The following is a 142,130-nucleotide window of genomic DNA, read 5'->3' as shown; positions in this document are numbered from 1 at the left end:
TTTCTATTAGTGAAATAAGCTTCCTGCATTCACATCTTTCTCAGTATGGATCGCAAGAGAGATGTGGCTCCCAGCCTTGTGAGACGTTATCTACAGAATGTCCTTATCAGCTTGGAATTACTTTCTTCACTGTCTTTGATAGCTGCACAAGTCTCTCTGTGTTAAAGCTATATCCTATTAAAGTATACAGTGGTACCTCGGATTACAAATGCTTCGGGTTACAAACTCCGCTAACCCGGAAGTAGTACCTCGGGTTACGAACTTTGCCCCAGGATGAGAATGGAAATCGCGGGGCGGCGGTTAAGAACGGACCTCCGGAACGAATTAAGTTCGTAACCCGAGGTACCACTGTATTCTGTATGCAAACCATTTTGCAAGGTGCACAAATGTAAGCAGCAGTTGAATGTTTTGGTTTTTTTTATAAATAATTTTTATTGAATGATTTTATGTTACAAACAACAATACAGCCATACTGCCACTAAATATAATTAATAAAAATTGCATACATCAATATTTAGTTTGTTATTTGCTATTTACCGTCTTATTTCCTCCCAAACATTGCATACAAAAACACACATATGTGCAGACACCCACACACCCACACAGTTGAATGTTATGCCAAGTACACGTGCTGGAAATCCTTTTACACTGAGCACAGGCAAATTTGGCATTAAAATAAGGAGATCCCTTGGAAATCCTCCTTCTTTGTCTTCCTCAGCAGCTGCCTCAGATTTACACACCTAGAATTCCCTCTGAAGTGGATCCAATTGAGCACGTGGACTCCTAACCCTTGCTATTATTCCTTCTTGTTTGGATTGGGGTTTTTTTTGAGCTCCTATGCAGCCAAAGAAATGGGAATAATTTGTTAAAAGCTAGTACGCCCAAGTTGAGAAATCAGATTTAAATTAGTCTAGAAAAGTGCTGCAAAGGAAAAATGGGTTGCCTGATGTCATTGTGATGTCAGGTGATTAACAGGTGGGGAGCGCCCCCCCTGCCAGATTGGCTGCCAAGGGTGGGGGGCTTCAGGGTCTGGTGTGCCTGCTTGGAAAGGTTTGTGACCCCTGCCAAAGAGCGAAGGCATCTGTTTGTGACAGCTCTTAACATATGCAAGATCAAGATCAGATTTCGAAAGTATTTTGAAATAATAGTACTGACAGGGGTTAAATATAAAATGTAAGTAACTTGTTCTATTAAAAAGACCGTCTTATTTTTATCAACTGATGTTACCAAAGTATGTCCTCTAGCTGGCGAAAGCCTTTGTGGCTGTAGAGACTTCCAACTTGTGCCATATAAAAAAGTCTAATTATAAACAAACAGATCATTATCTTAAGCAGTAACAGCGAAGTGTTTCAACAGATTAGATTTGTAGTTGCTCAACTGTCCATCTTTTAGATATCGATTCATAAAAATGAATGGTACAATTGTGCACAAACTATCAGCCCTCGGGCTTAATAGGGCCCTTTCCTTCCATCCCTGTGGACCCTGTGGCTGAAACATTGTGGGTCAGGGTCCTTGCAAGGAAATGGACTTATATAGTGAGCAATGAATGGAGAGACTGCAAACCATGTGACTAAATAGAGGAGGAGAGGCAGGAAGGCTTCACAAAATTATATTCCAAACTCTTTCCTTTTACTTACATGGGTGGGGCAGCTCATACCCTTCAAAAACAAAACAAACGGAAGCTAGAGAAATCATGAACAAAAATATGTACTGTGTTTTAGAACCATAGTTGATTATTATGATAAGTTATTTAACCCTTTACAGCTGAAATCCTGCACTCAAATACCCAGGAAAATGTTGCGTTAAACTCAGTGGGACTTATTTCTGTGTATACGTGTATGCTATTGCGCTGTTAATTTGATTCTAAATGATTCAATCTGGGAGAAAAGCAGAATAAAATTTTTAATAGGTAAATGTGATGTGATACAAACGGAGTTTCTGCAGTCACAATGCGAAATTTGCTGCCAGATGATCGCTTGACAAAATGGTCCCAAGAGGAACAGTATGGAAAGAATGTGAATATGCTTGTAACAAGTGCAGGAAATTGCCAAAAATGGGGGGAGCTTCTTTGACACATGAAAATGATCCGAAAATGAGATAATTTTGGCCCAACCCTCCTTTTTAAAGGAACTGAACATTCCTCCTATTTAGAAGTCAAGGAATTCCACAAATTATTCAATATTCCAGAGTTTTTAAGCTTGATCTTGGCTTGATGATCCCGTGAGGCCCTTGCAAATAGGATGCAAACCTTGGGCTAAAGATAAATGAGATCCATTCATAGCCACCGCTCTAATGATGATATGCAGCTATTCAAAGCATCTCCTTTGCAGAATGCCTATTTGACGTGAGATTAGAGAATAGCTCCTGCCTGATTCACACTAGACGGAAGGCATGGAGCGAGGTCAAGGCAAGCATGCGAGGGTACACTGAAAATTCCTCCGAAACAGACAAGCAGCAGCCATGTGTTCACAGCTGGAATGTGCATGGAACTCTCTTCTGCAGCGTCTCTGTACTGACCTTTAGCTTCAGACTCACAGCAGCTGTAAAATGGTTGCCCAGAAACGAAACTGACATCCCCAGATGCAACTCTCAGCTGTCTTCCTTCAGCCCATCCTTTCCCCTTACATAGCAATGAAAAGAACCCAGATTGTAAAACAGTTACAGAATAATAACTGTGGAACTCAGGCCATTCCAATTAAGTTGACTTGCAGCAGGTTCACGAGGCAATGGCCTTACAATGCATTATGACGGCATTCACTGTCCACTAGCTTAAGGTAAAGGTAAAGGGACCCCTGACCATTAGGTCCAGTTGTGGCCGACTTTAGGGTTGTGGCGCTCATCTCGCTTTATTGGCTGAGGGAGCCGGCGTACAGCTTCCGGGTCATGTGGCCAGCAGGACTAAGCCACTTCTGGCGAACCAGAGCAGCACACGGAAATGTCATTTGCCTTCCCGCCAGAGCGGTACCTATTTATCTATTTGCACTTTGACGTGCTTTCAAACTGCTAGGTTGGCAGGAGCAGGGACCGAGCAACGGGAGCTCACTCCGTCGCGGGGATTCGAACCACCGACCTTCTGAACAGCAAGTCCTAGGCTAAGTGGTTTAACCCACAGCGCCACCCGCGTCCGTGTCCACTAGCTTAGGTGGCTTAAAAAGAGAGAAAGGACTAATCTGTCTATGATCACATTGGTCACAATTGCTAAAATCCTATGTTTATAGAGGCAGAATCTATTTGAATGGATGGTGTATTGTAATGACACAGGAAAGCCAAATATGAGCAAATATGGAACAGGGCTCTCCTATTTGCTTGCTGCTGCAATCCCTTTCACACGCAGCCCCAAACAAAAAAATGCTGTTATCGGGTAAGAGAAGGGGTACAGCAGTCTGCAGGGAACAGGGATGATTAGCAAAAAATGGGCAATGCTTAAGCAACTAATGCAAGGTCAACAGGAGATCCAGGCTGGACTACTGAACTAAATGGACACAGCAAATACTATTATGATTTTGTATGGGGAAATTTTCTCAAGAGTCCTTCCCTATCGTCCCTTTCTAATGGGAAACAGCTGCTTGGGTTCTTGTCCTTCCTTGTCTGCTGACCACATATTAATTATTTCTTTAAAAAACAGAGGCAGTCTCACTCTTTTAGAAAATAGTATCTGAAGAAGTGTGCGTGCACAGAAAAGCTTATACCCAGAACAAACTTACATTGGTCTCTAAGGTGCTGCTTATTTAAAAAAGTGTGCTTATTCACATCAAAGGAGCAGTTTGTTAACATAACTGGTATTACTCTATAACAGGGGTCAGCAAACTTTTTCAGCAGGGGGCCGGTCCACTGTCCCTCAGACTTTGTGGGGGGACCAGATTATATTTTGAAAAAAAAAAAATGAATGAATTCCTGTGCCCCACAAATAACCCAGAGATGCATTTTAAATAAAAGCACACATTCTACTCATCTAAAAACACTCCGATTCCCGGACCGTCTGCGGGCCAGATTTAGGCGGCGATTGGGCTGGATCTGGCCCCCGGGCCTTAGTTTGCCTACCCATGCTCTATAAGCATCAGGTTCATATACCCTTTTAATTTTGATTCCCTTTCTCCTCTCCAGGGTCTCCAAACTCCCACCGATCTTCCAACTTGCTTGGAATTTTTGCTTCCCGCCTTGAGAAGGTCCTCCTTTGGGTTAAACGAAGGATCCTTACTTAAATAGATTACATTTTAAATTATGGAGAGGCCTAACCTTTATGACATAATTCACCTAAAACTGCATGGATGGGTCTATCGGATTGGAAGCAAAACAAAGCCACTCAGCCAACGAATCTGGGATGCAGAATTTCGGTGTCATGTGAGTGAGATGAATAAGAACCCATCAATCAAAGACACTGGGAGAGGTTTTACCCCAGCAATATATCTGTCAAAATTAAAAGACGGTCGGTCACCCTTGCTAGATTCAACATGCTGCCATCTACCTTAACGCAGGGCAGATAAAACTGTACGCGGAGCGAATCTGCCCCTGCGGCCTGATAGAGGTGGAAACCGTCTCTCATGTCTTGCTACGATGTCGTTCTTATGAGGCTATATGCTCAGTCTTGATCACCCCTGTTATACAGAAAATTCCAAGTGGGTCTGAACCTCAATGCTTAAAATCCCCGATAGAGGATAAGGAGCCAGAGATCACACACTAAGGGTGGTCAAATTTTGCGCAGCTGCCATAAAACTCAGGGAACACGCTGTGCTATTACAAAGACTAAGGCCTCAGATGCAAACTCTAGATAATATTTTAGAGACTAAGACCTAAACCACATTTCTAATGGCTGTCATATTTGTATTGTTTATTGTTATATTCAATTGTTAATTCAAACTTAATTCTATTGTGTTTTATGTTCACTTAGTACGGTATGTGAAGCTGGTCTGGGACCGTAATAAATTTCATTTCATTTCATTTCAAGCCATTCACAAATAAAGCTGCTAGATTCTGCACACTGATCCATTTATTTGCTGTGAAGTCTGAAGACAAGGACAAGGTGGCGTTTGTCCCACAGCATGTGCTATCGATGCTTGCCATGGTTTATTTGAGCCACGCTCTTCGAGTGTTTCAGGTTATTTAGTATTATAGGTTAAGATGAAAGAAAAGACAGTTTTATCTTCCAGAGCATTCTGTGCACAGACTCTCAAGAGGAATGGAGTGGTGGGAGAGCAGAGGAGCCGATATGTCATATCTTATCCCAACACCAAAACACTGTACCTCAGAAAGGAAAAGTCAATTCTAGAAATGGGTGACAATTACAAGAATGATCAGTAAAAGACTGAAACTGTGTGACCTAGGCCTCAGAACTGTACCACACCACACAAATCTTGTGGCATGAATCTAGGATACAGTGGTGCCCTGCAAGACGAATGCCTCGCAAGACGGAAAACCTGCTAGACGAAAGGGTGTTCCGTTTTTGAGCTGCTTTGCAAGACAAATTTCCCTATGGGCTTGCTTCGCAAGACGAAAACGCCTTGCGAGTGTTGCGATTTTTTTCTGCTCCCCCCCTTTTTCTAAGCCGCTAAGCTGCTAATAGCCTTTTAGCCGCTAAGCCTTTAATAGCTGCTAAGCCGCTAATAGCGCTAATCCGCTAAGCCGCTAATAGGATTGCTTCGCAAGACGAAAAAACCGCTAGACGAAGAGACTCGTGGAACGGATTAATTTCGTCTTGCGAGGCACCACTGTAGTGAGAAATGATCATTATTTTTCATTTGCTAACTGCAAGGAAGGTGATTCTCCTCTCATTTTGTTTAAATGTATCATACTACTAAAGGGCTTACCTATCATATTTCATGCTTTACTACGTATTACTGAACAAGTATAATAATGCAGGAATAGAAAAGTATCTCGCTCCATTAAGCCAGCACTCCGCTTGGAAGGAAGTTGCAGTGGACTCGCCAAACTTGCTTGTTAACAAGGTCAGATGCTACAATATACACATGGGTGCAAATGAAAACAGCAGTGTTATGTCTAAATCCCTTCCCCTTGGTAACCCATATTCTGGCTTCCTAAAATTGTGCATTTCCTTGGCTCCTAGCAGCCAATGATGTGGAATGTGAGTAGGTCAAATGCACAAAGCCATGGTATCTGGTCACAGGTAAGTTGTACGAAACTTTTTTTTGGGTGGGGGCGAGGGATGACGAAAATGCTATAGACCACTGTTCCCAGCAGCGGCCCCCAGCCTACATAAGCTTATGATTGCAACCTGTGCGCTGAAGCAAGTTGGAGCCATTTCTGCACATATAAATAAATGCAAAGATGTAAATGAGATTAACGTTACACTCCATACAAAGTATCAACACATTTGTCAAGAGATCCATTTTTTAAAAAGTATTTATCTCTGTTTGACAATATTTATGTACAGGAAAATACATTACAGCTTGACCCAGAGCTCCACTGTTGTATTTCACACATCAATTAGGCTTCTACCACATTCCCTACTGCCCCTCTCTCCCCACTGCTTCTGAAGCTTGGAGGACCCAAAACATCCCATAATATGGTGAGAGGGCATGCAGACAAAAGTGAGGGGCAGGAAATCAACAAACCAACCCACTTCCCCTCGTGCAAGCTTTAAAGTATGCCTTGAATCCCAGCTTTTTCAAGGAATTTGCACCATAATCACATTCAGGTGGTTATCATTAAGGAGGAGATGATTAATGTATTAAAATGGATCCGGTGTTGTCTTCCTATATTTCCTTTTCAGAGTATTTGACGGCACTCAGTGTTTGGATGTCAGAGTGAGCGTAGATGAGACACGGAAAATCTGTGGCAACATATTACTCAGCTGATAAAACATTTCTTCAGAAATACTCTGTAATAAAAAGGAAGAGAGCCAAAGGGTAAATATGTTTCTTGTTCTCTCTAGCTCAAACACAAATTAAGCCTCTGAGCTTTCCTTACAACTTTTTAATTTTTATTTATTTAATTTATATCCCGCTCTTCCTCCCAAAAGAGCTTCATAAGGGCACTCTACACATCCAAGTGGGAGAGGGAATTTCCAGCTATTCAGATTCATCCCAGCAACAAATAAAACACACCTCTCATTTCACAAAATAAACTTTGTTTATTTTATACAAAGAGCTATTTAACAAAATGTGTGAATCTAAGCCACATATTTGCAAAGTTCTGCTTATCAGCTACAAATAGCCACTTAATTATATTTTTATCCCACCCTCCCCCCAAGCAGCTCAGGGCAACATATACGATGACCACCCCCAATTTATCTGTACAATGAACCTGTAAGCTGGGATATAAACTAGGGAGTTCCAAAGCTGAACTGAGATTCGAATCCAGGGCAGGCATTCCATCTGATAAACCACACTGCTATTATATATATATTTTAAAAATACTAACAAAACCATGGGATTGGGAGTCTTCTCTTCTCTTGAGGTGGCATAAAGTTGATACTCACAAGATTTTAATTTTTTTTAAAGTAACACCAACACACAGGGCAATCTATGAACCATTTCTGTTCTAAAGGTAAAGGTAAAGGGACCCCTGACCATTAGGTCCAGTCGTGACCGACTCTGGGGCTAAGGCGCTCATCTCGCTTTATTGGCCGAGGGAGCCGGCGTACAGCTTCCAGGTCATGTGGCCAGCATGACTAAGCCGCTTCTGGCGAACCAGAGCAGCACATGGAAACACATGGAAACTCACCCTGTCATGGGGATTCGAACCGCTGACCTTCCGATCGGCAAGTCCTAGGCTCTGTGGTTTAACCCACAGCGCCACCCGTGTCCCTAGAACCTATCAAAATTTCTGTTCTAGAACATAACAAAATTTAAAGTCTATGTGTGTCTTCATTAACTTACCTGCGGTACCAGGAATTGAACCGTCCGAGAAATCCCTCCATCCCATGAAGCCATTTCCATCATGAATCCTGGAAGGAATTCAAAAAGACAGTGACCCTGTAAGTCATGGCTCCAACCAGGACTGTATATAATAGAACCTGGCTTCTGTGATTAAGCCACCTGACTGATCAAAGCCAGTTAGGCGCTCCCAGTTTTCTACAACAGCTTCACATCACAACATGGAAGGAACTGGCTTGAGTCAAGAGTACAAGTTTTTGCCCAAGTTCCACCTAAAGGAGTGCAGACTTTCAGTGGTTCTGCTAGTACAATTCAATGTGGAATAGAACTGGAAAGGAACATCCTTAGAAGAGGAATTCCTATCTCCCCACACTACATTGCCCACAACTCTAAAAGCCACGGACAGGTTCCTGCAACATGCTGCTTTTCATACAAGGCTTGGCTGGGACTGGAAGCGGGCTGCATTTCTTAGTGCAGAGAAACAAGTCAACATGATCTTACCTAATGGACTATTATTAGATCATGCAGAGCAGTTTCTTCTATGTTTATGGTGTCTATCTGGAATTCTCAACGGGAAGGCCCAAAGCTCAATAAGACAAAGAGCTCTTGGCATAGTGAATTTTATGATGGATACTCCGTTCAGAAGAAAATAATAATATTGATATGCAGTGTGGTTCAGGCTGCAATTCCACACACATTTGCATAGTAGTTAAGTCTAGTTTTGAAACAGTTCAGAAATCTCTACTTTAGTTGAACATACGAAGTTGACTCATGCTGATTTACTCTGACAAACCTAGACAGCATCTTAAAAAGCAGAGACATCACCTTGCCAACAAAGGTCCGTATAATTAAAGCAAAGGTTTTCCCAGTAGTGATGCATGAAAGTGAGAGCTGGACCATAAAGAAGGCTGATCGCCGAAGAATTGATGCTTTTGGATTATGGTGCTGGAGGAGACTCTTGAGAGTCCCATGGACTGCAAGAAGATCAAACCTATCCATTCTGAGGGAAATCAGCCCTGAGTGCTCACTGGAAGGACAGATCCTGAAGCTGAGGCTCCAATACTTTGGCCACCTCATGAGAAGAGAAGACTCCCTGGAAAAGACCCTGATGTTGGGAAAGATGGAGGGCACAAGGAGAAGGGGACGACAGAGGACGAGATGGTTGGACAGTGTTCTCGAAGCTACCAGCATGAGTTTGACCAAACTGTGGAAGGCAGTGGAAGACAGAAGTGCCTGGCATGCTCTGGTCCATGGGGTCACAAAGAGTCAGACACGACTAAACGACTAAACAACAACAAAGTGCTATCAAAGGTCTCAGGTCTTTCCGAACTGTACTATTTGAGCTTTGTAACCAGAGACGCCAGGGATTGAACCTGGAACTTTTTGCTTGCAATGCACGTGCTCACTGAGTTAAGGCTGTTCCCATTACTCTTGAAATTGGCATTTCCAAAAATGTAGAATATGACTGTGCACTACTAACCTTTAACACACTTAAATACAAGCTCTGCCCTTTTCAGACACCAGGATATAGTCATTTCCTTAAAATAAAAAACAAAAATTAAAATTGATTAATTATCAATTAAATAGCAGGTGTTTTATATACAGATCAAGACACTCAGCAAATGACTCAAATTAATAAGCCATTCCAACAAGTTAACTGTCACCATTTCTTCATTCATCCAACTTTAACATCTCAAATTCATGGAATATACGGTTGCTATGCTCACTCAATCCCTGCCCCAAACCACTGCCTGTTGCTTGCCCTCCCCCAATATCTTTATCAATACAAGTCTCATTTCATTTAACAGTGAGACAATGGGCAATGGGACCAAGTCTCTAGAAGGTCTGTGGGTTCTCACTTTCTAGAGCTCTTCAAGAAGAGGCTGGACATTGGGGATGATGTAGTTCTATCAAGTGGGAGTTGCACTACATGGCCTAAAAGATCCTCTCCGGCTCTGATTCTATCATGCCACAGTCAAACTATACTGTGATTAAATCTGCTCCCCTGCCATGCACTATGTCATCATACTGAGAAAGCACATTAAGGGTCCCAATCATTTCATAAGTCTGCTAATAAATAAGCTCTGTAAATTCATTATTGGGTTCTCAAAATACACCACTTTATATCAGCTGATGACTGCATTTATCTTGCTGCTTTATCAGTTACCATCTGTGCTTTTTGTTTTATGTTGTATTTTTGACGTTATTCACTTAGCCACCTTGAGGACCTAGTATAGAAAGCCAAAGCTTACATCTGATAAAATAAATAACTGTTAAATTCAGGTTAAATTTCAGACGCATTGTTTGGAAGCAGCCAAATCTGTCCCACCATGTCCTACAAGGATAGCAAGACTAAAATACCTAGATTCAGTGAACATGTATAAAATACAGACTGAAGGTAAAACCACAAAACATCTTGTAAACTGGAAACATTTAGAATCAATTTTCTCATGATGCAAATCCTTAACGTCTGTTTACTTAGCCCTTGGGGTTATGTAATATATGAATCAGAAAGAGAAGCAAGGGATAACGGAATACAGACATAGGGATTTTTCAGGCTTAGCGGAAGAAATACTAGATCTCCATTGTAATTTCATCTGCCCACACGCTCTCTTGCTCACATGCAACGTGGGTGTTTGCCGGTGGTTTTGATCTGCGTCTTGGCGAAGATAAAAACCAGGATCTAAAAAGGAAGGTCCTGTTATTCTGAAGGGAAATTAGCAGCACATTTGGCAGTCAGTGAGGTTATGAGCTGATGCCATAAAAGGCTTTCTGGAAGAAACAGGATGTGACACTTGGATGATGACTGCTTTGGATGACAACGTGTGTACTTGTCATTTTGGGTATGCACAGAATAAAAATAAGCCGGGGCACAGAGAACGGCACAGAATTTAAATCTATAAAATTAATCTTCTCAGAACAGCACCGTTTGTTTATCTTATTTAACAAAATTTATACACCGCTGGATTGTAATAAAAGCTCTAAGTAGTTTACAAGAAATCTGAGAATTGTAAATAAAAAACAGGCAAAAACAAGTCAAAACATTAAAAAAAAACAATTAAAATGAACAACAGACTAAAGAGAGATTAAAACAAGGTAACGTCAATGGACAGGCTGTCAATGGACAGGCTTGTCTAAACAATAATGTTTTAACAACTGGAAAAAGTACAACAAAGTCACCTGCTTGGAGTCAAGAAGGAAGGAGATCCAAAGTACAGGTGCTGCCACAATGAAAGAATGATTTGTGAGTCGAGGACTCTAACCCACATAGTGGAGGCGTAATGGACATGGACACAAGTATTTTAAGTTAACAGGCTGAAAAAGGCCACAACTTTTATTGGTTACAGCATGTGAGCATTATTGGCTTAGGGATTGGATCAAACTACCTATATCAGGTATATACTCAGGGATATATACCGGTACTCAGGTATATATCAGGGATCAAACTACCTATATCAGGTATACCTACCTGAGCAGCGGGGGGGGGGGTCATTTGAAGGTTAACAACCAGTGGGAGGAGCTTGTTGATGCAAATACAACTGGAAGCTTCCCCTGATGTCACCGGGGCCCTAGCCACCAGCAAGGGTGTCAGACAGGATCCACGACTGCCGGATTCCTTTAATGGAATACCCAAAATGGGGCAGGGTAGGTGATGGCCACACCCCGCCCCCCAACACATATTCCAATGCCTAACCACCAAAACCAGAAAAGTTGTGACGAATTGCTATGAGGTAGGCAATTCAGTAGTGATGTATGGAAGTGAGAGCTGGACCATAAAGAAGGCTGATCGCCGAAGAATGGATGCTTTTGAATTATGCTGCTGGAGGAGACTCTTGAGAGCCCCATGGACTGCAAGAAGATCAAACCTCTCCATTCTGAAGGAAATCAGCCCTGAGTGCTCACTAGCAGGACAGATCGTGAAGCTGAGGCTCCAATACTTTGGCCACCTCATGGGAAGAGAAGACTCCCTGGAAAAGACCCTGATGATGGGAAAGACTGAGGGCGCAAGGAGAAGGGGAAGACAGAGAACGAGATGGTTGGATAGTGTTCTGGAAGCTACCGACATGAGTTTGACCAAACTGTGGGAGGCAGTGGAAGACAGAAGTGCCTGGCGTGCTCTGGTCCATGGGGTCACAAAGAGTCGGATACCACTAAACGACTAAACAACAACAGGCGAAAAAGCAAGAAGCTGGTGCCAATTTAGCCAAATTGACAAAAACTCCTACCAGGCCCCCTAGGCAACCAACCAAGGTCCACAGCAAGGTCAAGAGCACAAACCTATCCTAAAGGGTGGGTGATCCGACGTCTTCCAGAAAGCAGAATGAGGCGCGGAGGCTGCCGCGGCCGCTTGAATACGGCTAAACCCCGCCTCCAGGCCAACCCTATTGGCTGGCCCACTGCAGGGCGGGGCAGCAGCCGGGGAGATGATGCAGGGAGGAGATGATGTTGGGGGGCGGGGTGTGGCCATCCTCTTCCCTCTGGGAAGAGGAGAGGCTTTCTTGCAGGTGAGGAAGGAGCATTATGTGGCACTTGCAGCCACTGCACAGAGGGAGTTTCAAGCTCCATCGGCCATGGGGCCAGGGCCAATGCAACTCATTCCTCTGCGCCTCGCTTCCCCCTCGGTTTAAGGGCCAGTGTGTGATGGTGCCCACACCTGACGGCAGTGGTTTCACCCACAATATACTGCCAGGTGAAAGCCCCATCGTGCTCTGGCCCTCAAGCCAGTCCTGGGTGATGTATCAATACCTGTCAAGGTACTGTATTGTGCTTGTGGCCTACTGGGGGGTCCTGAGTTGCTGAAAAGTGCTGGAGGCTGCTGCCCTGTAGACATTTGTGCAGGCAAGGGGAGTTACAGACATGCGCACCCAAGAAAGACATGGGCCTGATCATGAACCATGTGGAACGGCTCTATGGATCACGGGCAGGCTGTGATCCAAGTCCACTTTCCTGAATACGGTTCGTTGAGCAGGGAAAGGAAGAGGAAGGAGAAAGAGGGGAAGCCCTTTCTTCTTCAACTTTTAGCTAAACAAGCTGAAAAAAACGTTTAGGAAAGGAAAGGTGGAAAAGGGTGGGAGGAAGCTGCCGCTCCAAATGGAGATCTGGAAGATCTGGATGACAGATGGATGGAGAGGGGCTTCAGAGGAGTGGGGGGAAATGTAGAATAAACTAGAACTAAGAGCAGGGGTTGGCAGCCTAAGGTCCATGGGCCACAAACAGCCCATGGGGGTCATTTAACTGGCCCATGGACCCCCGCCTCCCACTCGGGGACCCTCACTGGCCGCTCGGTCGGCTCCCGTGTGCTGGCACGGAGCACAGTGGGAACCGCCTTCCATGATGCTGACCGGCTTCCCGGGAATGGGAAACTGCGCATGCCTCCTCCGCGCTGGAAGGAGCACCGGAAGGAGCGTCGGAAATAGCATTTGCGCATGCGCGCATACACACACTCAGGCCCACCGCGGTGTCTGTGGGACCGTGAACTGGCCCAAGCCACAAAAACCTTGTTGACCCCTGACCAAGAGTGATGAGAATGCCTCAGGTGGGAGCAAAAGCTGATTAGGAGACACCCACTTCCCGCCTGTCCACTAGGTGGAGCTGGAGCCCAACCCAGTGACCCTATCAGGAGGAACGATAGGGTCCTCTCTAGCAATGCAATTATAACCTCCTCCATAATGGCACCCATTCTATGGATTCCCATTGATTCCCAGGCCTGGAACTGCTGATATTATCCAAAAGTCAAAAAGCAGGGTGATCCAATATCAGGGTGAGTGGAGACATCCCTGGGTGAAAACCAAATTCCCCTCCTTTCACACCAAAAGAGTTGTTCTTAAGGAGGGGTCACAAATTTTCCCCGTTTCTCTGGAGGGTTCCCATCATTCTGATATGCATTTTCACATATCACACACATGGGCATATGTCAGTAGGCTAACAGAGAAATCCCATTTTCGAGTACAGTCGTACCTCTTGCTACGTCAGTCTCCAGCTGCGTTTTTTCAGGATACGAACATCCGGGTTTCACCCCATGCGCGCATGTGCAGAAGCGCTTTAGCGTGCTGTGCACGTAAGCGGCACTCTAGTTGTGGACTTTTTGGGGTGCGAACGGCACCTTGGAACGGATCAAGTCCGTAACAAGAGGTACCACTGTATTCTTTGTATACTGGAGACATTTTTTCTTAGGATCATGATGCAACATACTGCCAGATAAAAGCCAATGAACACTTGGTAATTGTGTGTTTGTTGAATAGCAGAAGTTGCCATCTATTAATAATCACGCCAATCACAATACTGGAATGAGCACACAGCACAAGATCCTATTAATAAACCGGAGAGGGCAGGTATTATCAAGCCCTAATAAGTCAATCAGAATTGATTCTAGATTCTGACTGTGCCCAGAGCTATTTCCTCGCAGGATGTGCCTACCGAGCAACAGAACACACCACATTTTGCAGAGCCCCATGAATGTGTGTACTAGCTAGGCTAGCTACCCTAAGCAAGCAGGGAGAGGGAGGCAGAATACCAGTGAACAAAATGTGAGTATCTTACTTATGTTCCTACTGCATTTGGGATGGGAGAAAAAATAATTGTGGGAGAGAGTGCTTGCTCCTCCTCCCATTTTTAACACAGGTTTTCAAACGGTGTCGAGAATTTTTTTAAATGATGGCGTTAAGCAGCAGCAAGGAGGCCTGAAGTATGTGTTTGTGGTGATGTGGGGCGGGAATGTAGCTCTGAAGCCAAGCTCCAAAGCCTTTTTAAAAGGTCTTTGAAGTTTTCCAGAAGGCAGCTTGCTTTTATACCTCTATCTTTGGAGGAAATAAAGAATTTTCCTTTTGATACTGCAAAAAAACCCCACACACCTCACAATGGTTTTAAAACTGAAACTCTTCACCTGTATACTTTTTTAAAAGCAATATAGTATGGTCTGAGAACACTGCTGCACTGTGGAATCTTGTTAAATATAGAGGCTTTGCAGTAGCGAGGGAGATGCACTCTGTATATGCCCATGACCTTTATTTCTGAAGATTACAGTTCCCAATTAGGTTTTTCACATTATATCTTGTAAACCGTTTTTCTGCTCCAGGAACCCTTAGACTCCTAGGTCTTTATTCAGTGTGGGCCGATGCCCACCACTTTAGGAAACTAGCAGGTCTAGACTAGCAGGGTCAGCCACAATATTGTTAAACAAGAACAAGAAGTCACTGGTGATAAGTTGCTTACCTCAGACATATCGTGTACCAGCAGAAGAGGAATACTAACTGTGGTGATGTCATGTGTGCAACACACTTTGAGGATATTTCGTAGGCCCATTATTGCAGGATCCCGGGCAGTAATATTACCTGACCTCACATTATCATCCACACAGAGGTGAAAAGTAACATGAATCTCAGAGAGATTTGAATGACGGGTGATGTAAAATTCTCCTAAGGGAAAAATGTTATAATAAGTTTAGTGATAAATTTAAAACCAAACCTATGAAAGGAGTAAAATGTCAGAAAGTATTTTAGCATCAGATCCCAATTCTGGATATCAGATGTGTTCTATTAGGTAAGAATTAAATATAGGTCATGTTGTTTTTTGGCAAGATTACATGGCAAAGTGTAAAAACGTACCCCATGCTATTTAACATTTACATGTGTGGACAAATAGAACATAGTCAAAACAAGGTAGTGCAACAGTGGACTTACAAATTCATTTGAGATTGTAACTTCTTGACTGTGAAACACAATTTTACTCCTTTGGCAGTTTCTATTGAGAAAGATATTATAAGTTGGACCACTCTCAATTTATATTGGCTTGGGCATATAGCAGCCTTGAAAACAATGATTCTGCCAAAGTTTATGTTTTTATTCTAAATTCTTCCCAGGTATATATCTGATTCTACTTTTAAAAAGTGGCAGAATATATCTGAATCCTTTAGTGAACAGTGTAAGAGATCTGGAATGTCATTAGTTTTTATTCTGACTCCTGTCAATTAGGTTAACTATTACAAGTACTGACTTGTAATGCTAAAAATTCCTGTGTGTTTCAATGGAAACAACATGCTTTCCTCCCTGCCTCTTTGCCTTGCCATCTCTGCTTCACTTTAAAAACTTTTTCCTGAGTCTGGCATGACACGGAAGAGACGGGCCAAAAGCTCAGTCCTTTTACATCCTCACTTCTACTTTTTTAAAAAACACTTAAATTTTAAAACCCCAGAGAACTACTCTCAGTTCTCTGGTTTGGAAGGAAAAGGGCACCACACAGTATAAAGATTTGACAAAACAAACAAATTTTAGAAAAAAATGCTGGATTCCTTACTATAAGGTATAAAAGTTTCCTGGTTTCAGAAAGCCCAAGTCTACTCTGTCAGTTATGGTCCTCCTCAATCTTTGACAATGTATGAAAGTCTATGAGACACTAGTCTATGAGAGAGGGGGCTATTTTGGAAATTTATAAAATGTTGCTGTATTTCCAATACCCAGACTGCTCTGAATCTTGTCAGCTACGGGATGACATGAATATTAAAATCACTGAAGCTGAATGGAAAGCTACGTGATCCCGACCTCATTTACACTCTATCTCTGCTAAAGTACAGGAGACTAGCCTGATGGCACGGCTAAGGGAGTTGGGCATGTTTAGCCTGGAGAAGAGGAGGTTAAGGGGTGATATGATAGCCATGTTCAAATATATAAAAGGATGTCACATAGAGGAGGGAGAAAGGTTTTTTTCTGCTGCTCCAGAGAAGCGGACACGGAGCAATGGATCCAAACTACAAGAAAGAAGATTCCACCTAAACATTAGGAAGAACTTCCTGACAGGAAGAGCTGTTCGACAGTGGAATTTGCTGTCAAGGAGTGTGGTGGAGTCTCCTTCTTTGGAGGTCTTTAAGCAGAGGCTTGACAACCATATGTCAGGAGTGCTCTGATGGTGTTTCCTGCTTGGCAGGGGGTTGGACTCAATGGCCCTTGTGGTCTCTTCCAACTCTATGATTCTATGATTCTATGACTCCAATTCACCTGAATTATATTCATTGGAGTCTCTCCGCATGTTGTTGGTGTTGGTGGGTTTGTCAGGTTAAGGAAGTGCTTTTTCACCTGTGGAGGACTATGCCAGAGTGGCAGATTTTTGGAAGATAGTATTTACCCAAATCACACAGCAACTATTAAACCAGATACTTTGTTAGCTTTTCTTCCCTTTGTGCTTCAAGATGACACAAATCATTCTTTAATTCACAGAGACCTGAATTAGGTTACTGGTTGTGGCCCATCTCAAAACTGCCTAGCACTGGGAAACTCCGGGGTGCCTTTCAGTTAAAGCATATTTGGCAAGTAGCTTTGAATGATAAATTGACACTTTGAATGATAAATTGGTCGACCTTAGGAAAAAACGTTTTAAGAATAAGAATCGATGTATAAGTTCGAGGTTTAAGTTTGGATAAGGTAAAATTGGATTTCTAAAATGAACTAAATTAAATGAAAATAAGGTTTGCAAAAATAAATCTAAGATAAACTATTAAGTTAAAGTTGAGAAATAAGTAATAAGAATTTGCTGAGCTAATAATTAGAATTGGAACACAAGAAGGGGAGGTGTGAGGAGGTCTGAGAAATAAGTTAAAAGAAAATAAGCAATTGAAATTTTACGTGTTTTTAATTGTGTTTTAAGTTTGGAAGTAAGTGATAAGAAAATAAGGGATTGAAATTATACCTGTTTTTTGTTTTTGTTTTGTTTGTACTACTGTGTATTACTGGTTTTTTTTATATATAATTTTTGAAACCTCAATAAATATTTTTTTTTTTTAAAAAAGATAAATTGACACAGGAATTTAAAAAAGACTGCAATATGAATTCTAGCAAGGAATGCATCTTACTGAACAAACTACGTAACTAAACGTACCAGGCAAAATATTTGATAGGTTTTGTTCTGTGTTCTTAGATTTATCTTCATTGCCATTGTTTCTGTTTCCTGAATCTGTAGATTATAAAAAAAAAATAGTACATCAGATGTAACTGAATGTATCTTGGTTATATATGATGTCACACAAGGAAAGATCAAATTATTTTCTACACAAACAAGGAAGAAGTGACTGGAACATTTATAACTCAAGCAGCAGCGACCAATTGAAACTTGAGAATTAAAACAAAAATTCTGTGTGCAGAAATGTATTCTTAAATAACACTTTTGAAATGTTTATTTTCCTCATTTTTACTGGAAAGGACACTAGAAATCGCTTTCAGTTTATATATGAAGGAAAGCAACTACAAGTAGTACTGACCACGCAGTCTCTTGGATTTACTGCTGCGTTGTGCCCTGGCATAAAGCACAACCTGCTGAACAACTTCAAGTTGCTCCTGAATCCCAGGGAAGTGGAAGTCTGTGCACTCCTGGCAAACCGTTGCAAAATCTGGAAGAAAGGAAAGAAAGATCGTAGATCTCAGTGGAGAAGAACCTGGTTTATGAGCCAGAAGTTCACGATTGAATACTTTTCTGTGTAAAAACATTCCCTTCACACAGAAGACTAGGTGTTGGGGAAAGGTTCTAGCATGCAGGAGGGCTTCGATTTAAATTAAAAACCAATGATTTAAAACCAGCAAGGAAAAAAGGGTGCAAACCTGACTAGTGAATAGTGTTAATTTACAGCTAAACAGAATGTTATTTATCCCATTTTTCATTCTTACAAGTGTGACTTACAACTATTTGTCTGTGTGATGCACTTCATTATATCAAATAAGAGGTGGCTGTCAAATGATCAATTATATGTTAGATCGGGCAAAAAAAGGAAGTAGTTTTATAACTTTTGACCTGAACTCAACAGGAAGAAATCCAGTTCAATGAGGACGACTTACCTCTTTTGATCCCACTGTATGAACTGATGCGATTATCCACTAACAAGACCAGGCCACAAAGAGAAGTTGAATAAAGCGACAGTGCCGTTTGAAGCCTGTGGAGTTTGACTCCACTGCGGTGATGGCGCTTGTGCTTGCAGAAGTCTAGCATATCTGCCCTCAGCAGTCTCAAGTTATGCATCGTTTTCAATTGGGCTCCTAGGCAGGAGGAAAAAATAAGATGTGTGTGCCAGAGACAGGGAGTGGGAGAAGGACCAAAAGGAGCTCAAGTCACCTCGGAATAAGCATGTCCAGATAATCTGACTTTACTGCTAAAGCTAACCTAAAACACACTATAAAATCAGTTATCTCATCCCACATATAGAGGGAGCAATAGCAAAGACCAGAGCTATACTGTGTGTCTCAGTTTAAAGACGTTTAACCACTGTTAGCTTCTAATATCAAACCACACACATTCTCTCCCCAAAGGTGAACATATACAGTGGTACCCCGCAAGACGAACGCCTCGCAAGACGGAAAACCCGCTAGACGAAAGGGTTTTCCGTTTTGGAGGCGCTTCGCAAAACGAATTTCCCTATGGGCTTGCTTCGCAAGACGAAAGCTCATAGGGAAATCTCCGGGGACCTCTTTTAAATGCTAGCGGTGGGGAGCAAAGCCTTTCCCCCCCCTCCGGCCTTCAGAAGAGGTCCAGGAAGGCTGCCGCGGGCCGAAAGGCTTTGCTCCCCAGCGCCAGCATTTTAAAAGCAGTCCGGGATAGCAGGGAAGCGCTTCCCGCTATCCCGGACGGCTTTTGAAGGCAGGAGAGGTCCGCGAAGCCTGGGCGCGCTGATGTCAGCGCGCGCAGGCTTCGGCATGCCGGCAAGTCTCCGCCAGCAGCGGCAGCGCTGCCGCTGCTGGCGGACCGGTCCGCGAAGCCTGGGCGCGCTGACGTCAGCGCGCGCAGGCTTCGGCATGCGGGCAAGTCTCCGCCAGCAGCGGCAGCGCTGCCGCTGCTGGCGGAGCGCTCCGCGAAGCCTGGGCGCGCTGACGTCAGCGCGCGCAGGCTTCGGCATGCGGGCAAGTCTCCGCCAGCAGCGGCAGCGCTGCCGCTGCTGGCGGAGCGCTCCGCGAAGCCTGGGCGCGCTGATGTCAGCGCGCGCAGGCTTCGGCATGCCGGCAGAGGTCCGCGAAGCCTTGGCCGGACAGCTTTTGAAGGCAGGCGGGGGGAGCAAAGACTTTCGCCCCCGCCAGCCTTCAGAAGAGGTCCAGGACCTCTTCTGAAGGCTGGCGGGGGGCAAAAGTCTTTGTCCCTCCTGCCTGCCTTCCCAGGGGCTTTTAAATTGCCCCGGACAGCGGAGAAGTCCTCCGCTGTCCCGGGGCGATTTTAAAATGCCACCCGCCAGCATTTTAAGATCGCCCCGGACAGCGGAGAAGCCCTCCGCTGTCCCAGGGTTTTTTAAAATGCTGGGGGTGGGAAGAAAAGCCCTTGTCCCCCCCCCCTAGCCTTCAGAAGAGGTCGGGGGACAGACTGTCCCCGGACCTGGTCTGAAGTCGGTTTCCCTAGGAACGCATTAATTGATTTTCAATGCATTCCTCAGGGAAACCGTGCATCGCAAGACGAAAAACTCGCAAGAAGAAGAAACTTGCGGAACGAATTAATTTCGTCTTGCGAGGCACCACTGTACATTCTCTTAGTAACTTGTGAAAGAACAGAGATATGTATAGTGAAATAAGCCCAGTAGACTCACCCCAGATCAGAAAAGAAATTTACTTAACCATAGTGTAGCAATGTTCTGGTGAAGGCAAAGTACACCAGTTCAGAGAGAGATAGCAGCAAGTCTGCTAACACTGCAGCAATATCAAGCAACTCAATCCATAACAGAGGGAGGTGGAATACAAAAATATCTAGAAAACAATAATTTGACTTCAGGGGAAATCAGACAGTTTTAAACCCATTTTGGGTCCATTTGCATTTAGAAAATCATTGGGCTATCAGAGAAGACACATTAGTCATCACTGATGCGATTTCCAAAATGAATTACTTTCGCTGGTGCACGAAACTTGCTTTACACTAAGTAAACTTAGTGATGGAATATCTGCACAACCTTTTTCATAAGTTGTAATCAATACCACGGGACGCGGGTGGCGCTGTGGGTTAAACCTCAGCGCCTAGGACTTGCTGATCGCATGGTCGGCGGTTCGAATCCCCGCGGCGGGGTGCGCTCCCGTTGCTCGGTCCCAGCGCCTGCCAACCTAGCAGTTCGAAAGCACCCCCGGGTGCAAGTAGATAAATAGGGACCGCCTACTAGCGGGAAGGTAAACGGCGTTTCCGTGTGCGGCTCTGGCTCGCCAGAGTAGCTTTGTCACGCTGGCCACGTGACCCGGAAGTGTCTGTGGACAGCGCTGGCTCCCGGCCTATAGAGTGAGATGAGCGCACAACCCTAGAGTCTGTCAAGACTGGTCCGTACGGGCAGGGGTACCTTTAACTTTACCTTTAATCAATACCACTCACTGATGTGGTTACCAAGATAGGTTTAGATCACAACTTAAAACATGTTTCAAATTTTGGTAATTTGTGGCCTGTATGTGTGTTAAGCCATTGAATATGGATATGTGGACAAACATGTTCAATCTGGAAATGAATGAAAACGTGGCTGTGAGAAAAAGCTCTGGACGTTCAATCTTTCACTTACCCAGATGAATAGTGAAACTTTCTTCCAGCTGTCTCTGGTCTTCAAAAAGCCTCCCATTGCCTTCTGCAGATTCTCTCCACTGATTAGGTTGGACATTTATTTCATCACTGAAATAACAAAAAAGAAAGAAAATGAAGCCAGACAAAGCTTTCTGTCCCCCACTGCCTCCGTATTTATTAATTTGACAGGAACAGGCATTTTACCCTAACCATGTGAACTGCAACAGCTTCAGGGGCAGAGCTACAGAGAGCCCATGTGGTGTAGCAGTTAAGAGTATTGGACTAGGATCTGGGAGACCAATGTTTAAATCCCCACAAAACCGGAATTGCTTGCTGGATTATCCTGAACCAAACGCTGCCCTTCAGCCTAACCTATCTCACAGGGTTGTTGCAATGACAAAATGGGTAGGGGAAGAGCTGTGCTCACCCCTTTGAGCCCTTTGTTAAAACAAACAGCGTAGCACAGAGAAACTTAGCCAACAGGCAACCAGCTGCCACCTTCATATTTAAGTCCCTGGTGCTGATCTTGCAACACAAGCAGACCCCTTTGTTGTGACAGAGTAACATCCTATCCGGGTCTCTACCACCTCCTGTGTGCTTTTAGTTCACATCAGGGTGTGGATTTTCTACACTAAAATAAAATAACAGTTCCATAAATTAATCTAGGACTAGAGTCAACATTTGGCCAGAAGAAGCGACGGACCCCAACATCCCTAATCTGCTCCTTCTAATTAGTAACTGTCAGGGGTTCAGGGGCAGAGGCACATGGGAGGCAGGAGAGGGAGGACGTTTGGGCAGAGTCTGAGGACAGCGAGGAGGAGGAGGACTGTGGCCCAAGGGACTCCATGAGCTTCTCCAGCGAATCAGGGGATTCCCAGGAGGGGGCACCTGTAGCTAGGGCGAGAGGAGCCCCAGGGGGGACTCATCAGGGAGAAAGAGCCAACAGGGAATCCCGAAACAGCAGCTGGAAATCAGGGCAGGCTTCCCCTCCAGAGCGCAGCGAAGGGGGGGGGGAGGTTCCAGTGTGTCAGGAGAAGCAGCTCCATCGGCTGGAATGGAGGAGAGGTCAGAACAAGCTATTCTCCCGGAAGGGGAGGGGAGCAGTGAGGGGAGTGACGTAACCATCAGGAGAAGGGTTGGAAACTGGGCGCACGCGCCAAGTTCAAATGTGCAAGCGCGCGGGGAAACGGAGAGCCCGGGGGAGGAGCCAGGTCCCAAAGCCCGCAGGAGGGAGGGAGAGCCATCGGGAGATTCAGCGTCAGAGGAATCCAGGAGGGGCGGAACTCCAGCGGGCAGAAAGACCCTGCGGAAAAGGAAAGACAGGAGGAGGTGGAGCAAAGCAAGCATCTTAAACTGGTGTAGGGGAGGGACCGACTCAGAAGGGACTTCAACGGTCTAAGGCTAAGAGACGTGGGGCTGCACACCTCGGTTGTGGAACCAATAATGAACTGCAATAAACATCCTTGTATATAAGAAGAACTTGGCGTTGGTCTTTTGTGAGCTGAGACCTGAGGCAGCCCTGACAGTAACTAACAGATATAATCCCTAATCAGCAAGTTAAGAAGAAAACTAAGAAAGAAGGGTACCCGAGAGTGGTGCCGGGGTTTTTCAGATCCTCATGAAGCTTTACCACCCATTCCTGATACTCCTGTTTCTGGATAGCTGTAGTTTGCTTCAGTTCATTGTTCCACTTGTTCTCCAAAGCCTAAAAGGAGACGTTGAGTCAGCCAATTGATTAACAACAAATGAGCTGCCCAATTTATTTAAATCAGGTACTTCATTTACCTGCTGGGATTCAAAGTGTTGTGCTGCCAGCATGTTTACGTCTTGATCCGATAGTGACTTCCCTAGTTCTTGCATCACCTTATCCATTTCAGCACCTTGCCTACAATAAAAATCTAGTCAGAAATATTTTGTTTGTTTGTAAAAAATAGATATGCATCACAATTTGGCCCTGACAAGAGACGCCCCCCCCCCGGCACCATAAACATATGTCAATAGAAGAAAAGCTGAGAATAAATATCTTTAAAACAGCATCTTGAAGAAGAGCATAAAAGACAATCAGCACTAAAAACCATTAAAGGCTTGGTGGAATGAAAACCACCAAAGAGGGGGGAAGTCAAATTTCCCTGGGGGGAGAGTTCGCGACAGGGTTTCTGCCACCAAAAAATGGTTTGTCTCCTCTCACTGCCATTATGTAAGCTGCCCTCCAGATGTTTGGAACTGCAACAGCCAGGTGGAGGATGAAACTAATGGACTATGCAGAATTGGATAAACTAACAGGAAGGATTCGAAATCGGCGGGACCAGAAATTCACAGAAGACTGGAGTAAATTTACAGATTATTTGAAAAGTATTTGTGATGATCAGACTATGTTTGTAGGTTTGCAAGAAGTTTTGTGAGGAGTATTATTGGAATTATTGCAAAAATGGATAAGGGGGAGGATGGTTAGTTAAAACAATTAAAGCCAGTATGAAATTAAGAAATGCATAAGCAGTGGTCAAAACGGTGGATCATCAGAGGTGCTGATGGAAGTCCAAAAAAGATTATATAAGTGAGGAAGTTCTGTGGTGTGTATTATAATTTATATGTTAAAATTAATAAAAACTATTATAAAAAAGGAACTGCAACAGCCAGCATGGCCAGATGATGGGGGAGGGCAGTTTACATGCTGCAATATCCATTTAGCATAGGCTTTCTTCCTTTCTTTGAAAAAGTAGGGAGGTTTACAGAGCCCAGGAAGCAACTCTGACAAGCTTAAAAGCTCTCTCTTCCCAGTGGGGAAAACCAGGCACAGAAAGAGCTTTTAAGCTGTCTACCTTGCGTGAATTTTATTTGTGCAGTATCAGCTGCCCAGCCATCAAGTGTGTGAAGCTGATATCGCACAAGTTAAATGTGTGAAATAGTGACCTGTCCCCATGAAGTGTTTCCAGAAAATTCCATGCTACACAGCTAGTGGCCAGGATCCAAAGAACTATGACCCTAAAACTAGTTCTGTCAACTTCATAAGGAGGCTTATTAAGACCCTTCCATGACCATTACTTTTAAGTTTGTAAAGGACTGCAGATTTGTTTTTAATCAACAGTGTCACACACACTCAACTCTGGCAAAGGGAAACTTCAAAAACTGTCTTCGGCGGGAACAATACATTAAAAAAGGAGGTGCATTAAAAAAAGAAAATCAACTGTCTGTGCTTCGGTTCCTGACAGTATCTAAATCTCTGGTAGTTCTTTAGAAAAACAACACACACCAGATTAATTTCTTCTCTCTTTATAATAATTTTAGGTCTAACAGAAAATGCCAAGTTTAAAGAATTACCTTTCTCGTAATTTTTTCAGTTCCACATCTCTTTCACTTATCAGTTCAGAGATGCTAACAAAATAATTGTGTTCCAGATTTAACAGCGTTTCAGAAGCAGGAGAATGGATAAGATCATGATAGACATCTGCAAAATCTTCATCCCAGCTTGGGTCTTCAGGTCTTGCATATTCCAATGTTGCCTGGAAAATTATAAAATGGTGATAATGTGCCCTGCACATGAAAACTTAAAAAAAATTAAAAATTAAATTGTTATACTGATTGGTTGCCTGTGGGACATTTTTGTTTTGATAAAATTTGTGGGTTTTCCCTTGAAGATTTTGCCTCCATGGTTCAGAATCCATGTGCTGACAACTTCAGCCATAACTAGGAAACTGGTGATCTCTCCCACATTCATTCTTGTATAGCAACTGTCAATAACTCAAATAAAGCGTTTTTTTATGCTCCAACAAGATGCTAAGCACAAAAAAGGCACTTTAGTAATTTTGCCAACTGGCCCACAAAGGTTGGTGATCCCTGATTTGGGCCATAGTTTCCCAAGAGGTGTCACATAGTTTTAAGATGCTGATTTAAGGTAATCCGTCAAAAGGGGGCTTTGATTCAGATCTATGATTCTTAATTTGGAAGTTGATGCCAATAGTCCCTGGAGAAACAAGATTTATGAAAGGAAATCTGTGAGAACTTGAATGTGATCAGGGGACACCGTGGGAGAATCAACTCTATGTAAACTTTTCATAAATTCCTATTAGCTGATATTTGACTCCACTGATTGAACCAGATTGATCCAGGGGCTAACGACAGCTGCTGGGTATGTGCCTCAACAACAGCGGATGTGTATCACATTTATTGGGAATGCCCTAAGATACAGGATTTCTGAAAATTAATGTGAGATACAAGACAGCTACAATTCACTATTCGATTCAGTATCCTACTATTTGGCTATGTAAGATTTATATAAGGTTATGAAGATATGAAAATGATTGATGAGCATATGCCAATTAGAAGCACTGCCAACCAGAATCTGAGAACACATACCAATCACACCAGGGAGGTTTTCATTCCATTGTTCTGCATTGTTTCAACTTTTCAACTCCTCTTGAAAAAGTTTCTAGTCCATCAGGCTTATTTAGGCAATTAAGAATACATCTTTCTACAACAGGTAGCTGATTTCTCATTTTAACTATTTTATATGTTACTTTTATTGCATGGGTTTTATGAACAATTGTTGTAAACCACTCTTGATTTTTTTTTTTAGGAATAACAGTATATAAATATTTTTACAAATGAATATAAATAATAACACAGAGGTACAAAAAATTATTCGGTATCATTCTTCCTTTTAAACCCCATTTGTTTTGAATAATTATTGCTGTTCTGTGTTTATAAGAATCTTTAGAAAAGGCAGTAAGATAACTTTAAAATGTTCTTTATCTGCATTAAAGATTGTGAACAGTATGTTAAATAATATCAATGGCTCATACTGTCAGTGTTTAACAGTACTTTCCTAGTACAAGTGACTTTATTGATCAATGCAAACTTAAGGCAATACAGTAGATTACAGATGTGCAGTATTTTTTGCTCTATTGGACGCACAGGAGGGGGAGAACAGGGAAAAAATTTTTTTTCTTGTTCTCCCCCTCTAAAACAAGGTGCGTTCTGTGCGTTCAAGGTGCGTTCACCCAAAGCCTCCGGAGCCTAGCGGGAGTTCCCGCTGGGATTTGGATGCTTTGGGTTCCTTTCGACCTGCTCTTTGGGGCTGGCGGGGGGGAGCGCTCCTTTCCCCGATCACCAGCCTCCAAACCAGGTCGGGGAACAGCGGGAAGGTGGCACTCCGCCTCCCCGCTGTCCCTCGAGCTTGTGGGGCTGGTGGTGGGGAGAAGCGCTGCTTTCCCTCACCGCCAGCCTCCAAACCACGTTGGGTTTGGAGGCTGCTATCCACAAGCCTTGGGAGCCCGGCGGGCACTCCCGCCGCGGTCTGAAGGCTTGCGGATAGCTTCCTGAAGCCTGGAGAGCGAGAGGGGTCGGTGCGCACCGATCCCTCTCGCTCTCCAGGCTTCAGCGAAAGCCTGCATTCGCTCCATAGGATCCACACACATTTCCCCTTCATTTTTGGAGGGGGAAAAGTGTGTCCTATAGAGCGAAAAATACGGTAATCAAATTATATTTGTTAGTGCACCACATACCTTTAAACAGACAGGAGTGGGGCACTTCAGCTTCTGAACTATAACTCCCATCATTCCCAGAAAGAAAAACTCAGTACCACCAACTACAGTAGAACCTCTACTTACGACTGCCTCTACTTGGGCCTGATCCAAGTCGCGACCGCGGCAAACCCGGAAGTAAATACTGGGTTTGCCACGATTCGCGCACCCGCAGAAGTGGCTGCCGCCGTCTGCACATGCGCAGAAGTGCGTTGCCACCAAATGCGCCTGAACACAACGGCACTTTTACCAGTGACCTGGATCGACTTACGGACGGACCTCTGGAACTGATTATGTCCATAAGTAGAGGTTCCACTGTACTTAAAAGATTCTGTGCACGCACACACAGTTCTTAAGTATCTAATATATAATGCATTAATAACATTTTTGCCAGTGTTTGTTACAAACGGAAAAAAGCAAACAAACTAAAAAGCAATTCATGTAATAGCAGAAAAAGGGAAGGCATAAGCCAAAGATGAAAACTCAAATCAGCCTTCTAGCAATAATTAGTTGGTAATGCCTTGCGAAGTAGTTTATGTTCAAATTAACCATCATTCGTTAGAGCCAGAGAAGGGAGGAAGGCAAATAACTGAACAATGGAAAAGCAAACTCATTCTCTGAGCATGGATCCTGATGGAGCCAAAACAACAGTAGTTGGTTCATGTATTTCTAATCAGAGAGTGAAATAGCCAGTAAAGAATGAGTATGCTACAGAAATAAGTTCCAGCATCATCTTCTGAAGCATATATAATGCTATGGAGACTTCTTACCTCAGTATAAGTTTTGGCCCAAGCATTTGCCAGTTGGTGTAAATCTACTTTGCCAGACTTTACAGCTTCCAGGGCTGCTTCTGCTTCTTCATCGTGATCTTTTATGGATTCCTCCTCAATGAATCTATTCAGGGATTCTTTTAAATCTGAAATAATGGCAGGTTTTTTGGGGGGCCATCCATCAACTGAAATGCTTATCTTATTAATTTACAGTCATTATAAAGGGTAAATTCAATTTTTAATGGTTACTAAGAGGACATACATAGGAAAGGTTGTAAGTTCCACACATTTGGTGTTCAAATCCCTCACATCCGATTTAATATTATTATGCATTACAGTTTGGTGGTCTGCTTCACAGGTGGAGGGATCATTCCCACAGCAGAAAGAAGGGAGGAGGAAGAGTTCAGAGAAGGGAGGGAAGGAAGGAAACCCCCCCCCCATGACTTTTTAAAGAGGAGGGGAGGAAATCTGAGATCAAAATTAAAGCAAATTATCTGAGATCAAAATTAAAGCAAAAATTAAAGGCAGAGTTAAAGGAAAAACCCAAGCACAAGGGAGTAGAACTCCAACAAATGCTAGTCCCTTATCTCTGTCTTGGGCTAAACACAGTGCAATTCATCACATGAATGTATCCCATGCCATCCAGATAATATGTCTATAAAGCACACAGTTTATTAGCCACTGTGGCAAACAACGCCCCTTTTAAAGTGATTATTCCATTATTTTAAGTGATCACAGTATCTTGTGGGTCATTTTATCCAAATGATGCGACTGAATACGCAACAGGAGTTTCGCCCCTGCCCTTGGATCTGCAGGGCAAAATAAGCAGCTATGAGTTATAGCCTCAACTTCCCTACATCCAAAAACAGAGTTTTGCATGTGCAATGGGCCACCTATGTATCTCCCTCCGACGTCTGCAGATGGCATTATGTGAAGTCCAAGTTCTTTAGAGGCCCTATGCAGCTGTGAGAAAGTCTATGTTTGATGGTATAGAAGAAATCCTTACCATTTTCTATGAAGCATGGCAAGTTGTAAGGGCGCATCAGATGCCTATGCAAATGGGTAGCACTTTCTTGAACTGGGAATTTCAGAGGAACTGTAAGCACAAAACGTTGGTTTCCAGCCCTGAATTCATACAGAAACCCTCTCTCCTTACTACAGATTGTTCCTTGGTCACCCTTCATTTCAAAGGCTTCCTGCACTGAAGCAAAAGGAGAATGCTATTACTGTTATATCTTTACACAAACACAAAGGAAGGGCAGAGGAGCCAGTAAGTGAATTTTTAAAAAGTAAAACAAAAAAGGAGATTGAAGACATTCACATTTGTTAAAAAATAAGGTATTTTCTTATTTTATTCACCCTGCAGAAATTAATATTGCAGTAAATAAGATTTGCCAGATGTTCCCTGGACTAAAACAGGACACATTCACAGAATAGCACCACTGTTGTTTATTTTTAAAGTGGTGGGTTATTTGTTTGTTTGTTTGTTTTAAAGATCTGATAAGGCAATTGCAACCTCCAGTTAAAAAATGAAGTTTACAAACAAAGTACAGACAGATACCATTTTAGGCACATCTAATAAGTGTGTGGGGACGTGGGTGGCGCTGTGGGTTAAACAACAGAGCCTAGGACTTGCAGATCAGAAGGTCGGCAGTTCGAATCCACAGGATGCTCTGTCCCAGCTCCTGCCAACCTAGCAGTTCGAAAGCATGTCAAAGTGCAAGTAGATAAATAGGTACCACTCCGGCGGGAAGGTAAACGGTGTTTCCGTGTGCTGCTCTGGTTCGCCAGAAGCGGCTTAGTCATGCTGGCCAAATGACCCGGAAGCTGTACGCCGGCTCCCTCGGCCAATAAAGCGAGATGAGCGCCCCAACGACTGGACCTAATAGTCAGGGGTCCCTTTACCTTTTAATATGTATGTGACCGTGCACACATGCATTGCACTGAACTTGGAAGTTACCCAAAAAGTCACAAAAAAGGGATGGAATGAGGTCTTTGCAACTTCCTTCACACACTCCTTCAAGGAATCAAGGAAGGCAAATATCATAATAGAATTAAAACTTCTACAAAATAGTTTAAAACAACCTTCCGAAAAAGATTTTAGTATCTTAGAGGAAGGAAAAACTAGCTACTATTTTGAATAGAAACATTTCTGTTAGGGGTGAGAATACAGTGGTGCCTTGCAAGACGAAATTAATTTGTTCCGCGAGTTTTTTCGTCTAGCGAATTTTTTGTCTTGCGAAGCACGGTGTCGGAAAAGTTTTGGAAAAGCTTCAAAAATCACCAAAAACCTCAAAAAAGGCTACCACACCGCGTTCTATGAGTTGCTCCTCGAAGTCAAGTCGCAACTGTATTAACGGTGTTAAGAAAAAGGAAACAAACTTGCAAAAAACGCAAGACGTTTTCGTCTTGCGAAGCAAGCCCATAGGGAAATTCGTCTTGCGAAGCAGCTCAAAAACTGCAAAACCCTTTCGTCTAGCGAGTTTTTCGTCTTGCGAGGCATTCGTCTTGTGGGGCACCACTGTACGCGACAACATTTTGTTGTAAGCCCCATTTTAATACATATAAAACCACTTCAACACACATAGTTTTATGTGTTTCTTTAAGCCTTTCAAATAGCTTCTGAAGTTAAATACATTTTAGGAAATATGTACAAGCTCAGGAGGTTGCTTGGGCAGGCCTGCTTGGACAGGGTGTTTTACAACAGGGCTGCTGCATCTTAAGACCCCAATTTCTGGTGACCTCATCTTTTAAACATATGGAACCTGAAGCAGGGTTGATGGCTCCAGCCTACTGGGGGGAGCAGGGTGCATGTAGAAGAAAGTGCATTGGCATCCACAGGCTACAGTGTTTAGAAGATGGGCTGGCTTCAGTTTTATGTAGCTTACAATATATATGTTGTTATTATTATTATTATTATTATTATTATTATTATTATTATTATTATTAATTGAATTTATATGCTGCCCTATACCCGGGGGTCTCAGGGCAGTTCACAGAATAAAATCAAGATATAAAACCACAAAATACACAAGAAAAACAAAAAAGACACCCAACAGCCCCCTCACAATAAAACACATTATTATTATTACTATTAGTAGTAGTAGTAGTAGTACTGTAACTCTCTCCCCCCCCCCCATACACAATATTTTACATTTCAGAAACCAGCTGACAATTGAATTAAGTTTGCTTATGGTCTATCCTGGCCAGAATCATTCACAAGAAAAGTAGCAGCTGCTTAGTGGGCCACTAGGAACCTGCCAGCAAGAGATCCACCAGCAGGAACCCCCCACTCTCCCAATTCCACACAAGAGAATCAATTCTTCTGAATGATCATTTGCTGGAGACCCCTGGTGGGGGAGAGAGAGAAGGCTCTTCCCAAGGGTCCCCCATGGTCATCTGGTTGGCGCTTGCGAGAAGAGGGTGGTGGGCTAGAGGGGCCTCCCTTTGGCCTGATCCTGCAGGGGTACTTCTCATTAACTGATTAATCAATTTGTATTGTTCATTTTTTTGTAGCTATTTGTTGTATTTGTTTTATATCTCCCTTGTTCTTTTTAAATTTTTGCTTCATCTGTTTTACAGTATGTGTTATATGTGTAAGCAACTTAATAAACATTATTTGGGAGGAAAAAGAGTCACCCTCCCTCCCCAACCCGGCCTTCGCCTGAGGCGACACGGAAGCAGCCCGAGAGTCCGCGTCTGCCTTGGAGAACACAAGGAAAAACCCCACAAACTCACCCGCTCCTCAACCCGCTCGCTGCCCTCCTTCGGCGGAATGCCCCTTTCCCACGAGACGCGAGTCCCCGCGTCGGCCCGGACACGCCCCGCCCACTTTCCCGTCCCCTCAACCTTCTCCTTACGGGAGAGAGAGAGAGAAAGCGAGCGCGCGGGTGGGGCGGGCTGCCTCTCGTCACTTCCGGCCTCCTGTCGCCGTCACTTCCGGCCTCTTCTCCGCGCGCGGATTCCGAACGGGCGGCCGGCCGAGGGCCGAAGCGGAGCCCCGGGATGGCGCGACCGTCGCGGAGGTGAGCCGGGTCCCCTCGCGGCAGGGCAGGAGCCTCCCGCTTGCGGGCGTTATGCGGGGAGGGGGCGGGCGGAGGCCCCGGGGCTGCTGTCGTTGTTCCTTTGTGTATAATTTTTCGAAATTAATTTTTTAATTAAATTATTAAATTTTCTTTTTTTTTTACAATTTAAAGTACTTATTTCTCCATCCTTAAGATATCCGTGACTTCGCTTCTTCTCTTCCCGTGGTTCATTTTACATATCACAAACCCCTGCATATTTTACAGAAACAACACCATTCAGTTTTCCATTATTACATTCATCATAACTTATTTACACTGTTGAATTTATCTCTTTTTCCCCCTCCCCCTTTTGCTTTTGAGTGCTTTATTGGTTGAAAACTTTATAACAGGAGTGTACAATAGATATTATAGGCAAAATGAGAAATTAAAGAAAATAAACGGTTGTTCATTCTTTAACTCATTCTTGCTTTGTACATCCATTTTCTTTTTTGCAATTTAAAGTACTCGTTTTTCCATCCGTGACTTCGCTTCTTCTCTTTCCATGGTTCATTAAACTACACCATTCAGTATTTCATTATTACATTCATCATAACTTGTTTGCACTGTTGAATTTATCTCTCCTTTTTCCCCCTTTTGCTTTTGAGTGCTTTATTGGTTGAAAACTTTATAACAGGAGTGTACAATAGGTATTGTAGGCAAAATGATAAATTAAAAAAATAAATAAACGGTTGTTCATTCTTTAACTCATTCTTGCTTCATACATCCATTTGTGATTAAATTTGTCAAGCCCTCCGATCTTCCTCTTGCGTTCCTTAAATACCCGCTTAAATTTTACTTTCTCCCTATTATTTGACTTACTATCAATTTTATTTTATACAATTATCCTATTTGCACACTGAAGCTCAGTCAAAACCTGCCAACGGATTGATCTTCTGACAGTGTTCTTTTACAGAGACTCTCTATATATCCCACTCTCTGAACATTTTTTAATTTGTAACGTCTCTTAGCCTTGCTGATAATCTCGCCAGTTCTGCGTACTCTATTATTTATTTTGCCAGTCTGACTTAGATGGGATATCCTCTTCCTTCCAACCTTTTGCAGTTAGAATTCTGCTGTTGTTTGTTTGTTTGTGTATAATTTTTTATTAAATTTTCTGTTTTACAATTTAAAGTACTCATTTTTACATCCTTAAGATATCAGTGACTTCCTTTCTTCTCTTTCCATGGTTCATTTTACATATCACAAACCCCTGCATATTTTACAGAAACAATACCATTCAGTATTCCATTATTACATCCATCACAACTTATTTACACTGTTGAATTTATCTCAATGCTGCCAGTGTTTTCAGCTGTACACAGTTATTCCCCATATATTCAACAAACGTTTTCCAGTCTTCTCTAAATTCTCTTGTTCTCTTATTCTATATGTTAAGCCTGCAAAATTCTGCACTCTTCTTTGGTTGGGACCTCGCTTGTTTTCCATTTTTGGGATAATGAAATACACAGTAGTGGCATACATAAATAGTCTTTTTTGACATGTGGGAATGTTGTTTGTTCCTTGAATTTGTATACCACCCTTCCCCTGAAGATCACAAAAAAAACCCAAGGGAGAACACAAAATTCATAACAAAGAAACAAAAAGCCAATATCCTCCCTCCCACAGACACGCTTAAAAGGCTGTTGGTTGTTTTTTTACAGCCAGGCCATGGACCGATTGAATGCTTTTGCCTGGCACCTGAAGATTTGTAAAGGGAAACATGCATTTTTATCCATATTTTTCTTTTAGCAGTCTAGGATTCAGAGAGAGAAACTACAGCAACGTAAATCTATTAAGAGAAATCTAAAATGTATTAGTTTATTTTACATTTTTATTCATAGATTGCACTTTGTTGTATAGCTGGCTGCCCCAAATTTATTTCAGTAAAACTAATTCTAATGCTCTTGTTGAAAGAAATATTAGTGAGAAAAATTCAGAGGCAGCTAGCTATACAGAAGCTACTACAGCAAAATAATTAGTAAAAAAATAAAGTGAATAATTGTTTCATATACGTATATATGTGTGTGTAATGTAAATATAATTGGGCATTGTGTGGCTGCTACAGTATCTTAAGATGAGTCAAGTGTACAGTTTCTAAATTAATTTTACTTTTACATGTTTCCCAGAATCATCATTGCATAAAGCAGTAGCAATTAAATATGAATATTTTTATTCAAATACAACAACTGCTTACATATGCATAATGGTTCCATGGGCAGACAAAAAATGACCCCTCTTATGCATTTCCATGTTTTATTCTTCTAGGAATAAGAAAGCAGTTGATTATTCTCAGTTTGGCAGTGTGGATGAAGATGATGATGGTAAGTCATTCGCTGTTCCTTCATGCCAAAAGGGGGCAGATTCAGTGGGAAAGTAACACGGAAGCTTGCTGAAACTGTTTTATATGAGTGTAACTAGAAGAAAAAATCATTGTGTTTAAGCTTTGCTTGCACTGGTTCTACAAAGGTTTATAGCAGCTTTTCCCGAACCTGTTGTACATTTAAATATGAGCACATACTACAAGCCAGTGCTATTGTTTTAAGTCTGAAGAGAAATAAAAGTTGAATATCATTGGTATATTGATGACACTGCACTTCAAATTCTGGGCGATATCTGGTTTGCAGCATTGTGATATATCACCAGCTAAGCATCTCAATATAGTGATATATCACAATGACCGAAATAACATCTGAAAAAGCAGCTGGGCTGTGGAGGGAGGGAGGAACGACCAAGAGGAAGGGAAGAAGGCTGCCCGCTTGCTTGGGCGAAGGAGTTCCTGGCCTCTCCCTCCACAGCCCAGCCTTGAAGGTGCTCCACCTGCTTGCCTGCCTGCCTGTGCGTTTGCCTCTTCGCCCTAGCAAGTGATGTGGGCTGCCTCTTTCCTTCTGGTCAGTTGTTCCTCCTGTTACTGAACTGGTCTGAAACCATCTTTGCAATCTGAACTTCATACCTGTTTCTAGCAAAGTACAGTGGTACCTTGGGTTAAGAACTTAATTCGTTCCAGAGGTCTGTTCTTAACCTGAAACTGTTCTTAACCTGAGGTACCACTTTAGCTAACGGGCCCTCCCACTGCCACTGCACCGCCGCTGTGCGATGTCTGTTCTCATCCTGAAGCAAAGTTCTTAACCTGAGGTACTATTACTAGGTTAGCAGAGTCTGTAACCTGAAGCATCTGTAACCTGAAGCGTCTGTAACCCGAGGTACCACTGTATCAAAATATTGCCCAGCTCTGCTGTCTGGATAAGGGACACGGGTGGCGCTGTGGGTTAAACCACAGAGCCTAGGGCTTGCCAATTAGAAGGTCGGCAGTTCAAATTCCCGTGACAGAGTGAGCTCCTGTTGCTTTGTCCCAGCTCCTGCCAACCTAGCAGTTCGAAAGCACATCAAAGTGCAAGTAGATAAATAGGTACCGCTCTGGCGGGAAGGTAAACGGTGTTTCTGTGTGCTGCTCTGGTTTGCCAGAATTGGCTTAGTCATGCTGGCCACATGACCCGGAAGCTGTACGTCAGCTCCCTCGGCCTTTAAAGCGAGATGAGCGCCACAACCCCAGAGTCGTCCATGACTGGACCTAATGGTTAGGGCAGTGTTTTTCAACCACTGTTCCGCGGCACACTAGTGTGCCGCGAGATGTTGCCTGGTGTGCCGTGGGGAAAATTGAAAAATTCAAAAGATTTTTTTTTTTAAAAAAAAGTCAAATTTTCGCCCACTAGGCGGGCACCGGACAGTGTCCACCCTATTTTCCATCCGTCCTGGGTGGGGATCAGATCGGATGGGATCGGATGAGATCGGACTGGCGGTCCGCTCTCATCCGATTCCTCATAGAGAGCAGCGGGGCTCTGACATCTCCCTCTCCGCACACAGTGGTGGTGTGCCTCGTGATTTTTTTCATGAAATAAGTGTGCCTTTGCCCCAAAAAGGTTGAAAAACACTGGGTTAGGGGACCGTTTACCTTTTTACTGTCTGGATATCCTTACCCAGTGTCACATAGTAGTTATATTGCATTTTAGTTTACAACATACTAGTTTTCAGTTTTTAGTTACAGAAGATACATACCATGTCCTGGGTAATGAAAGCTGAACATGCTTGAAAGACTGGCTGGGTACATGAGATAGATCACCAAAAATAAATAGAAAAAGGAGAAAGCTGGTCGATGTCTCCTTCCCAGTAATCTGATTTTAATACCCTCCAGCTTTCATTGAAGAATCCTTCCTAACAAAGTTCTGAACACACACAGCAAGGCTGCTTCATATGAAATAAGCATAACCTATTGCCTGGCTCCCTGTCTTTGGGGTGTTGAAGAGATAGCATTCTTAACTCTGGATGCAGCAAACCTCCTCGTTCCCTCATCTCAGCTGACATGTTGCAAGGAGAAGTGGGGACAGTGGCAAGGGAAGGAGGCAAAGACACCCCATTTCAGCGTCCTTTGCTCACAGCTTGCAGTGGGTGCCACTCGGGAGGAGGCAATGTTAAGCAGAGAAATGAAGTCCCCATTTCCTTTCCCTTGTACTGCTCTGCTATTACTGTGCCAATATCTCCCTGTATCTTGGTTCTCAAACTTAATCCGTTCTGGAAGCCCATTCCAAAACCAAAGCGTTCCAAAACCAAGGCACGCTTTCCCATAGAAAGTAATGCAAAATGGAGTAATCCGTTCCAGAGTTTTAAAACAACCCCTAAAACAGCAATTTAACATGGATTTTACTGTGTAACGAGACCATTGATCTATAAAATGAAAGGAATAAACGATGTACTGCAGTCACACAATCAATCAATCAATCAGTAGCTGAACTGGGTTCCACACAGTCACAAAAACAAAACAAAAAAGCCACAAAAACGCAAAACGCAAAAACAGACAGACCTCGGTGTAAAACTCAAAATGGAAGTGTGGCACTCGAAACAGAGCATGTTCAGCTTCCGAAAAAAGTTCACAAACCGGAACACTTCCAGGTTTGCAGTGTTTGAGTTCCAAGTTGTTTGAGTTCCAAGACGTTTGAGAACCAAGGTACCACTGTATTTTGTTTTAAATCATCCTGGATTACTGCAGAAGTTCTAAAGCTCTAGAATATCTTACAATACATGCTTTAAACATATTGTTAAAATGGGGGATTTTTAAACAACTGGAAGAACTTGCACTGTTACAGTGCGTCTAATGTGCTTCTGCTAAACAGATGAAGATTTTGCAAATATAACTGCACCTTCAAGCAAAAAATTAAAGAGGACATGCTCTGAGTTGACAAAGAAAAAAACTGAGCAAAAGCCCCCCAAACAGGAGATTCAGTTCCAAAAGAGTTCACCGAACAAAAGGTAAGAGAAATCCATTCATTTTAAATTTACTTATGTGTTTGCGATACAACACTGTTTTTTTCCTAGCTGTGGTTAAGAAACAGGTAGCTGGCTTTGGGGATATAAGTTCATTCCCTTGGAGTGGAGCGAATTCCCCTTGCCTACCTAAGATCAGTTTATTGGAACTGATCTTAACCATTATGGAGGTTATAAAATCTAAAAGCAGGATTTAAAGTTGGTTTCAGAGCATGAAATAGTTTCTTTGTTCCCTTTTTAATTTGTGTTGGCACTGAGGTTAATAAACTTACATATTGACAATGTGTTTTCCATAACTGTTTTTCAAATTGCTTCAGACTTCCCTTGGATCACAGACTTTACCAGAGAGATTTGGAAGTTGCCTTAGCATTATCAATGGATGAACCACCAGGAAGGAACCATAAAGTACAAGATTCACAGAAACAAGGTGATTCTTGAAGACTCTCAGTAGAAACATTTCTGTCTTGTGCTTTTTGCTGCTCTTAAAGTAGTGTTGACATTTTGGGCTGCAGTCCCACATGTATTTAGGACCAGAAATAAAAGACATTTATAATTCTCTTTTAACCAATAAGCTATTTGAGAAATATTGATGTTGATGAAAATCACAAAATGTAGAAGTTCTGAAATTCAGCCACAAAAACTAGAGTGAAATACCTTCAAAGTTCAGTTAATTATTTTGATAACTTTAAAAAGGAGAGACTGTATCTGGGAATAAGGTGAAGGTTCAAAAGTGCACATTTCTGATTGCACTGTACAGCCACAGTCTGCTTACTCAGGAGTAAAGTTCCCACAGTGTGACTTCTTTTTTAATAATGTGGTAGAAAGATAGTTAATTTTCCTAGCCTGTTATTACTAAACTATATGCCATTACTTTGTACCATTTCTGGTTTCAGCTGAAGAATTTGAGGGTGATTCCAGCTTCGGTGAAGATGATGATGTTGAATTCGTTGTGAAGAAGAAAGCTACAGGAAACAGAAAAGAAGGAAGGGAGCGAAATGCTGAAAGCAAAAAGAAGGAAAAGAAGAATTCCAAATCAGAGAGGGACTCGATAGGTAAGATTTGATTCTTTCCTGGGTGCCATTTTGGTGCTAAGCTTTCTTGCATCTGGTTTTCAGAGGTGTGTGTGGTATGCATAAAATAGCACTTATTTTAAAGCTAAGTGAAACTTACGCTCCAGGCCTTTTCACAGGAGTGTTTTATGAAATCAACTTCCCAGGCCCATGTTTCCATACTGAAGTGCAATCCTGAGAAAGTTAAGAGGTGTGCAAGTGTACAATTTAAACATCTTATTTTCAGTGTGCTCCCGTTGCTCAGTCCCAGCTCCTGCCAACCTAGCAGTTCGAAAGCACGCCAAAAGCTGCAAGTAGATAAATAGGTACCATTCCGGCGGGAAGGTAAACAGCGTTTCCGTGCGCAGCTCTGGTTTCGGTGTTCCGTTCCGCCGGAAGCGGCTTAGTCATGCTGGCCACATGACCCAGAAAAACTGTCTGCGGACAAACGTCTGCTCCCTTGGCCAGTAAAGCAAGATGAGCACCGCAACCCCAGAGTCGTTCGCGATTGGACTTAACTGTCAGGGGTCCTTTACCTTTTTTTAGCAACTTATTAGGACAAACTTTTTGTTAACTGCTCCATTGAAGTATATGTCAGAGGAATGTGCTTGTTTTTCCCCAGTAGCTGTCAAATTAATTTGCTATTTAGAAGTGACTTCCATATTTCTTAAATATAGCCTCTGTTCTGTATCATCCATCCATTAAAAATGATTTTCCAAAGTTATTTATTCTTATTTTTTTTTTAACCATGGGACTACTTCCAGCCAAATCTGAACCAGCTTTGCAGAATTTGTCAAGTTCTCTAGAACAGATTGGACAGCCTTTGACAGCATCTAGCCCTTCTTTGGCCAAGAAGCCTAACTGCACGTCACCAGGTATATTCAATGCATACACTGTTTATATGGTTGCTTAGGATACCTATATCTATGCAGAATCTTGTCTGAAAACCAGGATAAAAATATAATCATTAACTCCACCTATTTTCCATGTTCAGGTAAAGCCCCTTAGGAACCATGAATAATGAAAAATATATTAAACTGGTTTCTCATGTTAACCATTTTCCTCAGTAGCCTCTGGCTCGATTTTTGCCAGAAGACAGGCTGCTGGCCTAGGACAATTTGCTGCATTAAAAGGAGTGTGGTGTGGGTAACACAACAACAATTACAATTTATTATTTATACCCCGCCCATTTGGCTGGATTTCCCCAGCCATTCTGTGAGGCTCCCAACAGAATATTAAAAACACAATAAAACATTAAAAACTTCCCTAAAGAAGGTTGCCTTCAGATGTCTTCTAAAAGTCAGATAGTTGCTTATTTCTTTGACCTCTGATGGGAGGGCATTCCACAGGGCGGGTGCCACTACAGAGAAGGCCCTCTGCCTGGTTCACTGTAACTTGGCTTCTCACAGCAAGGGAACCACCAGAAGGCCCTCGGAGCTGGACCTCAGTGTCTGGGCAGAACGTTGGAGGTGGAGACACTCCTTTAGGTATACTGGGCCGAGGCCATTTAGGGCTTTAAAGGTCAGCACCAACACTTTGAATTGTGCTCTGAAATGTACTGGGAGCCAATGTAGGTCTTTCAGTACTGGTGTTATATGGTCTTGGCGGCCGCTCCCAGTCACCAGTCTAGCTGCCGCATTCTGGATGAATTGTAGTTTCCGGGTCACCTTCAAGGGTAGCCCCACGTAGAGCACATTGCAGTAGTCGAAGTGGGAGATAACCAGAGCATGCACCACTCTGGCGAGACAGTCTGCGGACAGATAGGGTCCTAGCCTGCGTACCAGGTGGAGCTAGTAGACAGCTGCCCTGGGCACAGAATTGACCTGGGCCTCCACATGAGTCCAAATTGACTCCCAGGCTGCACACCTGGTCTTTCAGGGGCACATATACCCCATTCAAGACCAGGGAGTCCTCCACACCTGCCCACCCCCGTCCTCAAAAACATTGAGTCTTTGAATTGTCATCCTAAAGTTTCTTGCAAGGAAAATGGAACTGAAACTTTGGGTAATTGACCCAGAAGAGCGGGTTTATTAAAAGGCATTAAGAGACACAAACTGCATAGTTAAGTTACCCACAAGGGGAGGGAGAAAGAGCAGTCATGAGCTGAAGTTGCACAGCTGCATTGTGGCACATGCTCTCTCCAAAGCAAGGAAGGGAAGAAAGTGACCTGCAAGATCAGGCAGGAGGCACAAGTCAAAACAAGAGTTTACTTGCTCTAGAGCAGGCACGTCCAAAAGGTAGATCGTGATCTACTGGTAGATCACTGGATGTCTCTGGTAGATCACTGGCAGATCACTGGATCCCCCCAAAGATGCTCAAGTAGTTTGGCTCTCCTAAAAAAAGCTCAATATTTTTGACCTGCACCCCAAACAGGTCTTCCTCCTTCCTAAAAAAAGCTAAACAACTTTGACCTGAACCCCCCAAAAGGGGGTAGATCACTTAACTCTGTGAGTAGATTGCAGTCTCTTGAGAGTTGGCCACCCCTGCTCTAGAGTTTGCTGAGACACGCGGAGGGAGGAAGGGGAAGATGGATTCTTGTGGCTGGGCAATAGGTCCCAATGGCAGGGAGAATTTGCCTTCCCATGCCATTCTAGAGCTTTCATTTGGCAGGCTGATGGGATGCAGTTGTGCAAGAATGGGCACCAGGCTGGGGCTTCTACTGGACTGCTTTTGGAAAACATGTACACAAAAAAACCCCAGAAAAAATATCAAGCCTTTCCAGATATTAGTAGAAGTTTCACTGCAGGGGTTGAGGTTCAGCATGAGCATTCTACTGGAAGCTTCAAGAGAGAACAATATGGGTTCCAGGATGACCATTCTCCAAAAAAGCACACTTAAGTCAAGGATGAAAACAGTTATATAGTATTAGAAGACAAAAGCCAGGGTGTCTGCTGAAAGAGGTTTTCTGTGGAAATGAAAAGGGAGATGCCAAGGCTATTTTTCAAAAAGAGGCATGATAGATGCTGGATGGATGTATTTAGTGCTAAGTGGGAGGTTGTAAAAGGACACAGGACTCATTCCAATGGTACCTCTACTTACATTCACCTCCGGTTACTTATCCTTCGGGATACGTACGTGGCAAACCCAGAAGTATTTTTCCGGGTTTCGCCACGCATGCATGCGCAGAAGCGGTCTACCAGCGCTTGCGCAGAAGCAGTCCCTCCGGTTGTGGAAACCTCAGGATCCAACCGGAGCTCCAGAACGGATCCCTTCCGCAACCAGAGGTACCACTGTATTGCCAAGGACTTGCCTTGGGATGGAGAGGAGGTTGGCTTTAGGATGCTGAAGAGTTCCATATCCCAGAATAAATGAGGTCCCCATTTCACCTTGACAGCTACTAATAGACAAGATGGAATCTCAGAGACAAAATGGAAACATTGGCACAAACTGGAGATGATCTGACAACAACAGAAATACCCCTCTGTGTACTATAAATTTTGCATTATGTGGTATTTAATGCTACTTGGTTCAGTTTGTCCACTGTTTCTTTCACTGGAGTTTCTTGCATCTTGTAGATTACTTGAACCATGGGTTACCCCACATATTTCCCCGTCTCGCACTGTTTTGAGACTCAGACTTTTTAAGTGAGGTTGCCACTTAATAGGAGACTGGATATATTTGAGGAGGACTCGTTGTCATGCAAAGAGTCCTTTAAAGTTTACCGCCCTCTTGCATTTGTATAGTTAAGGGCTGGATTCAACTAAGAAGGTGCACTAGTGGGAGCTAGCTCAAGAATTCCCCCATCTCTTCCTTCACCCCCAAAATTGGCTCTGATTTGCTCTGGAGAACCCCCCAAACAGTACTCAGGGAGGAGAGGGGAAATGGTTCTGTTGTGCAAGCTGAAAAGCTTGGGATGACGGAACAATTTGCAAAACATGCTGTTGAATTCCTCTCTAAATATTTCTTCTGAAGCCTCTAAAGAGATGAAATGAGCTTGAGGAAGAGTATGTGCCAGAGATGAGCTTGCGTCTTACACAAAATTGCATGTACAACACTAAGGGTTCACTGTTATGCAGACAGTGAAACATGAATACAATATTCTAGTCTACTTATTTTTCTCAATGTACCTCTCCAACTATCTTTTCAGCTACATCTGGAAGCAGTGCCATACAGCTGGGAAGAACCCACGGGAAATCGCCCACACAAGGTCTCCGGCTTGGCCTCTCTAGGTTGGCAAGAGTGAAATCACTGCACCCGAGTTTTGCCAGTACCTGAGTACCTGCGCTGGCTTCAGAGGGTCGCAAATTGAAATTAAATCCTTTGGGTGTGGTGTAGAATTTTTTTTAAATTGCAGATTTTGTTTCAGGCAGTATATATTTATCATTCTGAATGAGATAAAGTTGATGCACTTTAGAAAAGATTTCATTCTCAAAAAGTGTAAAGTGTGAGGTATTGACAACACTTAAACTCCAGTGTTGTTGTGACACACACACACCCGCACACTGAAATCTTCAGATCTAGTTTCCAGTTTTTAAATGCTGCATTTTGAATCATCATGAAGACCAGTTCACTTGTAACTTGGATATTTTGCTAAAAGCAATATTGAAGTTTCACCTTGATACATTCATCCCTTTGATAGAAAACATATTTTCAGAAATTTATGCTGTTATTTTCTGATGTTTGCATTTATGCGTGGATTTTATTGGTAAATGTATATTATGTATCTCTGTCCCTTTTAAGTGAAATAAAATATCTGTATAAAGAGCAAAGAGCTGTTTGTGTTAGCCATTTTAAGTCTTCCTTGTTGACACCTTGAGCAAAATACACGAAACAAAATGCACGAAACAACTGGTTCAGTTTCAGTTTGAGCTGGAGAAAAGTCCTAATGGCTAACAATTACAACATCAAGCACTTAACGGAAGCCAGTTCCCCCAGCTCCTTCCAGCTGATCTTTGATCACAGTCGCCATGTGTGCTGGATCACTGCAATTGTTCATTCCCACATTGTATGCTATTTGTTGTCAAGCCCTGCCTTGGCCTGTGAAGGAAGTGTCAGTGCAGCTTGGCTGAAACAGCCTCACCTCTGTCATAACATAAAGTTCTCTGTGTGGCATGCAATCAAAAAAGTAAAAACAAACAATTGAAACACAGGGTAAAAACACAAAGCCATTAAGGAGCCGAGGAGCCATATAAAATTTGAAATGGAACATTAGGTGACCTAAATTATTTAAAGGTCTAGGTGAACTCCCTGGTCCTGAATGGGGTAACTGTGCCCCTGAAGGACCAGGAGCGCAGCCTGGGAGTCATTTTGGACTCGCAGCTGTCCATGGAGGCGCAGATTAATTCTGTGTCCAGGGCAGCTTTCTACCAGCTCCACCTGGTACGCAGGCTGAGACCCTACCTGCCTGCGGACTGTCTTGCCAGAGTGGTGCATGCTCTAGTTATCTCCTACTTGGACCACTGCAATGTGCTCTATGTTGGGCTACCTTTGAAGGGGACCCGGAAACTGCAATTAATCCAGAATGCGGCAGCTAGACTGGTGACTGGGAGTGGCCGCCGGGACCACATAACACCGGTCCTGAGAGATCTGCATTGGCTCCCAGTACCTCGGTCCTGTATACCTGAAGGAGCGTCTCCACCCCCATCATTCAGCCCAGACATTGAGATCCATCTCCAAGGGCCTTCTGGTGGTTCCCTCACTGTGAGAAGTGAGGTTACAGGGAACCAGACAGAGGGCCTTCTCGGTAGTGGCGCCTGCCCTGTGGAACGCCCTCCCTTCAGATGTGAAGGAAATAAGCAGCTATCTTCTCTTTAAAAGACATCTGAAGGCAGCCCTGTTTAGGGAAGTTTTTAATATTTGATGCTGTATTGTTTTCAACACTTGATTGGAAGCCGCCCTGAGTGGCTGGGGAGACAGCCAGATGGGTGGGGTATAAATAATAAATTATTATTATTAATGAACGAAAAGATCTTCACTTGGCACCCAGAGACACCAAGATGATGCCAGGCAAGCAGCCTGAGGAAGGCTGGTCAGGTGTGCTACTTCTGAAAAGGCCCTCTTCCTGCCCACTGCTTCCGTATGTCTAATGTTGACAGGCAGTTTCGTGAAGCGCAATCACCGTATCTTCAGGAATTCCAACCTTACATGTGTGACACTGTTACATCACAGACACTGCAAAATTCTACTGGTCTGTCATGTACCCTCTATATCCCACTGTTCTCTCTGGATGCTATAAATACTGGGGGGGTGGGGGGGATAGAAAAATTGGCAAAACCGAAAGGTTACATTAGGATGCCGCTACTTTGATTTGTGTACGTGCCGAGTTCACTTGGTAGCTGGCATTCTGGTGCCTCGTTGACGTTTGCCATTCTTGGAATGAGCTCTTGAGCGTAGTGGGAATGCCACAGAAAAAGAAGCTATCACTCATTGAGCAAAACAAGCAAAGAGCTGCTGAGTACAAGTTGGAGACAGGCGACTATCAAGACAGGACTGGTGCCCCGAGAACTGTTGCTTGCCCTACTCCATGCAACCTGAGTCTCTCTGGGGCTCCCAGTGTGGAAACTGGTGATTCGTTGGAAATCTCATGGAAGACTTTTCTCTCTGTGTTAAGGTCAATGGAGGAATGTTCGGAAAACAAGATGAATGCCTTAGTTCCTCAGCTCATAACATCTCAGCCAGTTCTGTCGAGGTAGGAAAATTCATTCATTGTGTCTAGGTTTCTCCTACACCATCCATTTTGTGCGGCTTTCACAAACTTTCATTCCAGAACAGGAATTTTAAAATGGGCAAAACTCTATAGATTCATTCGTTAACATCCTATTATGAGCAATGGTAACACACAGACAGTACAGTGGTACCTCAGGTTAAGTACTTAATTCGTTCCGGAGGTCTGTACTTAACCTGAAACTGTTCTTAACCTGAAGCACCACTTTAGCTAATGGGGCCTCCTGCTGCTGCTGCGCCGCTGGAGCCCGATTTCTTTTCTCATCCTGAAGCAAAGTTCTTAACCTGAAGCACTATTTCTGGGTTCACTGAGTCTGTAACCTGAAGTGTATGTAACATGAGGTACCACTGTAATAGACTCCCCCCAACATGTTAGTAGAACTGAGAATATTTCAAACTGCCCAGGGTAATGCAGAGGCATGCAAAATCGCTTTAGGGGAGGCTGAGACCAGAAGTCTTTCACATTCACAATCCTCTTTTCCCTGCTGAGTTACCTTTCATCAGCAGTTTAACTCATTCCTCCCATGTGATTCCTGTGACAATTGGCACCAGGCTTAAGAGCAGCATGGGTGGCAGTTCTCAGAAGGCTTATGAGAGGGAAAGTATAAAGCTTTCTGCTTCCTGTGATGTCCCTTGTGCTGCTCAGCTGACTGGGGAACAGCTGAAAGGGCTGAAAAGGAAACTGGACTTCAAGGAGGGGGCCAGAATGAATCCTTTTCCTTGGACCCCACTCCCTCTTTCTGATCTTTTGTGCCATGTAAGGTTAGGTAGTGGGCCAGAAGCAACAAAATGCAGCTATGTCCATTCTCCAAGGCTTATATTGGCTGAGGATGTGCACAATCCCTTCTTTGTGGAATAGATTATGTGCACATTCTCACTTAATGCTCACCACGGCCAGTTCTTATGAACAGTACCCCTAACATATACTAAAGAAGCGTGCATGCACACAAAAGCTCATACCAATAACAAACTTAGTTGGTCTCTAAGGTGCTACTGGAAGGAATTTTTTAATTTTGTTTCGACTATGGCAGACCAACACGGCTTCCTACCTGTAAACATATACTTATAAGTTGCACTGGGGGCTGCTTCACACACCATGCAAAGGAGATCGAGATCAGCCACTGAGTGCAGAACTTCATAAAAGGTAAAGGGACCCCTGACCGTTAGGTCCAGTCGCGGACTACTCTGGGGTTGCGGTGCTCATCTTGCTTTATTGGCCAAGGGAGCCGGCGTACAGCTTCCGGGTCATGTGGCCAGCATGATTAAGCCGCTTCTGGCGAACCAGAGTAGCGCACGGAAATGCTGTTTACCTTCCCGCTGGAGTGGTACCTATTTATCTACTTGCACGTTGACGTGCTTTCAAACTGCTAGGGTGGCAGGAGAAGGGACCGAGCAACGGGAGCTCACCCCGTCACAGGGATTCCAACTGCCGACCTTCTGATCGGCAAGCCCTAGGCTCTGTGGTTTAGACTATTGCACCACCTGCGTCCCACGCAGAACTCCATGCTTGGTGCCAAATAAGGGATTCTCAGGTTGCAGTTGCACCCTGGCAGATTTGTGGACAACATGCAAATGTGGCATGGAAGTGCAGGGAGTCTGCGAGTTCTGTCGGGGAGAAATGACAGTGAGTTGCTTAAAAATCCTATTTCTGCTCCTTTTCCCTTGCAGTCCTTTGAGCGATTGCAGAAGAAAAGCAGCAGCTGGAGGAATGTTGAAAGCCACCATTTTGCCCTTGCAAATCCCCTCTCCCTGCTGCTTTGCACATTAGCAGCAAGCAGATGGTTGGATTGTTGCCACTGAAAGCATTGTACTACCCCCAGTCAGCTAGTACTGGGTCCCAGGATTGTACATGAACTGGCAAAGTTGTTTACATTTTTACTTGTTACTTGCATCAGGATGGAGGTCTTGAAATTTAGTTGCTCCTAACCTCCTCTTAAGGACGCGGGTGGCGCTGTGGGTTAAATCACAGAGCCTAGGACTTGCCAATCAGAAGGTCGGCGGTTCGAATCCCCGCGACGGGGTGAGCTCCCGTTGCTCGGCCCCTGCTCCCGCCAACCTAGCAGTTCGAAAGCACATCAAAGTGCAAGTAGATAAATAGGTACCACTCCAGCGGGAAGGTAAACGGCCTTTCCGTACGCTGCTCTGGTTCGCCAGAAGCGGCTTAGTCATGCTGGCCACATGACCCAGAAGCTGTACGCCGGTTCCCTCAGCCAATAAAGCGAGACGAGCGCCGCAACCCCAGAGTTGGCCACGACTGGACCTAATGGTCAGGGGTCCCTTTACCTTTAATCTCCTCTTGACTTCTGCTGACTTCTTATTCCTGCTGCCAATGGAAACATTTACGTAGGTAAGGCCTGCATTCCCAAGAACGGACGCTTAGGATGAAAGGAAAGTGTTATGTAGTGTAGTTTCACCCTGGGCCAACAGGGGGATACTGTATATAGTTTTCACTCAGGTCTGTAGATAGTTTTCACTCAGGTCCGTGGCAGTTATTTTAGGCGGGAACTCTGGGCTGTTGTGGTTACAATGTTGACAGCCGGCTCCCTATAAATACAGGCCGGCTGAGCTGTTCGCTCTCAGTTCTATTCCAGCTTACCTTAATAAAGAGCTACTTGAAGAAATCGCTGTGCCGGCTGCTATGTCAACCCACGACTTAACACTGGCGACGAGGATGGGATGGATGGACATCAGAGCACAGCCAGATGCGGCCAGCCTCTGAACTGAGCTGAATCACTGAGCTGAATCACAGAGCGAAATCACTGAGCGAAATCACTGGGCAGAACCAATTCAGAGCTGACTGTTCTGGCTAGAGCACTGTGTTCCATCCATCGCCCTTCACGCCGGCATCGGAATCATGGCTTCACTTGTGCCTCTACCGCCTTTTGCGCCAGCCTCTGAATCATGGGACTCCTACCTCGCTCGGTTCGACTGCTACCTCCAAGCCAACGAGCTGACAGAAGTATCACAGGAACGGAAGCGGGGCCTATTCCTCAGCCTCTGTGGGCCTGAGGTGTTTGAGACGGCCCGAGCGTTGGTTGCGCCTGAAGCAGTCCAGGCAACACCATGGGACACGATCCAAGAGAAGCTCCGCAACCACTACGCACCAAAGCCGTCCAAGATTGCTGCCCGCCATGCGTTCTACCACCGGAACCAGGCAGAGGGGGAGTCAATCAACAACTACACCACCGCCCTGCGACAGGCTGCAATGCACTGTGAGTTCCGAGACTTAGACGATGCCCTGATGGATCGAATCGTCTGCGGGGTCCGGGACATCCATCTGCAACGGCGCCTCCTAGCCAAGCCAGACCTCACGCTACAGAAAGCCATTGAGGAGGCTGTGGCCTCAGAAGCTGCTGAACGCTCCGCCCAGGAGATCCGCAAGTCCAGCAGCCCGCGTCTTGCTAGGGAGCCAGTTCCGGTGCATCATGAAGAGGCCAGCAGTGATGAGGCATCCTCCAGTGAAGACGATGACGTGCACCAGACAAAGCGGGAGCGCAGGAAGTTCCAACAGAAGTCCAAGGGCCAACCGGAATGTGCTGGCTGCGGAGGCAACCATTCCCGTGCCAAGTGTCGATTCAGAGACGCCATCTGTAGGAAGTGTTCCAGAAGGGGCCACATCGCTAAGGTCTGCCGATCGGCTCCGTCTGACATCCCCCCTTCATCGACTCGCAAGTCCAAGTCTTCACTCCAGTCTGCCAAGGAAAGTTGTTTTGCTCTCACCAACTGCCGCTGCCCGTCTGGAACCACGATTGGCCAAACCGACTCGCCTACGCGACGCAAGCTGAACGTCACGGTGCTCATTGAAGGAGCTCCATGTGACATGGAGATCGACACCGGGTCTGCCCTGTCCATCGTGTCATGGAGCACCATCAAAAGACTGGTACCCAGAGTGTCCAAAAGGCAACTCGACTCTCACCGCGTACACCTGAGAGACTACCAGGGAAACGACATTCCCGTGGTGGGCGTTGGCCGGTTCCGGATCGCCTTCAAGGATTTTTCGGGCCTGCTCCGGTTGGTGGTGGTCGAAGGTCAGCGGCCAAGCCTCCTAGGGCTAGACTGGTTTGATGCCCTCGGCCTGGAAGTCACCGGCATCAACTGCATCTCTAACGCAGAGACTGAGGGTCTGGTCAAAGACTTTGCCGAGGTTTTTGACGGCACCTTGGGCCAATATACAGGTACGCCCATCTCCTTTAGCCTTGATCCACAAGTCGCCCCCATCAAGCTAAAGCCACGCCGGGTTCCCTTTGCTCTCAAGGCTAAGGTGGACGAACAACTGGACAAACTGATCGCCCAAGGAGTTTTGGAGCCGGTTGACCACGCAAAGTGGGAAACCCCCATCGTCACGCCTGTCAAGCCAGATGGGTCGGTGAGAATCTGCGCTGACTACAAGTGCACGATCAACAAGGCACTTCAGCAGCACGCTTATCCGGTTCCTGTTGTCCAACACCTGCTGCATTCCCTGGGTGAGGGTAAGGTCTTCGCTAAGCTGGACCTTGCCCAAGCCTATCAACAACTGCCAGTCGATGATGCCACTGCTGAAGCCCAGACGATCGTCACCCACCGGGGGGCTTTCCGTTGCCGCCGGTTGCAGTTCGGGGTGAGTGTGGCTCCTGGCATCTTCCAAAGCCTTATGGAGCGTCTCCTGCAAGGGCTTCCGGGCGTGGTTCCATATTTTGATGACGTCTTGGTGTCTGCAGACTCACACCAGCAGCTGTTCGAGCGCCTCCGTGCCGTGCTGACCAGGTTCCAGGAGGCCGGGCTCAAGGTAAAGAGGGACAAGTGCCAGATCGCCGTTCCACAGGTAGAGTTCCTGGGCTATCTTATCGATGCCTCCGGTCTTCATCCAACCACATCCAAGATCCGCGCTATCCAGCAGGCCCCCACCCCAAAGAACAAAACGGAGTTGCAGGCATTCCTGGGGCTGCTGAACTTTTATAACATGTTCCTGCCCCACAAAGCCACAGTGGCTGAGCCTCTTCACCGACTCCTTAGCACTAAGACGCCTTGGGCCTGGGGTCATCGGGAGACGGCAGCCTTCAACGCGGTCAAGGCTCTCCTTTCTTCAGACAGTGTGCTGGTACAGTACAGTGAATCCAGGCCGCTGGTCCTTGCCTGCGACGCCTCACCTTTTGGCATCGGTGCTGTCCTTAGTCACCGTTTTCCAGATGGAAGAGAAGCACCGCTCGCCTACTTTTCCAGGACACTATCTCCAACGGAACGGAATTACAGCCAGCTCGACAAGGAGGCATTGGCACTTGTGGCTGGAGTGAAGAGGTTCCATGAATACCTCTATGGCAGGGTTTTTGACCTCATCACTGACCACAAGCCACTCCTGGGCCTCCTCGCCGGTGATCGTCCAACTCCACCGGTCCTCTCACCACGCATGCTGCGATGGACTGTTTTCCTGGCTGCCTACCACTACCGGCTCATCCATCGCCCGGGGAAATCGATGGGCCATGCCGACGCCCTCAGCCGTTGCCCTCTTCCAGCATTTGTGGAAGACCCGGCTCCAGCTTCATCGCTCCTTCTGATTGAGGATCTTCCGGCAGCGCCTGTATCGGCTGCCACTGTGGCCTCCGCATCTGCCCAGGATCGCACCATCAGCCGGGTGCTCAACTGGGTGTGGAGGGGGTGGCCACAAGGGCCTTTTGCATCGGAGTTCCAGCCCTTCGCAACCAGACAACATGAACTCTCAGCTCATCGCGGCTGCCTGCTGTGGGGAGACCGCGTCGTGATTCCCCAGGGACTCCGTCAGCGCGTCCTGGAGGCTCTGCACGTTGGCCACCCGGGAATTGTCAAAATGAAGGCGTTGGCTCGGTGTTACGTCTGGTGGCCTAATATGGACGATGCCATCACTGCCTGGGTGTCCGCCTGTCAAGCGTGCCAGGAGTCGAGGCCTGCACCACCGGCAGCTAAGGGACACACCTGGGAGACGCCAAAGACACCCTGGTCGAGGGTGCACATCGATCTGGCTGGCCCCTTTCACGGCCGGACCTTTATGGTAGTGGTGGACGCCTATTCCAAATGGCTGGAGGTCGCCCTGATGCCCTCCACCACTACCGAAGCTGTCATCCGGGTGCTGCGAGGCCTGTTTGCAACGCATGGGTGTCCTGATGTCCTTGTCTCTGACAACGGACCGCAGTTCACGTCAGGCACGTTTGAGCGGTATCTTTTGGGACTGGGCATCCACCATGCCCTAACGGCACCCTTTCATCCATCCAGCAACGGGCAAGCGGAAAGAATGGTGCGCTCGACAAAAGAGGCACTGGCGCGCCTGGACCGGGGAGACTGGCATGAGCGGGTCGCCGAATACTTGTTCGTGCAACACATCACCCCTCATGCGGCCACAGGGAGGAGTCCTGCTGAACTGCTTATGGGCCGCCGCCTCAGGTCACCGCTCGACCGGCTACACCCAGACTTTGCCGTGGCTGAACCCCCAGGCTGTGCCAACGCACCACGGTCATTTGTCCCAGGAAACCAGGTCTTTGCCCGGAACTATGTGGGGGACATCCCTTGGGTGCCAGCCACAGTAGTGGGAGTCACTGGACCTCGCTCATACCAGGTGGCACTCGAAGACGGACGCTTGTGGCGACGGCACATAGACCAGCTTAGGCGCAGGGTTGGGGACTTGGACACTACCGAGGTGCCCCCAACTGCGCTTGCGGCTCCAGAAGAGACACGTACAGATGGCGAGGCCCCACCTACACCTCCCTCGCAAACTGCCAGCGTGGAGCCGAACCAAGCCGTTTCAGAACAGACTCAGACCACTCCACTTGCGGAGGCTCCACCCACAGCAGCGGATCCAGGGGAGTTGGTCCCAACGCCACCTAGGGTCGCACCACAGCCTCAGCGAGAACTGTGTGGCCCTCCGGACTTGGCTACCAGTCCCCGGCGGTCTGGCTTGGATGTAGTGTAGTTTCACCCTGGGCCAACAGGGGGATACTGTATATAGTTTTCACTCAGGTCTGTAGATAGTTTTCACTCAGGTCCGCGGCAGTTATTTTAGGCGGGAACTCTGGGCTGTTGTGGTTACAATGTTGACAGCCGGCTCCCTATAAATACAGGCCGGCTGAGCTGTTCGCTCTCAGTTCTATTCCAGCTTACCTTAATAAAGAGCTACTTGAAGAAATCGCTGTGCCGGCTGCTATGTCAACCCACGACTTAACAGAAAGGACCACAGGTATTCTCGACAATGGCATGGCGGTGTTAATCCCCCCTTGGTGCCCATGGGTATATTATTTGTCTCTGAGATACCAAGAAGGATGTGTCCCAACAGCAGCTGGAGGAAGGCATTGTTCGCTTCCTGCTCTTGAGTCTCAACCGAGGCAGCAAGCAAGGAAAGAGTAGCACTGAGTCCCCCCTTTAAACATATTTGGATCTGCGTTGGGGGTGTTGTGGACGCGATGGAGGGTAGGGTTCACCTGAGAAGGAGAATGTGAGCTTCTAAAATATGAGGGAAACTGAATTAAAGTGTGTAGGAAGCTGAGCGTACTGCCGTTGCTGAGGAAGGAAATAGGCTATTTGAATCATAGAATGGTCCACGTTTTCCTGGTTTTCTTGGTGAGCTCTGAACTATTGCTGGTCATGCATTAATAGCAAAGTTTGATTTTTAAATATTAACAGTGATAATAGGAAGGACACTTCCAGTTGTGTTATGTACGGAAGTTCTCACGCTGGGCCAGCAGGAGGATACTGTAGATAGTTTTCACTCAGGTCCACATATGCAAATAAGGGATCGAAAGTGACGTTCAGTGATTGGATAGTTACAGAAAATGGTTACTATTGCGTTCTAGTGGAGCTCTATATAAGCAGGCTGGCTGAACCCTTCAGTTCAGTTCTGTTCTGGCCTGTGAATAAACAAGAGGTGTTTGAAAAATCGCTGTGTCGTCTGATATGTTCACCCACAACTTAACAAGCTGCTTACTAAAAAGAACAAAGCGTCAGTGAAAACGTGCAAGTTCAACTAATCATTTTCTCTCCCCCCCCCCATCCTTATTTCCTGACATACCCCAGATTATATAACCTATGTTCCTGCAAAATATTCCTTCCTTTTAGTTAAACTTTTATTGTCCTAGCTGGCTACATGGCTACTGATTCTTATCTTATTTTACTTTTAATATATATTATCCTTTCTACATTAAAAAAAAACTCTTCTAAGCATGGTACAGTACAAATTATTTCCCCAAACTATTTCAGCTTATATTTCTAAATCTAGAATAACGTTGTTCCTACAATGTTTGCATGATTAATTTTCTCCATGTTTTCTCTAAAGGAAGAAGATTGTCACCAAGGCTGAAAAAATAAGAAAAGGCAGATCAAGTGCGCTCCCTGTTATACTGAAGCCTGGAGAAAAAACAAATGCCTACCAAAAGGTAAGCAAAACTAATGTTGCAGCAGTTGTATACCTTTTATTTCCCCCATTAAAAGGTAAAGGGACCCCTGACCATTAGGTCCAGTCGTGACCGACTCTGGGGTTGCAGCGCTCATCTCGCTTTACTGGCCGAGGGAGCCAGTATACAGCTTCCAGGTCATGTGGCCAGCATGACGAAGCCGCTTCTGGCGAACCAGAGCAGCGCACGGAAACACCGTTTACCTTCCCGCCACAGCGGTAACTATTTATCTACTTGCACTTTGAGGTGCTTTCGAACTGCTAGGTGGGCAGGAGCAGGGACCGAGCAATGGGAGCTCACCCCATCGTGGGGATTCAAACCACCGACCTTCTGATCAGTAAGTCCTAGGCTCTGTGGTTTAACCCACAGCGCCACCTGTGTCCCGTTTCCCCATTTAGCACAATATATATAACAGGATTATGGATCCTCAGCCTCAGCAAACTTTTTCAGCAGGCGACCGGTCCAATGTCCTTCAGACCTTGTGGGGGGCCGGACTATATTTTTTTGGGAAATGAATGAATTCCTATACCCCACAAATAACCCAGAGATGCATTTTAAATAAAAGCACACATTCTACTCATGTAAAAACACGCTGATTCCCGGACTGTCCGTGGTCTGGATTTAGGTGATTGGGCTGCATCCTGCCCACGGGCCTTAGGTTGCCTACCCCTTTTCCAAAATTGCCTGTTCCTTTTTCAAAATATGTTTCTAGTCCAGCTGTCAACTTTCCCCTTTTTTGTGGGAAATTCCCTTATTTCAGTGCCGTTTCCCGCTGCTATCCTGGATTGTTAGATTGTTAGATATCCCGTAGACTGTCCCCGGGACAGGTGAGGCTGCTAATCCCTTATTTTCAAATCCGAAAATTGACAGCTATGCCTCATCAGCTGCAAGGTGCCTGGAAATGTACTAAGGGGAATTCCAGGTGACAGGGCATCCCAGTACCCCGACTCACAGAATAAAGAATGCATCTCATTAGACTTACCATCACATGGCTACGAGGCAAGGACTCCCTGCATTTCCAAGACTAGTACAGTGGTACCTCGGGTTAAGAACTTAATTTGTTCCGGAGGTCCGTTCTTAACCTGAAACTGTTCTTAACCTGAGGTACCACTTTAGCTAATGAGGCCTCCCACTGCTGCTGCGCAATTTCTATTCTCATCCTGAAGCAAAGTTCTTAACCCGAGGTAATATTTCTGGGTTAGCGGAGTCTGTAACCTGAAGCGTATGTAACCCGAGGTACCACTGTACTCTGGTAACGCAGCTCTTTCCTTAGGACCTAAAGTGTGCGGAAAGAGTTAATCACCACTTCTCAGGTTCAGGCTATAAGAAGAAATGTCAATTAAACATTAGAAATAACTTCCTAGCCATGTGAGTGGTTTGACAGTAGAACAGGCTGCCTCAGAAAGACTCTCCTCCATTGCAAGCTTTTAAGCAGAGACTGGGTGGCCACCTATCAGTGGGTTTCTTATACTGGCGAGGAGCTAGACTATAGGACCTTTGCGGTCCTTTCCAGTTGTATGATTCTACACGTTGCTCTCAGGCTGTTTGGAGCTAGAATAGGGTCTATTTGTGCTAATTAGCGAAAAAAATTACGTTGCACCAGTGCTTTTGCCTGATAATCTGTTACTTTTCCACTGGAGAACATTCATGTATACAGGAAATCTCTGGCTATATTGTACATTCCTTCTCCGTGTTCTTTCTTACAGGAAAGGGAACGGAGTGCTGTTGTTCACAGCTCAAAGCAAGATGGAGAAAAAATTAGAATTGGATCAGGCCAGCCCGATCCCTGCGGTAAGCAAAGCTTAGGTTGTAAGCCTCTTCTGTTTTGAAATGAAAGTTGTCCTCCGTAGGAGCTTTCGTCAAACAGCTTAGGTAAACATCAGAAAAACCGCAAAGGTTCCTGTGAATCTGCTCACTGCATGCTTGACAGAACTCAACAAACATAGCATATAGGATTCAGCTGGATCTCTGGGAAGTAGACCAATGCATGTGAAAGTGAGGCCAGAATTTGCATCCTGTTGAAGAGCTGGTTGGTGTACTCTTCATATGTCTATGAGGCATCTGTTAAGTTGTGGGTGAACATATCAGACGTCACAGCGATCCTTCAAACAGCTCTTGTTTATTCACAGGCCAGAACAGAACTGAACTGAAGGGTTCAGTCAGCCTGCTTATATAGAGCTCCAGTACCACGCAACTGTAACAACTTTCTGTAACTATCCAATCACTGAACATCACTTTCGATCCCTTATTTGCATACGTGGACCTGAACTATCTACAGTATCCCCCTGAAACTTGAAGTTTTAAGTAAAACTTACCAGATGGACCTCACACCTGAGATGACAAACTATCTCATAAGGAAATAATAATAATAATAATAATAATAATAATAATAATAATAATAATAATAATAATAATTATTATTATTATTATTATTATTTATTTCTACCCCGCCCATCTGGGTGGGTTTCCCTAGCCACTCTGGGCGGCTTCCAACAGAACATTAAAAGCAGAATAAAACTTCAAACACTAAAAACTTCCCTAAACAGGGCTGCCTTCAGATGTCTTCTAAATGGAAGATAAAGTCATTTCCCTTCCCAGGGAAATGGAGTTGTGGGCTGGGCATGAGCCCGCCCTGTGCACGGGGGTGTGGCTAGCCCCCGCGTCATAGGGAGTCCTCTCTGCGTCACGCCCCAGACCGACCAATCTGGGCGGCCAGGCGGCGTGCTCTATTTAGCAGCCCGTGGGTGGGAATTCGCCCCTTTTTTCATGCTCGTGCAGTTTGGCTCGGGTGGCGGTTAGGCATTGGAGTATTAGATTGGAGGTGAGGGGAGGTCAAGGCCATCACCTACCCCTCCTATTTCAAGGGTATTCCGTTATAGGAATCCGGGGGCGCAATCCTGTCTGAAGTCCAGACGGGGGCTAGGGCCATGACATGACCCCTAGCAGTGACCCTGGGGGAGTTTCTAGTTGATGTGCATCAGCAGGGCTCCCCCTACTGGTGGTTAACTCTTCCAAGACTCCTGCAGGCGGGTAGGAGTCAGATATAGTCGGTTCCAGTGCCTAAGCCAATACCACTCACATTCTGTAACCAATATAGTTGTGACGTTTTTTAGCCTATTAACCTAAAATACTGGTGTCAAGTGGCTTTATTCCAACAAAGGGGGGGGTGCGGGTTCGGGGCCTTGCCGCGCAACTGCAGCTTTTATCTAGGAATGGGATACAGTGAGTTCAGTATGACTGACTGCCAGGTAAGTGTACTTAGATTGTGTTAATAAGATTTAGAATTGCAGCCTTAAGTTGTTTTCATGGGTGCCTGTCTCACCTGCAGTTGCCCCCCCCCCACCATAAACCATAATGCATAGATTCCCATCTTTATTTAATTATTTTTTAAAAACCCAACCTAAGTTCCTAGTGTTATGTACTGAAGTTCTCACCCTTGGCCAGCAGGGGGATACTGTAGATGGTTTTCACTCAGGTCCACATATGCAAATAAGGGATCGAAAGTGACGTTCAGTGATTGGATAGTTACAGAAGGTGTTACAGTTGCGTTGTAGTGGAGCTCTATATAAGCAGGCTGGCTGAACCCTTCAGTTCAGTTCTGTTCTGGCCTGTGAATAAACAAGAGCTGTTCAAAGAATCGCTGTGTCGTCTGATATGTTCACCCACAACTTAACACCTAGTATGGGATGTGGGTGGCTCTGTGGTCTAAACCAGAGAGCCTAGGGCTAGCCTTTACCTAAGTTCCTAGTGTGGGGTAACCTGCCATCTAGGTGCCTTGCAGCTGAGCTCCTGGGTCACTCGCTCCCTGGATCCTGAACCCTCCCCCCCCCAAACTCACAACAATACACATCTGGCCCCTGGGACACTATCTGGAGAATAAAATCTCTCAAGATTGCAAAGTTTGACTCTTCCTGTTTTAGGGAAGGCTTTGGCAGTTACAATGTTCTGCAAACCTGTGGATACTTGCCTAGGAGTAAGTTTCATTGAACACACTGAGTTTTATCTTTAAGTGACAGGCCCAGCAAAACTTAGATATGCCTCCTGTGTAGAAAGACTCCTAACCTATATTTTTCTAAATAGGGAAGACTCCTAAGGGAGACATAGGCCACACAGGAAGCAAAACAAAGATAGATCAAGCATCAAGTGAAGCAGCTTATGCCCAATTACCTTTGGTAAGCAGTCAATTTATAATTATTTATAATGATCCATTGCATACACGAACAATTCATTTGCTAAACTGTATGTTGCACGTCTTCATAGCTACAAATAATGCAAATTTCAAGGCAAGCTGAAATGCATGTGTGTGTGTGTGTGTGTGTGTGTGTGTGTGTGAATGTTGATTTTTAATGATTGATTTTACTGGCTGTCCCTTTGGCATAAATTGCCCAATTACCATCATATTCAGTGTCTTTGGAGAGATGAATTTACCAGCCCATGGGCAGCAAAAATCCATTCCAAACTGTTGACATATGGAATCTCTCCTTCCGATATACTAAATTTAGATCTAATTACAGCAAAAAAGGTCATCAAGCAAAGATTGGAGGAGGTTGATTTGCAACAAAATCTTACTACAGGTGGAGGTACATGTTCCCCGATAAACCAGGGCATTACATTTATGCCCCAGATACCTCGATATTTGTCTACCTTATCGGTTGCGTCGCATAGATTCGCTTTTGTTAGAGCCAGATTTAATGTGTTCCCGTCAAATGTGCTTAGCAATAGATTTTCTAATGGTAAAACCTCTGTTTTATGCGCATGTGACAACAAATCAATAGAATCCCTTCATCATATCTTGTTTAATTGTCCTTTATATACTGTTCCCCGATCAAGGATTCCGAGTTCAATCATTTTGGAAACTCTTGCTAAACCTCCTGAATCACATCTAGCCTATCTACTCCAGGACATTGACTCTTATAGAACATTACAGGTTGCCAGATTCCTGAACTCAGTTCTTTCATATAAAAGACTTCATGGAATGCTGCATGACTATTAAAATCTAGTAAACTCTATCCACCATCTTTATAACCAAGGCCACAATATGGTACATCTAGAGATTGTATGTAATGTGAAGGAGAGTATGCGTTGAAATATTTTAGTTGATATTTTAGAATGTAAAATGCTATTTTATTTATTGATTGGTTTTTACCTTGTGGGCTTATAGCCGAATAAAGTAATTATCTAATAGTAATAGTAATGATTGATTTCTCTGTGTTTTTATAGTGGTTCTAGTTTTTTATCCGTAAGCCTCCTTGAGTCCCATCGGATGAAAATGTGTGTATTAATAATCATAACAATATCTTCCCTTTCAAATGCATCACACCCAGTGAATGGATTAGTAGTGTGCTCACTTGTATGAACAGAAAGGTGGGGGTGACGTGTGAGGGTGTGTGTATGAATAGATTGGGGGTTCAGGGGTCTGTATCACTGCCACCTATCTATTCGTAGAACTAAGCCATGGGTAGGCACACTAAGGCCCTGGGGCCGGATACGGCCCGATCGCCTTCTCAATCCGGCCCGCGGACGGTCCGGGAATCAGCGTGTTTCTACATGAGTAGAATGTGTGCTTTTATTTAAAATGCATCTCTGGGTTATTTGTGGGGCACAGGAATTCATTCATCCCCCCAAAAAATAGTTGCCCCCCCACAAGGTCTGAGGGACAGTAGACTGGTCCCCTGCTGAAAAGGTTTGCTGACCCCTAACTAAGCAGTGGTCAAACACCTAAGAATGGGGGGGGGGGGGATGACAGGAGAAAGAGATAAGTATGATCTGCAGTTATGCTCCCTTCCCTCGGCCAAGGAAGAGCTCTCTTCCTGTACTCCTGTCTAGGTAGCTCCTGGTTTAGGACTGTCCGAATGATGTGTGATTGTGCACACGCCCCCATCATGCCAAAGGGGTGGGGTGGGGCGGGTTTACATGCCCTTCTGCTGACGTGAACAGGGGTCCAGAACAGGGCCCGCCCCTGTTCCCCGCAAAACAAGGGTCACCTGTATTCATTTCCCTCCTTAGAGCTGAGCAGCAGGGGAAAACAGGCTCAGCACATCTTCTCTCCCTCTCCCCATGATTCTGCCGCTTGGCAGGAGGGAAGACTACAATTAATAAGACGTGTGTGAGGCAGGGAAGATTACTACCAAACCCATTCACCTGCCCTGTCTCCTTCCTTCCCTCCCTCCTTGTCGCTCACGTACTCTCGTACACATTTCCCCAAGGCTTGTTTATGACTTGTTGTTGTTGTTTAGTTGTTTAGTCGTTTAGTCATGTCCGACTCTTCGTGACCCCATGGACCAGAGCACACCAGCCACTCCTGTCTTCCACTGCCTCCCGCAGTTTGGTCAAACTCATGCTGGTAGCTTTGAGAACACTATCCAACCATCTCGTCCTCTGCCATCCCCTTCTCCTTGTGCCCTCCATCTTTCCCAACATCAGGGTCTTTTCCAGGGAGCCTTCTCTTCTCAGCTTCATGATCTGTCCTTCCAGTGAGCACTCAATGTTGATTTCCTTCAGAATGGAGAGGTTTGATCTTCTTGCAGTCCATGGGACTCTCAAGAGTCACCTCCAGCACCATAATTCAAAAGCATCTGACCGGGAAATGTTCAAAGTTACCTTTTCAGGGTTTAGAATGTGCACCATAGGAAGCTGCTCATAATTTCTTGGTTTGCTGTTACAGACTCTGCCTGATCCCAAAGCCGTGATCCAAAGACAACGGGAGGTACCTCATTTAATTCCCCAAGAAAACACATCCCTGGCACACAAATTCAAGAAAGGAAACTTAGGGCTGACAAATCATAAAGACCGGCATCCGCAGGTGAGATACATAGGGTTTAATTTATTTTTAGCAGTTCACTCTCTACCTGTTGATCAGATTGCAGTGAAGGGGGAACCTGGCTTGATTGGTCCTGCAACAGAGCTGCTGGTGCTTTCCACAGAAGCATGGGATTGCATCTTGAGGAAGCTTCACTCCAGGGGTGGGTGGGAATGTGTGTATGAAGAGACCCTAATTCACTGTCTTTTAAGTCAGATTGCTTCTTCTCAGATTTGCAGCTGCTTGTGTCTCAATATTTTTGGTATTGTCCACATGGCATCCTCCTCATTCGACTGGCAGCCCCCACTTTTCCCACAGTAAACTCGACCCAAGGAAATTTTGTTAAGCAAAGTTAATTCAACATAAAATTGGGTAGGTGGGTTCTGGTGGGGTTTGCTGTTTGTCACCATGCCCCCAGCAGCTTTGAAGGTCAACAGCTGGCTGGAGAAGATTAGGCCGCAATGGTAAAGGCAGTCCTTGCTTCAAAATAGTAAAGCTTCACTTCAATGGAATGTACTTAGGAATAAACAGCTGTAAGAATGGGAAAGCCTTGGGAAGGAGGGAACTTCAGAAAACACCCAACTGGATTGCCTCCACCCAATTGGTTCTCTGCTCTCTCCTTTGTGAGTGAATCAGTGCCACTCATATCTTGACGCCTGGCTATTCTTTGCTCTCTGACACATAAATGCACATTTTATTTTGAACTTGCTGTTTAAAAATGACTGTTTTTTAAACCTTTACTTTGTACATATTTTTTAAGACTTTTAGAGAGAGAAAACAAGGAGCATATGCACAGATAAATAAATATCTGGGCATGCCAACAAGGGGCCTCAAGCTTCCAGAGCCAGTGTGGTGTAGTGGTTAAGAGCGGTGGACTCGTAATCTGGCGAACCGGGTTCGATTCCCCGCTCCTCCACATGCAGCTGCTGGGTGACCTTGGGCCAGTCACACTTCTTTGAAGTCTCTCAGCCCCACTCACCTCAGAGAGTGTTTGTTGTGGGGGAGGAAGGGAAAGGAGAATGTTAGCCCCTTTGAGACTCCTTCGGGTAGTGATAAAGCGGGATATCAAATCCAGACTCTTCTTCCAGAATTCATTGAGGATGGGGAAGCACTAATTGAGGGAAAGCAAAAACATACGGCACAAAGGCTTCACATCAAGTACCATCCACTAGTGTGGATCGGAAACAATTAGATACATTTTGGAGGCATAAAATGGAAAGTGCTTATGTGTGAACCAAGGCGGACAAATGTTCAGAAACAGCAACCCATGTTCATATTCACATCCGACTTGTGGATGTGTCCTTCGCTATGCAACCATAATAAACTTTAACCTTTCCTTGAGGGCAAAAGTGCTCCATACCTGAACCAACCTTCCCCTTTGGGTTCCCACAACATCTCTGCCATTATGAAGAACATGGCTAGGACTGTAATTGGTCTTAGACCGTAGAGATGGAAGCAGAATTCACTTTCAGTTTATATAGCGGAATTGGGATTTGTTTTATTTTCTATCTCTTGAAAAACAAAGCATTTGCACAAATTCTATATTCCAGTCTAGACTGCATGATTAAAGGGGCATGGTGCCCCAACGCAGTGGAGTTCCATTATGCTCTGACTGACATAGAATTTCTGCCTGCTTCCACAGAACAGTCATCTCAACATAGCCTCAAACCACTTTTCTTGTTCCTTTTCTACGTTTTCTACGAGCAGTTTTCATTTTTTAAAATTTCTTTTTATTGAGTTCTTTTTAAAACAAGAACATAAAGAGTAAAAGAACAAAAACGTACAAACCAAGAAAAAGCAAACAGAACAACACATACAAAGAAAAAACAAACGCAAAACAAACCAACATTGATTCATAATATAACCTTGATTGACTTCCCTCCATCTCAGTTTTGGACTATGTAACCACCATACCTTTCTGCAGTGTTGTTTTATTTATTTTTTATTTTTTTTAATAAATATTTTTATTCAGTTTTTGGACATAAAATAAGAAATCATTTAACAATTACGTAAAAACCCTTCACCAAAGAAATAACAAACAAAAACATACGATTACACCAACAAACAATATAACAAAGCAAAAAGAAAAAAATAGAAAAAACAACTGTTCATAACCCTTTTTTTCTGTATAACTAATTGGACTTCCTCGCATCTCCCTACCGTGCAATCTTAGTATTAAAGATGCCAGCAAATTATTACCTTGATTCATTACTTAATTTATACCTTTCAAATGTTATAATTCTAGACTTCAAGTAGTTTTTATCAGATATTTATAACTTAAATTTAAACATACTATTACTTTAAGTTTCGAACTTTTCTTATATATCACTTAATTTTCTATGTCTTTCAATCGAGTTGCTGGAACCATAGTTTTCTAAATCGTGCAATTTCTTAGCATTCATACAATTTGTAGTGTTTTTGTAGATAGTCCTTAAACTTTTTCCAATCCTCTTCCATTGTTTCTTCTCCCAAATCTCGGAACTGATCGTTTTATAACATCTGTACATCGCAGGTTTTATGTTACACCTACTGTGATTTTAATATTTCCTAAATTTGCTTCTATGTATGTTATAAATTTATTCCAATCTTTATTAAATTTTACACCTTTTTGATGCCTGATTTTTTGTGTCATCTTTGCTAATTCTATATGCTCAAATAGTTTGATTTGCCATTCTCTGACAGTTGGGATATTAGGGGTTTTCCAATTTTGCGCTAGCAAAATCCTGGCGGCTACCGTTGCATATTGGAAGCTTGTTTGGCCTTCTTTCTTGATCTCCTCTCCGACCATTCCCAGGAGGAAGGCTTCAGGTATATTTCAATATTTTTTTTTAATTCATCATAAATGAGTCCCCAAAACCTTTTCACTTCTTCACAGGTCCACCACATGTGATGGAAATTACCTTCTTTGGTTTTGCATTTCCAGCATGTTTTGTCTCCGGTCTTATACATTTTCCCCAATTTTACAGGGGTAATGTACCACCTGTACATCATTTTTTCCATATTTTCTTGGAGTCCAACACATGCTGTGAATTTCATGTCCTTGTTCCAAAGTTTCACCCACCTGCCATATTCTAGGTTATATCCCAAATCTATAGCCCATTTGACCATAACTTCCTTAATTTCTTCATCCTTAGTATCCCAGTCTAATAGTTGGTTATACATTTTGGATAAAAGTTTGGAATTGCCTTCTAGTATTTCCACCTGATATCTGGACTTTTTTTCATTCATTCCTGTTTTTTTATGTTCGTTCCATAGGGCATTAATTTGGTGAAATTGTAGCCATCCTGTTAATTTATCCTTTAACCCTTCATATGTTTTGATTTTCCAATCTTTTTCTGATCTTACCAGGAGGTCTTCATAAGTCCATCTTTCACATTCCATGTTCAGTTTTTTAATTGTTATGATGTCAATTGGTGATAACCACCAGGGGGTATCTTTCTCAACAAGTCTTTTGTTTCTATCCCATACCTCAAGCAACGAACCTCTGATGATGTGGTTAGAGAAGCCTTTGTGTACCCTCCCTTTATTCTGCCACAGATATGCATGCCAACCGAATCTAGTGTTAAATCCCTCAAGGTCTAACAAATCTGTGTTTTTCAAGACAATCCATTCTTTAATCCAACAAAAGCACGAGGCCTCATAGTAAAGTTTCAAGTTCGGAACAGCAAACCCTCCTCTATCTCTTCGATCTGTGAATAGTTTAAATTTAATTCTTGCTCTTTTGCCTTGCCAAATAAATCTGGGAAGGGTTTTCTGCCAATCCTTAAGCATTGCCGTACCTCTAATTACCGGGATATTCTGAAATAAAAACAGCAGTCTTGGAAGAATACTCATCTTAATTGCAGCCATTCTTCCTGATCAGGACAGCTTTATCCTACTCCAAATATCTAGGTCTTTTTTAATTTCTCTCCAGGTCTTAGTATAGTTATCTTCTACTAAGTTTATATTTTTCGTGGAGACCCATATTCCCAGATATTTCACCTTTTCAACCACCTTGATTCCTGGCTGCAACTCTAGCTGTTTTCTTAAGTCTTCGGCCAAATTCTTTGTCAACATCTTGGTTTTTACTTTATTTAATTTAAAGCCGGACAGTTTTCCAAATTCCTCTAATAGCTCTAGAACTTTACCGACACTTTTTACTGGATCTTCTAACGATATTACCAAATCATCGGCGTAGGCCTTTAGTTTATACTCTTTTACTCCAATTCTGATTCCTCTTATTTCTGATTTTCCTTATTTTATTTGTAATTACTTCCAGCACCATAATAAATAAAAGAGGAGACAGAGGGCACCCCTGTCTTGTACCCTTTGAAATCACAAACGAATTAGTTAAATTATTGTTAATAATTAGTTTAGCCCTTTGGCTTGAATAGATCGCTTTTATTCCTTCCATAAACGGGCCCTCTATCCCTACCCTCTCCATGCATTTTAATAGAAACCGCCAGGATACATTGTCAAAAGCCTTTTCGGCGTCGATGAAAACTAATGCCGCGGGGGTATCATTCTTGAATTCCACATATTCAATAATATTTATTATGTGCCTTACGTTATCTTTTAATTGCCTGTTGGGGAGGAATCCGGCTTGATCTTTATGGATAGATTTTATTAAGTATTTCTTAAGTCTGTTCGCCATTATTTCTGCGAAGATTTTATAATCGTTATTAAGTAGTGATATCGGTCTATAATTTCTTATATCCAATTTATCTGAGTCTAATTTAGGTATCAACGTGATGTGTGCCTCTTTCCAGGAATCAGGTATCCTCCCTCCTCGTAGAATATTATTCATTACATCACATAGTACCGGGGCCAGATACTCCTCTAAAACTTTATAGTACTTAGATGACAGCCCATCTGGACCTGCTTTCCCCAGTTTCATCTTCTTAATTGCCTCCTTAATCTCATCTGTTGTTATTAGTTTGTTTAATTGAGTTTTTTCTTCATCCATCAAGTGTTCTCCTCCATTTCTTTCCAGATATTTTTCTATTTCTGCTATGTCCTCATCTTCCTTTTTATACAGATTTTCATAGAATTGAAGGAACTTTTCCTTTATTTCATTGGGATCTTCCAGTATTTGCTCTTGTGTTTTTAATTTGTTGATCACATTTTGTTTTTTCCTTTTTCTTAGTTGCCACGCCAGTAATCTCCCCGTTTTATTTGCGGATTCAAAATATTTTTGCTTCATTGATTTAATTCTCCATTCTACTTCTTGACTTATTAATGTTGAGTATTGTGTTTGTAACATTTTAGAGATTTGTTTAGTCCTTTCATCCCTGGGGTTTATTATTAATTTTTTCTCACAATCTCTTAATTGAATAATAATTTCTTCTTTCTTTAATTCTCTTAGTTTCCTTCTATAATTATTTTGTTGAATTAAGAATCCTCTTAAAACCGCCTTGCTGGCGTCCCAAACTATATCAATTTTTGTTTCTTTATTTAGATTTAAATCAAAATAGTCTTTCAGGGTACTTTTAGCCTTCTCGATCACCTCGTCATTTTCAAATAAATATTCATTCATTCTCTACCTATATGGCGCAGATGATTTACATTTTATTTCCAAAACAATTGGGCTGTGATCAGAAAGGGTTCTGGGTTGTATTTCACATTTCGTTGTTGTTGTGGATAGTTCTCTTGAGACCCATATCTGATCAATTCTGCCCCAGCTCTGGTGTGGTTCTGAAAAGTGTGTGAATTGTTTCGTTATTGGGTTTTTATGTCTCCAGATATCAATCAGATCTAGATTTTCCTCAAGGTTGTTAAATGATTTTGGAAGTTTCCCTTGGTTTGATTTCCTCTTTTTTTCGCTTCTATCTAATTCTGGTATTGGTACTCCATTCAGATGTCCGAGCAGAATTAATTTGTGATTTTCTAATTCTAACAATACTTGTTCCAATTTTTTGAAAAACTCTGCTTTGTTTGTATTTGGGGCATAGACGGTTACCACATTAAATTTTTCACCTTGGTGATTGATTTGTACTCCCAAGATTCTTCCTTCATCATCTTTACAAATTAATACAGGATCCCATTTCTCCTTGACATAAATCACCAATCCTCTTTTTTTATTTACATCTGAGTTAATAAATTCAACTCCCAACCTTTTATTTATCAATATATGTTTGTGTTTTTTGGCGACGTGTGTCTCTTGACAACAAATCACATCATAGTTTTTGTTCCTCAAAACTTTCTCTATTTTATTCCTTTTAAATTTTTCATTCCAGGACAAAAAATTCAAAGACATTATTAAAATTAGCTTCTATTTATTCAATTTGAGTTTTCAAACTTGTGTTTTGGAGCTTCTATTCCCTGTATATTCTTCCTCTTCTACTTCTTCACCCCCCACAGCACCTTCTTCCTCTTCTACTTCTTCTTCGTCTTATTTCTCGTCCCCTACCCCTCTCTTCTCTTTATTTCCTCTTCTCTCATTTTTGCTTCCCTCTCTATCTCTTAACCTATCCTCAACTTTACCAAGCTCTTTCTCATACCTTCTCAGGAATTTTTCCACCTCTTGGGTATCTGTCAGCTTAAATCTTTTATCTTTAAAAAAGAAGGCAATCCCTTCAGGGAACACCCATCTGTATTGTATGGCATTCCTCTTCAGAACGCCTACTATTTGTCTATATCCTTCCCTTTTGCACAGAAGTCTAACTGGTATTTCTTTGAAAATAATAATTGGTCTGCCTTCAATTATTAATTTTTTTTGATAACTCGTTTTTAATATTAAGTTCTTCATCTCGATTGAATTGAAGATTACTAGACAGTCCCCAAGAGGTTTTTTTTACCTTGGTTTGCTGGGATCACATTCTTATTCTAAAAGCATTCTCTATCGTGTACGCCACCTCTTCTTTCAATTCCAGCCATTTAGATAATCATTTTCTCTTTTATATTCTCCTTCGCTTCTTCTCCTACTCCTCTGAATTTTAAATGAAGCTGTTTCTGTCGCATTTCTGTCATAGCTAAGTTATCCCATATTTGATCCTGCATTTTATTCATCTCTCTCATTTCTTCCTTTATTTTTTCTGTCTCCTTTTTCTGTTCTCTCATCTCTTTTTGGATTTTTTATTAGCTTCCTCAATTGTTTTTGACTTGGCTGATAAATCTTGAATTTTAATGGAGAGTTCTCCTACTGCTCCCACTATCTTTCTGTCTATCATCTCCTGCACTTCTCCTAATTTATTTTCCATGTGTAATTCACTTTGTTTAAATTCCTCCTTAATTTTTAACCATAAAAAGTCTAGATCTTTAATTTCTTCTTGTCGGGATGTCTTCCTCTCACCTGGGGTCCCCCCCCCACCTTTTTCCCATTTCCCCCCAACATTGTATCCTTATTTTCATGCTTTATATATTTTACAGCTAAATCTCTCCCTTAAAGGGCTCACAATCTCTTTCTTCCTTTTTCATAAATTTCCTTTTTTTATATAAAGCTCAGAATTCCCTTCTATGGAGATTGTTAAATTATACTCCTCAACCACATCCAAAAATATCTAGAATATCTAGAATATCTACAATCTTACAGAATGTCTCAGTCCAATACCTGGGCTGTATCTACGGGTATGACTTCCGAACCTAATTTCAATTATTCTTTCAATTATTCATCAGCCCTTTATATGCCAGAAAACAGATAACATCATTAGATGAGCCCTCTACGAGCAGTTTTCAAAAGCTGGATGTAGAAGTTTGATTTCAGAAGTAGCTTTCCCTTCCATTGTAGGAGGGCAGCTAGCATGGGAGAAAGGCCATTTGCCTGGGATCGGGACAACAGTCTTATGAAATAAAGCTGGATGTGGAAGGGCTTACTCCCCAAAGGACTTCATGCCTTCTTTGCCAGAGACAAGCTCCAAAAGGGCTCACCTCCAACATCTACCTCCAGCCACCCCATGCCACTGTCGACCTTCTCAACCGAGACCAGCAGAGTGACTAAAAGTACGTGAGGGCTGGAAGCTGCCAATGGACAAGTGCTTCCCTCATATCAGCTCAAACAAATACTACACCTGAAGACAAAATGAAGGGAATATGAGTTAAATCCCCTAACAGAAGGCTGTTCTAGGAGTGGGAGCAGGAGTTGCCCGAAAACTGCTCACCCTGTAGGCACAGAACAGGCGGTTAGAACTCAGCAATCTTGTGGTGAAATGCTTCTGGGAGATGATATATAATGAGATGAAAAAAATGTTGAAATATACATTCATAAAGAAACCAGAAGCATTTTTACTGGCCATTGTGGGGAGTGATATAAATAGAAAGGAATATAAGCTCTTTTTATATGCAATAACAGCAGCAAGAATATTACTGGCCCAAAAATGGAAGCAAGAAGAATTACCAATGATTGAAGAATGGAGGATGAAGTTAATGGACTATGCAGAACTAGATAAACTAACAGGAAGGATTCGAAACCAGCGGGACCAGAAATTCACGGAAGACGAGTAAATTTACGGACTATTTGAAAAGTATTTGTGAAGATGAGACGACTTTTGTAGATTTGCAAGAAGTTTTGTGAGGAGTATTATTAGAAGTATTGCAAAAATGGAGAAGGGGAAGGATGATCTGTTAAGAGATATGAAGGCAATATAAAGTTAAGAAATGCATAAGAAGTGGTTAAAACGGTGGATCATCAGAGGTGCTGATGGAAGTCTAACAAGATTGTATAAGTGATAAGTTTTGTGGTACATTTTATAATTTATATGTTAAAATCAATAAAAATTAAAAAAAGAGAACTCAGCAATCTTGTAGCCTTTCTAAATCAGGTTCCAAAAACAGACACCATCATGGGACAACCAGCACTAAACCCAAGAAATTCCAGGCCTCTGTAACATGCTGTGAGCACAGAGCTTGCATCGTCCAACAGAACTGTCCCGTGTACCTTTTAACTTGCCCAGAAAACAGAGGAACCCTGGAAACCCACAAAATCCTCCTCATAAGGCAGGGATCCTGATGAACATGCTCAGGAAGAAGGAAAAATCTGGGGAAGATCCAATACCTTTGTAACTTTTCCACAGTTCCAGCTGTGCTTGGATCCCAGAAAGGAAGAGGAGCGTTCAGGGGAGTAGGAGGTCATGGAAGAACTACTCTGGGGCATTCCTTCCCAGGCTTCTTGCTGGGTAGTGGAAAATTTCTGGCTGGATTAATCTGGCTGGCAAAGTAAGAAGCTACACAGTCAGCATCCAGCTGGCAAAGATAGCATCTACTTTATTCAGCAGCACCTCCTTCCACAACACCTCTGTTTCTGATATGCTTCCACAATCTGCTATGCAAAGGATGGCATAAAGCTACTCACGTCTTCTGCAGTAAGTTCCACCATCTACCTAAGGACATATCTTCCAGCTGTTCCCAAAGTCAACACACCAGTGGTGACTGTCACATCAAAGGTGCTTCTCAGTGATATGCTGCCTAGGAACTGGTCAACATTACCGTAGTGCAGAAGCTGTTTTTTGCAGAGTGGACACGATTGCCCTTCGGAAAGCTATCACAGCAGCCGCAATCAAACCGGGAGCAACCACACTTTCTTGTTCTAGAAGTTCACAAATCACTTTATTTAAGCATAGCAGCACAAGCAACTACAGTGGTACCTCGGGTTAAGTACTTAATTCATTCTGGAGGTCCGTATTTAACCTGAAACTGTTCTTAACCTGAAGCACCACTTTAGCTAATGGGGCCTCCTGCTGCCGCCGCGCCGCCGGAGCACGATTTTTGTTCTCATCCTGAAGCAAAGTTCTTAACCTGAGGCACTATTTCTGGGTTAGCGGAGTCTGTAACCTGAAGTGTATGTAACCTGAAGCGTATGTAACCCGAGGTACCACTGTAATAGAAAATACCTGCAATCTCTGTCTTAAAGCTCCCTTGGTTTTACACCAGATCTCTTCAGTACTTCCCCCTAGACTTTCAAGACCAGACTGCCCTGTTAATCCCTTTTCTGTGTAGGTGCCTTTTCGTAAAGCGCATGTTAAATGTTTTTAAAATATGTGGTTAAAATATGAAGCCTAAATAATAAGATGAAACCAGGCAGAGGGCCTTCTCACTAGTGGGGCCCACCCTGTGGAAATGTCTTCCCATCAGACGTCAAGGAAATGTCAATGTAAGTTTCTAATGTTTGCTGTTTTATTGTGTTTTTAATATTTGGAGTGGCTGGGGAGATCCGGTCAGTTGGGCAGCACATAAATAATAAAATTATTATTATTAATCTAAATTGTCTCTGCAAATTGATATTCCACATAGGACCTCAAAACTCTAATCTTCAAACCTTACATTAGAATTTTTGGGATGGCTGCTTTTGTCTGAGGTGTAAATTTCTATTTTTAATTGCATGGTGCTGTGTGGCAAATACTCAGGCTTGTTTGACAAATCTGAATTTTGCCACAGTTCCCGAAGTCTCCTCCTTCCCCAGGTCCTTCCTAAGCAATCTGAGACTTTGTCATCTTGTCTGTCTTCTTCATATCTCTTCTGGTCCTGGGAGACTGGGGGTGGGGGTGAAGCTGGTCACAGCAGGAGGGGGAGACAACCTGGCTTCCTCACCTTTGCCTTTTAGCCCCCCTCTACTTTTGTCTCTGATTCTGGACTGCTCTCTGTGACGTTGAAAAATGTCAATCACTTCTCCTACCTTGGCAGTTATCTTTCCACAAGGGCCGACATTGATGCCGAAAACCAGCATTACCTGAGCTCTGAAAGTTCAGCTTCCTCCTGATTCAAGTGCAGAGTGTTTGAGGACTGGGACATTCTCAGGGAAACCAAACTGCTTGTTTACAAAGCTATTGTACTACCAGCCTTACTGTATGCTTGTGAAACATGGACCACTTATAAACGTCATCTTCAACTCCTCAAAAGTTTCCATCAACCGTGTCTCCGAATTTTGTTTCACATCACTTGGGAAGATAGGTGAACTAATGCCAGTGTACTGGAAGAAGCAAAGATCACCAGTGCTGACGCGATAATTCTTCAACGTCAACTTCATTGGACTGGTCATGTTGTGTGGATGCCTGATGATCGTCTTCCAAAGCAACTACTCTATTCTGAACTTAAAAATGGAAAGCGTAATGCTGGTGGTCAACAAAAGAGGTTTAAAGACTGTTTCAAGGCAAATCTTTAAAAATGTAGTATAAACACTGACAACTGGGAAACACTGACCTGCGAGCGCTCCAGTTGGAGAACAGCCTTTACGAAAGGTGTCATGGGCTTTGAAGACACTCAAACTCAGGATGCAAGGGAGAAACATTCTAAGAGGAAGGTATGCTTGGCAAATCCACACCGTGATCAACTCCTGCCCGGAAACCAATGTCCCCACTGTGGAAGGACATGTGGATCCAGAATTGGCCTTCACAGTCACTTACGGACTCATTGTTAAAATGTTTATGGAAGACAATCTTACAGTGGTACCTCTAGATATGAACGGGATCCATTCCGGAGCCCCGTTCGCATCCAGAGGTAAACATAACTAGCGATGGCATGTCTGCGCATGAGCGTGTCACTTTTTGTCGCTTCTGCGCATGCGCGTGATGTCATTTTGATCATCTGCGAATGCGCAAGCGGCGAAACCTGGAAGTAACGCGCTCCGTTACTTCCGGGTTGCCGAGGAGCGCAACTCGAATGCGCGCAACTCGAAGCGTATTTAACCCAAGGTATGACTGTACTTGGCTGTGAGTGATCATCAAAGAAGAAGAAGATTCTCCCAGCTCACTAAACCCTGTTATCTCTTCAGCTTCTGAAACCACCTCCTCCCTCTTCTCCTTCTGACTTCCCATCACCATCCCACCACCAACCCCCTGACTCTGAGCCTTCTTCCATTGGGAACCCCAGCCGGTTCCTTCTACCACTCCGCATCCAGCCAGTTCGTGACGGTGCTCCTGCAAAACAGTTCAACTTTAAAATAACTGAATAAATAGCTGTAGAAATTTATTGAAATAATAATAACAATAATAATAATAATAATAATAATATCTTTATTGTCATTGCCCCCTTCGGGGACAACGAAATTACTTGACTGCTCCATAAAAACACTAATTAAACAATACAGTATAATACAGCAAGGGAGATTAGATGACTTTCAAAGTCCGGGCTTCCCATTCAGGGCCGAGATCGCTCTGGAGAAGAAGCTGTTCTTAAGACGGCTCGTTCTTGTCTTCATCGTCCTGTATCTCCGTCCCGACAGCAAGAGCTCGAAGAGACAGTGACCAGGATGCGATGGATCTTTTACTATGTCCAGTGCCTTCCTATGGCACCTTGTGGCATAAATCTGCTCTAAGGTGGAGAGTGGGCAGCCAGGAATGCTCTCTGCTGCCTTAACAACTCTGCACAACCCCATCCTGTCCTGGGTAGTACAGCTTCCGTACCACACACATAAGCCATAAGTGAGCACGCTCTCAATGGCACAGTGATAGAAGGCAAGCAGCAGTTTCTGCGGAAGATGGTTTTTCCTTAAATATTCAGGATGTTGGGCTATTCGTGACAAAATTGAAACCAAACTTGTTTTTATGTTCTGATAATGTTTCTCTTCATCTTTGTCTCACGTGGGATGACCCTTGCCCTTTGACACTTTCTAAATTTTCTTTTGTCTTTTGCTTTCTCATCCTCAATTTTCCCCAGTTCTGCAGCAATATAATTGGCGTATGTGAATTTTTTTATGTTCCTGAAGTCATAGACATTTTTAAAATAGCAAAATGAGAAAGTTACATAGAAACTTTCAATGAGGTCTGCTTTATATATATATATATATATATAAACCAAGCCGCAAAAGTTATAAAAAGGCACATATATGTTTCTGTTCTAATCCTATAATTTTTCTGTAGAGGCCGAATCGCCTGTGGTGCTTGTTATTTTTGAAAGAGAATAATATTTATTTTAATAACAAGAGAAGAAATTATACATATTGGTTCTCGGGAAACATTTTTGTAGAAATGAATCTCACTGACATCTTACTGATGGCTGTCGCAAATAAAGATTCACTCATTATTCTCACTGACAAACGTGCTCCTGTTAACATCTCCAGGATTTCCTCGACACACCTGCATACAGAATATGCGAATATTCACAATTTCCTTCATGTTTACTGAGGTCATGTTGTGAGAGAAACATTAAAATATCAATCTACTAAAGATGGATGTTTTGTTTTGTGTTTTTCAAAATAGAACACTTGACTAATATTATTCATAGATTCCATCTTGCTGTGACATTTTTGGATTAGAAAAAGAGTGGTGTTGGATTTCACTTTTCAGAGTGAACATTTTAATGGAGACAGGCCTAAATCATGGAGCTCTGTCATTATGGGGTGTGAAAGACGTGCCCCAAACTTTTGTGATCTCAGTGTCTTCAACGTCTGTTGTTTACCAATGAGGAGGAACCGCAGAGTGCAGCCGAAGGTAACCCTTGTTGAAAGTTTGTTTTGCTTCTTTCCTGCAAACTGTGTGTGTCTATGTTGGTTCATAATACGGCTGTTGCAGTGTGATATGGGCATTCCGCCATACAGTATGGGAACAGAAGTATATTTTAACTTGGATATTCTGTGTTAAGTTGAAGCTGCTATGATTTAGCTAAATTACTATTACTATTTCAATTTTTAATTTTCAAAATTTTCACAAAAGAAAAACAAAAAAACATAAAAAAGGGAAAGATAAGTCAATCTTACAGCATTCTTAGACTAAGATGAATGTTACAATATACATAGTAAAATTGTTTAGAAATCTAAGATATTATAAATATATACTTATAATAACATTGAAAAGAAAAACAACCGGAAAAGTGTTAAAACTAAAAATTCCCATCGATCAATAAGCAATATTCAACCAATTCAAACCAATACTAGGGTATTTTGTACACAAAATCCTTCATGTTGGATTGAATCCCTTATCAATTTATTGTTTTGTTGACTTCCGCCTAACTCTTTGCGGTTTCAATTCAATTTACTCCTATTTAATCTGTATTTAATTGTTTGTCCTCACCTTGGGGTGAAAAAGTAATGTTTTTCTATCTGTGAAATTTATTCTAGACACAGCCAAGTGTTATTATTGGAACAGTGTTTTGTCAAATAGTTACTAAAACATTCCCATTATTTTTCAACCTTATCTACCGATTTGTTTCTTATTAACTCCGTCATTTTAGCGAGTTCCAAGTACTCACATAATTTTAATTGCCATTCCTCTCTTGTTGGTGTTGATTCGTTCTTCCAATATTTCACTATTAAGATTCTGGCTGCTGTAACTGCATAAAGAAACAGTCTTTTGGTTTCGTTTAGAATGTTTATTGTTAAAATGCCTAATAAAAACATTTCTGGGTTTCTGTTTTTTTCTGAAATGTATGTTTTAGCATTTTTAAAAACTCTTCATAAATCATGTCCTAAATTACTATTACTATGATTTCTGAAGAAAAGAAAAAGGTGCACTTTTTTAAAAAAAAGAGGGAGGAAATCTTGATGAGTTTATTAAAGCAGGACAAGTGATCCAAGTAAACATATACAGTGGTGCCTTGCAAGACGAAAAGAATCCGTTCTGTGATTCTCTTCGTCTAGCGGTTTTTTCGTCTTGCGAAGCAAGCCCATTGACGGATTAGCGGATTAGCGGATTAGCGCTATTAGCACTATTAGCGGCTTTTAGCGGCTTATCTGCTGATCGGATCAGCTGATAAGCGGCTTAGCGGCTTAGAAAAAGGGGGGGCACCTCTTTTGTGAAGCACCTCCAAAATGGAAAACTCTTTCGTCTAGCGAGTTTTCCGTCTTGCGAGGCATTCGTCTTGCGGGGCACCACTGTAGGTCTATTTATCCTGAAGTCTAAAAGGCAAGTTCCATCTGTCTCCAGGCAATGATAATATAGTACACTTTCAAACAGCTTTACATTACAACTGGTTGGTTTCACTGTTCTGCGTTTGTGTCTTTTAATGGACTGAACAGAGTGAAAAATAATGAGTTATGGGGTGCTTAGTTTATTTTTGGGTTGCTATTTTGGTAAAATCTGTTAATATTGTTTTATTGATTCTAAATGCCGTATTAATTTGTTCACCCTGTAATATGACTTTTGTTGCAATTGTGCTGTTTAGCTATCTTTTTTAGTTGTTTCGTTAATGGTATTTTGTAGATTGTAATTGTTTCGCTGATGATTTGTTAATTGCTTGGTGAGATTTATGCTGTGTTTGTGGTGTTCTGTTCTGTTATTGTTATGTATGGTTTGTAAACCGCTTTGCGATTCATTTGAAAGAAAAACTGCATGGCAAACTTGCCAACTCTGAAGCAAACTGAGAGGGAAACTTTGTTTATTTATTTTTTAAAAAATTATTTAGTTTTTCAGTTTAAAGTTTTGCAGTCAATTATCAACAACCAACATAAAAACAAGATTCCAAAGAATTTCCTGAACTTCCCTCCTCCCCTTTGTGGGTCCTTTTGTTAACCATTTTCTCCTGCATCTTTTATAATGATCCAAATCTTTTACATCTCCATATATTCAAAATTCAACATTAAACTACAAATATTATTCCAATCCTACTAAAACTTTTAACTGTTTGCAATGGTTTTTAAAATAAATTATAATTTCCCCCCATTTCTTATTAAAATTTTGGTATTCCTGGTTTCTGATTCTTCCGGTCATTTTTGCCATTTTGGCATAATCTGTCAACTTAATCTGCCATTCTTCTCTGGTCGGGACTTGGTCTTTTTTTCCGTCTCTGGGCTATTAACATCCGAGAAACTGTGGGACTTTGTTAAAAAAATTAGCCTCCATTCCTTGTCATTTCCCCTTTCCTGAAAAAAATCTTTTTTTTCTTTCCTGTCCTGAATAGGACAAATAGGATTCCACATATGTGGAGTTCAGGTTGCTGCTGGAAATTACTTCCTGGTGAACACTCTCAGTCTATTTTCCTAACTTCTGTGGGAAGGGTCTGGATTCTATTGCAGGGGTTGGCAAGGTTTACCTCGCCTGGGCCACTTCACTCCAGCAGAGATCCCTCCTTGGGCCGGATCACACACACGTGTGAGTGTGCGTGTCTGCATCTGTGCAGACGCGATTTCCAGTGCAGCGTGCGGGAACTCACGGAGTGGGTGGCTCGGTTCGGGGCTGTCTCAAGGGCCAACCCCCATGGCCCTATTGTTTTGTGCCAGGCAGAAGAAACACACTCTACTCTTCTAAATCCTCTGGCTTGTCCAGGAGCCAGGATCTTCCTACACTAAAGGACACAAAGGGGAGCAGTTAGTTCACTTCTTTCAGCAGGCAAAACTCGTTAATCAATTTGCTGTGTAAATCTGTTTGCTCATGATTTCATATACCCTGCAAAAGTTATTTTTTAATGTTTTAAATACTTTATGAAACCAAATCCAAACTATTTCTTTTTGTGCTAACTTTATTTATCCCATTAGAAATTAAATAGCAGCATAAGTGTGCTCCCTCACCTGGAGTGCCAAGTTAAGAGCAATTTGGTTTCAAGTGCTGTGAAGCCGCAGCAGCAAGATGCTATCCTTCCGCAAATAACCGCCAAGAACTTGCAGAATGTCAATGCGTTGCATCAGGTAAGCCAGACAGAGCTTAGTACTACGTTTTTACGTTTCATTGTTGTGGTTAGAAAAGTTGCGGAATATCGTGTATGTAGATGCGTGCATCTCATGGTGTCAGAATTTTTTTTTATAAAGGTTGACGTTTACCAGGCATTCTTAAGATTTTCAAAATTGCAGGAAGATATTCTGAGTTCTTTAGTAAATAGAGATCATGTTGATGGTAGAAGGAACCCTACCTAGCCTGGTAGAAAAGCTCAGGCCTTATATAGAGTAACCCTTGCCTCCAAATCCAGGATGTGGTGCCCTCTTGCAGAAGATAAGAGCACAGACACACACAGAGGGCCCCATGAGAATGTGGTGGTTGAGACAAACATGGGGTGTGTTCTGTAGAGTGTGTCCTCCCTAGAAGAAGGCACGCGTTGCGGTGAGACCTGGAGACTGACCTCCTGTGTTGTGGGTGGGTATATTGGATAGCCACAACACCCGATTGGTAGGTTCCTCGTTGCTGGGTTTAATCTGGCCAATGGGGTGCAGTCTAAACGGGTTGAGGGACCTATATATACCCTTGCACGTGACGCAGAGCTTCCTCTTTCGGCTTGTGCATCGGAACACCCGCCCACCTCTCCCTATATTTAGGGCATTTTGCGCTTGACCTTGCCATGCCGTCGTGTGTTGTCTGTCGTTGGGACAGGGGCACGGCAGGAATTTCCCCCACTTGGCTGATTGGCTGGTGCCATTTGGATTTCGCCTCCCGCGTAGCAAATCGTCACAACTTGTAAGGTTGCGGATAGGCACTGGTTCAGGTGATAGGGATGGGAGAACGCTCTAGCCATCCCTATGGTATTCCGTTAAAGGAATCCAGGGACTCAACTTGGTTTGGTCAACCCCCGAGAATGGGTTGTGCCTATGCCTGAGTCCAGGGGAGCATCTAGGGAGTAAACATAGTCTGTTCCCGGGCTTTTCACCCACCTCAGGTGTTCACCTTTGGCTGACCTATGATAGAGCTCTGGGTCAGTGCTACCTGCAAGGGTGCAGAAAGCTAGTCGAACCAGAGCCTATGCAACCACTCATTTCTGTAATCAATAAAGTTGTGGCCTAAATTCTGACAAAAACCAAATCTAAAATTTGAGTCAAATGTGTGTTTATCTAGGGAGGGGGGTGTCTCTTGGTCTAAACACACAGCCAGGTTTCTGCATGGAACATTGAGCCCTTTTGGTCCATTCTTTTCACTGAAGGTGGGGAAAATCTGATCCCCCCAGCAGAGAAATACTGGTTCCTGTCCATACATATGTGCCTATATGCCTAAGGATGCAGAAGGTTCTTCATTGCCTTCATTACAGCTGTCTAAAGATGGCCTCTGTTGTTGTTTTAATCAGACGAGAGTTACTCATTTGAAATTATTTTACTGTAGAGATGGACTGAGAAAAAGGGGCTGAGATGTATGGACTTAAGGCAAGTATTTTACAAAGCACCGTATTACTCTTTAGCAGGAAAACAGAGCCCCAGGCCAATCATTTCCTTCAGCTCCTCGTGAAAACAGTGCTATAGTTCTGTCCAGCAAGACAGAAACAGAAAAAGGCCACAATCTAAAGCTGCCTCTGACTTCAGCAGGTACAAATTTTGAATACTATTTTTTTTTTTAACAGAAGCAAATTGATGGACAAAATTGAGACAAATGCTTGAATGAGACTTGGAGTGGGTAAATTGTTGTTGTTTAGTCACTTAGTCGTGTCCGACTCTTCGTGACCCCATGGACCAGAGAACGCCAGGCACTCCTGTCTTCCACTGCCTCCCGCAGTTTGGTCAAACTCATGCTGGTAGCTTCGACAACACTGTCCAACCATCTCGTCCTCTGTCATCCCCTTCTCCTTGTGCCCTCCATCTTTCCCAACATCAGGGTCTTTTCCAGGGAGTCTTCTCTTCTCACGAGGTGGCCAAAGTATTGGAGCCTCAGCTTCAGGATCTATCCTTCCAGTGAGCACTCAGGGCTGATTTCCTTAAAAATGGATACGTTTTATCTTCTTCAAGTCCATGGGACTCTCAAGAGTCTCCTCCAGCACCATACAGTGGTGCCTCGCAAGACGAAATTAATTCGTTCCGCGAGTTTTGTTGTCTTGCGATTTTTTTTGTCTTGCGAAGCACGGTGTCGGGAAAGTTTTGGAAAAGCTTCAAAAATCACCAAAGTCTTTAAAAACCTCAAAAAAGGCTACCACACCGCATTCTATGAGTTGCTCCTCGAAGTCAAGTAGCAACTGTATTAACGGTGTTAAGAAAAAGGAAACAAACTTGCAAGACGTTTCTGTCTTGCGAAGCAAGCCCATAGGGAAAATCGTCTTGCGAAGCAGCTCAAAAAACAAAAAACCCTTTCGTCTAGCGAGTTTTTTGTCTTGCGAGGCATTCGTCTTGCGAGGTACCACTGTAATTCAAAAGCATCAATTCTTCGGCGATCAGCCTTCTTTATGGTCCAGCTCTCACTTCCATACATCACTACTGGGAAAACCATAGCTTTAACTATACGGACCTTTGTTGGCAAGGTGATGTCTCTGCTTTTTAAGATGCTGTCTAGGTTTGTCATTGCTTTCCTCCCAAGAAGCAGGCGTCTTTTAATTTTGTGGCTGCTGTCACCATCTGCAATCATCATGGAGCCCCAGAAAGTAAAATCTCTCACTGCCTCCATTTCTTCCCCTTCTATTTGCCAGGAGGTGATGGGACCAGTGGCCATGATCTTCGTATTTTGATGTTGAGCTTCAGACCATATTTTGCGCTCTCCTCTTTCACCCTCATTGAAATATTCTTTAATTCCTCCTCACTTTCTGCCATCAAGGTTGTGTCATCTGCACATCTGAGGTTGTTGATATTTCTTCCGGCAATCTTAATTGCGGCTTGGGATTCATCCAGCCCAGCCTTTCGCATGATGAATTCTGCATATAAGTTAAATAAGCAGGGAGACAATATACAGCCTTGTCGTACTCCTTTCCCAATTTTGAACCAATCTGTTGTTCCATATCCAGTTCTAACTGTAGCTTCTTGTCCCACATAGAGATTTCTCAGGAGACAGATGAGGTGATCAGGCACTCCCATTTCTTTAAGAACTTGCCATAGTTTGCTGTGGTCGACACAGTCAGAGGCTTTTGCATAGTCAATGAAGCAGAAGTAGATGTCTTTCTGGAACTCTCTAGCTTTCTCAATAATCCAGCACATGTTTGCAATTTGGTCTCTGGTTCCTCTTCCTCTTCTAAATCCAGCTTGCACTTCTGGGAGTTCTTGGTCCCAATATTGCTTAAGCCTGCCTTGTAGAATTTTAAGCATAACCTTGCTTGAATGAGACTTGGAGTGGGTAAATATATAAGCTATAAAATGGGGTGGGGGGAACCCTGGTTCAAACCACATCCCAACTGTGAACTTACTTGCAGATCTCAGGCCAGCCTTTCAGTTTTTCCACTCCAATTTGCACTACAGGGATAATAATAATAGCGGGTGGCAATGGGGGCTAAACCACAGAGCCAAGGACTTGCCGATCAGAAGGTTGGCGGTTCGAATCCCCGCGACGGGGTGAGCTCCCGTTGCTTGGTCCCTGCTCCTGCCAACCTAGCAGTTCGAAAGCACGTCAAAGTGCAAGTGGATAAATTGGTACCGCTCCGGCGGGAAGGTAAATAGTGTTTCCGTGCGCTGCTCTGGTTTGCCAGAAGCAACTTAGTCATGCTGGCCACATGACCCGGAAGCTGTACGCCAGCTCCCTCGGCCAATAAAGCGAGATGAGTGCTGCAACCCCAGAGTCGGTCACGACTGGACCTAATGGTCAGGGGTCCCTTTACCTTTACTGAGCTCACTGATGCAGGGACACTAAAACTAAACTAGCCTCCTCTAACCCGGTGCTCTCCATATGTTTTCATTCTGCACCTCCCAGCAGCCATAGCCAGCATTTTTGGGGAACTGCTTTAAACAGCATATTCTGAGAGATGGGGAGAATGAGGAAATGAGTTATTTATTACATGATGGTTAAGTTATTTATAGGCCAGGAAGATACTGCCATCAGCTCTTGAAGTTGGTCCATCAATATTTTGTACAATTTGTTTGCTTTAGTATTTAAATTGTAAGCTGCATTGGGTTCCTTGGCAGAATTTATAGGTGCAATAAATAAATGAACACAATATCCAATGTTTGATTTTTGTCTCCAAATCAGAAGCCTTGAAACATTTTAAAAATCAGCTAACAACGTATGAGCAGCGGGAGATTAAGGAATATAGAGAGCTGTGGTTTCTTGGACTGGGAGCTAAAAAGATTGAAGCCTATCCTGATGCAGAGAACAACAGTTCCTATGATGATGATCATGGCTCCTACAAAAAGGTAAGAGGCTGAAAGTGCAGTATTGCTTTGGCATCCGTGACTGTGGAAACAATGCAGAACTATTGGTGTTCATCTTGTGTAAGAGCTGTCCAATGAGAGGAAGTGAAGAGTAATTTTCTCATTGCATTTAATAAATCCTGGTTCAGAAATATGAATATTGGGGACTCATAATGCTCACCTCTCACCTTGCCAACAAAGGTCCATATAGTAAACGCTATGGTTTTCCCAGTAGTGATGTATGGAAGTGAGAGCTGGACCATGAAGAAGGCTGATCGCCTGAGAATTGATGCTTTTGAATTATGGTGCTGGAGGAGACTCTTGAGAGTCCCATGGACTTCAAGAAGATCAGACCTCTCCATTCTGAAGGAAATCAGCCCTGAGTGCTCACTGGAAGGACAGATCCTGAAGCTGAGGCTCCAAGACTTTGGCCACCTCATGAGAAGAGAAGACTCCCTGGAAAAGACCCTGATGTTGGGAAAAATGGAGGGCACAAGGAGAAGGGGACGACAGAGGATGAGATAGTTGGATAGTGTTCTCGAAGCTACCAGCATGAGTTTGACCAAACTGCGGGAAGCAGTGGAAGAAAGGAGTGCCTGGTGTGCTCTGGTCCATGGGGTCACAAAGAGTCGGACACGACTAAATGACTAAACAACAACAACAAATGCTCACCTCAAATATGAGATGAGCATTTACAGCCCTATATTCTTCTTCAGCTTGGATTTTGATCTAAAATGAGAAGATTTTAATCTGAGCCAGAGTCTTTATTGTAATCCCTGCATTCCTTCTACCCACGTGTCACTGGGTGATGAATGCATGGAACATGTACTTGTGTTTTGTTCATGGAGTCACTGAATCACAGAACTATAGAGTTGGAAGGGACATTGAGTGTCATCTAGTCTAGCCCTGTGCAATGCAGGAATCTCAGCTAAAGCATCCATGACAGATGGCCATCCAACCTCTGCTTAAAAACTTTCAAGGAAGGAGAGTCCATCACCTCCCAAGGGGGTCTGTTCCACTGTCAAACAGCTCTTACCATCAGAAAATTCTTTCTGATGTTTTGTCGGAATTTACTTTGTTTAACTTGAAGCCACTGGTTCTAGTCCTACCCACCAGAGCAAGAGAAAACAAGCTTGCTCCATCTTCCATGTGACAGCTCTTGAGATATTTGAAGATGACTATCACATCTCCTCTCAACCTCCTCTTATCCAGGCTAAACATACCCAGTTCCCTCAACCAGTTTGGGTTCCAGACCCTTGATCATCCTGGTCACCCTCCTCTGCACACATTCCAGTCAATATCCTTCTGAAATTGTGGTGCCAAAAACTTGACACAGAATTCCAGGTGTGGCAGAAGAGAGAGGTACTATTTTTTCCCTTGATCTGCACACTAGACATCTGTTGATGCAGACTAGAATAGCATTCTAGAGCCAGTGTGGTGTAGTGGTTAAGAGCGGTAGTCTCGAAATCTTGGGAACCGGGTTCGCGTCTCCGCTCCTCCACATGCAACTGCTGGGTGACCTTGGGCCAGTCACACTTCTCTGAAGTCTCTCAGCCCCACTCACCTCACAGAGTGTTTGTTGTGGGGGAGGAAGGGAAAGGAGGATGTTAGCTGCTTTGAGACTCCTGAAGGGGAGTGAAAGGTGGGATATCAAATCCATACTCTTCTTCTTCTTCTTCTTCTTCTGCATTGCACTGTTGATCCATATTCAGCTTGTGATCTGCTAGGACCCTAGCACCAGAGATACAAGGGCACGTACTACTTTTGCTTTCCACTTTTTGTCACTTTGTATAGGTTCTAAGTGATCATATCGCATACAGATATGAAATACTGGCTGTTATTGGGAAAGGATCATTTGGGCATGTTGTGAAGTGTTTGGACCACAAGACAGGTGAAAAAGTAGCAGTGAAGATAATAAGGAACAAAAAGAGGTACGGTATGTCAAAAGTTTTATAAACTTTATCAAGATTCCACAATGTTAGATGTTAGTTGAATAGAAATAATTTTTTTTTATTTAATTGTGATTTGTTTTATTATTTTAGCAGAAGATGGGAGTGGTTTTAATCAGTGTTTAGCCAGAAAACTCGCACAATTTTTTCAGCTAACAAGAAATTGTAGAAATTATTGTTACAGCTTTCTGACTAAACAAACAAAATTCATATTCAGGTTTTCAAAATTGTAAGTTGTTTCGAGGGCTAGTTTTGGTGTGAAGATCTTGGGGAGGTTTCTAACTGCTTGACATGGTTAGAATCCCCCTCTGGACTTCACACTAAACACATGATGAGGAACACGCATAGTGCACATGGGACAAGCCCTCCTGTGATCAGACAAGTATAGAAAGTCACATTCAGCTTTGTATTTTGTGTAGTGTGCCTGTGCTAAGAGTAATTTGCCTTAAGTGCTATTTTCAACAACACACGGGAATGATCTAGCTTCAGCTTGTGTAAAAAAATGAAAACCAAAACCCTTCTGTTGCACTTAGATTCCATAATCAAGCCTTGGTAGAAGTCAGCATCCTCAATGCTCTACGGCAAAAGGATGAAGACAATGCTCACAATGTCGTCCACATGAAAGAATATTTTTACTTCCGTAATCATTTCTGCATTTCCTTTGAACTGTTAGGGTAAGACAACTTTTCCTTATCTATAACAACAATTACGTAAACCGTTGTGTATATTTATGCCCAAATTGGAGATGGGGAAATGGGAGGGGAAGCAATCACTAAGTTTTCACATTTCCATTCCACAAGCATAGACATTTCTTTAAGCAGTATAATGGAGATCTGATCATTGCTCTGTATCAAGTTGCATATAGCAGATCCAGTTATAATTTTTGAAAGTATGAAACTGCCTTATATGGAGCCTGAACGTTCAAGCATCATTCATTGTGCCAATCCTGAGGGAGTAGTCCATTGGATGCCCCTTGATCCATGGGTTCCATGGGGAATAGGCCCAAATGTGAGTCCCAGTTATTAGCAAGATTCATAATAGTGCAGTACCTTTGGCTTTAATTGAGGATTCCTACAGCCATGAAATTAAAAGACGCCTGGTTCTTGGGAGAAAAGCAATGACAAACCTAGACAGCATCTTAAAAAAGCAGAGACATCACCTTGCCGACAAAGGTCCGTATAGTTAAAGCCATGGTTTTCCCAGTAGTGATGTATGGAAGTGAGAGCTTGGTCATAAAGAAGGCTGATCGCCAAAGAATTGATGTTTTTGAATTATGGTGCTGGAGGAGACTCTTGAGAGTCCCATGGACTGCAAGAAGATCAAACCTATCCATTCTGAAGGAAATCAGCCCTGAGTGCTTACTGGAAGGACAGATCCTGAAGCTGAGGCTCCAGTACTTTGGCCACCTCATGAGAAGAGAAGACTCCCTGGAAAAGATCCTGATGTTGGGAAAGATGGAGGGCACAATGAGAAGGGGATGACAGAGGACAAGATGTTTGGATAGTGTTCTCAAAGCTACCAGCATGCTGCGGGAGGCAGTGGAAGACAGAGGTGCCTGGCGTGCTCTGGTCCATGGGGTCATGAAGAGTCGGACACGACTAAACAACTAAACAACAATAACATCACCCTTTCCCCAGGCAATACACTTTGGGGGGTTCTTTTGAGAGAAAGCCACTGTAGATGCCCAGAGTTCAGCCTGGTCTCAGTGTCTTTGGTAGGCTGGGGCTAGGGCCTCACTAACATCTGAGCAGGCCTGGCCTGAGACATATCCCGTCGCTGAAACAGGTTCTCACCATCTTTGGCATTTCCAGTCGCTCCTGGTAAATCATGCAAAACTAATTTTCAGAGTCTAAAAAACAATCTAATTTCCCCCCTTTCCCTCTTCTTTTTGTGTAGACTGGAATGCATGTATTATGAGCCCTTAAAATATTTAGAAACTCCAACTTTTATATCTTTAAAATGAATACACATGCGCACACACATTTGAAGTTGATTTGAAGTTGATACTGGAGGTTTTTAAGCAGAGGTTAGATGGCCACCTGACATAGGTGCTTTTGTCGAGATTCCTGCATTTCCCTCCCATTTCCACATTTCTACGGTTCTATTCTTTTGAATAACCATAATGAAAGATGGTGGTTTTTCTGTCATCTGAGAACCCAAGCTGTTCTGGTACGGTTTGCTGTGGTATGGTAGAACTAATTTCCTACCGGGAAGATTTTTATGGTGTTCCAGTGTTGTACCCCTTGGAAGTGATCTTTTTTGATGAAACTTTCAAAGTATTTACGGCCACGGGCTCCTTTGGAAGGAAGATCCGGGTGAAAATTTAATAAATAAATGATATAAAAATCAGAAGTCATTAAGGGGACCTATCCAGGCATTTGAGCAGCTTTGATGCATGGTAACTGCCCAATGGAGGAAATGGAGGCAGTGAGAGATTTTATTTTCTTGGGCTCCATGATCACTGCAGATGGTGACAGCAGTCACGAAATTAAAAGACGCCTGCTCCTTGCGAGAAAGGCGATGGCAAATCTAGACAACATCTTAAAAAGTAGAGACATCACCTTGCCAACAAAGGTCCGTATAGTTAAAGCCATGGTTTTCCCAGTAGTGATGTATGGAAGTGAGAGCTGGACCATAAAGAAGGCTGATTGCTGAAGAATTGATGCTTTTGAATTCTGGTGCTGGAGGAGACTCTTGAGAGTCCCATGGACTGCAAGAAGATCAAACGTATCCATTCTTAAGGAAACGAGCCCTGAGTGCTCACTGGAAGGACAGATCGTGAAGCTGAGGCTCCAATACTTTGGCCACCTCCTGAGAAGAGAAGACTCCCTGGAAAAGACCCTGATGTTGGGAAAGATGGAGGGCACAAGGAGAAGGGGATGACAGAGGACAAGATGGTGGACAGTGTTCTTGAAGCTACCAGCATGAGTTTGACCAATCTGCGGGAGGCAGTGGAAGACAGAAGTGCCTGGCGTGCTCTGGTCCATGGGGTTACGAAGAGTCGGGCACGACTAAGCGACTAAACAACAACAACTACTGCTCAAATCAGTTTTCACTCCAATCATCATTAGCTGCTGTGCTTCATTGATCACAGTGCTCAGCAGCTGCCATTAGAGATGCTGAAACTTTTATGAGGTAACTGCATAGATAGCCATACTTTTTCTCTGAAGGATGTAAATATTCTGACATGGTCTTGGACTTTAAGTGTGTTCAGATTTTATCCTTTCAGTCAGAAGTTGAATAAAGGACTATATATTTTCTGTCGTTTAAAATTGTTCACAGTATAATGTGCAAATGTTTTCTTTTTTCTCACCCCGCAGTATAAATTTGTATGAACTAATCAAGAAAAATAATTTCCAAGGTTTTACACTGGGTTTGATTCGTAGATTCACCCTCTGTATATTAAGATGCTTACAGTTGTTGTACACAGAAAAGATTATTCACTGTGATCTAAAGCCTGTAAGTACAACCATTTTTATATATCATTGCAGATTTTGTGTAATGAAGCACAGTCCAAGTCTTTAAAGGTAAAGGGACCCCTGACAGTTAAGTCCAGTCACGAACGACTCTGGCATTGCGGCACTCATCTCACTTTACAGGTCGAGGGAGCCGGCGTTTGTCTGCTTCTGCAGACAGTTTTTCCGGATCATGAGGCGAACCAGAGCAGCGCACAAAAATGCCGTTTACCTTCCCGCCTCAGCGATACCTATTTATCTACTTGCACTGGTGTGCTTTCAAACTGCTAGGTTGGCAGGAGCTGGTGACTGAGCAATGAGAGCTCACCCCGTCGCGGGGATTTGAACCACTGACCTTCTGATCGGCAAGTCCAAGCGGCATGGTGGTTTAAACCACAGCACCACCCACGTCCCTCTAGTCCAAGTCTTTAGACAAGACTAAAGATTATTGTTTCCAAAATTGCATAACATTATTTTTCTCTCCCTCACTTAAAATCTTCTGGGCCCCTTGTCAGTGGCTAATTTTTTAACTCTCATGCACATTATGGATTGTTATTTACACCAAGGAGTAGAAAAATATGTAAACATTCCCCCCCCTTAAACTATGTTGTTCCATATTCTGTGTATTCTACTGCAAAATGGAGGTTAAGTCTGTGGCATTTCAGTATCCCCCCCCCCCCCCGTGTGTGTGTGTATTTCTGTGTAATGAGTTCATTTCAATGAATGGGGTCAGTTAGGTCCTAACAAGATGGGACATTATGTGTGTATTTGCATTTAACATGCACTTAAAAAAAAAAAAATAGTAGGTGCTGGGGGTGATTACTGCTGCAAGTAGCAAAGGGAAGTTTAACCCTTATCTTCTTGCTTTCTATCCTGGCAAAAATAAATGCTTCTCTGAAGCTGCTATTTGCATTGGAAGGAAAACTTGACTAGATTTCATTGGGTGGACGCGGGTCTACCCAAGGGACGCGGGTGGCGCTGTGGGTTAAACCACAGAGCCTAGGACTTGCCGATCAGAAGGTCGGTGGTTCAAATCCCCGCAACGGGGTGAGCTCCCATTGCTCGGTCCCAGCTCCTGCCAACCTAGCAGTTTGAAAGCACATCAAAGTGCAAGTAGATAAATAGGTACCGCTCCGGTGGGAAGGTAAACGGCGTTTCCGTGCGCTGCTCTGTAAGCAGCTTAGTCATGCTGGCCACATGACTCGGAAGCTGTACGCCTGCTCCCTCGGCCAGTAAAGCTAGATGAGCGCCGCAACCCCAGAGTCGGTCACGACTGGACCTGATGGTCAGGGGTCCCTTTACCTTTTACCTAGCTTGACTAGACCTCTTTGAAAGTAAAAGGAAGTGATGAAATACTGACGTATAGATGACTCTCATATGGTTAAGCATTCAACATCACAATAGCTGTTTTATGTTGATGCAGCAGTGATGTTTGGAAAGCTTTAACCATTCAGTGAATTTTCCAAATCACTGAGTGTCATATGACCAAATATATAGACCAAAGCATTAGCCTATGTTAGAGATATGATGTTTATTTCAGTTTCCTCTAGTACAGACTCCTAGTGAAGGTCTGTTTTCTATGAGACACTGTCTATATTAAAACCACTTTCCCTTGTACAGTGGTACCTCGGGTTACATAAGCTTCAGGTTACATACGCTTCAGGTTACACACTCCACTAAGCCAGAAATAGTGCTTCAGGTTAAGAACTTTGCTTAAGGATAAGAACAGAAATTGTGCTCCAGCAACCCGGCAGCAGCAGGAGGCCCCATTAGCTAAAGTGGTGCTTCAGGTTAGGAACAGTTTCAGGTTAAGTACAGACCTCCGGAACGAATTAAGTACTTAACCCGAGGTAGCACTGTAATTGGTCTGCTGCCACCCTTAGCCTGGCTTAAATGTGCCATTCGGTGTATAAAAAAATGTATATTTGTTCATGTAGGGTTCTATATGCTCAATGTTAGAGAAGTGAGATCTGAAGTTGGTGGAAATGACCCCCATCAAGGAAGGCGTTTATAATTCCTTCGCAGATTGGCCCAGCAGGTTTATGCGGCCCCTCTACAGTTCTGCAGCAGTTGATTCCCTTTCTGGGGCTAATTTTCATGGCTCCTATGGAACATGATAAAGTCTCAGGGAGGCATGTTCTCAGTGTGGCTGACTAACCTGCCCTTTTCTGACCTGGTTTCTGCCCTTCTGAGCTAAGCATTCAAAGGTGCCAGGGCAGGGGTCAGCAAAGTTTTTCACTGTCCCTCAGACCTTGTGGGGGGCCAGCCTATATATATATATATATATATATATATATATATATATATATATATTTGCTTTCGTAGATTTTCACGGGTACAGGAATGCAGGTTTTGGTGTCTTCGGGTGTCTTCCCGTGTAAGAGTTGGGGTGTCTAGGCGACGTTTCGACGAGGTCTCACTCGTCATCTTCAGGCTAACAAGAAGCCGAAAGCACCAGCCTGAAGATGACGAGTGAGACCTCGTCGAAACGTCGCCTAGACACCCCAACTCTTACACGGGAAGACACCCGAAGACACCAAAACCTGCATATATATATATATATTTTGGGGGGGGAATGAACAAATTCCTATGCCTCACAAATAACCCAGAGATGCATTTTAAATAAAAGCACACATCCTACTCATGTAAAGACATGCTGATTCCTGGACCATCCATGGGCCGGATTTAGAAGGCGATTGGGCCGGATCCAGCCCCTGGGCCTTAGTTTGCCTACCCATGTGCTAAGGAATGGTCAATACTTCTTCAGAATGTAGCCTATAATTTTTAAGCATTGTTTGAGTTCTTTCTGATATATCAACAAATGAATGACCTTTGCGTTCCTGTATGAACGCTCCATCCACAAAATAAGTCACACCTAAAAGAGGAGGTCAAAGAGGCTGGGATTTCTCACCAGACACCACCATATATTTGCAGGCTGGTTGCTTTTCCCCTGTAAAAATGATTTTGCTGTTAGTCTGCTAACCTGATAGATGTGTGTTGATATTTTCTCTCCCCCTTCTTCACTTTCCCTCATTTTAGGAGAACATATTAATAAACCAACCCCAACCTGGGCAGGTTTCATTTAAAGTTATCGACTTTGGATCAAGCTGCTATGAACACCAAAGAGGTTTGCAGAAAAGTCAAGTAGATGTAATTTTCTTTATTAGATTTCTTAATTTTTGATTTATTTACTTATGTACTTCAAACTCCACATCTTCTGTATAAATTTATAATCCTGGGGCAGCTCACAAGGAAGTAAGAAACAAAGGCACAATGAATTTTTAAATAGTTTTTTGAAGTAAAAAGGGAAATCAACTGTTAAGTTGTGGGTGAACATATCAGACGACACAGCGATTCTTCAAACAGCTCTTGTTTATTCACAGGCCAGAACAGAACTGAACTGAAGGGTTCAGTCAGCCTGCTTATATAGAGCTCCAGTACAACGTAACTGTAACAACTTTCTAAAACTATCCAATCACTGAACGTCACTTTCGATCCCTTATTTGCATAACTATCTACAGTATCCCCCTGCTGGCCCATCAACACCGGCCTCTGTCCCTCTTTCCTTCCCTCTCTCCTCTGATGCCCTTTCACATCTCTGTCCCCCATTGGCTTGCATGGCTGTTTGTTGCAGCAGCCCTGGCTACAAGCACCTCAGCTGAATGGTGCCTCTGGGGCTGCCCGGGGGGCAGAGAGTGCTGGGAGCGGAGGTGGCCTTGGAGTAAGCAAGCAAGCCAGTGGGCGAGGGTGCCCAGTCAGCCAGTCCGCCAGTCCTTGCAGTTGGGAATGGACAAACTAGTAGGAGACCTGGCAAACAGGTGTTCCGCTAGCCATTCTTGTACTTACTGTGTGCAAGGCCTGCCTGGGAGCTGAGTTGCGTGTCGAGACCCCGAGACCACCCTCTCGTTGATGAACAAGACACAAGGACACAGATGTTAGGTTAATGTTATTGGGCCAATTTAGGCCACAACCTTATTGGTTACAGAATGTGAGTGGTATTGGCTTAGGCATTGGAATTGACCCGACTATATCTGACTCCTGCCCATCACGCAGGGAATCCAGTAAGGGTCAATCACCGGTAGGGGGAGCCCCGTCGATGCAAACTAACTCAAGCTCCCTCTGGGTTCCCGACGGGGTCGTGGCATGGCCCTAGCCCAGCCCCGGACTTTGGACAAGCTCCACACCCCCAGATTCCTTTAATGGAATACCCTTCAGCTTGGAGGGGCAGGTGATGGCCACACCTCCCCTCCCCCAGAGCCAGTGTGGTGTAGTGGTTAAGAGCGGTAGACTTGTAATCTGGTGAACTGGGTTCGATTCCCCGCTCCTCCACATGCAGCTGCTGGGTGACCTTGGGCCAGTCACACGTCTCTGAAGTCTCTCAGCCCCACTCACCTCACAGAGTGTTTGTTGTGGGGGAGGAAGGGAAAGGAGATTGTTAGCCGCTTTGAGACTCCTTCGGGTGGTGATAAAGTGGGATATCAAATCCAAACTCTTCTTCAAACCAATGCCTAACTGCCACAAGAGCCCAAGGCTCGCCACCAAATACTCTCACACCTGCAACCAATCCGGCTCATGCCTGAGTTCAAACGTGGCCCAGCCACGCTCCCCCAGCCAGTGAATTGGGTGGCAGACAAATGACATGGCTGGGAACCTCCGGGGGACGCGGGACCTTGTCCCCCACCCCCGGAGGGGAGTGGGTGGCCATGTGGTCCACTGCAACTCCTCCCCACTGGGAAGTGGAACGGATTTCCCGGTGCTGAAGGGGAGTTTTTCCACCATGCAGGCCAGGCAGCGCCCACGGCTGCCTCCCCAGGTGAATAAGATGCTGGCCTCATGTTCACCTTTGGCCTGTCTCTGTTGGGCCCCTGAGGCTGGGAGCATCCTCTTCCCAAACTCCTGGGGGGGGGGCATCGTGAGGAGGTACCTCTCTTTGGGGTGGATGGGGCAGCTCAGAGACCAGGGTTGGTGGCTGCTGCTGCCCAGAGGACTCCCAGAGAGAGGGGAGAGGAGGCTGAGGGAACACTCCACAAAGAAGGGTGTTCAAAAAGGAGCGAGAGGCTGCCAGCTCTGTAGTCAAGGGGCTCCTGAGCCGCACAGGAGTGCCGCAGAAAGAATGTAGTTGGTCAAGTGAGCCATGGACCCAAAAAGGCTGAAAACCTGTGAGCTAGACTATCAACTTTTGCTATATTGATAGTTCAACACACTGTCTTCTAGAAAAGTATGTATAAATAAATAGACTGCAGATAGAATGTAGTTGGTCAAGGGAGCCTTGGACTCAAAAAGGTTGGAAACCAGAGGTCAAGACCAAAATGATGGGAGTTAAGATAAGGAGCTCAGGGGCTTGCATTGAGGTGAGGATCAGTGACCCAGAAACTCCAGCGGGTGCAGAATGCCGCGGCAAGACTCCTTACGGGGTCCTCACTGCGAGATCACATTCACCCACTGCTATACCAGCTGCACTGGCTCCCGGTGGAGTACATGATCAGGTTTAAGGTGCTGGTTTTAACCTTTAAAGCCCTATACGGCCTAGGACCCTCATACCTACGGGACCACCTCTCCTGGTATGTCCCACAGAGGAACTTATGGTCTTCAAACATCCTGAAGGTCCCAAGCCACAGAGAGGTTAGGCTGGTCTCAACCAGAGCCAGGGCTTTTTCAGCTGTCCAATGTTTTTCCCCTGCCTTTTTATTCCAGTGTATACGTATGTCCAGAGTCGATTTTATCGTTCCCCAGAAGTGATTCTTGGTCACCCCTATGCAACCCCTATTGACATGTGGAGTCTAGGGTGCATTATGGCTGAACTCTACACAGGGTACCCACTTTTTCCTGGGGAGAATGAAGTGGAGCAGCTTGCATGCATTATGGAGGTAACTTCTGATTTTAATATTAGCAGGTGTGCAGAAACAACCCAGACTCTAAAGAACAAGTTTAGCTATACACAGGAACTTATGCATGCTCACAAAGGGGATTTCTTTCTTTCTTGCAACATCGCAAGTAGTTTTTGAAACTCCTCTAAGATTTGTCACATAAAGTTCCACTTTATTCCTTACTAGTTCGGCTTCATCTGGAAAACTGTGCACTTTTAGAAGGATATGTAGGTGTTGGGAGTATTCAGAGCAGGACAACAAATATGGAAGGTTGGGCTGATTTCTACTGGAGAAGACAAGGCTGAGGTGATAGCATTCTTAAGACATCTGAAAGGGTTTTTCATGGAAAACAGCAAGGACCTGTCGCCTGCTACTCGAGAAGGCAAGATTAGGTCTAGTGGACTTAAGGTACAGTAGGGTAGATCTCAGTTGACTATCAGGAGAAACTTCTTAAAGGTAACAGCATTTGGCAATGGGAACAATTATCTTGAGAGGTGCTTCAGTCTCCCTAAATGGATGTCTTCGGCGGTTGGACAGCCATCTGTGAGAGATGCTCTTGGGGTTTCCTGCAAAAAGCCAGGGGGTGGGACAATGTGTCCAACTGCGAATCAGATGCCATGCAGAGGTTCACTCTTCCAGAGACACAACTCCATGGAAGTGTGGTCACGGTTCATACCCTCTCCAACAATTCCCCCCCCCCATACTCTCAACCTGCCTTCCATGCTCCAAGTCATGAATGTCCTTCCAGGCATACACATTCTTTACATGTAATGGTACTTCTCCTTTCTGTTTGAGCCATGCCTTTTGAACAGGTTCTCACCCTCATCTCACCATGTTTCAGTCATGCTTGTTCACATGAAACGAAGGCATCTCTTTCATTACCTGTGAATTTTATCTATTAAAGTCTGAGGAATTCAATGTGTCAAACAAAAATTATGTCTACCACAAACATTTTAAACACAAATTAGCTAGCGTATGTCTCCGAAGATGCACACACACAGTTGTTTTCTGTACAAAATATGAAATAAAATGTTGCATTTCAGTAATGACTTGCATACAAGTGGCATTACACTGGCATTAGAGTGCCTGTGAAATGTTTAATATCCCCACAGGAACTCATACAAACCAGAACACAAAGACCAAAATATCACCTAGTGACGGGGAATTGAAATGTGGGATAATAACACAGACCTGTTGGGTGTTTCAATGATTACAAGCAGATGATGTGTGTAGTGTGATTTAAACACTCTCACTCCCAAGTATTAAAAGCCCCTTTATGGCATGCAACAGGCCCATAGAGTTGACCCAGAAAAAGGAGGGCAGAACTCTTTGTGAAGAACATGAAACTCAAAATGTACCATTTAACAGATACACTCTCATTTGATTATAAAAGTCAGTTTCTAAATTGATTTAGATGTACAGAGATTTTATTAGCTCCAGCCCAGGTTTTAAAGATAGTTTTGAACTTTATTTCTGTCTCCTGATACGTTAGTTCTCCCTCCCAGTTTTGGGCCAGGCATAACTTTCATTTTTAGCCGTTGATAACAGTGATGAAGAGTATCAGATCCAGTACAGATAGAAACCACCAGTTAGATGGAACCACTGATGAGTTCCTCAGAACACTTATTTTTACTGTTTGTGGTAGTTTCCCCCTCTTTTCAACTGACTCTGCGGTAGAATAAAAAAGAGCTCAGCCATTATATCAACATGTCCTTCATGTTAAAGGTGTAAGACCATTAATTTGTTATATACTTAACAGAGGTGCTCTTCAGGCTGACTTTTTGTGTGTGTTAAAGATATTAGGTCTTCCACCAGCTGATTTCATTCAGACTGCATCAAGAAGACGAACGTTCTTTGGTAAGTCCCTTGCTGTTATTGACTTGCTCGCATAGTGCCCATCATTATGGTGGACAGGGCATTTGTGGAAGAAAGACCTTCATATTGTATGGTGCTTTGTGCAAGAGGGGTCGCAATGCATATTTATTTGCTCTAGATACACACCCCAGCCTCTGAGTGGTGCAGATTTCAAGGGTGCTAACACACGCCTTCGGTTTCGTTTCCTTGGAATTAAGAGCAGTGCAGACTAGCGCAAAATTAATAATTGCAGCTTGTCTACATTCATTTAGTGCTCGTTGTTCTTATCACGCTTGGGGATCAAGCATTTCTGTGTTGGCCTGGTGGATTGTGGAATAGGCCTCCCAGAAATATACCGTATTTTTCGCCCTATAAGACACACTTTCCCCCCTCCAAAAATGGAGGGGAAATGTGTGTGCGTCCTATGGGGCGAATGCAGGCTTTCGCTGAAGCCTGGAGAGCAAGAGGGGTCGGTGCACACCGATTCCTCTCGCTCTCCAGGCTTCAGGAAGCTCTGCGCAACCCTCCGGAGCCCGGCGTGAAGTCGCACCAGGCTCCCGGGCGCTGCGCAGAGCTGCCTGCATTTCAAAGCCTGGGGCGCGCTGAAGAGCGCGCCTGGGCTTTGCGCAGCTCTCCGCAAGCCTGGGGAGACCGGCGCGACTTCGCGCCGGGCTCCCTAGGCTTGCGGATAGCAGGCTGCTCTGGGGGCTGGGGTCGGGGGAAGCTCAGGCTTCCCCCACGCCAGCCCCACGACTGGGGGGAAATAATTTTTTTTCTTTATCCCCCCCCAAAAAACTAGGTGCATCCTATGGGGCGGTGTGTCCTATGGGGCGGAAAATACGGTAATTTATTTTATCTTTAGGCACCAAGTTACTCTCTTGTGCTTTTGGAAAGCAATAATAAAGTATCTATTGCTAGTTTACTGTTGCACTGGGTTTCCTTTGTCGTAATACATTTAGACTGATGGTTGGGGTTTTAAAAATTTTTTGTGTGGATTTGAATGTAATTGTTTTATTCTGAATTGTAAACCACCTTGAAGAGATGGAAAGGTGAGATGTGTTTTAAGTATTTATTCATTCCCTTGAGGCTTTTGTTGCAGCTTTTGGCTGCAATACATAAATATTAAAGCACTAAATCGTTAATCTCCGAGAGATTTTTCTGCGAGTGAAAATTACTGGTTTTGTGAACAACACTGGCACTCTTCTGGATCAGAGATGCAAACTGTTAGTCTATGCTGCCAAAATCTTCCCAGGTCTCCGGTGGTTCTTCTAATCTTCTAATCAAGGTGGGTTTTAAGTTTACCCACAGAGCAAAAAGCTTCATGTAAGCTCTGCACTGTAAGGTATTTTTCTGTACATGTGAATTAAGCAAAGTTACACCTGGGGTCATTTGCTACATTGCTAGGAATTCCTGGCTCCTAACGGCACCACATTTGTTATGGAGTCTGACCAGAAAAATAAGGAATCGGTTTTTATGGCAAAATGCACTTCCAATTGAATAGGGTGCATCCCAACATTACAGCGCTGGACATCCCTGTTCTAAATACCGTATTTTTCACTCTATAAGACGCACCAGACCATAAGACGCACCTAGTTTTTGGAGGAGGAAAACAAGAAAAAAAATATTCTGAATCTCAGAAGCCAGAACAGCAAGAGGGATCGCTGAGCAGTGAAAGCAGCAGTCCCTCTTGCTGTTCTGGCTTCTGGGATAGCTGCGCAGCCTGCATTCGCTCCATAAGACGCAGACACATTTCCCCTTACTTTTTAGGAGGGAAAAAGTGAGTCTTATAGAGCAAAAAATACGGTAAATATTATCTGGGCAGACTTAAATCTTCTGTGGACTTACCTTTCCAGCCTCAAAACTTTAAATATTATGCAAATGAGTATACAGTTTTAAAATGTTGCTTTTCTGTTTTAAAGATTCCAGCGGTACTCCAAAGAATCTTACAAATAGTAGGGGGAGAATAAGAAACCCGAACACAAGGGAACTGAGCGCTGTATTGAAAACGTATGATGGTGCATTTCTGGATTTTCTGAAAAAGTGCCTTGTGTAAGATAGCTTTCATTTGTTTTGCCCATTGCATATATAGACTCTTAAATCCTGCTTTTCTGTCCTTAAGCGTTGGTTAAATGTCTGTTGCTCAGTTATGGTAGCAAGGTTTATTTTGATTTGCTAATTCCCCATATTGCCAGAGTATGTAATGACAATGTTTTGCAGAAAGAAGCAGCATATTTCACATGGGACTCCAGGAGTTCTTTGGAAGTTTGTCAGAGGTTTCTCAGTTAGTATATCAGTCCTGGTGAACAAACTTTCCTGAGAGGCGGCTTGGCTACCACTGCATTATCTCCCCAAAGAATGTGCAACTTTAAAGAACATATTGGATGTGTTCCAAGTGGCTGGTTCACACCATGCGCTAATGGAGAGTTATCCTATTTATGTTTTCCATAAACTTGCTTGGGCCCCATGGCAGACATGCAGGGAAGAGGTTCATTGATAGACAAGTTTTAAAACCACTAAGTTAGGGTGATAATAGATGGGATCACAGTCAGCATGTGAGCTGAGTTGGCAGAATTAAAGGCGTGATTTTAGAAGGCCACAGTCACTTGGTGGCTTGGGAGGTATTGGTGGCTGGCTGCAAAGGTAGCTAAAGTTAGATCTATTGCCCTTGAAGCTCTGCCTCCCAGGACCCACCTGACTCCTTTCAATGCCTGTTTAAAACTTACCTATGCATTCTGGCATTCTCAAACTGATCTCCCTCATCTATCTTTCTTTTTCATTTTGCCTCCTTTCAGGCTCTAAGGAGAACAGGTCCTCTGCCTTTTTTTGGGTGCAGTGCCTATATATTAGACACTCAGATTTTTGCAGAGTGTATTATGTGATGTGCAGTAATGAAACTGCTGTGAAAATGCTGCCAACCTAGCAGTTCGAAAGCACATCAAAGTGCAAGTAGATAAATAGGTACTGCTCCGGCGGGAAGGTAAACGGCGTTTCCATGGGCTGCTCTGGTTTGCCAGAAGCGGCTTAGTCCTGCTGGCCACATGACCCGGAAGCTGTACGCCGGCTCCCTCGACCAATAAAGCGAGATGAGTGCCACAACCCCAGAGTCGGTCACGACTGGACCTAATGGTCAGGGGTCCCTTTACCTTTACCTTATATGTGCTACCATTCCAGTTTCCAAGATAAGCTCTCACATGAATTGTGTAGAGATCTTGAGAAAACAACTTTTTCTAAATGTGTTGTTGAAATCTCAAGTTCACCCTCTGTATCCAGCGACTGACACCACAAGGCCACTGGAAGCAAAATGGCCGGCTTGTGCTCAGGTGAGAAGCAAATGGATGGAGGGGTTTGGTGTTAGAAGCCACCCACAGAAACGTCACCACATGTGACAGGTTTCCGTCATGGTCCTCCATGCACCAGAAGCAGATTAGTCATGCTGGCCACATGACCCAGAAAGCTGCCTGTGGACAAACGCTGGCTCCCGTGGCCTGAAAAGTGAGATGAGTGCTGCACCTTTGACTGGACTTAGCTGTCCAGGGGTCCTTTAACTTTACCATGCACTGCTCTGGTTCGCCAGAAGCGGCTTAGTCATGCTGGCCACATGACCCGGAAGCTGTACGCCGGCTCCCTCGGCCTATACAGCGAGATGAGCATAGCAACCCCAGAGTTGTCCGCGACTGGACCTAATGGTCAGGGCTACCTTTACCTTTTAAGGTCATACCATATGAGTGTGGTGTTTTCGTGTGCTGTCACGTGTAGGATAATGTGAGTAATAAACCCCATATGCACATAGGTTTGTATGTGTATAATACATGTGCATCATGCTCCATACTGATGTTCTCCATATGTTTTATGTCAAGATGGAAACCTTCCCTGCGCATGACTCCGGAAGATGCAATGCACCACTCCTGGATGCAGGACCCATGGTTACATAAAGCAAAACAAAAGCCCAAGCCTACGACGAAGTCAGGCGAGGCAGAGAAGAAGAAGGATAATGCCCATAAGAGTGCTCAGCCAGAAAAAGGTGGACTCATAGTTCTTGGTTCTTTCTTCCCCCCCAAATGAATTGTCTTTAAATAGGTATTTCAGAGGGAGATAAACCAAAACCAAAACACCAGGAAGCACCTGCCACGTTCAGCAGCATCTTGAGGTCTGCTTCTCTCTATGTTATGGAAACCAGAAAGGCCACGTTATGGGATACTAGTAGCTGAACCCAGCTTCCAAAGAATTCCAGCTCCAAATAAAGAAGCAGCAGCAAGTTTCCATCTTTTATGGTCGAAAAGATATGTTCGAAATAGTCAGTGCCAGAGGACTTGTTGCATAAGATTTTTCAGTGATTGTATGGTGGGGCTGCAACACAATATATGCCCCCCATGATGGGCAGAAGCAGGGGAAAATATGAAAAATAAAACTCTTTTCATGTAATTTATTGCAAAATTGCATAGCGCTTTGAAAAACAGATTATACAAAATAATCGAAACAATGCACATTTACTGAATTTGCATAACCTATACATTTCACAGAATCTATTTGGTTACCTTGCTGCGCATTTTGTTGCTTTCTATACAACTCAATTTTCTGCTCCCCTAAAATGTGGCGAGCAGGATAAAACGTATGATGTGACCGTGCCTCTCTGTTCAGATATTCCCAGGGAGTAGTTGCACCTGTGTGGGCAATTTCTGAAAGCAGAGGGCCGTGCAATTGCCACATCACAAGTGCTCTCAAGCTCGGGTGTCCATGCCTGAGCCTCGCAAATGGAAAGGACCCCACATAGCCCCCCTGTTAGGATATGGTTTCCGTTCCACCTTAAAAGAGTCAGGCATGACTGTTGTGCGTCACATGCCTGTTTACTTCCTGCTCACTGGGAGTTTCCGTTTTGTATATAGCTTTTGTTCCGGCTGTTTTCCTGGACACGGATGCAAGCAGTCATGTTTTTCCTTTGTTCTGACCGACGTTGAATAAAGCTGTAAATATGCTCTTCTGTCTGAATCTTCCATGCTGGAAAGGGCATGCATGAGTCTTGGAATGTCTCTAAGGGTCGTGTCGCTAATTGACGGATGCTGTTTCCATGGGAGACTGGTGATTGTCCGGAGACGACAAATGGGGCCTGCCTGATGCCCTCTGTCTCCCTGGCAGTATCCCAACACCCCCCACCCCCCGGTTCCTAAATTCTCTCAGCCTATGGCAATTGTTCCCTGGATGTCAAAGCAGCCTCTGTCAGCCCAGAAAGTGATGTGGGGTGAGGAAGAGTGGAATAAATTTAATGATTATCTAGTTAAATTTGTCAAGTTAAATTAACTGAAAATAGCTTGCAGATACTTAATTGGCTTAGGATTTTTATTTATGTTAAGTGATGAAATAATATGTTTAATTCCATAAGGTGAAGATTTAAGGATGTTAATGTTTAAGTTGAATTTCATAAGAATTGGGATTTGGAAAACCGTTAAAAGGACATGCAATGAAATTCAACCAAGGGGGAGCGAGGAAGTCACTTAACAAAGTTAATAAGTGTAATTTTCAATAAGGCTATGATTTATGTTTGTTTGTCTTGTGTGTGTTTTTGTTTATAATATTGTGAAAACTAATAAAAAAATTTTTTGGGGAAAAAGAAACTTAGGTGGGGTGGCAGGCGGAATGAACTGAAAATATACCGTATTTTTTGCTCTATAAGACTCACTTTTTCCCTCCTAAAAAGTAAGGGGAAATGTGTGTGCGTCTTATGGAGCGAATGCAGGCTGCGCAGCTATCACAGAAGCCAGAACAGCAAGAGGGATTGCTGCTTTCACTGCGCAGCGATCCCTCTTGCTGTTCTGGCTTCTGAGATTCAGAATATTTTTTTTCTTGTTTTCCTTCTCCAAAAACTAGGTGTGTCTTGTGGTCTGGTGCGTCTTATAGAGCGAAAAATACGGTAGACATCATTTTCCTTAGGTGTGTCCTCCAGTTCCAAGACCAAGTCAAGATATGTACACACAAACACACACACGCTGTTTGCTTTGGGGTTGGAGGAAGTCTGTCTTCTGCTACTGCATTTGCTAAGAAAACACAGGACATTTGATGTCTGTTTCCTGAGCCCAGTTCCCCCTCACCACCAGCTGTTTCAGGGATAGACGTTGGTTGCCTATGTTTGCCGTGGAAAGAGAGGGAGAAAGGAGGGACTGAGAACAGAGGAAGCTTTATCTCCCCAGGGATTGATTATGAAGGTGGAGAGAGTCCATCAGTGATGGACAGCTACATGTTTGTAGTGTGGAGAGACAAAACGGGGAGGTCCTACCCTCTCTGCTCCAGGTGGTGGTAGCTTCCAGAGACATCTCGCAGAACTATCTCGAGATCACATTGGAAGCTGCTGCTGCCGCCGCCATTTCTCCTTGCTTCTCTGGCGGTTGGCAGCAGGGGTGAGCAAAGGTGTTCAGGGGATTCTGCTGCCCAAGATGGCGGCTTCCGTCAGCCTCATGGGTGGGCCGGCCCTGGTGGTGTACTCAAACTTCCTGTTCTTTCAGCCCACTGCACTTATACCTGTTATGGAAGCTTTTAATGTTTGATGAATTATTGTATTTTAATGTTTTGCTGGAAGCCGCCCAGAGTGGCTGGGGAAACCCAGCCAGATGGGTGGAGTATAAATAATAAATTATTATAAATTATTATATTACTACCTGCACCACTCACAGAAACCTCAAGCAGGTATAGGTATCTCTAGCAGAGGCTGCCTCCCTGAGGCATAGCCCTCCCCACTGTAGCCTTATGAGGCTTTGCCCTCGGGTGGGAAAAATATTGCGCCTGGGAAAGGGAAGTGGGAGTCAACAGACACTCAAGGAATAGTTCGGAGAAAAGGCTTTTATTTCTACCATCCATGAACTGGTAGAAGGAGCAAGTGTGATAAGTCACAAAAAGCATGCACGAGTTCACAATCATGTATGTGCACAAGCATATATACCCCTTTCCAGTTCCCTCCTCCTTTCTCCTCCCTCAGGAGTCCTGCCCCATGTTGAGGTTCCTGAGCATGTACAGAAAGCTGTCTTGGGACTATTGTGGACTCTTGGCAGGAAAGGGGGTGAGGGGGTTTTCAGAGTGTTCCCGTTGTTTCATTCTTGTGCTTTGGCATGGTTCCCGGAGAGAAAGCAAGTTGCAATGTGGTTCTGAAAAAGGCCTGAGAAGACAATGGGCCCTGTTCTCTACCTTGTTGCAATCTTTTTGGTTACAGCAAGCGGAATGTTTCTGATGCTTAGCTGCTGAGAAAATGATTTTGAAAAGCTTTGAGAAGCTTTGAGCCTGCTTGGGGGGGGGGGGTGACTTCGGGCCTAGGTGAGGTCACCTGTCCTCACCTTCCTTCACCACAAATCTCAGAGCCACACACTCTTCCCTGTACAACATGCATTTTACTCTTCTGTCCAAATTCAGGAAAGCTCTGCAAACATTTCTGTCAACCTGCTGTTCTCTGCCCATCACAATCCCAAAGCATCACTTTGAGAAAGAGGCCCCTGTTATTTGTGTCTTAGGAGGAGAAAAAGGCATGTGTTTGCTTGGAGGTTTCTTCTCTATCTCTTGTTGCCAGGGCTAAGCAGCAGCTTCAGTATTGGCCCAGTAGGACTGCCTTTGAGTACAGTCTGAGCATGCTCAGTGCTGGTTTCCCTAAGGCCACACCTCAAAGCACGTTCGTTGCAGCTAGCCAGGAGAAGGCTGTTGTTGTCAGTTTCGATAGCTGGTTTTTATAATTAATATTTGTCAAGAGAGAGCAATGGCAGACATGTATGTTTCTAGGTTTTTGCTTAATTGTTTGCGTTTATTTTTGTGAATGGGGAGGAGAATTGAGAGGAGAAATGTGGCTTCTGTGTGTGTTGCAACTTTCAACACCTAGATTCACAGAACAGTCAAGTTGGAAGGGACCACAAGGGTCATCTAGTCCAGTTTGCTGTAATGCAGGAATCTTTCACCCAACGTGGGGCTTGAACCCTGAGCAAATTACATGCTGCTTGATATATAACCGATATATAACCTCTATATAAAATAAGTGGTTTGCAAGAAAGTGATTAATACAGTTAAAAACAATTCTAAACTATGCCAGCATCCACAAGGCTGGATACAAAAGTGTTTTAATCAGGTGCCAAAACCTTACTTGCACACTCCTCTTTGTATTTATTGTATTTTATTGTATTTAAGTCCTAAAGCAATTCTAGATTTGCTGCTCTCGAAAGTAATACATTTCCCCTTAAATTTTGTGTCTCCCCTTTTCTGCAGATGAAACCACACGGCACCAATCTGCTGGAGAAATAAAATCTGATCCCGCTGAAAAGTTATCCGTTGCGATTCAGAAATTATCTCCCATCATAACCTCCCAAGATGCAAAGGAAGAGGAAAAGGAGGATTCCAACAAGCAAGAAACTCCAGAAAAAGAAGTGGAAACCCTGGTGGACAAAAGTGTTAAAAGAGAACAGAGAGACCATAGGACTGAGAAGGTCATGCACAAAAATACAAGCATCTTGCCACCCATCAAGTACAAGCAATGACTAGTCCTCTTTGCATATCATTTGTGGTCTGCTTTTAGGTAACTTTTTTGCTGTAAAATGTTCAAGAACAGAAATTTAACATAACTGTCTGTATACGGTCTGTGCACATTTCTTGGTGTGGAGGAAGATTGTATGAGTGGAAATGGGTACTATCTTACAGTTCAAATAGAATATATTTTGCTCTGTTGAGGGGACAGAAATTAATTTTTATCAGAACAAGGGTGTGGATGAACATTTCACTTGTGAGTACTGCAAGGTGAAGACATAGGACCTCTGTCTAACCTCCAAGACATTTCTTGCACAGCTCATGGGCTGTTATTTCAGTCAGGGGTTTGGTTTTTTAAAGTGTCGTATCGTATTTTATTTATTAAATTTGTATAGCGCCATATATCCATAGATCTCAGGGTGGTTAAGGACACCAGAAGCGACAGGTGTTAAAAAAAAACCCCACAACTTGAAACATTTCCCAGAAAAGAGAAAGAAAAAAAATCAGAAAGAGCAGCAAGATAGGGGTACCAGAGCTTTGCATTGTGACCCCAATTCAATAGATAGGAGCCCTATAATTTGCACAAGAGTGATAAAGGGGCATTGTGTGAGACCCCTGTACACACACACACACACATTTTAAATGCCTGTTATATATGGGATAGGGATGTGGGTTAAACTACAGAGCCTAGGACATGCCAATCAGAAGGTCGGCGGTTCGAATCCCTGTGACGGGGTGAGCTCCCATTGCTCAGTCCCTGCTCCTGCCAACCTAGCGGTTCGAAAGCACGTCAAAGTGCAAGTAGATAGATAGGTACCACTCTGGCGGGAAGGTAAACGGCGTTTCCGTGCGCTGCTCTGGTTCGCCAGAAGCGGCTTAGTCATGCTGGCCACATGACCCGGAAGCTGTACGCCAGCTCCCTCGGCCAATAAAGCGAGATGAGCGCCGCAACCCCAGAGTCGGTCACGACTGGACCTAATGGTCAGGTGTCCCTTTACCTTTACCTTATATGTGCTACCATTCCAGTTTCCAAGATAATCTCTCTCAAAACAACTTTTTCTAACTGTGTTGTTGAAATCCAAGTTTACCCTCTGTATCCAGCGACTGACACCACAAGGCCACTGGAAGCAAAATGGCCGGCTTGTGTTCAGGTGAGAAGCAAATGAAAGGAGGGGTTTGGTGTTAGAAGCCACCCACAGAAACGTCACCACACGTGACAGGTTTCCGTCATGGTCCTCCATGCACCAGAAGCGGCTTAGTCATGCTGGCCACATGACCCAGAAAGCTGCCTGTGGACAAACGCTGGCTCCCGTGGCCTGAAAAGTGAGATGAGTGCTGCACCTTTGACTGGACTTAGCTGTCCAGGGGTCCTTTAATTTTACCTTTTATGTTTCTTGTGAGTTTCCTGGAACAAAACAATATCTGGATCAGCCTTTCACCAGAAAGCCTCAATTCTGGGGTTTTTGAGGTTTTTTTTTGCTCCCAGATCATTAACATTAAGCAAAACCAAATTCGGTTTAGCCATGACTTGGTTGGAATCTCATAATAGCACAAGGTTCCACAACGCAGATGATATCGCAAAATGATTAAGGTAGCCATAAAATCTTGATTGCTGAGATAATATTGAAATTACTGCTTTCTCATGGAAGCACTGGAGGGAGCCATGTGGTTTTGAACTCTGTAAAAAAAGTATTTTGAGCTCAGAGGAGGAAATTATGCTTTCAATGGGAGTGGTATCTGAACTCAGATCACCCGCATAATTTTGTAAGCATTCATAAACGATGGCTTGCAGTGTCAACTTGAAGTCTGAGGGTATGGCTGGTCCCTCCGTCAAATAACTTTTGTGCTCCTGTGAAACGATAAATCATTAGTGCAGGAAGACTTCAAGGGCTCTGTGGCCTCGCTAATAAGCCTCTTTGCTCTAGAGAAACTATAAGAGACGGGATATAATTCAAATAGCATTGGTGGCCAAGAAGGCAGTATTTAAAACATTTGCAACAGAATAACTGCCGCAAGGAAAACAATTCAGATCTAGCCTGCTGGATCAGACTGCCCAGCTAAGTCCAGCATCCTGCTGTCACAGTGGTCAACCAGATCTCTGTGAGAAGCCATGGAGCAGGACATGAAACCAATAACTTCTCTTCCCTCCAGTGGCTTCCAGCAACTGGCATTCAGAACCATTGCTGCCTCCAGCTGTGGAGGTAGAGCAGGCTTCCTCAAACTCAGCCCTCCAGATGTTTTTGGCCTACAATAATAATATAATAATAATTTATTATTTATACCCCGCCCATCTGGCTGAGTTTCCCCAGCCACTCTGGGCGGCTCCCAATCAAGTGTTAAAAACAGTACAGCATTAAATATTAAAAACTTCCCTGAATAGGGCTGCCTTCAGATGTCTTTTAAAGATAGGATTGCTGCTTATTTCCTTCACATCTGAAGGGAGGGTGTTCCACAGGGTGGGCGCCACTACCGAGAAGGCCCTCTGTCTGGTTTCCTGTAACCTCACTTCTCGCAATGAGGGAACTGCCAGAAGGGCCTCGGCGCTGGATCTCAGTGTCCGGGCTGAACGATGGGGGTGGAGACGCTCCTTCAGGTATACAGGACCGAGGCCGTTTAGGGCTTTAAAGGTCAGCACCAACACTTTTAATTGTGCTCGGAAATGTACTGGGAGCCAATGCAGATCTCTCAGGACCGGTGTTATGTGGTCCCGGCGGCCACTCCCAGTCACCAGTCTTGCTGCCGCATTCTGGATTAACTGCAGTTTCCAGGACACCTTCAAAGGTAGCCCCACGTAGAGTGCATTGCAGTAGTCCAACCAGAAGATAACTAGAGCATGCACCACTCTGGCAGGCAGGTAGGGTCTCAGCCTGCGTACCAGATGGAGCTGGTAGACAGCTGCCCTGGACCCAGAATTAACCTGCGCCTCCATGGACAGCTGTGAGTACAGAATGACTCCCAGGCTGCGCCATCTGGTCCTTCAGGGGCACAGTTACCCCATTCAGGACCAGGGAATCCCCCACACCTGCACGCCCCCTGTACAGCTCCCATGGTCCCTAGATAGCAGGACCAGTGATCAGGGATGATGGGAATTGTAGTCTCAAAACATCTGGAGGGCCGAGTGTGAGGAAGCCTGAGGTAGAGCATAGCCACCAAAAGCCCTCTCCTCCATGAATTTGTCTAATCTTCTTTTAAACCCATCTAAGTTGGTGGCCATCACTGGAGGAGCAAGTTCCAAAGTTTCCCTCAAAGGCCCCATTTTAGTTGAAACGCCTAGGAATGAAGACCGCTCCGCCACTTAAGTATTTGCTTTTATTCATTTGACTGCTCAGCAGGAGAAGATTTAGTAAAACTCATAACATCATATCTGACAAATGAGTGCTGTGGAAATTAATGCTGTGACGGGAGAGAAGCCTGCGCTCGGAGGGCGCAGGGAGAGGCCGTCGTGTTCACAGGTTTTGAAGCAGCCAGTCCAGAACTGGCAGCCGCACAAAGTTGCCCAAGGCCTCCCCCAGCTGCCTTTCCTTCTCATACTTCAGAACTGCTTGCATCACCTCCCCGACGCTGTAGCCCCTGTCCACGGCCACTGTGGAGAGTTGCTGAAGCTGTTGGGAGGAAAAGACAGCGATGAGTGCGATTTATTTGGGGAGCGTGGGTGGGGCGCTGGTATTGGTTCACATTCACCCACCAGAACTTCCACATTCCCACCCTCCTGCACCATCTGCCCAATAGCCAATTCCCAAAATCATATTCTACTCAAGATGGAAGCCCAGTTTATACAATCAGGCCCAGCTTCCGCTATACTGCAGCACAGGGGTAAGTCAACATAGCTTTTCCAAGCTAAACTTCTGTTCTCCCTAACCGTTACTCATGCTAGCTGGGCCTGATGGGAGTTGTAGTCCAAAACATCTGGAAACAGAACATTGCCTAGTCAGTCAATTCTTTAATGCAGTCCAAAGACCCACAAATAGATTCCAGTACATAAAAATACAACATACATACGTACTACTTGAGCGTTGGATAAAACTAAGCTTGTCCCAGACCTTAAACTAATACAAAGTGCTTTCTGATCCTGACTGCCTCAGAAAGAAACTTGGCAACGGCCAAAGATATGCTTGGAATCCTATCCTCTAATAGGTGCCTAACATAAAATTGTGTGGGTTTGCAATTAAAGGAAGAATCTTTTGTTGTCTGACCTGCTTGTACAGTCTACAGGCCAGTGGAATATGCTGTATAGATTCTTCTACCTGATTTGCACAGGGGCATAATCTAGCAGAGAAAGGAATACCCGCAAATCTGCCTTGAAGCAATTCGGAAGGAAAGATATTCAGTCTGTCCTTGGTAAAAAGTCTGCGGTAGTTGATCACTGTCAAGTTCTTTAGATATTCAGGTGTGTAAAGTGTCCCAACATACTGTAAACTCACAGCTCTTGGTGAGCAGGATAAGTGTGAACGGGCCTGCAGATCACCGTACGCAATGGCCCACAGTTTTGTTTTAGTGATTTAAAGGCTATGTCAAAGCCCAAGTGTTCAAGAAGAAATGGGGACAGCCCAATTGTGGAAGCTTTTCGGGCGTTGAGCTTGGACCAGCACCTTACAAACTTGTTCTGAGCTACATGTTGGAGTAGTCCCAGTTTGAAAACGTTGACCTTAAACTGGTATTTTAAGGCAGCCTACCAGGCCCTAGTCAGTAGAGGGCATTCCCCAGATTCCATGAAAATTGACTGAGGCATATATCTGGAGATCTGGAGGAGAGGCCTCAAGAATTTAGCCTGGAGATTATTCAACTCAAATGTTATTCCTCCACCCCAGATATTAGAGGCATATAGTAATTGGGCAGCAGGACACGGGTTAAACCACAGAGCCTAGGACTTGCTGATCAAAAGGTTGGTGGTTCGAATCCCCGTGATGGGGTGAGCTCCCATTGCTCGGTCCCTGCTCCTGCCAACCTAGCAGTTCAAAAGCACGTCAAAGTGCAAGTAGATAAATAGGTACCGCTCCGGTGGGAAGGTAAACAGTGTTTCCGTGCGCTGCTCTGGTTCTCCAGAAGCAGCTTAGTCATGCTGGCCACATGACCCGGAAGCTGTACGCCGGCTCCCTCAGCCAATAAAGCGGGATGAGCGCGGCAACCCCAGAATCGGTCACGACTGGACCTAATGGTCAGGGGTCCCTTTACCTTTACCTTACTTTGGTGGCAGGTGGAATATTTAGTAAAGAGTGGCCAACTGACTAACTTGTACTTTCTGGAGGGCCACAGATCTATGGGTTGTCCATGTCGTTGTGTGATGGAATGTCAGCCCCCGGTATTGGAAGCTTGCCTGTCTAGTAACCATTTGCATTGGGGAAATGTCTTCTCAAAACCCAAGATTTTAGTTTCCCCAAAGTTAATTTTTAGATCATTCTGTATGCAATAAGACATGAACCTCCTTAGTTTCTCCTGGTCTGGAACGTTACAGAATAGTGGCGTCATCAGCATACAGTAGTAATGGAGTCCTCCTGACCCCAAGTTTGGGCATGTGGCCAAGTGAGTCATCCTCTAGGTCATTTATAAATACGTTAAACAAGGAGGGTGCAAGGATACAGCACTGTCTGATTCCTCTAGACATAGATATTTCACCTGAAAGCTGTCCCTGGGTACCACATCTGACTAATAGCTTGCTATTACTATAAAGGGCCTTGATGAGGCAGAAAAGTCTATTGTCAACGAGAACCTTGTCCCATAACTTGGCTCTGGTGATGCAATCAAAGGCTGATTTTTAGGTCCATAAAAGCTACATAGTTTGTTTGTAGAGATCTCGAATATTTTTCGGCAAGGTGGAATAGAACTATACAGTGATTGGAAGTTGAGCAGTTCTCTCTAAATGCAGCTTGTGCCTCAGTAAAGATGCTATTAGCATTCAGAAAGGCAGGCAATCTAGTGCAGAGGTGGCAGGCATAGTTTTCCCCTTTATCGATAACAAACTAATGGGTCTATAGTTCTCTGGGTCACCGGGTTGGCCTTTCTTGAAGATTGGGACCACTATTGCTTTGTTTCTCGCGAAACCCAGATGACTACTGCCAGTGTCTATGTAGATATTAAAGAGTACAGGGGATCCCATAGGACAAAGGGCATGGGGCTAAATAGTGTTACCATCTTCTTGGACCGTTCACAGACCTAGAACTGGAACCACCAGAAAACTGTGTTCTGTGGTTCTGTATCAACTAAATGTCTAAATGTGACTAATGGTACCAAATACCATTTGAACAAGATTAAACTCATCCAATGGCAACATTATACAGTGGTGCCTCGCAAGACGAAAAGAATCTGTTCTGTGATTCTCTTCGTCTAGCGGTTTTTTCGTCTTGCGAAGCAAGCCCATTGACGGATTGGCGGATTAGCGCTATTAGCGGCTTATCGGATTAGCTGTTAAGCGGCTTAGCGGATCAGCTGTTAAGCGGCTTATCTGCTGATCGGATCAGCTGATAAGCGGCTTAGAAAAAGGGGGGGAAGGGAAAAAAACCAGCAGGAACTCGCAATACATTGTTGTCTTGCGAAGCAAGCCCATAGGAGATTCGTTTTGCGAAGCACCTCCAAAACGGGAAACTCTTTCGTCTAGCGAGTTTTCCGTCTTGCGAGGCATTCGTCTTGCGGGGCACCACTGTAATTAGGGCTTTTTTCAGCCGTAACTAACCAGAACTCAGTTCCTGTATCTCTCAGGTGGATGCCATTGCTATTCTAAAAAAATGAGGGAAGTGTTCACGGTGAGTTCTGGCACCTCTTTTTCTAGAAAAAAAGCACTGATTATAAGGGTGCAGTTGGAGCAGTTGCTCCAGGGCTCACGCCTGCAAGGGGCCCCAGACTCTGAGCTTTCACTTTAAAAAAAAAAAAAGTCTCTAGCATGCTTGGAAAGAAAGTTAGGAAGCAAAACATTCAGGCAACTTTCTAAGTGGTCTGTATGAGAAGAGGCCCGTCTGGCTGCTCCACCTTTCAGGGTTTTTCACCAATGAATGAAGTCAAAACTGTGACTGATGATTAGTGAGTTATTTGGAATCTTTGGGTTCTAAAGAGCTCCTTCCATTTGCGCAATTTTCTTTTCTGCATGAAACCAGCCTGAGCAGAAGGAGAGGTTGCAGCAGGAGGAAAAGAGATGAGAGAAGGGGATGGGCAAGAGGGAGAGTAATCGAAATTGGAAGGTGACTCCCCAATACCCCTGCCCTAACCCTGAAAGGTTATCTGTGATGTATCAGGGAAATACAGAGGCAACAAAACTTCTTGCAATAAAATGCACAACTTAATACCATCCCACGCAAATGCCCCCACTAGTTTCTTCCCATTCACCGTATTTTTCGCCCTATAGGACGCACCTTTTCCCCTCCAAAAATGAAGGGGAAATCTGGGTGCGTCCTATGGGGCGAATGCAGGCTTTCGCTGAAGCTTGGAGAGCGAGAGGGGTCGGTGCGCACCGACCCCTCTTGCTCTCCAGGCTTCAGGAAGACATCTGCAGCCTAGGCAGCCCTGCGGGAGGTCCCGCAGGGCTGTCTAGGCTGCGGATAGCAGCCTGCTTCCAAGGGCGCCAGGCGCGCTGAAAGCAGAGCGCCCGGCGCTTCAGGAACACATCTGCAGCCTAGGCAACCCTGTGGGAGGTCCCACAGGGCTGTCTAGGCTGCGGATAGCAGCCGGCTGCCTGGCGGGCGGTGTGTACTGAAGCAGAGCGCCCCGCGCCCCGGGCAGACATCGGCCAGCCCCACAAGCTCGGGGGACAGCAGGGAGGCGCAGCGCCGCCATCCCGCTGTTCCTCGACCTGGTTCGGTTTCCCCGACCTGGTTTTTTTGGGAAAATTCCCCCCCCCCTTTATTTCCCCCCAAAAAACTAGGTGCGTCCTATGGGACGAAAAATACGGTACCTTATTCAGGGTCTCTTCATCATCATCCATGAAGTACAACACGGGGACGTTCAACTGAGAGGCTGCTACCCACTGAAGAATGGCTTGAAGCTGTTTGTTCTGAATGTTCTCCGGAGCATTCTGGTTGGTTACAACCACTTTGCGGCCAGACACCGTGTCTTCCCCTGACCCTATTCGGCTTTCTGCAGAATCTGTGCCCTTTGCATACAGAGGCCCGCAAGTGTCTTCCCCGTCTCCCATATCCCCCAGACCTGACTCAGGATTGCTGTATTTGGCTATCATGAGACACAGTTTGGTCACTGTATCCACCAGGTTGTCAATGAAGGGCCCGCTGCCTCCTTCCTTCCTGTTGACGTCAAACTGGTCCAGAATCATTTTGGTCAGTCCAGAAATGGCCTCCTCGTAGGAGTGGTCTACTTCGGAAGCGCCTGAAGGCCCAGGTCCCTCGGGGCATTTGTAAGTGCTCTTGTAGGCCTCGTCGGCCATCAAAGTTCCAGCGTTTCCTCCTAATTTGTTGACCGTCTCGTTGATGAGCTTTTGCATGAGCATGACTACGACACTTGACATGTCATTCTCGGCATTTGTCTCCGACTGCTCGTCGTCACTTTGCTTCAACGAGTCAAACTGTTTTGATAAAGGCAGTGTGCAGGCGTTGCCACCTTTTTCTTGAGACAAGAACCCGAACCCGGTGCCACCTGCCTTGCCGCTCCTGCCACATTCGGCCTCTTTCAGTGCATTCTCCTGCTGGACTAGATGGTACTGTATCAGCAGCAATGCTGTCACAATCAGGTCTCTTGCCCAAGAATCTGTTGAGAGGTTAGCAAGATCTTGGTTTTCTGGATTCCACCCAGCCTTTGATGACTGGGGATTTGAACAGTCGTCATGTTGTTTCTGGTGCCACATGGTGAGGCCCTCCTTTATTATGTGGTTGCCCACGGTTTCTGCGCAGGTCATTTCTTTCTCTTTGCAAGATTCTGTTTTGGTGGCAGAAAACCTCATGTTTTGAGACTTTCCATCATGTCCGGAGCCTGTCTTGACACTGGCAAAGGCCATGCTCTGAGACTTTCCCCTTTCGCTCACGTGCTTCTGCACAATCAAAGCGTTGTGTAACCGATTGAGCATGGCTTGGACAATTTCGGAGGCCTTCTGACTTCCCTGCGTGAAGAGGCTTCGCTTCACGGCGGAAACAAAGTCAGAGTCAGTCATGAGCGTTCCGGTGACATCGTGTAAGTTCTTCATGCAGGAGTCGATGAAATCAGATACAACCTCTTTGGAGTGCTTCAGCAGAACTTTCTTCAACACGGCACAAGCGATGTTTGAGTCGTTCACCTTCACCTTCATGGTCTTCATAACCGAGACCATCATATCGGAAACCACGTTGTTGGCGTAAACCAATATGCCTTTGCTCAGGGAGTTGCTGTACTCGTCTGGACCAAAGCGCTTCTTGCGGTTGCAGCCTTTGATCTCGTCCCTGTAAGGGTCACTCTTATTGGGTATTTCTGCATTTTCTTCTTTGTAATAAAATGCGGTCTTCTTCTTAGAAGCTGGGGTTTCTTCATATTCGCCTTCACACATCTTGGGTGGTACATTGTGCTTGATGTCCTCCGTACCCACACCGATAGACCTGTGGCCGTGGTCCCCAGCAGGGCCATAAAGCGACTTATGTATGCATGTGTTGTTGCCATCTGACCGGTCGTTCATCTCTTTCCGGGCCATAGCTATGGCAAGGTTGGAAAGCCTATTGCAATAAAAAGATACGTCATCCGGATCAGGATTTGTGTTTGGTGAAGTAGAGCCATCGCTTTCTTCATCCTTGGATTCCTTCTGACAAGAAGCCTTCATGGACAAGTGAAAGGTGGGCGAAGCCCTGTTGGAGCTGACGTTCACACTGAATTCCTCATCGCAGACACTGAAACCGCCCGGGGAACGCACATTGCGTTGCGGCATGTTTTGCCTCGTCGTGGAGGGGTCTCTCGATTTTGCACCCCCTGCGTTGTTACTGGCATTCAACACATTCTGGACTCCGATGGCACAGTTTTCCAGATCTTTTCGGAGCCAGCTTAAGACTTTGAGCGGGTCAGAGGCAGTTTGCTGAAAAAGCTTGGCTGAGTCGGTCTAAACAGCAAACAAAAGACAATTTCACAACAGTTTAGTTCCCGTGGTTATTGTACAGTGGTACCTCGGGTTACATACGCTTCAGGTTACAGACTCCGCTAACCCAGAAATAGTACCTCGGGTTAAGAACTTTGCTTCAGGATGAGAACAGAAATTGTGCTCCGGCGGCGCGGCAGCAGCGGGAGGCCTCATTAGCTAAAGTGGTGCTTCAGGTTAAGAACAGTTTCAGGTTAAGAACGGACCTCTGGAATGAATTAAGTACTTAACCCGAGGTACCACTGTAGTCAGTAAGTACAACTTCCTCGCTCTTTTGATTCTGGGAAACACTGAAAAGTCACAAGTGCCATTCTAATGGATATTGATTGCCTGGTCCAGGAAAAGTGTGCCATCCGGCATTTTGTCACTCCCCTCAGTGGTGACACCTGGGGCGATCCGCATCCACCGCACCCCCCTTCCTTCACCCCTGCTCACATGTGGAGGAGTGAGGGAAGGCAAGGGAGACAACAGGGTAGGGCTTCCTGTGGGGTTTCCGCCCCTTGTCAGCCGAAAAAATAGCTATATATGATTTCCGTGTATTCGTGATGCCTCTGGAATGTAACCCCAATGTGTGATGCAACTAAGCTATAATAGAAGTCTCTTTCTGTTTCTTGGGACTTACTCCTAGATAAGTAGATATGGGACAGGAACCTAGGCCTTGGCTTAGAGCTAGTACTGGGAGAAGCCATATTCTTGTGCCTTTAACACCCCTGTGGCAGGCAGAAATTCAACAGCCCTTTTCTGGCATGGAAGCAGAACTATGGGGAAAAGCTTCACCAGTTCAGATTCTGTCTGTAAGACATTACAGTGGTACCTCTAGATGCGAACGGGATCCGTTCCTGAGCCCCATTCGCATCTAGAAGCAAACGTAAATCGTGTCTGTGCATCTGTGCGTGCGCGGGTCATGTTTCGGTGCTTCTGCGCATGCGCGTGAAGTCATTTTGAGCGTCTGCGCATGCGCAAGAGGCAAAACCCAGAAGTAACGCGCTCTGTTACTTCCAGGTAGCCACGGAGCACGACTCGAACGCGCTCATCCCGAAGCACATTCAACCCGAGGTATGGCTGTACATTTGTGGCTGCTGGCTTATTTTGGGGCCTTCCACTCCACCTGCAAAGGAAAACACATTTTATGCAAATCTGTGTGCTCTTTGTCACTGGGTCAGAGAACCCAATTCACATATAGTGTACCGAACCCAGGAAATCCTGTCGGCACCTCAGCTCAAACGTAAAAGATCAAACACATCTTCAGTCCTATCACATTAAGAAGCAACAACATTAGTCTCCAGAAAGCAATTATGCCGAAATAACTATCAATTTCTTACTGTCCAGTTCTGGTCCTCCTCATCACTTGCGGTATAACGATCAACTTTACACAATCCACTCTGGCTCTGCAACCAGTCGATACTCTCTGTCATCTGCAATAAAGAGGAATTACAACTAGAGTTGAATTTCCAGGGGGCCATATTCAGCTTAATTCAGATTTGTTTATTTGTATCTAGTCACCAGACCTTTTACAAATCAGAAGGGAATTACGTACTTGTAAAAAATCAACACAAGTTAATGTCAATAAAAACCAAACACAGACTCAAATAAAACTCTGTAAAAGCAGAAGCAAAATTCTGGATTTCAAAACCACAACATTCAATCCCTTTAAAATTATGTAAACCCTAAATAAAACAAAGCGTTAACTTAAAATTCTGAGGCTCCCTGGCAAGACACAACATTCTCCCTTAAAAAAAATAAAATCCCTATCATCTATTACTGGAGGTAGGAAACACAGAGTTTTCAAAGTTACATATCTACAAAAGTCCACAAAGTGGATTCATTACAGTCTCATGGAGAAAACTTTCAATATGCCACCCTAAAATATGTCCCATATATTGTTCTCTTGGCATATGATATACTGTATTTTTTGCTCTATAAGACTCACTTTTCCCCTCCTAAAAAAGTAGGGGAAATGTGTGTGCGTCTTATGGAGCGAATGCAGGCTGCGCAGCTATCCCAGAAGCCAGAACAGCAAGAGGGGTTGCTGCTTTCACTGCGCAGCGATCCCTCTTGCTGTTCTGGCTTCTGAGATTCAGAATATTTTTTTTCTTGTTTTCCTCCTCCAAAAACTAGGTGCGTCTTGTGGTCTGGTGTGTCTTATAGAGCGAAAAATACAGTAAGGGCAGAGTCTCATGTTGTTTACCAGGAGGGAGAGAGGGAGGGGAGATATAGAGTTGGAAGGGACCACGAGGGTCATCTAGTTCAACCTTCTGCCAAACATGGGGCTCGAACCCTGAGATTAAGAGTCTAATGCTCTACCCACTGAGCTAGAGTGCTGTATGGGCTCTGCTGGCGCATTCGCACAATGCCTCATCCCTCATTTTAAGCAGCAGCAAGACCCCTGGCCAGAAGCTAGAACGGCAGCTTTGCTCCACCAGACAAGCTGCTTCTACACAAGGGACATTAATATGCACAAGATCTTAAACCACAAGAACAGGTATGTTCAGTGCTTTTTCTGGGGGGACGCAGGGGTATGTATACCCCTAAACATTTTGTGTCTCTTTTGTGGATTTACTGTATTTATTTCCCCCGATTTGAACTATAAAATGGTGATTTTCTTGAGTCAAAATTAGAGTACCCCTGCACATTTTTTTTTAAAGAAAAAAAGTACTGGGTATGCACAATTTTTGTACCTTCTAAAATAGCTCAAGATATCACATTTAACTAGGCTTTGGTAAATGCCATCCTAGCTTCTGCAAACCCTTTAAATAACAAGGAAATGTAAGGGACAAATTGTACTATTTTAGGTACAATACACGTGCTCTAGCTAGCTACTCTAACTGGGCGGTAACCAAGTATTTTCACTAGTGCAAGGAATGTACACTTACACAACAAAACTTCCCTCTCGTCTTCCTGTGCCCCCCAATCTGATATGGAGGGTTGGGGGGAACAGGGGTGTAGCTAGCCCTGGGGGGCGGGGGACTCCAGAACAGATTTAGCGAGTACAAGAAGAGAGGATTGGAAAGTTCACTGCACTTTGCAGAACTGTGTCATTGAATACCACCCTGTGTAGCTTAGCTTCTGGAGGATAATAAAAAGTGTTAAACAAACAGTATTACAATCACTATCTGAAGCAGATTCTCTTAAAGATATATATTTACATTCCACTTTTCCAGTTCGAAGAAAGCCTAAAGGAGACAGCAAAACCAAAGCAGAACAATATCAAAAATAGCAATGCAAATAATTCAAGGAAACTACAAAACTCATTATTAACTTATCAAAGCACTCTAACTTTAGAAAAATTAGCTACCTAAAACCCCAGCACAAAATGAACTAATTAGGAATAGCTGCAGAAAAATACAACCAAGATATCAACCATCTTCAAGAATGCCAATATTATTTTTCAGTCTCCTATACTTTGGTAACATTTCTGTCCTTTTTCTTCCTTTTCTAAAAACCCACCATTCTTTTTCATACGATTTGTAGGCCCAAGGGACGTCTCTGAAAAGTTGCTGACACTCTCAACTTCCAGGAATGGCTTCCATAAGTTGCCATATATATATACATAAAAGAATCTATGAGAGACGAACAAAATAAATTGCTGTTGACAGCTCTCCACTATGTTGTAGGGCATTAACATCAAACCCAGTACAGCAAATATCCTTGGGCATAATCCATTGGAAAATTATCCTTTTCCAAACCCGTTGAAATGAAATTAAGTACCAGGATGCTCTTCAGCAACTCCCATTTACTCTAATGGAATTGTCCTTTGCAATTCTGAGTGCCACTAATGGAGCAAAATGAGAATGTGATACAGCAGAGATTTTCTAAAATTACATCACTCTGTATTTCCTCTGCATCTCGGCCATCTCACTTGACAAAGAATTTTTCTGACATAAAATACATATATTTTGATGAACAGAATTATTAATTAAGTTGATCTGTGTATTATCCTTGAGACTTACACAACAAAACTTCCCTCTCCTCTTCCTGTGCCCCCCAATCTGCTATGCAGAATTCACATTCAAGCCCGAAAGCTAATGTTTATTTATTGTTAACTTGTTAAATAAATTTACAGATCGCACATGGAGTACTGTGATCAGTTATGGGTGCCACCATTTTAAGAAGGATATTGACAAGCTGGGACGGGTGCAGAGGAGGGTGACCAAGATGATCAAGGATGTGGAAACCAAACCTTTTGAGGAATGGTTGAAGGAGCTGCTCAATATTCAAGATCCACCTCTTGAAGAATGGTTGAAGGAGCTGGGCATGTTTAGCCTGGGAAAGAGGAAATGGCTTTCCTTTGTGCCTTTGGTGTGACCGCCTAGCATATTGCCCTATTAAACTGTTTATAATAACAGCTGCCCAATATTTAAGATCCGTGAGCTAGGTTGACACAAAGGTGCAGCTGAGAAATTTCCCCATGTGACCTCAGAAATAGGGCAAAGAGTGAGAGCAACAGGAACTTTCCCCTTTACTCTCTTAACGTTGCACCTGGAAGAAATGCAAATATTCTATTTTTCATTCACTTCTCATTAATTAGGTGGGCCCCACTAGAAGGGAAATTGCCTGATCCTTAACACCTACTACAGGGATGCGGGTGGTGCTGTGGGTTAAACCACAGAGCCTAGGACTTGCCAATCAGAAGGTCGGCAGTTCAAATCCACACAACGGGGTGAGCTCCCGTTGCTCGGTCCCTGCTCCTGCCAACCTAGCAGTTCGAAAGCACATCAAAGTGCAAGTAGATAAATAGGTACCGCTTTGGCGGGAAGGTTAACGGCATTTCTGTGCGCTGCTCTAGTTCGCCAGAAGCGGCTTAGTCATGCTGGCCACATGACCTGGAAGCTGTACACCGGCTCCCTCGGCCAGTAAAGCGAGATGAGCGCCACAACCCCAGAGTCGGTCACGACTGGATCTAATGGTCAGGGGTCCCTTTACCTTTATAATGCCTACTACACAACAGACAAAACAGCAGCAAGGCCATTTGGATCGATCTTTGGAGTGGGTGAACAGAAAAGTACAACGCAGCTGGTAAGAATTCATGAGTTCATTCTTTTTCTCTGGGTGCCCCCTGGTCAAATAAGAGCTCTCTTCAGTAGGGTCACCAAATGGGAAAGAGAACATGCCTTCAGAAGTCTTGGAGGAAAAGGAATTTCAGCAGATGTTGCTTATCACCACCCAGTTCCACACCTTTAAATCCCTCAAAATGTGCTCACTGCAGAACCAAGGGTCCTTGCCTACCTCTATCACATCAACGTGAGCATCCAAAAGAATTCCCACCCACCAAAAAAGCAGAACTTTTGGGCAAAACTTCCAGGATATTCTTTGAGAGCTCCCCACGCTCTGGTCTCCTCTCTTACCCTCCACTTGCCAGAATGCAGACTGACATCACAAAGCACCAGGAGAAACTGGCTTTTCCATGGCAACAGTCAACACTGCAAGGAGGGGGCCAGGCTAGCCTAAGACTGGCATGAGATCTGAAATTAAAGGCTCCTTTAATAATTCCTTTGTGGAAAAGAGAAGCCCTCTGCGCCTAAAATATGTGGGAATGTTCAGGGTGGCAAGAGAGGATATCTTGTTTATTATTAACCTTCCTAACTTGCGCTAGCAAGTTCCTTTATGCAGCAGAGTTACATTCCCCTTTCTTACATGCACAGCAGATAGCTGGTTGTAGGCTCGTGTGAGCCTCTCACTATTATACAATTCAATCTGTCTCAGATTGAATTGTACGCTCTTGGTAAATTCCCTTGAATCCCTCTTAAAAAGAATAAAGACGCCCCAATCTTATTTAAAGATGATAAAATTAGTTTACTCTCATCAGTTCACAGTTGTATTCCTGAAGGCAGACCTACTTACAAATATGTACATGTGGATCTACCCCGTATGGGGGAATAATCCCAGTGCTTCTGTTAGCTGAGAGCTAGCAGAGCAGTCCTAGCTAATAGCTGGTCAAACGAAGAAGGAAGTCAAAAAGAGGGAAGGGTGCTACGTGACTCATCCTCTTGTTACCTGGACAGGTTAGGTCATGCCCACCTTCTATCACATGCAAAAGGAAGGATGCTCCAGCAGGAGGAAGAGGAAGTTTTCGACTGGCTGGACCAAACATCCCTTTGCATGTCTTTTCTAGCATTACAAGTTTTTTTTAGGGAGAATCTCTACCAAATATTTTATTGACTTGTAATGTGTTGATATATATGTAATTTCTTGCATATGTTGTTTTCTTTTCCCAGAAAACAACCATGTCTGTTAAAACGTAGTGTTTCTGATATCTTTTAAGTATATTTGAAGATCCAACCATCTGCCAAAATCTGAAATCAAAGACATAGATTACTTTGTTGATTGTTCATGATTTGTTAATAATAAAAGAATAAGCAAATACTCAAATACAGTGTTGTGTGCGATTTATTTGGATATTCTCTACTTCTGGGTCATTTCTTATAGTTCAGCAGGAGGTTCTAGATAAAAAGCAAATAAAAGTGGAGATAAGGCTTTGTTTAATACCATTGCAATTTGAAAAAAATATTACAATCCCTGTCATTGATATGAAGATGAGCCAAATGGTTGCTTTAAAGTTGATTAATGATTCCTATATTTTGGGGGGGCCAATTTTCTGAAATTTTAATAAGCTCTTAAGAAAATCTCAATTAACTTTATTAAAAGCTTTGGTTGCTTGAATAGAAAGGACCACTGTAGGAGTGCTGCAGTGATTAATTATATTTAATGCTCCCCTTAGAGAGTCAGCTATCTTCTTTGATTTAATTATTCAAATTAATAACCTTAGGTGCTATATGACATGGTCTACCTGTCAAACTTTAAAAACCTATCTCCACATCTTGATTAATTACAACAATCCATACAACTGGGATATTTACCTGATTTCAAAAGTAATATTATTCTAGATTTCCACCAGACATCTGTAATAGGTTCATCTTCCAGTAATTATTTAAAAAGTAGTTCTAAATTTGGAATCAAAATATTAATATAGGGGTTTTTATTTATTTATAAAATTCACCTGTCATTTTCACCTGGCGATGGATGCTTCCTAATTGTTTATTTTATTTCATCTTCTGCGATGCTGACGTCTTAAGGCCTTCCCTTTGATTTTGGGTAACTTTAGGTTTTATGCTGACGTCTTAAGGCCTTCCCTTTGATTTTGGGTAACTTTAGGTTTAGTCATTTTTTGTAGAAAGTAAATCATTTAGAAAGTCCTTTACACTGATGGCGAGGGAGTCTTTGATTCCCTCCCCCCCTTCTGAAACTCGATTCAAATTCCATTAAAATGTTAGGAAACACCTTATAGTCCTGAATTCTGCATTTTTTTTTATTTTCAGAGATACTACTCTTAACATCATTCATGTGCATCAGTTACCTTAATGATAAAAATGCATAATAATAATAATAATAATAATAATAATAATAATAATAATAATAATATAAAAATAAAACAAAATAGAACTGCTAGTCCTTCTTTGATACCTGTGCCTCATATAAAAAAAACGCACCCCAATTCCGTCGTTTTTTGTTATTAAAAAAAACAACCGAAAACAGATTTGCCCGCCCGCCTGCCCTGTCGAAAACCCGCAGATCAATTCCTGCGCGCTCCGTCGTCCCCGCCCGACGCGCTTTCGGAGAGGCCGTTTCCCTTCGATCGCTCCTCGATTGGCCCCGCGCGGCACCCGTCGCGGGGCGGGGCGAGGCGACGGGGGCAAGATGGCGGCTTCCGCTCGCGTCTCCCGGCTCCCTTGCAGGGCCCTCCTGACTCCTCCGAGGGCAGGTAAGAGGCGGGGGGGGGGGAGGCGAATGGGGGTCCCTCCCTCCTCTCCCTCTTCGTAGCCGGGGGGGAGGGAGGGGGGAGAGCACGGGGTCTTCTCTCCGCCGAGGGGCCGCCCTTCGGGAAGGTCACGGCGGCGCTTCCTCCGCTCCAGGGACCGGTGAGCCTGCGAGGTCCCCCCTGGGCGACGCGCCTCCTCTTTGGGAAGCTTTCCGCCTGCCCTTCGGAACTCCCTGCCACTGGAGTCTGCTAGGCGAGAGGCAGCGGGACACTTCTAAGGAAAGGCTCTGTGGCAAAATCCCGAAAGCCGCTCCTCGCTTCTTTTTATTTACACTGGTACCTCGCGTTACATACGCTTCGGGTTACAGACTCCGCTAACCCAGAAATAGTACCTCGGGTTAAGAACTTTGCTTCAGGATGAGAACAGAAATCGGGCTCTGGCGGCAGCAGGAGGCCCCATTAGCTAAAGTGGTGCTTCAGGTTAAGAACAGTTTCGGGTTAAGAACAGACCTCTGGAACGAATTAAGCACTTAACCTGAGGTACCACTGTAAATATACACATACCTTCCCTCCCCCCCCCAACTTTCCCTTGTTTATCGGCTTTATTCATCCGAATAAAACCTCCCATACTCCCTCAATGGTGTCTGGTAGGGCAGGTGGACAGTCTCAGAGGCAGGGCCGGGTTTTGGTTTGATGAGGCCCTAAGCTACTGAAGGTAAGGTAAAGGTAAAGGGACCCCTGAACGTTAGGTCCAGTCGTGACTGACTCTGGGGTTGCGGCGCTCATCTCACTTTATTGGCTGAGGAAGCCGGCGTACAGCTTCCAGGTCATGTGGCCAGCATGACGAAGTCGCTTCTGGCGAACCAGAGCAGCGCATGGAAACGCTGTTTACCTTCCCGCCGGAGCGGTACCTATTTATCTACTTGCACTTCATGCTTTTGAACTGCTAGGTTGGCAGGAGCAGAGACCGAGCAATGGGAGCTCACTCCCTTGCGGGGATTCGAACCGCCGACCTTCTGATCGGCAAGCCCTAGGCTCTGTGGTTTAACCCACAGTGCCACCCGCATGTTTTTGAGGAGGGGACGAGCAGGTGTGGAGGACTCCCTGGTCCTGAATGGGGTAACTGTGCCCCTGAAGGACTAGGTGTGCAGCCTGGGAGTCATTTTGGACTCACAGCTGCCCATGGAGGCGCAGGTGAATTCTGTGTCCAGGGCAGCTGTTTATCAGCTTCATCTGGTATGCAGGCTGAGACCCTACCTGCCCGCAGACTGTCTCGCCAGAGTGGTGCATGCTCTAGTTATCTCTCGCTTGGACTACTGCAATGCGCTCTATGTGGGGCTACCTTTGAAGGTGACCCAGAAACTACAACTAATCCAGAATGCAGCAGCTAAACTGGTGACTGGGAGCGGCCGCCGAGACCATATAACACCAGTCTTGAAAGACCTACATTGGCTTCCAGTACGTTTCCGAGCACAATTCAAAGTGTTGGTACTGACCTTTAAAGTCCTAAACGGCCTCGGTCCAGTATACCTGAAGGAGAGTCTCCACCTCCATCGTTCTGCCCGGACACTGAGGTCCAGCGCCAAGGGCCTTCTGGCAGTTCCCTTGCTGGAAGAAGCCAAGTTGCAGAGAACCAGGCGGAGGGCCTTCTCAGTAGTGGCACCTGCCCTGTGGAACGCCCTCCCATCAGATGTCAAAGAAAAAATAACTACCAAACTTTTAGAAGACATCTGAAGGCAGCCCTGTTTAGGGAAGCTTTTAACGTTTAATAGGTTATTGTATTTTAGTGTTTTGTTGGAAGCTGCCCAGAGTGGCTGGGGAAACCCAGCCAGATGGGCGGGGTATAAATAAATTATTATTATTATTATTATTATTATTATTATTATTATTATTCACATATTGCTTCTATTTTCTTGTATTTTAGGCTATGGTGCTTCTCCAGCTGCATTTCCTGTTGTCCAGCAAGACCGTCAAGTTCAACACTTGGTGATTCCTCATGGAAGGAGTGGGCGCTCCTCTGTCAGTGGCATTGCGGCTACTGTCTTTGGGGCTACAGGCTTCCTGGGACGATACGTCGTCAATCGCCTGGGTAATTTTCTCCAAAACTAAATTTGAGATGTCTGGATATTTAACAGGAAAATGAATCTGATATAGTGTCTCTTGCAAGATGTAAACCAATGTGTAAGTTCACAAAGCTTAGGGGTTTGGGCTGGGTGACCCTTTGGGTCCCTTCCAACTCTGCAGGTCTACAATTCCTCCTACTGTTGCTTCACCCTGGGACGTGGGACTCAACATCTTGTACTGCTTACACATATTTGAAATGTGAAGGTCTTGACCCATTGTAGCTCATTGCATGCCTTGCTGTTCACTAAATGTCCCAATAGTTACTGTGTGCCTAAATACCGAACTTGTTTTTTCTTTCTGTTACCTATTTCAAGTACGATGAAAAATGAATGACGTTCGGTCAAGATGCTGGTGGCAGATAGGGATGGGAAACAGGCTAAATCCTCAAGGAGCCGTGATGGTTCAAGATGGTAGTTTTCAACCCTTTTATCACCTGTACTAAGTGAGGATTTTCTTCTCTGAGTCCCCCCCCCCCCCTTACAAAGGTTGAATGCCACTTTCAATCGCTGCCAAGCTGTGGCAAGATTCCAGGGGGGTCACTCACCCAGGATCTGTGGGGGTTTTTTGACAATCAAGATATGGTGGAGGCTGTCCTAAGAAATACAATTTATTCACATATTTACACATTCAGTCTAGAGGGAGTACAGATCTTCCAGCACGGTATTGTTCTCCACAGCAGTGCAGCTCTGGAGTCCAAGGCATCTTTTCCAGCCTGCCCAAGATGGGTCTCTCTCTCTGTTCCCCCATCTTCTTCCCTGCACACCTTGCTAAATACACTTGTTACCTTTCTCTCACACACCCATCACCTTGGCAACCTCTGTCCCTGCAGGCCCAAGAGTCCTCTAAAATGGGCCATCAAACCTTTTGTCATGTTAATGCTTCTGCATTAATAATAATCAAATAATCAAAATCCTACCATTTATTAATTTACACCCACCCCAAAACCAATAACACCATGTTGGTTTTGCAACTGCCATCTTTTAAGTGTGTTCAAGAACTTGAGTTACTCCCAGCAGGGGAGTAACAGACTTTTAAAAAACATTTTAAGTAGGTCAATCAATCAAGTAGACCCAGCTGCTCCTTTCCCCTGTTCCCTTTTGAAATTTCCCCCAGTTTCCAGAGTAGTTTGCTGTGTTGTGGGAAGCTGTGAAATCAAAATTAAAATGTCTGTAGGGCATGGGTAGGCAAACTAATGCCCGGGGGCCGGATCTGGCCCAATTGTATTCCAAATCCGGCCCACGGACGGTCCGGGAATCAGCATGTTTTTACATGAGTAGAATGTGTCCTTTTATTTAAAATGCATCTCTGGGTTATTTGTGAAGCATAGGAATTCGTTCATATTTTTTTCCCAAAATATAGTCTGGCCCCCCACAAGGTCTGAGGGACATTGAACCGGCCCCCTGCTGAAAAAGTTTGCTGACCCCTTCTGTAGGGTATATGTAGTGTTAGGATTGTGGCTTCCATGAAGCCCCTTTGAAAACACCTTTAAAGAATTAAAGTTATTGTATTGATTACAGCAGGTAGAGTTATATAGCCAAGCATTGATGTTTTCCGAGTGCTTAAAATAGAACATCCTCAATTAATATCATGCCCTCGTTCTCCTTTTAAAACCCCTTTCTAATTTTAGGGCGTATCGGCTCCCAAGTCATCGTCCCATATCGCTGTGAGCCTTATGACGTCATGTACCTTCGACCCATGGGTGACCTGGGACAGATCCTGTTCATGGTATGCTCTTTGTAATAATCCAGTCTGGTTCATGATTGGCTAGCATCACTTGCTAAATAGTTGAAAGTTTGGTACAGCCCATAAATAACATCTAACTGAAAGGCTTTTTGTACTTTTATTTCATTTCTCTCTTGATTTGTGCTGTGGCTATCAGGAATGGGATCCGCGTGACAAAGATTCTACCCGAAGGGCTCTTGAGCACAGCAATGTAGTCATCAATCTTGTTGGCAAAGAGTGGGAAACAAGGTAACTTTCTTCTTTGGCTCTCTTGGATAGATTGAGGTCACATAGACTGAAGATAGTTACAGTCATACCTCATGTAACAACAACAACAACAACAACAACAACAATAATAAAATTATTATTTACAGTGGTGCCCCGCAAGACGAATGCCTCGCAAGACGGAAAACCCACTAGACGAAAGGGTTTTCCGTTTTGGAGGTGCTTCGCAAAATGAATTTCCTATGGGCTTGCTTCGCAAGACGAAAATGTCTTGCGAGTTCCTGCAGGGTTTTTTCCCTTTCCCCCCCTTTTTCCCAAGCCGCTAAGCCGCTTATCAGCTGATCCTAAGCCGCTAAGCCGCTTATCAGCTGATCCGCTAAGCTGCTAAACCACTTATCAGCTGATCCGCTAAGCCCACTAAGCCGCTAATAGCGCTAATCCGCTAAGCGGCTTGCTTCGCAAGACGAAAAAACCGCAAGACGAAGAGACTCGCGGAATGGATTCTTTTCGTCTTGCGAGGCACCACTGTATACCCCGCCCATCTGGCTGAGTTTCCCCAGCCACTCTGGGCGGCTCCCAATCAAGTGTTAAAAACAGTACAGTGTTAAATATTAAAAACTTCCCTAAACAGGGCTGCCTTCAGATGCCTTTTAAAGAGAAGATAGCTGCTTATTTCCTTCACATCTGAAGGGAGGGCATTCCACAGGGCAGGCGCCACTACCGAGAAGGCCCTCTGTCTGGTTCCCTGTAACCTCACAGCGAGGGAACCGCCACGTTATGTTCTTTCAGGTTACGTCCCGCGATCACCTGGAAGTACCGGAAAGGGTTACTTCCGGGTTTCGCCACTTGCGCATGCGCAGAAGCCCAAAATGACGTCACGCGCATGTGCAGACGTGCAGCTGTGGGTTGCGCCCTTTTCATGTTGCGAACGGGCCTCCGGAATGGATCCCCTTCGCAACCAGAGGTACCACTGTATCATAACTAGAAAGAGAAAACTAAAACTGTATGAGGTTTTAGGGTCCTGTCTGATTTTTTTTCCAAAGAAAAGACCTGTTTCTTATGCCTTACATGTTCTTTGTGGATGCAAGCTAGCGAGACGAAGACCCAGGGGGAAAGCATGAGGAAAGTTTATTCCCCTGGCAGAGATGTTTTTGAATGGAAAACTGTAACACACTTATGAAGTCTAAAATGAGTGATGTACTTCTAGAGGCAAAACTTAAAAGACTTTAGCTGCCCCTTTCCTCTCTCAGACACAGAAATTGACAGCATTAGGCAATTACAATTATTGTTGTTAGCCGCCCTGAGCCCAGCTTTGGCTGGGGAGGGCGGGATATAAATAAAATTTATTATTATTATTACAACCCCATATACCGTAAGCATGTACAGTTCTCATACCTTCTTGTCTGCTCAGATTCCTTCATCTTTTGCGCATGAAAGAAACTGCTGTACATTGGCACCTCGGGTTAAGTACTTAATTCGTTCCAGAGGTCCGTTCTTAACCTGAAACTGTTCTTAACCTGAAGCACCACTTTAGCTAATGGGGCCTCCTGCTGCCGCCAAGCCGCCAGAGCCGATTTCTGTTCTTAGCCTGAAGCAAAGTTCTTAACCTGAAGCACTATTTCTGGGTTAGCGGAGTGTGTAACTTCAAGCGTATGTAACCTGAAGCGTATGTAACCCGAGGTACCACTGTATCTGTAGAAATCTGTAAACCAGATCTAGGAATCAGCCAAAAGTCCAAAAGGACAGAGGGGATGGGACCAGAAGTAGAGGCAGAGGGCCTTCTTGGTGGTGGCACCCGCCTTGTGGAACGCCCTCCCATCAGATGTCAAGGAAATAAACAACTATGACTTTTAGAAGATATCTGAAGGGTGTTTTTAGGGAAGTTTTTAATGTTTGAAGTTTTATTCTGTTTAATATTCTGTTGGAAGCCACCCAGAGTGGCTGGGGAAACCCAGCTGGACGGGTGGAGTATAAATAATAAATTATTATAATATTATTATTACAAATAAACCTGTGTATCCCGTGGCCTACCAGACCTGTGCCAGCATGGTGGAAAGTGAAGGAGGGGTGGTTGGTTTTCTATTTGCTGTTGCTTTTTAGGACTCAATTCTTTAGTACTCTCTCAACTTCAGAGCTGGCGTATGTTTCTGCCATGTCAAGGGACTGGGTTCTTTCAGGTGTTCAAAGCATCTCATGCCCATTACCTCTGTGCTGTTTGCAACAGCCCTGGAAGGCCTTTTCAGTATATCTTGTCTTCATTTTTCAACGGCTCACAATTTTTGGCTGCCCTTGGTAAGAAAGGGTAACAGCTGATTTTCTGGTTTGGCCCTGTGCTGCTGAGTTGCAGCCAGATAATAATAGTAGTAGTAGTAGTAACAACAACAACAACAACAACAACAACAATAATAATAATAATTTTATTTATATCTCGCCCTCCCGAGCCGAAGCCAGGCTCAGGGGGGCTAACAACAATAAAATAGTACAACATTCTAAAATCATTTCATTATAAAATTAATTCAAATCAAATTGATGGCAACCATTAGGCTAAAGTTCTGTGAAGATTGCCAAAGGAGGGAGTCAGGCTGTGCCCTGGCCAAAGGCCTGGTGGAACAGCTCTGTCTTGCAGGCCCTGCGGAAAGATGTCAAGTCCTGCAGGGCCCTGGTCTCTTGTGACAGAGCGTTCCACCAGATCGGGGCCACAGCCGAAAAAGCCCTGGCTCTAGTTGAGGCCAGCCTAACCTCTCTGTGGCCTGGGACCTTCAGGATGTTTTTGTTTGAAGACCGTAAGTTCCTCTGTGGGACATACCAGGAGAGGCGGTCCCGTAGGTACGAGGGTCCTAGGCCGTATAGGGCTTTAAAGGTTAAAACCAGCACCTTAAACCTGACCCTGTACCCCACTGGGAGCCAGTGCAGCTGGTATAGCACCGGGTGAATGTGATCTCGCAGTGAGGATAATCCCCAGGTAATCCCCCAATTGTGCAGATAAAGACCAGCTACTGACTTTGAGAAGAAAGCTGAGGTTTGTCGTGGTCACAAGAGGGCAGTGGCACACTTGCCATAATGAGCAAAGCAAATAAAAACAGAGCTGCACAAATCACAGATGCTTGTTGCCGAAAAAGACTGAGTTACCTTAGGCTACCTGGTAACTTGTGGGGTTTTGCACTCCTTTAGGATTGCACTCTTAGACACCGCTCTTCACCACAAATAAATAAATAAATAAATAAATAAATAATTTCTATGTACCGCATTTTTTGCTCCATAAGACGCACCAGACCATAAGACGCACCTACTTTTGGAGGAGAAAAACAAGAAAAAAACAGTAGTAGATAGGTAGCCGTGTTGGTCTGCCATAGTCAAAATAAAAAAATTCCTTCCAGTAGCACCTTAAAGACCAACTAAGTTAGTTCTTGGTATGAGCTTTCGTGTGCATGCACCTTAAAGACCAACTAAGTTAGTTCTTGGTATGAGCTTTCGTGTGCATGCACCTTAAAGACCAACTAAGTTAGTTCTTGGTATGAGCTTTCGTGTGCATGCACACGAAAAGTATCTGAAGAAGTGTGCATGCACACGAAAGCTCATACCAAGAACTAACTTAGTTGGTCTTTAAGGTGCTACTGGAAGGAAGAAAAAAACAGTGATCCCTCTTGCTGTTCTGGCTTCTGGGATAGCTGCGCAGCCTGTATTTGTTCCATAAGACGCACGCACATTTCCCCTTACTTTTTGGGAGGGAAAATGTGAGTCTTATAGAGCAAAAAATACGGTATACCCCGCCCTTCCCGGTTCAAAAACCGGGCTCAGGGCGGCTAACAACAAATTTAAAACACTTAATTGTAAAAGCAGCATAAAATACAGTCTAAAAACATGAATAACAATAAAATTCAAAGTTCAGAAATCAGGGGAAATCCATCTAATAAGCATTAGATAATCCCCAGGGCTAGCTGGCTGAATTAGTCCTACTTGGGCCAGCGAGGAGGCCAGGGGAGAATTAGCTGTGGGGTCTCAGAACAGGTAATCTTCATAAAAGGGGAAGGGGAGGGAAGAGAAGGGAAATAAAAGATCAGGCTGAATTCAAATTAAAGGCCAGGTGGAATAGTTTTGTCTTGCAGTCCTGACAGAAGGAGGTTAAATCCTGAAGAGCCCTGGTCTCAAGGGACAGAGCATTCCACCACGTCGGAGCCATCACTGAAAAGGCCCTGGCCCTGGTGGAGGATAGTCTGACTTCCTTAGTGCCTGGGACCTCTAAACTATGGTTATTCGTGGACCTTAAGGCCCTCTGCAGGGCATACCAGGAGAGGCGGTCCTGTAGATAAGAGGGATATCAAAACTGTGATATGATGACTTGCTAAATTTTGGAAGGAGCTTGGTTCTTATTCTGTTCTTTATGCTTTATTCCAGAAACTTTAAGTATGAAGACGTCTTTGTTAATATTCCCAGGGAAATTGCTCAGCTCTCAAAGGAAGCTGGGATAGAAACTCTGGTTCACATTTCTCATCTGAATGCAGACATGAAAAGTCCTTCAAAATACCTTAGAAATAAAGTAAGTTTTCCATTAGTTTGTGTTTGTTTTTAGATGTTGGCCTTTTGCAATTCCATATTCAGGGTATTCTGTGCAAAAAAACCCATAATGGTCCCAACAGGAAGCCAAAATTTGATTGGAATTAAGTATATTTAAATCCTGCTGGTCCCTCAATAGTTGCTGTTTCAGATTTGACAAGGAAGAGAGTGACAAAAAGACTTGAGGGGAGACTTCTTAACCTCTGGGGTAAGAAACTCTTCAAGAATTATTGCTGAGTTTTTCTGGTTGCTAAGATATGACGTTATATTCCACATTAGTAATAATTACGTAGATTCAGGGTACTCATAGACTGGAACATAATAATAATAATAAATAATAATAATAATAATAATAATAATATTTTATTAAGAGAATTTCATTTATAAAAAGAGAGAGCGAGGAAGAAAGAATGAAAGAAAAGAAAGCGTGTGAGAATGAAAAAAGAAAAGAAAAAATACTGTTACATTGCCATATGTTAATATATAGATTTGTATATTCTTGTAAACCTAGGCTGGATTTTTTTTAAAAATTAAATTATGCCAAAGAGCCCAAGTGTATGCAATGTGAAACCCAAGGGTATCTCTAAATTTTATTATAGTTTCATAGCACTGTGCATCTTGAACTTGCATGGGAAATTAATCACTTTCTAATGACCTGATGGCAGGCCGTTGGAGAGAAGGCTGTGAGGGAAGAATTTCCAGATGCCATCATTATGAAGCCTTCTGAAATGTACGGGAGAGAGGATAGGTTTTTCAACCATTATGCAAGTAAGTACACTCCTTGCAGCATAAAATTTGTTTCCTTGAGAGAAAGTAATATCAGAGAGCAAGGGATGCAAGTACAGCATTTGTATTTACCGTATTTTTCGCTCCATAGGGCGCACCTAGTTTTTAGGGGGGGAAATAAAGGAAATTTTGGATACCGCTGGCTGTCTTGGCTTCCTCTTTAGCCACGCACAACCTCTCCAGCCGGGAGAGGCTGTGCGCAGCTTTAGCAGAAGCCAAGACAGCGAGCGGGGTGGATCCCGCTCGCTGTCTTGGCTTCGTTTTTAGCCGCGGGGCTGGGGGAAGCCTGAGCTTCCCCCGACCCCAGCCCCCAGAACAGGTCCAGGAGCGGCGGCAAGGTTGCGCACAGCCTTGCTGCCGCTCCCAGAGCTTGTGGGCTGGGGGAGCGCTCTGAAGGTTTGCGGATGGCTGCCCGAAGCCCGGGGAGCGCAGCGGGAGTTGGCACTGCGCTCCCCGGGCTTCAGGCTTCAGGCTGCTATCCGCAAGCCTTGGGAGCCCGGCGGGAACTCCCGCCGGGCTCCCAAGGCTTGCGGATAGCTGTCCGAAGCCTGGGGCGCGCAGCCATCCGCACCTTCTCCTGTCACCTTCAGGTGCATTTGAGATCTTTACTTTCCAGTACTGTTGTTATTGCTCTTTGACCTCTTAATAGCCTCACTTCTATCCTCCAATAATTTATCTCTCTTAATTCAGACATGCGCTGGTTTTGGGGCGTGCCTATGATTGCTATGGGCAAGAAAACTGTGAAGCAGCCTATCTATGTAGGTATTGTTGGAAAATATAGTTTATGATGCATATTTCATACCTCTTTTCCTTTTGTATATATTTCATTACATTTTTGACCTTGCTTAAAAAAAGGTAACTTTAAAATATATGCTAATTTTTCTTAAATATCATCCCATAGGTTGTTGATGTAGCAAAGGCTATAATTAGTGCTATTAAGGACCCTGATTCAAAAGGAAAAACTTATGCATTGACTGGGTAGGTTGTTGGTTACTATTATTATTTTTACTCAGACCACCTTAAATCATTACAGGCATTTCCTGGCCCCCTGTTGTTTTTATTAAAAACTCTGCAGTGGATTTAGATCAGGCTTCCTCAAACTCTGCCCTCCAGATGTTTTGAGACTACAATTCCCATCATCCCTGACCACTGGTCCTGCTAGCTAGGGATCATGGGAGTTGTAGGCCAAAAACATCTGGAGGGTCGAGTTTGAGGAAGCCTGATTTAGATGGTATGTGTTCACTACAGATACCATCTTTTATTGGACATTCAGGCAGCAGCTCCTTTCCATAAATTGCAGTTTCAAAAGGCAGTTGTGTAAGCATTTGGGGAGAATGCTCTTTTCCCTGTTCACATACCTGAACCCCTAATTTTATTATACCCTTAAAGTCTGCAAAATTTTACAAGAATATTGTGTTAGTTGTGAGAAGTTTGAGAACCAAGGTATGTGTAAAATAAACCATATTTCTTAAATATGCATCTTCGCTGCGTCTTGATTCCTTGGGAAACATGACCACCTGGAACCCACCTTGCTACCACTTGGCAGAGATTGGCATGCAACCTTTGTGACAGTACTTTTGGCTATATTTTTACATAATTAAGGTTTGGTTGTAGGTTTGGGGGGAGGGATTGGAGAAAGCTGCTCATTACCAGTGACCACCGTGGCTAAAACAAAGGCTGCCACACGTCCTTCCTGGTGGTACCAGCACCCCATTTTAGACCAAGGCCTCTTTCTCAAATTGACAACTTAATGTCTGTTCCTTTGCAGCCCTAACAGATACGTCCTTCACGACCTCGTAGAGTATGCTTATTCAGTACTCCACAGAAATTTCTTTCCGTATCCTATGCCCCGTCCTCTGTATCAGTAAGTCTTAATATGTTTTTTTGTTGACAAACCAACTATACCTGTGTTGGTTGTTTGGTTTTTCCCCTTGTGTGCGCACACAGATCTGTTCATCTCTGCCATTGAAAGCAAGTTCGCAGGCTGCATTCTTCATCAGGGGACTAGGCCTGGATTGTGGAGGGAACGCAAGAGATGGTACCTCTGTTTCTCTCCACAAGCCCAAAGTAGTTTGGGGATGGGGAATGTTTTTGGGAGGTAGATGACTGGCAGAGAAGAAAAACTTAAGACATCCCTCTTCTCTATTTACTATCTCTGTCAGTTTGATTGCAATTGCTGTATGCTTGCTTTTGGGAGTGAGGAGAACTGGACGTCATTAGGTGTCATGTGTAGCTTGAGCTGTAATCAGTCTGGGCTTAGGTTCTGCAGCCTGAATGTTGAGTTAGGGAGGTGGCATTAGAAATATGTGCCAGGAGAATCTGCCTACCTTCCGTCACTCAAGGTGAAGAGAGCCCTAAGCAAGAGCATGTACAGCGAGGGGGGAAAGTATTTGATCCCCTGCTAAATTTGCCCGTTTGCCGTCTGACGAAGTAATGACCAGTACATAATTTTAATGGTAGGTTTATTGTAGCTCTGAGAGACAGAATAACAACAGGAAAATAACCCCCATAAACCCAGAAGACAAAAGTCAAAGATTATAATTATAATGAGTGAAATAAGTATTTGATGCCATTGCAAAAGATGACTTAGTACTTGGGGGCAAAACCCTTGTTGGCAATTAAAGAGGTCAGATGTTTCTTGTAGGTGGCCACCAGGTTTGCACACATCTCAGGAGGTATTTCGTCCCACTCCTCTTTGCAGATCCTCTCCAAGTCAGTAAGATTTCGAGGCTGATGTGTAGCTACTCGAACCTTCAGCTCCCTCCACAGATCAAATACTTCCCCCCCCTTACTGTAGCTCTATTTTGGGACCTTTGAACTGGCAACAAAAATGCTCTCAGGAAAGCTTTTAACTGGATAATAATAATAGTAGTAGTAGTAGTAGTAGTAATAATAATAATAATAATAATAATAATAATAATAATAATAATAATAATAATAAATTATTTATACCCTGCCCATCTGGCTGGGTTTCCCCAGCCACTCTGGGAGGCTCCCAACAGAATATGAAAAATACAATGAAACAACAAACATTAAAAACTTCCCTAAACAGGGCTGCTTTCAGATGTCTTCTAAAAGTCAGATAGTTGTTTATTTCCTTGACATCTGATGGGAGGGCGTTCCACAGGGCGGGCGCCACTACCGAGAAGGCCCTCTGCCTGGTTCCCTGTAACCTCACTTCTCGCACTGAGGGAACCGTAATGCGTTTTGAGAAGAAACAATCCCCCTCCCCATCATTTTAAAAAGGGGCTTTCTCCAGAGGCCCCTAGAGGGCATTTGGCGTCCTAGGGGGGGTGCTTCCCTCCTTCATTCCTTGGCCTGATCTTTCTGGGTATGAGGCCCTCACCTAAGTTATGCAGTAGCCACAAGATACTTGATGACTTAGCAGGTCTAGGAAGTCCTTTCCATCAATGGAAATTGGAGCCTTGTGGCAGGTCTCATCCAGTAAAGAGCAGACATGGATTCAAGGACTACTCTAATAATAAGCTCAGGAAGGGCAGCAGACCCAAATCATATCCTTCATAATCCTTCATCCCCCCATCTGCCATCCCACCTGGTGAAGTCGTCTGGAATTGGCCCGGTCTATATGTACTCCAAAGGTTGGTACCATCTCAAACATGATGGATGCCCTCCATGAGACTTGCAGAACAGAAATTACTGTTACAACATTTTCAGGTTTCATTTCATTTTCAGGGACACAGGTGGACTTGCCGATCAGAAGGTCGGCGGTTCGAATCCCCACAATGGGGTGAGCTCCCGTTGCTCTGTCCCGGCTCCTGCCAACCTAGCAGTTCAAAAGCACGTCAGAATGCAAGTAGATAAATAGGTACCACTCCAGTGGGAAGGTAAATGGCGTTTCTGTGTGCTGCTCTGGTTTGCCAGAAGCGGATTAGTCATGCTGGCCACATGACCTGGAAGCTGTAACTGGCTCCCTCGGCCAGTAAAGCGAGATGAGCGCCGCAATCCCAGAGTCGGTCACGACTGGACCTAATAGTCAGGGGTCCCTTTACCTTTAAGGGAATTGTCAAATTCTGCTCATAAGTCGCTCCAGTCCCGCCCTCTCCCAGCCTCACTTGATGTGCCAGCTCAGTTCTCTCAGCACTTTCCCAACTTCAGCACGTGTGTCTTGTGGCTTCAGTTAACTTTTCCTTTCAACAGTTACTTTGGTTGATAGAATTAATAAATACAAAGTAGTCTGTTTTGTCTGGTGGAGCAATTCGAAGCGAGTGAAACTTCACTAGCTGATTTGAGAGAAGAACAGTTAGATCCTTGCCTATGTTCAGCCATGGTATTAATTATTGTGGCACTTTGAATTACAGCTTATTTGCAAGATTTTTTGAGATAAGTCCTTTTGAGCCATGGATAACAAGGGACAAAGTGGATCGGGTAAGATTGCCTTCATTTTCATCTCGTTTATTGCTTATCACCTGCGAATCCTAAGGTGGCTAAGAATGGAACAAAATGCAAATTAATACAAAATATCAGAATGATAATCAATATAAGAACTATCTCTCTCTCTCTATATATATATGAATACAGAACAAGTTTATCTCTGTGTGTTCTTTCTCAGTGTTATTTTTAGGGTTGAATGCATTCTTAACATTACATACGTATGGAGTTTTTATTTTATTAATGGGATGGAATCAATGTTTAGCTTTTGAGTTGCAACGTATCAGTTTTCAGTGGTCAGCAAACTTTTTCAGCAGGGGGCCGGTCCATTGTTCCTCAGACCTTGTGGGGGGGGGCAGACTTTTTTTGGGGGGGGCAATATGAACGAATTCCTATGCCCCACAAATAACCCAGAGATGCATTTTAAATAAAAGGACACATTCTACTCATGTCAAAACACCAGGCAGGCCCCACAAATAACCCAGAGATGCATTTTAAATAAAAGGACACATCCTACTCATGTAAAAACATGCTTAGAATGCGATTGGGCTGGATCCGGCCCCTAGTTTGCCTACCCATGAATTAAATCTGCCTTACTTGAAGCAAACTTCTTATTTGTAGAGACCAGGGAAGCAGAGGTACTCTTCTTCCAGACTAGCCCCCCTAAACGTGATGCCCTCCAGATGTTTCTGTTTACAACTCCAGCCATAATGAAAAACAGTCAGGAATGCTTGGTCTCCAAAACATCTGGAGATCTTTAGGTTGGGAAAGACGGCTTCAGACTGTTGAGTCCATTCAAGACTGCCAAAAGGTAGATGCAGGGGGTATAGATGTACCAGATCCAAAGCTAGCAGGGGGCCTTGACTCTGAGCTTTCATTTTTAAAAAGTATTTAACGTCCTAGAGAAAATGTTATAAAGCAAATGTGTAAAGACTGTTCTAAGCAATTACCGTGGGATGAATCTGCCTGGCTGCTCCCACCTTTTGGTGTTCTAGCCAATGAGCAATGTCAGAGCTGTGATTGACAAGAGAATTGTTTGGGCGCCAGACAAGAGGAATCCCTGGGGTCCTAAAGAGCCCTTTAGTGCAGTTTTCTTTCCTGCTTCTTTCTTGTTTTCTAGTCTTTGGAACCTATGTAGTTCTAAAGGCTTCATCTCCCGTTACCCTTCCTTTTTTCTTAATAAGCAGAATGCATCTTTCTGTTGGTGGGTCCATCGGAGATCAGGTATTCCCTAATAATAATAATAATAATAATAATAATATTTATTATTTATACCCCGCCCATCTGGCTGGTTTCCCCAGCCACTCTGGGCGGCTTCCAAAAGAATATTAAAATACTGTGATACATCAAACATTAAAAGCTTCCCTAAACAGGGCTGCCTTCAGATGTCTTCTAAAAGTCTGGTAGTTGTTGTTCTCTTTGACATCTGGTGGGAGGGCGTTCCACAGGGAAGGCGCCACTACCGAGAAGGCCCTCTGCCTGGTTCCCTGTAACTTGGCTTCTCGCAGTGAGGGAACCGCCAGAAGGCCCTCGGCGCTGGACCTCAGTGTCCGGGCAGAACGATGGGGGTGGAGACGCTCCTTCAGGTATACTGGACCGAGGCCGTTTAGGGCTTTAAAGGTCAGCACCAACACTTTGAATTGTGCTCGGAAACGTATTCCCTAGAAGTTATTGTTTGCAATCCCACAATAAGAGTGGGTGGGTGTTGCATATGACAAATGCAAAATGTGGAAAACTTTGCAGAGCCTTAGGTATGTTTTCAGCTTTGTAAGAGCTTAAGTCCAGACACAAAAGTTGTCACAATTGTGACTCTAGTCTAATCACAGATAGGAAAATAGAATCCAAACTGTCCTTTGGTAATACACTCAATAAATATTCTTGCCTCTGACCAGGTATAAGAGATAGATGTTAAAATAGGGGAAATCTAATTGTATATTTTGTAGCTGAAGTTAACTTTTTGATTTCAGACTGTTTCATGTGAAACTCTTAATGAACTCTTTGGAATCCAAAGAACCACCCAAAAAATAAGATATAATATTGCATACTTGATTTGTAAAGTTACAGCTGTGTGAGAGATGGACTTATCAGATGGCTCACCGTTCACTCATTTCTTCTTTGTTTGTTTGTTTGAAGTTCCATACCACAGACATGAAGTTCCCTGATCTTCCTGGCTTGGAGGACTTGGGTATTGTCCCAACTCCCATAGAACAGAAAGCAATTGAAGTCCTGCGCCGCCACCGCACATTCCGCTGGCTGGAAGCTGAGCTTGAGGAAGCAAAAATAGCCAAGCCTGTTACCGACATGTAATCTACTTTGGGAGTTTTTCAGACTGGTTACACTGCACTCATTTCTGAAGAAATCTGTACATACAAAGCTAAAACCCTATATAAATCATGTAACCTTTACGATACTGGTGTCAATTGTTTTATTCAGGAGTACGATATGCCAGGAAAATTCTGTATTGTCCCTTTGTAGATTTTCGTAATGAGGCTACCAGACCCCTGCTCAAGAGTATGTATCTATTGGATCTGTGTCCCTTGCTTTCAGAAATGTTAAAAACATTGAGCTAAGCACTCCAGATCAGTAGAGGATCAATACTTTAGAAATAATGCTGCCTTTGATTTCTCTTCCACATACCTAACCATGAGTGGTGGTGGTTTTTACTCAATTCTATCAATGTGTAGGACAAAGGCATTGTTCCTCCTGAATACAGTGGAATTCTGCAATTCCAGATTTCAGTATCAGAATTAGCAAGGCTGGGTTGCAAGGGCGGTTGCTTGTCTACACTTCTTTTATCCTTACAACTGGTCCCAAACCAGTGCCAGCGATGCTGAACAGTTTCGGCTTTTGATTGTTTATTAAATTTGCCCTTCATCCGTAGATCTCAAGATGGTTCACGACATAAAATACAATATAAAAACGCAAAATGCATAATAAAACAAGAATAAAAAACAAAAACCAGTAACCCCCTCCCCCGTCCCACAAACACATTTAAAAGGAGTATAAGATGTTAATCAGCCAATGGCCTGGTTGAAGAGGAATGCCCTGGGGAGAGTCACTGCAGGGAGTCACTGCAGAATAGGCTTATTCTTGTGTTGCTAACCTCCAGCCCTCTCATGTAGGAGGCACACAAAGAAGGGTCTCAGAGAATGATCTCTCTCTCTTTTTTAAATAATTGTTATTCATTTTTAAACATATTAATTGTCATACATACAACAAAATTTCACATCTTATACAATCTTTTGGACTTCCATCAACACCTCTGATGACCCCCCATTTATATCATTTCTTCTGCATTTCTTAAATTCATATTGCCTTTAATTCTCTTAACTAATGTCTCCCTTTTTATCCAATTATGCAATAGTTCAAATTATTCACAAAACTTGCAAACCTACAAATGTAATCTGGTCATCACAATTACTTTTCAAAAAATCCGTAAATTAACATAAATCTTCTGTGAATCTCTGGTCCTGCTGGTTTTGAATTCTTCCTGTTAGTTTGTCTAATTCTGCATCAATTTCATCCTCCAATCTTCTATTGTCGGTAGTTCTTCTTGCTTCCATTTTTGTGCCAGTAATATTCTTGCTGCCGTCATTGCATATAAAAACAGCTTACAGTCCTTTCTGTTTATATCATCTCCTACAATGCCCAGTAAAAATGCTTCTGGTTTCTTAATGAATGTATATTTCAACAGATTTTCCATCTCATTATATATCATTTCCCAGATGTTTTTCACCTTTTTACATTCCCACCACATAGGATAAGTCAGAGGATGATCTCAGGGTCTGGGTAGAATCATAGAATCATAGAGTTGGAAGAGACCACAAGGGCCATCGAGTCCAACCCCCTGCCAAGCAGGAAACACCATCAGAGCACTCCTGACATATGATTGTCAAGCCTCTGCTTAAAGACCTCCAAAGTAGGAGACTCCACCACACTCCTTGGCAGCAAATTCCACTGTCGAACAGCTCTTACTGTCAGGAAGTTCTTCCTAATGTTTAGGTGGAATCTTCTTTCTTGTAGTTTGGATCCATTGCTCCGTGTCCGCTTCTCTGGAGCAGCAGAAAACAACCTTTCTCCCTCCTCTATGTGACATCCTTTTATATATTTGAACATGGCTATCATATCACCCCTTAACCTCCTCTTCTCCAGGCTAAACATGCCCAGCTCCCTTAGCCGTTCCTCATAAGGCATCGTTTCCAGGCCTTTGACCAATTTGGTTGCCCTCCTCTGGACACGTTCCAGTTTGTCAGTGTCCTTCTTGAACTGTGGTGCCCAGAACTGGACACAGTACTCCAGGTGAGGTCTGACCAGAGCAGAATACAGTGGCACTATTACTTCCCTTGATCTAGATGCTATACTCCTATTGATGCAGCCCAGAATTGCATTGGCTTTTTTAGCTGCCGCGTCACACTGTTGGCTCATGTCAAGTTTGTGGTCAACCAAGACTCCTAGATCCTTTTCACATGTACTGCTCTCAAGCCAGGTGTCCCCCATCTTGTATTTGTGCCTCTCATTTCTTTTGCCCAAGTGCAATACTTTACATTTCTCCCTGTTAAAAGTCATCTTGTTTGTTTTTGCCCAGTTCTCTAATCTGTCAAGGCCGTTTTGAAGTGTGATCCTGTCCTCTGGGGTGTTAGCCACCCCTCCCAGTTTGGTGTCATCTGCAAATTTGATCAGGATGCCCTTGAGTCCATCATCCAAGTCGTTGATAAAGATGTTGAATAAGACCGGGCCCAAGACAGAACCCTGTGGCACCCCACTAGTCACTCTTCTCCAGGATGAAGAGGAACCATAGGTTCATGGATGAGGGAGGTCTTGCTCTGGCATTCAGCAACAGCAACCACAGACCTGAAGGTCTGGCTGATGGGACAACTGCAATTCCCCAGGTTGAAGGAGGGGCTGGCATATGGCACAGTCAGTAACTACCTGTGCTGTGTGCCCCTTTACCCAGCCTGTTCCAACTCCCAACTCCATACCTCCTACCTTGAACTACTGTGATTGTGGGTCCTCCTTGCTCTCCCTTGCTCCTCTCTTCCCAGGCACACCCTATGCCCTTTTATTTAAAACAAAGGCAAATGAAAACAAAAATTTAAAAACACTTTTAAACAGCTGGGGCACTAAACCCAATAATAGAGTCCACAACAGCTGCAACCCAGGAGTTTGTTGCACCTTTTTGCAGCTGGAGTGAGTGTATCCTACCCACTTCAAGGGGACATGGAGGTTATCACTGTTTTAGCCTCATGGTTTCTCAAGGTTGGTGTTGTTTAGTCGTTTAGTCATGTCTGACTCTTCGTGACCCCCTGGACCAGAACACGCCAGGCACTCCTGTCTTCCACTGCCTCCCGCAGTTTGGTCAGCATCGCCCTTGAGCCAGTGCACCAACTGGACTCATGCACCTCAACCCCGACTGGGCTAGGTGAGCTGGGTAGCACCGCCAGAGACCTCCTTTCTCACAGGAACAGGTCACAGTGCTGTGGACTCACAGCTTAGAGCTGAGAGCACCGGATTCACTGTCCCAATAATACAGTCGTTGCGCAGCAGAGTTTTGCAGAGTCTTGCAGAGTATAAACCATTCGGAGAGCAGCTCTGTAGAATATCTTCCTTTTATTCTGTAACTGCAACTATGATACAAAACTATATACAGTGGTGCCCCGCAAGACGAATGCCTCGCAAGAAAAAAACTCGCTAGACGAAAGGTTTTTCCGTTCGCGATTTGCCTCGCAAGACGAATTTCCCCTATGGGCTTGTTTCGCAAGACGAAAACGTCTCGCGACTTTTTTTCTTTGACTAAAAACAAAGACATGTTTTGTTTATAAAGTTAATTTATTTTCCCTTAAATTTTCGAACTGCTCTTTACAGTATGTGTGACTTTAAAGAGCAGTTAATAAACTGTTGTTGTACCAAATTTGGCTTTGTTTGGACTTTTTTTGACCATAGGAACGCATTAATTGATTTTCAATGCATTCCTATGGGATTTCGTGCTTCGCAAGACGAAAAATTCGTTAGACGACAAAAATTGCGGAACGAATTAATTTCGTCTTGCGGGGCACCACTGTACAGAGCTGAATATTCTAAGCATAAATCAATGCTACACTGAGAGTCTGCAGCTGCTCTTAGCAGCAACCTTATCTCTAGAATCTCTAGAATCTCTAACACTCTAACACTCTCCGATACACTGACTGATTGACTCTCTCTCTCACACACACACTGATATGTTGCTGGGCAGAATAAGTAGATAGGCAGGACACGCCTCCTCCTCTCTGGAGAGTCAGCAGAGATCATCAGGAGATTCTTGGGTATGGGAGGGGTGAAATCTCCTCAAAACTCATGCTGGTAGCTTCGAGAACACTATCCAACCATCTCGTCCTCTGTCGTCCCCTTCTCCTTGTGCCCTCCATCTTTCCCAACGTCAAGGTCTTTTCCAGGGAGTCTTCTCTTCTCATGAGGTGGCCAAAGTATTGGAGCCTCAGCTTCAGGATCTGTCCTTCCAGTGAGCAGTCAGGGCTGATTTCCTTCAGAATGGAGAGGTTTGATCTTCTTGCAGTCCATGGGACTCTCAAGAGTCTCCTCCAGCACCATAATTCAAAAGCATCAATTCTTCGGCGATCAGCCTTCTTTATAGTCCAGGTCTCACTTCCATGCATCACTACTGGGAAAACCATGGCTTTAACTATACGGACCTTTGTTGGCAAGGTGACGTCTCTGCTTTTTAAGATGCTGTCTAGGTTTGCCTAGGTAGGTCAGGCTTAGAGATGAGACTGACTTAGCTCTCCTACTGAGCTGGGCAAGGATTTGAATCATTGCCTCCATGATCCAAGTCAAACACCATTTACACTTACTTGCATTGGCTCTCCTACATAGAAATTGAAGGCAACCTTATTTCTTCAGCAACAGATGCCCTGCTATACTCTCTGACCAGTTATTTGGATGAAGGAATTGATGGCCGTTCAACACATTTGTGGATGACACCAAATGGGCGTCCTCAGAAGATGGAATCGGGATTCAATATGAGCTTAACAGGTTGTGAAACTGGGTCAGAACTAACAAAATGAATTTCAATTGGGACAACTGTAAGTTCCTGCGCTTAGGAATAATCAGATGCACAAATATAGGTTAAGGGACACCTGGCCTGACAGCAGTACAGTGGTACCTCGGGTTACAGACGCTTCAGGTTACAGACTCTGCTAACCCAGAAATAGTACCTCGGGTTAAGAACTTTGCTTCAGGATGAGAACAGAAATCGTGCAGCAGTGGTGCAGCAGCAGCTGGAGGCCCCATTAGCTAAAGTGGTGCTTCAGGTTAAGAACAGTTTCAGGTTAAGGACGGACCTCCAGAATGAATAAAGTTCTTAACCCGAGGTACCACTATATGTGTGAAAAGGATCTAGCGGTCCTAGTAAACCACAAGCATAACCTGAGCCATCAGTGTGATGCAGCAGCAAAGAAAGTGAATTCAGTTGTAGGCTGCATTGACAGAAACACAGTGTCTAGATCAAGGGAAGTATCAGCAGTACTCTGTTCTGCTTTGGTCTGACTGCCTGGAGTCCTGTGTCCAGTTCTTGTCTCTGCCGTTTAAGAGGGATAATGACAAGCTAGAACATGTGCAGAGAAGGGTGACCAAGATGGAAAAGGGTGTGGAAATCAAGCTTATGAGGAACAGTGGTTTAGCCTGGAGAAGACACCTCATTGCAGTCCGTATTGGTACATCTGGTCTAAAAGTGACTTGTGTTTTCTGCTCTTGACTCCAGTGAAGAGCATATGAAGAAAGAACAATGGCACCCTGAATCAGAGAATCACAGTCAAAACTTGTTTTCCTTCAGTTTTTACCCCCAAAATAAAAATCAGACTGAGTAGGAATCCTTCCGAAATTCTCTTCAAATAAATCTTCCATGGATTTGGGGAGTTCTGAGTTTCCTGGGTTTGTTTCTGACGTTTTCACCATGTTAGAAATCTGCCATTATTCTGGTTTTATTTGCTAACACATACCCACCTTCCCATTAGCAGGTGCTCCGGAAACCAGAACTAGGACCCAGGTTCTTGGGACCCCCAACTGAGAAATGGCCTCAGTTAGAAGGCCTCAGTCTTCTATTTTGGGGGTACAATAGCGACTGAAGGAGCATCATATCCATAAGAAAGTTAAATAAAACCTTGAAGGGGACTAGGGACGGCCTGTTTGAATCCCTTTTAATGTGTAGTAACCTCTAGCTTGGGACGCGGGTGGCGCTGTGGGTTAAACCACAGAGTCTAGG

The 142,130-nt window shown here is 44.1% G+C and overlaps 5 protein-coding genes across 12 annotated transcripts; 3 read left to right on the top strand and 2 right to left on the bottom strand.

Moving 5' to 3' along the window:
* Positions 1-1,883: 1,883 nt before the first annotated feature.
* On the bottom strand, positions 1,884-31,539 carry FERRY3 (FERRY endosomal RAB5 effector complex subunit 3). 2 transcript variants are annotated; one of them, XM_083503404.1, is made up of 15 exons: positions 31,348-31,539; positions 28,616-28,805; positions 27,610-27,755; positions 24,639-24,820; positions 23,106-23,205; positions 22,907-23,025; positions 21,322-21,428; positions 18,650-18,847; positions 18,079-18,207; positions 17,700-17,774; positions 15,045-15,247; positions 9,313-9,370; positions 7,836-7,903; positions 5,704-6,835; positions 1,884-5,364 (listed from the first exon to the last, which is right to left on the bottom strand). In XM_083503404.1, exons 2-14 carry the CDS (start codon positions 28,791-28,793, stop codon positions 6,743-6,745), a joined length of 1,656 nt encoding a protein of 551 aa, XP_083359530.1. In that variant the 5' UTR covers positions 28,794-28,805; positions 31,348-31,539; the 3' UTR covers positions 1,884-5,364; positions 5,704-6,742. The 2 variants fall into 2 exon arrangements, with proteins under 2 accessions (XP_083359530.1, XP_083359531.1); XM_083503405.1 differs by having other exon boundaries at positions 28,616-28,810; positions 31,348-31,530.
* On the top strand, positions 31,524-42,747 carry RAD51AP1 (RAD51 associated protein 1). Its single transcript, XM_083503592.1, has 7 exons — positions 31,524-31,634; positions 33,939-33,994; positions 36,839-36,974; positions 37,307-37,416; positions 37,883-38,041; positions 38,803-38,913; positions 42,126-42,747. The coding sequence occupies exons 1-7, from the start codon at positions 31,615-31,617 to the stop codon at positions 42,251-42,253; spliced, it is 720 nt and encodes a 239-aa protein (XP_083359718.1). The 5' UTR covers positions 31,524-31,614; the 3' UTR covers positions 42,254-42,747.
* Positions 42,748-44,153: 1,406 nt separating this feature from the next.
* On the top strand, positions 44,154-102,391 carry DYRK4 (dual specificity tyrosine phosphorylation regulated kinase 4). Of its 3 annotated transcripts, none has more exons than XM_083503339.1 (18): positions 44,164-44,666; positions 52,974-53,073; positions 54,798-54,882; positions 57,172-57,263; positions 59,756-59,893; positions 73,084-73,227; positions 76,206-76,355; positions 77,831-77,951; positions 80,524-80,687; positions 82,479-82,615; positions 83,167-83,307; positions 85,954-86,092; positions 89,128-89,215; positions 91,783-91,955; positions 93,752-93,812; positions 95,729-95,858; positions 97,667-97,830; positions 102,039-102,391. In XM_083503339.1, exons 1-18 carry the CDS (start codon positions 44,377-44,379, stop codon positions 102,305-102,307), a joined length of 2,586 nt encoding a protein of 861 aa, XP_083359465.1. In that variant the 5' UTR covers positions 44,164-44,376; the 3' UTR covers positions 102,308-102,391. The 3 variants fall into 3 exon arrangements, with proteins under 3 accessions (XP_083359466.1, XP_083359465.1, XP_083359464.1); XM_083503338.1 differs by having other exon boundaries at positions 44,165-44,666; positions 77,828-77,951; XM_083503340.1 differs by lacking the exon at positions 73,084-73,227 and having other exon boundaries at positions 44,154-44,666; positions 77,828-77,951.
* A 3,197-nt stretch (positions 102,392-105,588) lies between these two features.
* Positions 105,589-118,483, bottom strand: AKAP3 (A-kinase anchoring protein 3). Of its 5 annotated transcripts, XM_083503341.1 has the most exons (6): positions 117,550-117,676; positions 115,771-115,883; positions 115,470-115,496; positions 113,646-113,738; positions 110,173-112,287; positions 105,589-105,895 (listed from the first exon to the last, which is right to left on the bottom strand). In XM_083503341.1, exons 2-6 carry the CDS (start codon positions 115,771-115,773, stop codon positions 105,740-105,742), a joined length of 2,394 nt encoding a protein of 797 aa, XP_083359467.1. In that variant the 5' UTR covers positions 115,774-115,883; positions 117,550-117,676; the 3' UTR covers positions 105,589-105,739. The 5 variants fall into 5 exon arrangements, with proteins under 5 accessions (XP_083359467.1, XP_083359468.1, XP_083359469.1 ...); XM_083503342.1 differs by lacking the exon at positions 115,470-115,496 and having other exon boundaries at positions 117,669-118,483; XM_083503343.1 differs by lacking the exon at positions 115,470-115,496 and having other exon boundaries at positions 117,550-117,687.
* Positions 118,484-119,948: 1,465 nt separating this feature from the next.
* NDUFA9 (NADH:ubiquinone oxidoreductase subunit A9) lies at positions 119,949-136,284 on the top strand. Its single transcript, XM_083503520.1, has 11 exons — positions 119,949-120,082; positions 122,004-122,168; positions 123,831-123,928; positions 124,083-124,174; positions 128,546-128,687; positions 129,370-129,472; positions 130,181-130,248; positions 130,392-130,468; positions 131,259-131,354; positions 133,810-133,876; positions 136,013-136,284. The coding sequence occupies exons 1-11, from the start codon at positions 120,019-120,021 to the stop codon at positions 136,184-136,186; spliced, it is 1,146 nt and encodes a 381-aa protein (XP_083359646.1). The 5' UTR covers positions 119,949-120,018; the 3' UTR covers positions 136,187-136,284.
* The last annotated feature ends 5,846 nt before the right edge of the window (positions 136,285-142,130 follow it).

This window comes from Podarcis liolepis, assembly GCF_965112155.1.
Source record: "Podarcis liolepis genome assembly, chromosome: 5".
NCBI lineage: Eukaryota > Metazoa > Chordata > Lepidosauria > Squamata > Lacertidae > Podarcis > Podarcis liolepis.
Note: the sequence above shows the minus strand (reverse complement) of the source record. Positions and strands in the feature narration are given on the sequence as shown.

What these genes read in the sequence shown, in the direction of transcription:
- FERRY3 (XM_083503404.1), bottom strand. Translation starts at nt 28,793, where the DNA reads ATGAAGGGTGACCAAGGAACAATCTGTAGTAAGGAGAGAGGGTTTCTG. An exon ending in AACACTTTGAATCCCAGCAG is followed by an intron (nt 23,026 to 23,105) that starts GTAAATGAAGTA and finishes GTCTCCTTTTAG; the next exon opens with GCTTTGGAGAACAAGTGGAA. An exon ending in CCTATCAAATATTTTGCCTG is followed by an intron (nt 15,248 to 17,699) that starts GTACGTTTAGTT and finishes TTTTTCCCTTAG; the next exon opens with GAGAATTTTACATCACCCGT.
- RAD51AP1 (XM_083503592.1), top strand. Translation starts at nt 31,615, where the DNA reads ATGGCGCGACCGTCGCGGAG. An exon ending in TGTGGATGAAGATGATGATG is followed by an intron (nt 33,995 to 36,838) that starts GTAAGTCATTCG and finishes TCTGCTAAACAG; the next exon opens with ATGAAGATTTTGCAAATATA. An exon ending in GCCTAACTGCACGTCACCAG is followed by an intron (nt 38,914 to 42,125) that starts GTATATTCAATG and finishes CTATCTTTTCAG; the next exon opens with CTACATCTGGAAGCAGTGCC.
- DYRK4 (XM_083503338.1), top strand. Translation starts at nt 44,377, where the DNA reads ATGCCACAGAAAAAGAAGCTATCACTCATTGAGCAAAACAAGCAAAGA. An exon ending in TCTCAGCCAGTTCTGTCGAG is followed by an intron (nt 44,667 to 52,973) that starts GTAGGAAAATTC and finishes TTTTCTCTAAAG; the next exon opens with GAAGAAGATTGTCACCAAGG. An exon ending in AAACAAATGCCTACCAAAAG is followed by an intron (nt 53,074 to 54,797) that starts GTAAGCAAAACT and finishes TCTTTCTTACAG; the next exon opens with GAAAGGGAACGGAGTGCTGT.
- AKAP3 (XM_083503341.1), bottom strand. An exon ending in TCGAACTGGAAAAGTGGAAT is followed by an intron (nt 113,739 to 115,469) that starts GTAAATATATAT and finishes TCTTTATTGCAG; the next exon opens with ATGACAGAGAGTATCGACTG. An exon ending in AGGAGGACCAGAACTGGACA is followed by an intron (nt 112,288 to 113,645) that starts GTAAGAAATTGA and finishes TTTGCTGTTTAG; the next exon opens with ACCGACTCAGCCAAGCTTTT.
- NDUFA9 (XM_083503520.1), top strand. Translation starts at nt 120,019, where the DNA reads ATGGCGGCTTCCGCTCGCGTCTCCCGGCTCCCTTGCAGGGCCCTCCTG. An exon ending in ATGCCCCGTCCTCTGTATCA is followed by an intron (nt 131,355 to 133,809) that starts GTAAGTCTTAAT and finishes TTTGAATTACAG; the next exon opens with CTTATTTGCAAGATTTTTTG. An exon ending in CAAGGGACAAAGTGGATCGG is followed by an intron (nt 133,877 to 136,012) that starts GTAAGATTGCCT and finishes GTTTGTTTGAAG; the next exon opens with TTCCATACCACAGACATGAA.